Source organism: Camellia sinensis, chromosome 2, assembly GCF_055761805.1.
Source record: "Camellia sinensis isolate YWXY chromosome 2, ASM5576180v1, whole genome shotgun sequence".
Classification (NCBI taxonomy): domain Eukaryota; kingdom Viridiplantae; phylum Streptophyta; class Magnoliopsida; order Ericales; family Theaceae; genus Camellia; species Camellia sinensis.
The window spans coordinates 137,466,056-137,610,234 of record NC_138962.1 but is presented as its reverse complement, the minus strand read 5'-3'; the positions used below and the strand labels follow the sequence as shown (position 1 = coordinate 137,610,234).

General features: G+C 33.8%; 3 protein-coding genes across 28 annotated transcripts; 2 read left to right on the top strand and 1 right to left on the bottom strand.

The window, feature by feature from the left end:
• Positions 1-24,546: 24,546 nt before the first annotated feature.
• Positions 24,547-25,845, top strand: LOC145819072 (uncharacterized). Its single transcript, XM_082913056.1, has one exon. The coding sequence runs from the start codon at positions 24,547-24,549 to the stop codon at positions 25,843-25,845; it is 1,299 nt and encodes a 432-aa protein (XP_082769182.1).
• Positions 25,846-41,125: 15,280 nt separating this feature from the next.
• Positions 41,126-66,053, top strand: LOC114306073 (electron transfer flavoprotein-ubiquinone oxidoreductase, mitochondrial). 20 transcript variants are annotated; one of them, XM_082915652.1, is made up of 19 exons: positions 41,137-41,450; positions 45,316-45,496; positions 45,767-45,892; positions 45,993-46,168; positions 47,123-47,210; positions 50,784-50,940; positions 51,807-51,934; positions 52,726-52,906; positions 52,990-53,063; positions 53,532-53,822; positions 53,900-53,993; positions 60,290-60,468; positions 61,345-61,426; positions 61,507-61,612; positions 62,247-62,363; positions 62,800-62,868; positions 64,069-64,161; positions 64,570-64,656; positions 65,805-66,053. In XM_082915652.1, coding segments are annotated over exons 10-15 (477 nt in total). In that variant the 5' UTR covers positions 41,137-41,450; positions 45,316-45,496; positions 45,767-45,892; positions 45,993-46,168; positions 47,123-47,210; positions 50,784-50,940; positions 51,807-51,934; positions 52,726-52,906; positions 52,990-53,063; positions 53,532-53,820; the 3' UTR covers positions 62,261-62,363; positions 62,800-62,868; positions 64,069-64,161; positions 64,570-64,656; positions 65,805-66,053. The 20 variants fall into 20 exon arrangements, 19 of the variants coding, with proteins under 19 accessions (XP_082771779.1, XP_082771782.1, XP_082771785.1 ...); XM_082915645.1 differs by adding an exon at positions 65,421-65,536 and having other exon boundaries at positions 41,138-41,450; positions 52,990-53,822; XM_082915650.1 differs by having other exon boundaries at positions 41,139-41,277; positions 41,388-41,450; positions 52,990-53,822.
• Positions 66,054-66,916: 863 nt separating this feature from the next.
• On the bottom strand, positions 66,917-130,991 carry LOC114306767 (uncharacterized). Of its 7 annotated transcripts, none has more exons than XR_014361638.1 (9): positions 130,657-130,991; positions 130,281-130,332; positions 130,131-130,199; positions 129,476-129,600; positions 73,396-73,468; positions 72,329-72,426; positions 70,753-70,885; positions 69,326-69,410; positions 66,917-67,573 (listed from the first exon to the last, which is right to left on the bottom strand). XR_014361638.1 is itself a non-coding variant. In XM_082915642.1 (5 exons), the coding sequence occupies exons 1-5, from the start codon at positions 130,959-130,961 to the stop codon at positions 86,633-86,635; spliced, it is 561 nt and encodes a 186-aa protein (XP_082771768.1). In that variant the 5' UTR covers positions 130,962-130,991; the 3' UTR covers positions 86,337-86,632. The 7 variants fall into 7 exon arrangements, 2 of the variants coding, with proteins under 2 accessions (XP_082771768.1, XP_082771769.1); XR_014361639.1 differs by having other exon boundaries at positions 130,142-130,199; positions 130,657-130,978; XR_014361640.1 differs by lacking the exon at positions 130,131-130,199 and having other exon boundaries at positions 130,281-130,974.
• Between the last annotated feature and the right edge of the window lie 13,188 nt (positions 130,992-144,179).

Below are 144,179 nucleotides of genomic sequence, written 5' to 3'. Positions count from 1 at the left end.
CCAGGTAATAAGGCACTCTTATCTCCTTACTTCCTTTTTGTTTTTCCATTCATTTCTTTTTACCTTTTTTTTTTTCTTTTTTTTAAAGTTCATAGCTCTGGTTTTTTTTTTTCCCCCCCTCTGTTTCTGGACATCGGGTTCATCTCGTCATGCATTAAAATGACATATCCCAGACATGCATCATTGTTTGTTTCCAGCTCATGCATCATATAATATGCCAAACAATAAAGAAGTGGACTATTGAAAGCTAATGTTAAAGAAGTGATCTTGGGACGAAGTGGACTATAAAGAAGTGAAGTAATGAATTTCCCATGTACGATTTTCCTCAAAAACATCAATAAACAAATCCATACAGAGCTAATGTTAACATTAAAAATCAAAAGTAAAAAAGAAAAATTTATGTGTTGTGTTTTGTTCTTAGTTCTTTTTTTTATTATAGTTTTTCAATTAAGCGAGTTAGTGTTAACATTAATTGGGTTGAGATTTTCTTTAATAATCAATGGGGTTTCAACACCCACTTCTCTCTCTATCAAATGGGGGTTAAGGAAAAATGGGTGTCATAACTCTTTATTAACACCCATTGTTTGGTTCTTAGCTCTTTGTTTGGTTCTTAGCTCTTTGTTAATAATCTGCAGCAAAAATAAAATAAAATTAAAAATAAAATAAAATAATTTTTTTAAAAAAATTATGTGTTTTGTTTTGTTCTTAGTTCTTTTTTTGGTTCTATTTTTTCAATTAAATGAGTAAATGTAAACATTGATTGGGTTGAGATTTTCTTTAATAATCAATGGGGTTTCAATTCCCACTTCTCTCTATCAAATGGGGGTTAAGGAAAAACGGGTTTCATGTTAACAATGGGTTAAAGGAAAATGGGTCTTATAGCTCTTTGTTAACACCCATTATTTGGTTCTTACCTCTTTGTTTGGTTCTTAGTTCTTTGTTAAGAATCTGAAGCAAAAATAAATAAATAAATAAATTTATGTGTTGTGTTTTGTTCTTAGTTCTTTTTTTGGTTTTATTTTTTCAATTAAATGAGTTAATGTTAACATTAATTGGGTTGATATTTGATTACATTTATGTGTTCTCATTGCCAAAAAATTTGTTAGGCTCACATTAATTTTATTTTATTTTTTAATTGTACATTGATTTATTTAACACTTTGTTTTTTTTTTTATTGTAACGCCCCGAAAAATTGGGCAGGGTATATCTATTTATACAACAAACCCACCTAATAGACAAACACATATATCTAGCTAACTATTCCATACATCCATTTCCATTTAATCCCAAATGCCAAATACATGTTGTTCACATCTCAATGCCCTAGTTCCAATCCCAAGCATGCATTTTACAACAAGTGTGAAATGGAAGTCAAACAAATTATAAGTGCCCTACAGGCTTACAAATTTATCCAAGAACATTCTTGGTTACACAAAATAGAGTTTCAACTCAACGCAAATACAGCCCTGGGCTTACATTCAACAAATAACCATAAAACAAAAATGAAGCCTCAGCTCCGAGTCCTCCCAAGTCAGTGCCTTGGCGGAAGCATAGCACCTGTACGTGAAATGGTTTCCCTTATAGGATGAGCCACAGCCCAGTAGAGATATACTACACAACATATGGACCATGACAAAACTAAAGAGAAGTATGCTCATGCCATGCTCATGATAAAACAGTTTATCTCTCTTTTTATAAAGCATGTAATGCTGAGATGCAACAACAGATATAAAATCATTTCCATTTTAAACCATATATCTTACATGAATACAGGCTCTATGAATCTGTAGGTGAGTGTCTGCAAGTAGGCCCTAATGCACTACTACTGTCATTTTTACCAGTAAACTGGAAGGCTCAACACCTAACCGCGCAGTTCTACACCCCCTATCCAGATTCACCAAGTATTCATCTTTTCGCAAACAGATATATTTCTAAAACATTTCTCAAAAACAGATATATTTCCAATGAAATGAATTTAATGCAATGTCCAATGCAACAAATGAGGAATGTGGTTCAATTTACCTAAGTCTCATACATTTCTACAACAATCATGGCTATCCTCCACCGATAGCCCAACAGATATTTCTAATCAGCTATTTAAGCAATTAAATTCCAAAAATTTTGATAAATACAATCTAATCCACATCTCATCAAATATGAACGACTACACTAGTTTTCATATCACAATCACGTCCGATAACCTCTCAAGGTCCATTTTTAACTGTGTCGGTTTTATTCCACCAGATACATTAAGCAAAATAATACCATTAATGCCCAAGAAAACATCATTTTCTTTCCAAACTCATTCTCCAAGCATTATTCAACTATGACATCCTATTTTGAGCAAAAGTCCCAAAAGTTACACATAATTCCTTTATTTTCTTTAAAAATGCTCTTTTGGTCACAAACCGGTAAAAATTTCAAAACCGATCGAATCAAAATCCGTTTTTGTTCAAATTTAACACATAACTCTTTCATAACCTTATAAACATATTCCAAGTTTACACTTTCGCAATTTGGGTATCAACTCTTTATTTTACTCAAAATTTCCCTTTTAAGCAAATAAATCACAAAATTTTGAAAAATTCTAATTAAATTACATACAACTCTAAACTCCATATAATCAAGTAAAAGTACATAAAGAAATGTAGGAAAAATCCCTACCTCAAGCCAAGAAGCTTTTAAATTTTTCGGCAACAGAAATTAAAAATTTTTTGGAGCCAAACGATGCCTTTTCCGCCCTTTAAGTTTTAATCCAAAGCACTAGGGGTCAAAAATGACTTACACTAGATCAAACCCAAGAAAAACCAAATGGAATCTCTTCTCTCTTTTCTTTCTCACGGCAAGAACCCAAAGCTTGAAAGAAAAATCCTATTTGGTCATTTATATATATATATATATATAGTATAAACAAATATCTAACCAACTATTTAACCATAAATATCTAACTATATATATACACCTATATATATATATATCAATTAAAAAATGCATTTCAACATCTTTAATGACAAAGGTAAATATAATATTTTCTCACCACAAAATATATTTCGTTTAATGGTACACACCATAAATATTCACAACTCTTTTATGGTAGTCAAATAATAATAATAAAATCACAACACTATTACATGGTTATTAACGAGTCACAATTCAATCAATTGGGTCCAAAATGAATGGAGTTTAATAATTTAAAATAAATCCCCAACTGAGATTAAAGTATAAATTAATTTTAAAAGGCTTAAGGTGGTCCCCAACATTTACATAGTTAAATATGAACCAAAATGATTAAGTATGGGCTAATCAAATAAAACCCCAAAATTGAATTTATATCTCATTTATTACTCAAGACTCAAGAATCACTATAACTAAAACTAAAAAAATAATTTTGCCAAGCGGGCCTTATGAAGTTGAAATCAAGAAGTAATATAATTTATTTTCACCAATTTAAATAAAATGGTCCACAACACCACAACTATAATAATAACAACTAAACAATCAAACGATTTAGAAATTCATATCAATCCAACTCCAGTCAATACTTGAACCCACAAACATATTTAAAAAAAAAAATTTACTACCCAGATATTGAAAAGAATAATAAGTAAATAAATTCAATTTGATTCAACTCATTACATTTATTGACAAATAGTAACATTTTATCAACAATCCCACTGTCTCTGTGTGTTTCTTTTTGTTTTTTTTTTTTTGTTTTTTTGTTTTTTTTTTTTTTGTTGACTTAAATGTTATTTGAGAGAGAATTTGTATAGCCATGACCATATCCATTTGTAAATGGTTCAAAGATAGGTAGAGATTGATTTTTTGGGTCCAACATTATCATCCAAATTCAAAAGAATATGTATAATTTAGGTCTATATTTTGCATACTTTTTAGTACAGGGATAATTTTTCTACTTTCTCCACTCCTCCCCCCCTCCCCCCAGTCTCATATGCAAAATCAGTAACCACCTGAAACTGAAATCCTATGGTTGAAACATATCATGCAGTCCAATCCTTTTTATTCATGAACAATCCAATAATCACCTTCTATGGTGAGTTGGCTTTAAAATGAAGTGCTAACCACCCTCTTCCCAACTTTGCCGATGTACTCTAGCCTTGCTCGATCTCCCCCCTAAAGCTCCAACTCCCTCTTCCCAATCCCTGACTCGCCCTTCTCTCTCAGGTACAATTTTTATTCTTTGTAGTATCACTAGTGTACGCCCGTGCCTAAAGGCACGGTGTAAATAATGTTCGTATGACATACTTTATAAAAATAAATCAATTCAAAATGATAATAATTTCACTGCTACAGAAATCAATTGTAATAAATTAATTCAAAGTAACAATAATTTCATTGCAATATAAACTTCACACATAAATCAAAATAACAAATTACAGTTTTGACAAACTTCATAATTAAAGTCGAAATAGCAAATTTATAATATAAAAATGTTGTGTACAACATAAGCAAAGATATTCATGCCAAAATAACACATGTATAGTGAGTTAGAGTGGAACAACCTTCAATAAAAGAATGTGTCTAAATTAGTATTATAACTAAGTAACCTTTTCGCTTTATCAAATTTCAAAGCTTCAAGAAATAGTGAATGAACGTTTTGGTACAAAAGAGTAATCATTCTAGCTTTAAAAAAAAAAAGAGAGAGAGAAATTAATCATCCAATTTAGTATGAAAGAGCCAATCATCAACACACATAGACCTGCAACAAAATCACTCTAATACTTGAATTCACTTTAAAAAATCCATTAAAAAAAATCATAACAGGAAAAATCACATCAAAATTCCTTTAAAAAACAAAGAAACCAATAACTATGAATTTATAGGAATTGAACATAAAAAAAAATATTTCAATATAACCCTTCTTGATACATATGATCAAGCACCTTTCAATTTAGTTCCAAAGTCTCTTGATTAGTGTATATCATGACTTGTGAGTTCACATGTTGCTGCTTAATGAATATGAATCGGGAAAAAAAAAATGAATATGAATTGCTAAGTATATACAACGCCCCAAAAATTTGGGCAGGGTATATCTATTTATACAACAAACCCACCTGATAGACAACTACATATTTATAGCTAACTATTTCATACATCCATTTCCATTTAATCTCAAATGCCAAATACATGTTGTTCACATCTCAATACCCCAGTTCCAATCCCAAGCATGCATTTTACAACAAGTATGAAATGGAAGCCAAATAGATAATGAGTGCCCTACAGGCTTACAAATTTATCCAAAAACATTCTTGGTTACAAAAAATGGAGTTTCAACTCAACGCAAATACAGCCCTGAGCTTACATTCAACAAATAACAATAAAACAAAAATGAAGCCTCAGCTCTGAGTCCGCCCAAGTCAGTGCCTTGGCGAAAGCATATGTGATACCCCTGTTTCGTAGTATGCTAATTGATCCTTAATTTGAGTATGATTATGTGTTTAGCATGATTTTATGTGCCATTATATGAATATATGTGATTTTGAAGTTTTATCTGTTCACCGTAGGAATAGCTGTTTGAATAATCTGTTTTGGAATTTAAATTGAGGGCCTTATCGGCCACAGAACCCGAAATTGATTACGCCATTGTGATTAGCGTAATTTTTAGAGCCTACGGTGAAATTTAATTGAAAATTTATTCGGGTCAGATTAAACTGATTAAATTGATGAATTGAGTGCCCAATTATTTTATATTAAAATAATATGTTAATGGGGCTTGTTGTATGTTAGCACTACACTCTCCTTTAACTCTATTGAACTCAAAATCTGAGTTATACAATTGAGATTGAGAGAGAGACGGCTGTTAGAGAGAGAGAGAGAGGAGAGAGAATTGTGCATTTGTGGTTCAAGACCTGGACCTTTTGGAGATTAAGCTCAAGTATTGCTAAATTGGGGAGATTAAAGCTCCTTGGTGAGTGATTCATGCATTTCTAGTCATCATCTTGCGAATTCAAGTTTAATAGATGGTCAAGAGCATGAATTAGTTTGAATGTAATGGAATTGAGTTGTATATGTTGGATTTCAAGTTAATAGGAGCATGCATGTAAAGAATTGCTATAGATTTCCATGTTTGAGCTTAATTTGTGTAATCTATGTTGAAGTTGAATGAAATCCATGTGTATGACCATTTCTTCACCAAATAAGTTGTGAATAATGTGTATTCTTACATGCAAGAGTAGATCATGAAAGAGTAAGCTTTGCATGTTGGAATTTGATATGTTGGTGATGAATTTGGATTAATTTGAGACATGCATGTAAATGATATAAGAAATTGAGCTTCCTAATGCTGTAATCTTGTATTGGTATGATGTTAATATGTGTATATTTGAGAATTGAGCCATAACATGCATGATTTATTGGTTGGAAAATCGAATTGGAGCTCAAGAACTTAATCTGGAAAACCCAGATTTTTTATGTCCGCTCGAGCGGGGTTACTGCCGCTCGAGCCGGAAAATCGTGCTCCCAGCACTTTTTGTAAAGTTGGCTGTCCGCTCGAGCGGGATATTTCACGCTCGAGCGGGGAGCTTATGTAGACAGGCCTTCCGCTCGAGCGTAATTTTGAGATAACCAGTACTTTTGCAGGCCTCTTGGGTCCGCTCGAGCGGGGACCCTGTTTTCTGAAATTCTAAAAATGCATTATGTGTTCTATTTCTCCGTTCTCTTTCACTTGTAAGCACTCTTAGGCATATGTTAAGCGCTGTAAATAAGTTAATGAGATAAGAATAAAGCCTAAAGAGGAATATGTGAATTAAGGAACAGATTGAATTGTTAGTGACCCTTTTGTGTTCATGAAATGTGTAGGGTCAAGCTCCAGGGCAAATCCACAAGCCGATCACTGTGAGTAATATCGATATTTGAAAGCTTATCAATGTCCAATTGTGTATTCCCTTATAAGCTTTATGAGTTGCTAATTGGAATTGTGGGCAAAAGTCTGACATGAATGAATGATTGGACCAAAGGTCGTTTTGATAATAATAAATGGACCAAAGGTCGTTTTGATAATAATGAATGGACCAAAGGTCGTTTTGATAATAATGAATGGACCAAAGGTCGTTTTGATAGAAATGAATGGACCGATGGTTGTTTTGATAGAAATGAATGGACCGAAGGTCGCTTTGATAGAGATGAACGGACTGAAGGTCGTTTTGACATATATGAATGGACCGAGGTCGTTTCGACATGAATGAGTGGGCCAAAGGCCGTTTTGACATGAACAAGTAGGCCGAAGGCCGTTTTGACATAAATGAATGGACCGAAGGCCATTTTGACATAAATGAATGAGCCGAAGGCCGTTTCGACACAAGTGAATAGGCCGAAGGTTGTTTTGCCATGAATGGAAACCTGAATGGGCCAAAGGCCAGAATGTTCGGAACTACAGTTACTTGATTGAATTTCGTATAGTTATATATATCTGTTAAATAGAAGCATGAATTGGGCCCAAGGCCGTTTGGAGCATGTTGTTCTACATATTGTTATGTAACCTCTGTATTTGATATTATTCACTGGGCTATCGCTCACGCTCATTCATGTGTTGTAGGTGAGCCAAGAGAAGTCCAAACCCAGCCCCAGTGAAGCCTGCCAAGAACAACATGAGTTTTGGAGAGTCAGCCTTATGTCTCACGCACGAGACCCATCCTTGCCATTTTGTTATGTATTCACCTTTTGTCTTGTTGGCAAGGACTTTATGTAGATTTGTATATATTCTGTTATGGGTTGACTCAGTTTGAATGATCCTGTCTGTAAAGAATTCTATGGTGTTGTACTTTTGACGTGGGTTATTAACGTATATGTAAGTGGTTTGTTTTGATGTGCATATAAGCACGGCTCTGTGGACAAAGTTTTAAATTTGTGCTTCCGTTTGGCCCCTTTACTCTGTTGAGTTACGTTTGTTTTAGTTTGAGGCCGTAGGTAATCTCAGGATTACTGACCGGTTATATCTTTAACCCATGGGGGCGGGTTCGGGTCATGACAGCATATCACCTGTACCTGAAATGGTTTCCCTTGTAGGGTGAGCCACAGCCCAGTAGAGATATACTACACAACATATGGACCACGACAAGACTAAACAGGAGTATGCTCATGCCATGCTCATGATAAAACAATTTATCTCTCTTTTTAAAGCATGCAATGCTTACAGGCTTTGTGAATCTCTAGGTGAGAGTCTGCAAGTAGGCCCTAATGCACTACCACTGTCATTTTTGCCAGTAAACTGGAAAGCTCGATACCTAACCGCGTGGTTCTACACCCCTACCCAGATTCAACAAGTATTCATCTTTTCGCAAACAGATACATTTTCAATGAAATGAATGTAATGCAATGTCCAATGCAACAAATGAGGAATGTGGTTCAATTTACCTAAGTTTCATGCATTTCTACAACAATCATGGCTATCCTCCACCAATAGCCCAAAATAGATATTTCTAAACAGATATTTAAACAATTAAATTCCAAAAATTCTGATAAATACAATCTATTCCACATCTCATCAAATATGAACAACTACACTATTTTTCATATCACAATCACGTCCGGTAACCTCTCAAGTTCCATTTCTAATCGTGTCAGTTTTATTACAACAGATACATTAAGCAAAATAATACCGTTAATGCCCAAGAAAACATCACTTTCTTTCCAAATTCATTCTCCAAGCATTATTCAACTATGAAATTCTATTTTGATCAAAAGCCCCAAAAGTTAAACGTAATTCCTTTGTTTTCTTTAAAAATGCTCTTTTGGTCACGAACCGGTAAAAATTTCAAAACCGATCGAATCGAAGTCCGTTTTTGTTCAAATTTAAAACATAGCTCTTTCATAACCTTACAAACATATCCCAAGTTTACACTTTTGCAATTTGGGCATCAACTCTTTATTTTTCTCAAAATTTCCCTTTTAAGCAAATAAATCACAAATTTTGCAAAAATTCTAATTAAATTATGTACAACTCTAAGCTCCATATAATTAAGTAAAAGTACATAAAGAAGTATAGGAAAAATCCCTACCTTAAGCCAAGAAGCTTTCAAATTTTTCGGCAACAGAAATTAAATTTTTTTGGAGCCAAACGACGCATTTTCCGCCCTCTACGTTTTGATCCAAAGCACTAGGGGTCAAAAATGACTTACACTAGATCAAACCCTTGAAAAACCAACATTGGAACCCTTTTTCTCTTCTTCTCATGGCAAGAACTCCCAAAGTTTGACAAAAAATTCATTTGGTCACTTTTATAGATATTTCCTAAACAAATATCTAACTATATATATATATATATATCAATTAAAAATACATTTCAACATCTTTAATGACAAAAGTAAATATAATATTTTCTCACCACAAAATATATTTCGTTTAACGGTACACACCAAAAATATTCGCAACTCTTTTATGGTAATTAAATAATAACAATAAAACCACAACAATATTATATGGTTACTAACGGGTCACAATTCAATCAATTGGGTCCAAAATGAATGGAGTTTAATAATTTAATATAAATCTCCAACTGAGATTAAAGTATACATTTAATTTGATTCAACTCGTTACAGTATAACTTTTCTTTTCTTTTTTTAATTCAGCACGAAGAATTTAAAAATTTTGGTAGTGCGTATGGTTGGGAAAAAAAGTAAAAAAATAAATTACCATAGAACTTATCCTAACTTAGCATCGTCGGTTGATCTCACTCCATTTGTCTGCAAAATTGGACCATTGTAATGGTGTATTAGTAGTGGACAACACACACTATCACACAATGGTTTCTCTTTTTAATAGACAATGGCATTGTCAAATGAGAAAAAAAATAACAATGAAAATGAATAAGCTTATCAATGTATCAATCGAAAAGCCGATTACCATGGGTCCATTACCGCCATGGATCTTCTCAATTATAGCAACTAATGCTTCCCCTTCAACAAAACTAACTAAAATATGAGTGTGTGAGCTTCAAATTCAATTTTGAAGATCTCAGCTTCTTAACATTGTCCGAGATTAAGAAATAGAAAAAAAAGAAAAAAAAAAAGAAAGAAAGAAAAAAAAAATGTAGCCCTTCACATAAGAACCAAAAAAAAAAAAAAAAAAAAAACAATAAATAAGATATCTTGCAATCCCATACATGCTAAAGAGGGAAATGAGCTCAAATCTCAAGTATAAACTAAATATTTAAAGGGGAAGTTTTTTTCTGTTTTTTTAAGGGAAGGGCAAAAAAAAATTTGAATGTGGTTTTTTTTAAACTTGGAGTGTCGTAGGCACGGGTGGTTATTTTACGATGAAATGTGGTCTTTTTACGATGAAATCATGAAACTATCTTATTTATACCCGAAAGACAGTATAAGTTGATTCAATCTGACAAAGACATGAGTTATTGTACATTGTTTGCCTATGCATTTTGTCAGTTTCTTTAGACCAAGAGTAAACCATCTAATTCAAGCAATCAATCAAAACCACACACATAACCATATAAAATTCTAAACCTGCCAATATGCATTGTTTTATGTCATCATCAATAAGCTGCCAATCAATAATACCAAGAACAAAAAGATATTAGATTCCATAATAAACATAGTTAAATTAGTATAGTATGAAAAAAATAGAATTTGAAGGTAGACTAACAAATAGAAGGCTTCTTTGTTAAACCAACCAATAATGATGAAATTATAAACAACCAATTAGAGGATTCTATGTAAATAAGAAGACTTTTGTTAATGAGATTAATCAAAGATTGAACAGGATGATACTACAAATCTAAATAATTAAGTTATGAAAGTCAAATATCTATCATTAATGCCAAGAAGAGCCATGAATTTGAAATCTTAGTAAATAAAAACTCTGACTCAACTTCCATAACTCATGAATTTACCTTTTATATCAATAACTCATGCCAATTAAACAATATCAATAACTCATGAATTTACCTTTTATAGATATTGAATTTACATTTGGTTTATTGAATTTACCTTCTTGTTTACATTGGTAAAGTTTCGAATACCATAGAAATTGAATACATTTGTACCAATTAAACAAAATCAAAATTTTAACTGAGTTAGGGGGTGGGAGTGAGTGGGAATTATTCCATTATGAATCTTCAGCCTAAAACAAAATCTACACAACCACACACGTGGGCTCAACTGGTGGTGTATGATGAGATTACAAATGTACATTAAATATTGAGGGAAAAAAACAAAGAGGAGAAAGGTTCAAATGAAAACCTCTTTGTACAATAATGCAATAACAACATACTAAAAACCCCAAAAAAAGCATGAAATAACAACCCATTCGCATGAAAAATATATCTAAAAATCTAAGTTTGGGTGCTCACCACGAAAAAGTTATTGAACCCATTAAATATAAATCTATAGAGAGAGAGAGAGAGAGAGAGAGAGAGAGAGAGAGAGAGAGAGAGAGAATCACCACAAATCAACTACGTAGAGCATGTGTTGGTCTTCAAAATCAAAGAAACGAAATTATCAAACTTCCAAACTGCCCATAATAGCTTCCAAACTGCCCATAATAGCTTTTAAACTTCCAAATTGCCCACAAAATCAAAGAAATTATTGAAATCAACTTCCAAACTGCCCATAATAGCTGTCAACAAAGCAAAGCAATACCACGACAAATTATCAAACAAAAACCCCAATGGATTTTAAATGCCTTGAAAAATTATACTTTCATTCGGGTTTAAAGTTCTATGTATGGTGGAGAGGATCAACAAACAAATAAAAACAAAAGATCACAAAACATTACTAAAAAAAGGAAACCCAATTCACACATTTATCAAAATCACCCAAATCATTTATCAGAACACTAATCATATTTGAAGCACTTCAATCTCATTTATGCTTTATTTGGTTCACTGGCATGAGATGAAACGAAATGAAATGGTTATTCCTTACAGTTCCCTATGGAATGATGCCTTTAAGCTGATAAGTTAGTTTGGTCTGCCACAAAATCAGGTGACTTCCCAGGATTGCGACTATAAGATATTGTTCTATTTGTGTGAAAATAATAAATATTGTAAATTTAAATAATAATTATAAAAAAAAAGACAATTTACATGACCAAAATTAGGGACAATATCCATAGTTTTAGACGTTGCTGCAAGTTAGTAGTGCTCAAACCTGTAATACATAAGTCAGGTGACCAAAATACATAAGAGTAATACATAACCAAATGAAGTAAGCAACTTTTAAATATCCAATTGAAACAACGTATAACTTAAAAAAGAAAAAAACTAAAAATGAATTTCAGGATTTTAAATACAACACATAATAAAAAATCCAATCACTATACACAAACCCAATATACATTACACTATTTCTCATAATGAAATCAAATACAACACTGTTTCTAAGAATATTTTTTATGTGATTCATTATTTTTTTTCCTATGTATTTTTTTATCATTTGAATACTCATGAAATCTGTTTGTATATTTGAGGTTCATGTCATTTTAAAAGCATTATAACTACACTTTTTTGTTATTTTGTTATTTCCCAAGCCTACTTCGCAATATTTCCTGCACATTTAAATGACAATTTCTTAATAATTAGCAATACATTTTATTTCTTTGGATTTTCACATTCAAAATCTGTTGTACATGGTTTTCTAGAATGGAATCCCCTCTAGATCTTTTGCGTTATACTGCAAGAAATAATTGAAGTAATTTGGATTATGCTTTTACTAGATCATCCAAATAATTGAAGGTATTCATTGACATCTACTTTTTATATTATGCTTAATCAATCAATATTTTTGTTGGTTGTTGATTTTGATGTTTTTGATTTTTTATTAGTTGATGTGTTTTTAAATTTCTTCAGCACATTAGATTTGGGGTGAATATTTAGAGTGATCTTTGTTGCATTAATATCCTTAATTTGATTTTCTTGGGAAAATTGAATCTTTGAGGATTGTTTGAGGATTAAAAATGGAGTGTGAGGCTAACAGTAAGTTTAAGGACATATCAGATGTTGATAATTTACGCTTCATTTTGGTTGGGGAGTGCCTTAGGCACAGGTCATTTGCTAGATTATTTTGATATATTCTTCTTTTTGGTAATGTCTTTTTCTCACAGAAATGTTAATTTTTCTTTCTTTCTTTCTTATTTTTTCTTTTTTTTTGGTGAGATCCTGAGGTTTTTATTTTGTCACAAAAGTTTTTTTTTTTTAAATTTTAAAAGAGGTTCAACAACCTTCAAACCGTTGACATCGTTTTTTTTTTTAGTTCTAGGATAATTCTTGAATAAAATTCTTATCAACTGGTATGGTTCTTGAAACATTTTTATTTATTATTTATTTATTTAACAATTACAATATTAGTATGATTCAAGACTATAAAACACTTGATGCTTCATAATATTAGTATTGCTGTTAAACTTTTATTTGATGTTACCTGGAGGTTGTGTTTTGTCAAGTTTATATGTGGTTTATAATTTTTTTAGCTTATTATGAAAAAAACATACATAAAGTAGAGAGGTGATGTGACCTAAATAAGCCAATGAGTCAATAAGATGGCTCATAAGCCATTTTCCAAAATAGCCCTTGGGTTACAGGCTTGGTTGATCCAGATGTTTTGGCTTTTGTAGATTTTGTGAATGATTTGATTTCTAGTTTAGTTATCTCTTTCGAAGCTGAATTTTTGTATTCTTTGCATCATCTAGATGCTTTTTAATAAAGTCTGCTTATTTATGAAGAAAAAAAATTATGTTGAAAGCTCCTCATGTTCAAATTTTGAATGCAACATTGTGGTCTTTTCTTAATTCCGACATTGATAGATACTTAGGAATGTAGTAATAGGCGTAATATCAGTTTTTCCATAGACTACTAGATTTGTAATGTCCATCAAAATAAAATTCTTGAAGAAAATTCTTATCAACTGGTATGGTTCTTGAAGCGTCTTTATTTATTTACCAATTAAAATATTAGTATGTTTCAAGACTACAAAGCACTTGATGCTTCATAATAGTAGTATTGTTTTTAAACTTTTATTTGATGTTACTGGTAGGTTGTGTTGTGTCAAGTTTTTATTGTTATGCTTCTAATTATGTCAAAAGCTTCTCATGTTTGAATAATTGAATGCAACATTGTGGCCTTTTCTTAATTCTGACATTGATACATACTTAGTAATAAATGTAATATCAATTTTGCCATGGACTATCAGATTTGTTAGGTTCATGAAAAACAAAGAATTTAAAGTTAGCGAGATGTCAAATTTGTTCCTACATGCACGATTTTTTTTTTTTTTTTGGTTTGCATATTCGGGATTTTTCTTCCAATGAACAGCTGGATAAGTGAATATTGACCCAAGGGCACAACAAGATGGTGGATTTGATGGCCATGGATCTCATGGATCTTTTTATTTTTTTATTAGTTTAAATACGTTCGTAATTTCTAAGCTTATTTCTTTTAATGAGATTAAGTGAGAAACAGAGGATAATGTACTATTAATGATTGCGTAGGATCTTAGATTTAAATATTCAAGCAGTCTCATCACTGTCTAATAAAAACATGCATGATGTAGTCTATAATTTTTTTCAATTAACTTTTTCTTCAATGCCTATATATTTAACATGCTTAATTATGTAATTTCTTATGTAGCTTTATGTGAACAACTATAAAGGTTCTTTAGATTAGGGAAGTCAAAGGAATTGAACAAGTCTTTTATAATACTAATTCACAGATTATAGTGATGGATGCATTTAGTAATTCTTGAATGCATTTGGAAGCATTGTCCTTTTTTTTAACACTACGTAAAAGGAACTGCAGGACTTTATATTGCTTTTCGTATTTAGTTCTATGACAATCCATTATAAATTTTTTTTTGAAGAGAATAAACCGGTTATCTACAGTACACCTTCATACTTATGAAGGTGAGGAACCTTGACTAGGTATCCTATCTTTTTAATTTTAATACAATAGTTTGTTTTGCCTCTTAGCTTTTGTCGGCAATAGTCAATTTGGATTGTTTGGATTTTCTCAAGTGTTACACTTTTTTAATGGTAATTTTTTTTAAATGATTTTTTTTTAGCCTTCTATGAGGAATCACGTATTTTGATCGCGAAAAATTGTTCAAGTGTGAATGTGAAAATTGTTGGTATTTAGTTTGATAATTGCAGGTAACTTGGGGAAGACACTGGTGCTTTTATCAAAAAGAGCTATGTTAAAAATTTTTTTATGTTTAATTTCTCTTAATTCATAATTATTGGTTTTTCTGTTTCTTACAAATATTTTCAATGAGTTTTTGTATTATGATTTCTTTTAGCTGATTTTTTAAAGTCGAATTCAAGTGTTGGAATGATTTTGTTACAGGTGACTGATCAGCTTTAGAAACGTTATGGTTGTGTTACTTTTTTCTATGTGTGTTAATGGTTGGTCTGTCATTCCTGACTGGATGATTAGTTTTTTTTTGTTTTTAATAAGCTATAATAATAAGTCATTCACCATTCCTCTTATGCGTGACGTATGTCATTTTCAATTGATTTGTTATAATTGAGTTCTATAGCGCAGTGAAATTGTTGCCATTCTGAATTGATTTATTTTAATTGAGTTCTATAGTGTAATGAAATTGTTATCATTCTGAATTGATTTATTTTAATTGAGTTTTGTAGAGTGTGAGGTACCAAAAAAATTGTTGAGAGTGCCTTTAGGCACGAGTTATAGATTTGTATATTTTTTACTTTACGTTTTACTATTTTGATTTGAAATATTACTAAACATTATAAATTTTATATGTTTATTCCTTAATTTGCATTAAGGTTAGGGGGAGTTGTTATTTTTAATTGAGTTCTATAAGGCGTGTCGTACAAGTAAAATTATTAAAAGTTCTTTAAGAAGAATCAAAAAATACTATGGACTCCATAAATTTTAACATGATACGTATAAATTATAAATATATTTTGATCCCAATATTATTTACATTGTGCCTTTAGATACGGGCATACACTAGTATATATATATTTTTAATCAGTGGAAGATATTTTATCATATAAAATGAATTACATTTGAATAATTAGGTGCAATTACTATATCAAACCCAACAATGGCCAATCTAAGGAAAGTTCATAATCAGTGCAACAAAGATCAATCTAAAATAGATATTCATAATAGGTGTATAACAAAGAGCCTCATAATATGATAGAAATTGTCAATTTTTGCTTTTAGGGTACTAGCGTAAAACTCGTGCCATTCACGGGCAAGTAACAAAATGTGATAAACAATACTAAACATATTAAAAATTAAATAAAAACTATGATATTAATTTAGATGGGTATTTGAATAATAGATTTGAGTGATTTCACTATATTTATATAGATATGCAGGACTAATTAATTTTTTTGAAATACACTCAATCGAATAAACTCAATTGAAAAGAAAGAGTAAAAGTGAAATTCTATAAATATAAGATAAAGATTAAAAAAAAAATTAAGTTTAAATTTGAAGATGAGTATAGAAAATTAGATAAATTTTTGAAAAAAAATAAACTTAACTGAAAATCAAAAGTGAGAGTGAGATTTAGTAAAATATAAGATAAAGATAAAATAAAAAATAAAAAAAAATCAAGTTTAAATTTGAGGATTAACTATAAGAATGTAGAAAGAGAAAATTAAATAAATTCTAAAAAAAAAAATAAGGTGGAGAGAAATTCAGTAAACATCAAATAAAGATTAAAAAAGAAATCAAGTTACAATTTAAAAATTCAAAAATAAAATAAGATAAATCTGGAAAAAAAATTAATATAACTCTGATAATAGAGGAATAGAAGAGGGTAATAGTTTAAAAATTGGATAAGAGTGAAATGTCACCTATAATTTTTTAAAAATTTGTAAAAAAAAATATCAAAAATAAGAATTGAGATATAGTAAGTTAAAAATTAGATAAGAGTTAAATGACAATTGTAATTTTTTAATATTTAAATTTCGTGTAGTTAAAAAATAAGCATTTATGATATCTTATTATACAAATTTTACTCTATTTTGTGTCTACTAATAATTTTAAAAAAATTTTGTTTACTAAAGCTACTTAATTAAAATAAAATAAAAAAATTCAAGGGATCACCATTTTATTTTTTAATTTATTTTGTATCAATAACTTATAAATTTCAACAATTTTTTATATTTTGAAACTACTAACTAAAAAAAAAATAGCATCGTTTTTCTTTTTAAAATCTTAGTTAGTTTCATTTTAATTTTGTTTTGTGTCAATAACCTATAAATTTTAGCAATTTTTATATTATGAAACTACTAAATAAAATAAAATAAAATAAATCACTTTTCTTTTTGAAATCTTACTTAGTTTCATTTTAATTTTGTTTTAAGAGCCGGTAAAGTAGTCTTGGTAATGCTATGCACAAATATAAATAAATAATCAAAAATTAGTTTATATAATAATATAAAATTTATCTAAAATATGTAGTAAAAATAATTGATAATCAATTAAATTTTATTTATTTTTATAGTTACACATAAATGACTTGTATATTTATGCCAACATGACCTTCACCTAATCATTAAAATTGTCTTGGTCTGCGTCCCAACTTATAAATCATTTGACCTATTTATTTATTAAATTGGTAAATAAATATTTATAAGTATTTTTTATTTTTTAAATAAGAAATATGAACATATTTAATGCATATCTATTAAAAAATTTGAACTTAGGGAAACAATTATATATTTATGTTAACATTATGAAATAAATAGTCACATATATTCGTATATCAAAAAATTATCTAAGATAGAGCTGACCTAAATTATATGTTATATTTTAGCTTTAATCTCAATAAGAATATTTGATAATAATAAATTTAGACATTATGTATAAATTATATCATAATTTATTGATTCGTGGGTAGAATAAGCTAGTTTGGGAGTTCTAATATCGGATTAACATTCAATGGGCAAATTTTTAGACCCTGTTTTTATGATCCGAATCGTTCACATTTTAGGATTCATTGAGTACATTATCCTTGTAAAAAATTAAGTGGATCAAATAACAAAAATCACATGTTTAAATCAATTTTATATGAACCGTTTATTTTCTCACCGTCCATTTTTTTTCATACAAAATTGATACAAATACAAGATTGCCGTTATCTAATCGACACAAAAAAATTATTTTTAGCGACGATTTTAATATGACTTTTTTTAATAAAACTTAACAGGAATTAAATCCATCTATAATTACCTATTGAAAATTTATCTTTTTATTTAAACATTTAGCACTATGAATAATAACGTTAGAATCTCCATCAATTATTATTTTTCTAAGAAATCTCCTAGTGTCAAAGAGCCCATATATTAATGAATATTCTGCATGTTACAACTAGAATACATCATATTTGTTAATCCAAAAATAGAAGCTCTCCTAAGGTTATATTTGGTTGAATAATTTGATAAGAAATAGATACACAAAAAAAAAAAAAATTGAAAAGGAGAACCGGAAAGAAAAAGAGAAATAATCGATAAAATTTGAATTCTAAACTATATTTAGTTGAGTTGGGAAATAAAAAAAGAACAGCACAGTCAAGTCTTCAAAACAAACATAACCCAAGGTATTATGGATGGGGACAATGCAGATGGAGCATAATGTTACACTGCTCACATTTGAAGCCTATATCACCCGTAAAGTACCTTCCTTCAAAAAAAGAAGAGGAACCTATAGGAGTGTGGCAGCAGTCACACAGAGAGCGATCAAAGCTCTTGCCTGTGGTTTGAACATAGACGAGACCGTGTGAGTGATTGTCGAAGTTATAGGTGCTTCCCTGCTTGATATTATCAACTTCCTTTCTTCCCGTACAAATGCATTTGGCACAAGCAGATTGATCGCAATGAATGTAGTGATAGAACCACCTTTGGGTCTATTTCTTCCTCACAAAATTCACAGATATACTCATTGGATCCATCCTTAATGGGTGCATAAATTAGGGTAAGGGATGATATTCATCATACCTATGTTTAATTGCATCTGGTAGCACAGCACACGTATAGTGTAGGTTGAAATTGCAAATGCCACATCCAAATGCAAACATCTCAATACAACGATCACATGCAGCACAACCGGCAGTCATACAATCTTTCTTAAGGAAGAGGGGATGCTCATGAACTTTATGAATGATGGTTTTGGGTAGGGAAGCACACTTAACATCGAGGTAGTAATTGTAATTATCCATACATTTATCCTTCTTACATCTGAAGGCAAATCCGTTGCAATAATTTCTGCAGCCTTCGCAATAGAACAACCCTCTAGGTTCAGGGGGCTTTTGGAGGAGGATGAGCTGGTCTAGGTGACACGGATGCTCCAGTTCATTTGGTAGCTCGGCACACCATTTGTGTAACAACCCACATTTATGGCTTAGTCATGTTCATGTGCATTCACATCATGTGGTCTTGTTAAGTTTGCATTCATGAATCTTGCCTTGTTTTATGCTCATGTGATTTGTCTAAGTGTTGTATGCATGCTTTGTTCCTTCATTGGTGTCTCAAGCCTAAATTATGTTAAGCCTAGATCATTCCAAGCCGAGGTCATCTTCAGTCTAGAATTGTCTTGGAATCACTTTGTTTGACCTCCATCTTCACCCTGACATATTGGCCGAGATGTCATTATCTAGGCCGAGGTGTTCACCACCAAGGCCGAGATGTGTATTATCTAGGCCGAGATGTTACCTTTGCACCTAAGTGATCTTGTCCTGGAGTGGTATGACCTAGACCGAGGTGTGGCGCATCTAGGCCAAGGTGTGGCACAGCTTAGTCAAGTGTTGTCCTTCCTAGCCAAGGTCATTGTCACCTAAGTTGCCAAAGCTTTGTCTGTAGCCGATGTCATCACTTGCCGGAGCGCCTTGCCGGGTAGCTTGTTAGATACGCTTTGTCTTACACATGTCTTGTCAATCTATCACCTTTTTTAGGAGAACCAACCAGCTGTTGCCACGTGTCCGAGCTGAGTGTTAAGTCAACCGGCAGAGAGAGAAACCTATCATTTGTTATATCCTTGTTTTGACGAAGAGAGAGAAGCTCTAAAAGAGGGAGAGGAGTTCTTGAGGGAGAGTAGATTTCCAAGCTTGATCCCTAGAGATCGAACCGTTAGATCCGTGTTCTAAGGTTAGATTCTTGATCTGCTCATGTTGTTCCTTATGTTCATGTTATTGCATTGCATGATTGAATATGATTTGTAAGTCATGCATTGCTTTGAAGTTCGGTTTTAGAAAGAGAAAATAGTATTCATGTGTTCTTCAAGAAAAGTCATGTTTTGATCTGAAAGCTCATGCCTAGATCCATGTTTTTATGTTTGTTCCATATGATCTTCAAGTATGGGTACCCAGGTCCATGTTTTCGAACTCATAGCATGAAATCCCAGATTTTGTAATAAAGAAGTTATGATTTTAGCATTCATGTTCTTCATGATCTTCATGTTCATGTTCTTCCTGTTCTTCACGGGTGGAAACCCAGATCTCCAGACCTCACTTCCCTAAGTGTAGTCGCCGAGATCACTCTTACCTAGACCTCGCACTTAGGCCAAGCATCGTATCTCACCTTGGCCTACCTTGCATGATCACTTACACCTTTAGTTTGTCTTGTGCGTACCTCGGCATGCAGCCGCACGCCAAAGCCTAGGTAGCCACACCTCGGCCAGGAGGTATGGGACCTCAGCAAAGACCTAGTTGGTACCTAGCATGTCTTCCTGACATATAAAACAGTGTTTTGACTTTCAGCATGTTTTTCCGAGATCATTTGCATGCATGTAAGACTTGTTTTGAGAAGTACGTTCAGTAGACCTTGCCATGTGTTTGTAGGACTTGGACTTTTGCCTTGATCCTGACGTCCGAAGAGTTATGTGAGTGGTATTTTTAATAAAGTTATGTTATAAAGATTTGGTAAAGCCTTGTTTCGTTTTAACAAAAGCATTTGATCAAGCATGAATGATTATCCCTATTTTTATGTATCAAGTAAGCTTTGTTTTGATGACATTCCTGGAAAGTCCCTTGTGCTGGAGGACTCTAAACTTTCGTAGTACTAAGTATGAGAGATCTCTGCCATTGACGGTCTATGAACGGATGGCCCCATCGACGGCCTTGTGCAGGTGGTTTGTCTAATCGATTCCGGGTCGATTATTCCCTTGTTTTGCCACTGACGGTTTACCGTGTGGGTTTTGTAAGTCTGGAATGTCATCCCTTGTATTATGTAGATGTTATTAATATCCAAAGTAAGTAAGTAAGTTTTGTAAGATTAAGATTGATGAACTAGATTCATCCCATGTTTTGTACAAGCTATGATACGTATGTTTTGCAAAGATCTCGGTTATCATTCATTTAAAACCTTTATTACTTGTACCATTCACTGAGTATCCAAGCTCACCCTCCTTATATATATGTAGGTAACAAGCAAGAAGTCGGCTACGCCGAGATGTGTGTTTTGTATGTATGTTATGTCGGCAGTGAGGATGTCGGCAATCTGGAAGATTATGTTTCTTGACCTGTAGTTCATGTATTTTGTACATATCGGCTTGAGAGGCCTTCGATCAAGACATAATATGTATTTTTGTACTTTATTTTATTTGTATTCAAGTTATAAAGCTATGTAAAGTTGTATGCCATTCCATTTGACTTATGCACAGTTTTTATGGACTAATTAGATTTGTATATATTGCTTCCGCACTTGTGAGCCCCATATATTTATACTCTGATTGTGTGTGAATTTTGTAAGTGGCCTTCGGTAATCTCGGATTACTGGCCATCACGGCACCATCCTACTAGGGGCGGTTTGGGGTCGTGACAATTTGTGAAGGAAGAAATCACATAGACCACAACTGTAAAACGGAACATAAACTTTTTGCACACACGCGTTGCATATTTTGTCCTTATTCAGCTCATTCAAGACAAGTAGTTCGTTTTCATAGCACAAATTGTTGTCTCCTTGCGCATCGAAAAGGATTAATGGATGATCATGACTAAAATGTTTGAGCTCAGCTTCTCTCTTGTTATCTCCCATGCTGATTTGCTTCAAAAATAGGTCAATCGCACTAATTGAGTCATTAGCCATTGGCAAGTGAATCAAATTGGCCTCGTTAATATTCTCAACCTTGATTGCACTTTCTCTTTCCCTAAATCCACAAAATAACAATAACGCACACATCAAAATGAGGAGAAAAGCATTGTCAATAAACTTTTTTCTCGTCAAAAGAGAAAATAAAAATTGAAATCAAGGTAAACGAGAAAGCTTACTTTGTCTTTGATGAGCAATTGACATGAATGCAAAAACTGCATCCTATACAAACATATAACCAAAACCTTCCTTTCACTATTGAATTTTCACAAATGTTGCAGTTTCTGTAGATATCAAACGTGGAATGATATTCATGAGTAGGATAGATGAGGGTGAGAGGGTGAATAATATATATACATGAATAGTTTGTAGAAACTTGATGGTTTAGGAAATAATATATATATATATATAGTTTGTAGAAACTTATTTTAAAGTGTGAATCTTAATAAATAAATTAATTAATTAAATTTTATTTATGGACCGACTATTCTTATTATTTGAGTAAATGATTTTAAAATTTTTCTTTAAGAGTGTTGTTTGAGAACAAGATATTTAGCTGAAATGATTTTTTAAGGGGTTTTTTTTTTGGAAAAAATCAACTTTTTTTAATGTCCCCAAGCACCTAAGACATAAACTATAATCCTAGGTTTTATTATGTTGTGTTTTTTTTTTTTTTTTTTGAACACATTATATGTTGTGTTTGGTTAAGAAATTTAGAAAGAAAAAGGGAAAAAAATGTATAAAATTAAGTAAAATATAGATATATTTTATTCATATTTTATCCACCTTTTCCTCTTTCATTTTCAAATCTCTTCTTAAAATCCTCCAATCAAACACAACGTTAACAAGTCCAGTGCACCTAATCTTTTATTGAGTTAATATGTTTGTTGGTAAATTATGGAAGTATTCACAGATCAAATTGATACCATTCTTTATGATTCTAAAAAAAAAATCAGAATATTAACCAAATTGTTAGGTTTATGTAATAAAATTAAAATCAAACTATCGATTCAAATCGATTCAGCTGGAATAATTTTGAACATACAACCCGAGATATGCTATGCATTTAATTATAGAAAAATTTTAAAAACAATTAATTGCAACTAGTCAATTCTATAATCTCATAATGGCATTTGAATGTTGTTAGGACTCCTATACTCTTGTTTTTATAGACAGGAATATTAAAAGACTGATAATTAAAGGCAGTAAGAGTGTAAAAATGATCCGAGATTCGTGGGCAAGCAGTCCGCTTGAAGCTTGAGATGGGCCCAGTTGGTTTCGGCCCGATTAAGCCCGGATCCAAGCCTATCCCAATACCTTGGGCCTGGCCTGGCCCGTTAGCCCGGCTAAAAAAAATTTGGGCACCCCTGATCCTCTCTCTACTAATGGTCAAATTTCAAAAGATAAAAATAAAAATAACTTGCAATAGTTAAATAATTAAAAAAATAGTAAATAAAATAAATAAAAATATTGATTTTATAAAAATAAATAATTAAATAAAAATTAATCTTATAAAAATAAAAATTTATATAATTAAATAAATAATATTAATAATTTAAAAATAAAATAAAAAATAATTATAGTTTATTAAATTCAAATTAAACTAATAATAATTTTTTCTTAGACCGAGAAAGAGAGAGAGATGGAGTGTGACCCACTGTCACTGCACACTGTCACTGTGTTGTGGGAAGGAGCCTAGATCAGTGTTTTTTTTAACACAAGAAATGTAGCCATCCTGTCTATGGTATACCTAGTTTGTTCTGGTGTAGGATATATTATGGAGTCTTTTGGGAAGAGATTTGCCTATTTTGAATAACGGAAAATGAGTGAGAATATTAATTAGTAATACTACTAATGATATGACAGTAGATTTCATCCATTGTTACAATGTTATTGTGTTTTTTTTTTTAATATATGTCACATTATTAATAATTGCTTTAGAGCACTACTTTCAGTGATCTCTACCACTACCCTTTAAATCACATCACATTTTATATTTTTTATTTAAAAAAAACAAAATAAACTAAAAATGATAAAAAAACGAACTTTTTACTAACTTTTTTCAAACAGTCCTATTTAGAGCATCTCCAACCATGAACCAAAATTTTCACCAAATCTGAGTAAAAAAATGACTTTTTCCTCAATCTGATACCGAGTGCTCCAACGGTGCATCAAATCTCGTGGGTCAACCGGTTGGTCGACCGGTTAGAGTAATTTTTTTTCTTTTTAAAAAACCCTTTTGAACTGTTTGAACCCACCTCTGTGAACTGGGGAAGGGGCGACCGGTTGGTCGACCGGCGGGTCGACCAGTCAGCCAAAATTTTTTTTTTCCCTCCATTTCTGTTCCCAATTCTTTTTCCTATTTCTTTTTCCCTCCATTTTTCCCTCCATTACATATATGTCTGGCGCATGAATTATGCTCTCACATAAATCCATTATCCATATGCCGGACAACTCCACAAAACTGATACGATCATAACTTGAACAAAATAGAGCATCATGAATACCTTCAAATCCATGATATTGACTTCATTTTCATCCTCTTCTTCTTCTTCCTCTTCCTCTGATGATGAATATATCGTCACACTTTTAGGAGCTTATGAGCAGAACAATACTAATATGCTTCAGATTCTGAAGAGTGATAGCTCAAAGAAGGTAGGTGGTTCTGTTGTAGGTCATAGGTATATACACAAAAATAGAAGGCAGGGTCACGACAGATTGTTTGGAGATTATTTTGCTACAAATCCTGTGTATTCGCCTACAGTATTTCGGAGACGTTTTCGAATGCATCGTCCTTTATATCTACGAATTTTGAATGCAATCCAAACACACAATTCATATTTTCTTCAAAAACAAGATGCAGCTTATGTACTTGGATTATCTCCCCTACAAAAAATGACTTCAGCGATGAGAATATTGTCATATGGTGTTGCAGCAGATGCAGTTGATGATTACATACGTATCGGAGAAAGTACTGCAATTCAAAGTTTGCAACAATTTTGTAATTCAGTGATTGAAATATTTGGTGAAGAATATTTGAGATCTCCAACACCAACTGACATTGCTAGATTACTTGTTATTGGAGAGGTTCGGGGGTTTCCTGGCATGTTGGGAAGTTTAGATTGCATGCATTGGGAGTGGAAAAATTGTCCAAAGGCATGGCAAGACCAATATGTAGGCCATCAAAAGAAGCCAACCATTATTCTTGAAGTAATAGCATCTTATGACTTATGGATTTGGCATGCATTTTTTGGAATGCCTGGCTCACACAATGACTTGAATGTGTTGGACCGATCGCCTTTGTTTTCTGATCTTGCGCAAGGTAAAGCTCCCCCTGTCCATTACACGATTAACGGACATAATTACGATATGGGTTATTACCTTGCTGATGGTATATACCCTCAATGGGCAACACTGGTTCAAACAATTTCTTCTCCCCAAGGAGCAAAGAGACAACATTTTGCAATGATGCAAGAGTCTGCCAGGAAAGATGTAGAGCGGGCATTCGGAGTCCTTCAATCTCGATTCGCAATTATAGGTGGTGCTGTACATTTTTGGGATTCGAAAATGCTTGCCAACATAATGAAGACTTATATTATTTTACATAATATGATTGTCGAAGATGAGAGGGAGGAGCACCTTGACTTCAATTATGAAATTTCATCAACCAACACACCAGTGCAACTTTCCTCTACTCCTACGAATGACTTCCAAACATTTTTGTCTCGTCATTTAGGTATTAGAGATAAGGATGCATATCATGCCCTTCGTAATGATTTAGTAGAACATATGTGGCATCTTCATGGTGAACACTAAATTCATCACAGCAATACATGTAATTTTGTTTCAAGTTTTGGAATGAAAGGTTGTCTTGTTTGTAATCTTCATGTTTCTAAGCACTATATGAACTAAGTAATTCAGAAGTTATGTGATGAGCTGCTGTTGGTCTGATTCAATCTTTAATATTCAGAATTGTGCAGTGTTCAATTCTACCCTGAATACCTCTCCAAATATCACATAAATTTAATAATCATGTCTTCAAATTTTTGTTGATGTGCCAGAAATCATAATACCACATCCATTTATGCACATTTCATAATTATGTCTTAAATGATAATTACTGATGTTGATATGCATAATCATAATTTCATAATTATGTCTTAACTGATAATTAGTCTTCTTTGGCAATAATAAAACCTCAAAGTACTGCATAATCATTATTTGTGCATAATCATAATTTCATAATAATGTCTTAATCATTATTGATGTGCCATTGATTTACTGATGTTGATCTTCCCATTCATTTATTACCTCACTTGACATGCATTCGACAGACAGAGTAAAAAAACACTTAACAAGCCTTCAACTATTTGTCTTCAATTATTTGCACATGAGTGTGGATAAATGCATTCCACCTACAAATCATAATGTGTTCAATTATTTGTGCACACACTACACTGCATACGTTTGAACCACCTACCTTTCATTAAACACATACCAGCTACCAGTCAGTGACTTCATTCCATCTACCATGCCTCATTTTGCACACACCTTGACTTGTTGAGTATTAATATATGTAAAAGGTAACAATTTTTTTTATATTTTGAAGAAAATTAAAATTTATATCACCCTCTAAATTATTCATAATCCACAAAGTAAACTATGTCAAAATAACCCAACTCAAACAACATGAAATGAAACCAACCAGTTCATATGCTACCCTCAAAACTGTACCAGTTCAAATGCTAGCCGAAGGACTGAATCCGGTGGACCGGTGGGTCGACCGGCCGGTTGACCGGTTGCTCCCAACGGCCACGGTTCAAACCAAACAGTTCAAACCAACCACTTGACAGGTCAAACCAACCTTGACGCAGAGATCGACCGGTTGGTCAACCAGCCGGGCAACCGGCTAGTTGACCGGTTCCTCCCTCCAATGGTCACGCACAGTGTTTTAGTTAAATCTGTATACTGTTCTCACTTTGATGATTTGTTTGATGAATTCTGAATTTGATACCGGTTTGGTGAAACCGTTGAAGCATGAAAAAGTGATTTTTTCACCAAATTTTAAATTTGATGACAGGTTTGGTTCAGGGTTGGAGATGGTCTTACACACCAAAACAACAGCACCCATTAGATCTAAATTCCAATAAAATAGAAAATGTGACCCTTAATAGCTACTGTTAAAATCAAGGGATAAAACGAGACGGATTATATTCATCATGAAAATGTTTGGACCCTTTTGAGGAGACTCCATTACCTTTACTGTGATATAAATTAATGATATATTTATATTATTTTTTTTCTTTTTTATTTAGATCAATCAAAAGTGAGTGAGGATTGTAGGGGTGATATTTTGTGGGGATCTGAATCATTACTGTATTCATCATACGAGGTAAATTATACGATATCATATATATCTTTCATTAGGATTTTTATAGGCTTTGATTATAATTTATTGTGACGTGAGTTAAATTTTAGGGCAAATTACAAACACCTCCTCGAGGTTTGGTGAGAATATAGATTCCCCCATGAGATTTGAGAAATTACATCCCGCCCCTTGAGATTTATATTTTCATAACAAATTGCCCTCTGAGGTTTTTATTTTCATACAGATTTCCCCCCTAATTTCCCCTAATTTGTTATGAAAATTTGATCCTCAGGGGGCAATTCGTAATTTCTCAAACCTTAGGGGGGAATCTGTATTTTTACCAAATCTCGAGGGGTGCTTGTAATTTGCCCTAAATTTTATTATGATATTGGTTATAATATTATTTTGATTATGGTAAAAAAAATTAGTTATCCTTTATATAATATTTGATTATTATTTTTTTTTAGGGCAAATTGAAATAACAGTCTTTGTAATTTGGGACTTATATCATTTTGATCGTTGACTTTTTAATTGTGATACATTTCATCTTGAATTTTAAATATTGTTCTAAATAAAGACAATCAAATATGTTTGATTCGCAAACAGTCAATTTTAAGGGTAAAGTCGTCATATAACTTATTTTGTATTAATTTTTTTTTAAATGAAATGACATTTTTTTTAATAAATAATGTTAAAACTTTCTTAATTATAAAATTCTGTTTGGTTTGATTTTTAAAATCTATTTTCAAAAAAAATTCTAAAAAATTAAAAATTAAATTAGTGAAAAAATTTAAAAACAAATCATTTTTATATAATTATTAAAGGTTGTGATCGTACATCCAATAGAGCTAACATTATTGTTAATAAGGCAGTAGTTGACCGTCCGATGTTTTTTCTTTTAAAATAATATTTTATAAAGTAAAATAAAATTATTTATATATGTCTACATATAAATTATTTTTAAAAATATGTTGTAATGTATGCATTAAAAATAATAATATTAATTTTATCATGATGTAAAATATAGCATAAATAAATATATAATAATTTTAATTGATTTATTTATGTATATATTTATGTGTATATATATATATATATATTTTTGTACTTAATTTCAATATAATAAAATAAATATTAATTTTAATATTAAAAGTAATGATTAAATTGGAGAAAAAAAGTCATTTAAAATTAAAGAATGATTTTAATTATTTATTTTGATAATCTTAATCTTATCGTGCTATAAAAGTATTATTTAAACAAATATATATAATAATTTTATTTATGTGTATTTTAATGATCTTAGCCCTATCGTGTTATAAAAGTGTAACTGAAATAAATATGTAATGATTTTATATGACATTAAATTATAATATAGTAAAATGAACACTTAATTTGATATTAATAATAGTAGTTAAATTACAATGAAAAATAGTAACACACAATTAAAAATGATTCTAATTATTTATTTTTTTATTCAATTGGAAATAAAACAAAAAGTAGGATTGGAAGTTATAAAAAATTAAATATAAGTATGTTGCGGTTAGATTAAGAAAAAATTGATAAATTAATTATATTGAGTATTAATTTTTCTTTAATATCTATTTTAAAATTGTTTATACATATTATATATATATGTATATAAAGTTTAAATTAATATTATTTTTTCTTAATAAACAAATTCATATTAAATAGAAAACTCAACATGACTTAATAATAAGCCCCAAATTATCATTAAATTCTCTATTTAGTCCCTAAAGTATATAAATCAAAGTCTATTTAGTCCCTAAACTATCGATTGAATCTATTAAGTCCTTAAAATATTTAATTTAAACCTATTTAGTCCCTAAAAAGATTACAAAAATAAAATATATGCACATACGTATTATAAATTAGTAAAACACCCTATTTAGTTAAAAAAAAAAAAAAATTAAAAAAAACTTAAATTTTTATTCTATCTTTAAAAAGTGGGCGCCAATCCATATATTGAATTTCCTTAAGGATAATGGTAATTATCTGTAGTATTTTTTTACTTGTCTTCTACAATAGATACGTGCTTGCCTTAATATCTAGTATTATATTAAAAATTTTGCTAAGTTCTTTTTATTACTTAATTAATGTATTATTTTGTTCTATTATTATTTGTAGAGAAGTGTAATTATTTAAACTATCTGATGCTACTTCTTCAGTATATCTAATATTCATATAATCTATCGGTAAGAATGAAAAATCAAACTCTAATATTAATTTAAACACACAACGAAATAAAATATCTTTTAAAGACAAAATAAAAATTTAAAAGATTTTTTTGTAATAAAATTTTAATTGGAGAGGATTTTTTACTAATTTATAATACATGTGGGCATATATTTTATTTTTGTAATCCTTTTAGGGTATGTTTGTTTCGACGAACTAGACAATGAGGGATTGTAATCTATTGGACTATTAGTCCTAGGATACATTGTCCCCAGACTATTTGGTTGGACCGGATTTGTATCCTATGTTTGTTTACTCATGGGATTAGATGTCTGGATTGGACTATTTTTAGTGAATCCAATGTTTGTTTGGGATATTATAGAAAAGGATAAATGCTCAAATGACTATTTTATCCTTTTCAATTATGTACTAAGTAATAGCAATATTAAACATAGTTTAAATATTTTAATTATTTTTAGCTAGATTAAATAAAAATTTATTTTATTTTATTTTTTACACAATTAAATAAATTTATTTTAAATAAATTAAATATAAACAAAAATATATGTTATTTTTTAATTAAAATTTTAAATAAATTTATTTTAAATAATAATAATAATAATTAAATAATGAAATAAAATAAAACATCTATTAAAATTTAAATAATGAAATTAAATAAAATATAAACAAAATTTTAAAATAAAACATCAATAAAATATCTATAAAAAAATATTTTAAAAAATTAAATAAATAAAACAAAAATTAAAATTAAATAAAATTATTTATTTTTAAATTGAGACATTTAAACTTTTTTGAATTTTACTAAATATAATACATAATTAAATACTAGAGGGCAAAAATGTAATTTCATTGTCTAATCCCATGAGATGAGTTATCCCATGGTTTCTATCCCACCCCCCCATGGAATAAGATAGTCCCATATTTGTGGGACTAATAGTCCGGGGCGACTATTAGTCCGGAGCAAAAATTTTCAAATAAACAATGGACTATTGGTCCGGTGAGACTAATAGTCCAATCCCACACCTTAATCCTTCAAAACAAACACACCCTTAGGGACTAAATGGGTTTGAATTAAATATTTTAGGGACTTAATAAATTTAATCGATAGTTTAGAAACTAAATAGACTTTGATTTATATACTTTAAGGACTAAATAGAGAATTTGATAATAGTTTAAGAGTTAAATAGATTCAATTGATAGTTCAGGCACTAAATAGAGAATTCGATGATAGTTTAAAGACTAAATATATTCAATTAATAGTTCAGGCACTAAATAGAGAATTTGATAATAGTTTAGGGGTAGAAAGTATAATAAATCCTTATATTTATAAAGGTTCCTACTATTAGAATTGTTTTCTATTTTGTGATTTTTGATTTACAGGTATGGTGTGAGCACTTTGAGGTTGATGAATGAATTATAGCTATAAAAGGTAAATTCATAAGTTAGGTCTCTTTTGGGAACATAGTTTTTAGCCACTTTTGTGAGTTTGTAGCAAAAGCTAAAAGTTAACTTTTTTATATTTAAAGACATTTGGGAAGTTGGTTTTTAGCCATTTGTGAAATTACAATTCTATCCCTTATGAGTCAAAATATGTTACATGGGTTAAGTTGTAAATATTTTAAATTGAATGGGGGTAGTTTGGTCATTTCATTGTGATTTGACACCATAAACAAATATTAAAAAAAAAGCCAAAAATAACTTTTTATCAACTTTCTAAATCAGTTGTCTAAAAAAGCTAAAAGTTTGGTTAAAAGTCACAAAGTCACTTTTTACCATCTTCCTAAAGCACCCCTTAATTATAGTTGCAGCTTTTTATTTTGTATTTATTTTGTTTTACAAACTAAGTAACTAAGTTTTGTCATAACATCTTTTTATGGTATTGGTTTTTTTGATTAAAAAAAAAAAAAAAGAGTTTGATTATAACTTATGTTTTTATCTCTACTTTTGATTTAATTTTAGTTACATTTGTGCCAAGAGATTTAACTGAATCGAAAGTAGAGTGAATCAAAAGTAGAGATTTATCTCTACTTTCAATTTAATTATAGTTGCAATGTATGAGGGGATTCCTTTTGAGAGAGGATTTGGAGTATTGATTGATTATGTATGGAGGAGATGAGACGCAAAGTATAGGTGGATTGATTTTGGGTTTGTAGTGGTCATAAGGAGGTAATGGTGAGGGGCCTGAGATTGCAACCAAGTGGAGAAGGGTTGGGTACAGGAGGGTAGTAAGGTTGCAACTGTAACAGATGTATATACATATATTTTTTGTGTCTATAAAAATGTATCTGTTGAAGGTAGATATTGTAGAATAAAATTCTCTTTAACTATTGAAGCTTTGATATCCGTACATATATTTGTTTTAGTTTAAAGCTCTTTAATTGTTGAAACTCTCATTAATTGTTGGAATTAGATTTTGCCTTTTGTAGTACGGAATTGGATAGTTGGTTGTTGCTAATTACAAAGGTAGTGATTAGAGTTGTTTTGTTGTTGGGTTTGCATGCTTACTGTATATTCATATATACTTAAGCTTACTGTGTTTGAAGCTCTGTAAATTCATATATTCATAGAGCTTTTGTATCTGACAGGTTTAGACAAAAATCATGACCTTATTCTTGCCATTCCCATCCTCTGCCTCAGTTTGAAACCACCTTCTTCTTCTTCTTCTTTTTCTTTTTTTTCTTTTTTTTTTTTTTGAAACCGTTTTGCCGTCTACAAAATTTTTGTGTCATCATTATTTAATTTGATGGTGGGTTTTGTCATGTTGGTGATATCTATATATAAATATAAATATATATATATATATATGAAGTTCTGTGCCTGTGGCTGTGATCGGATGTTGGGTTTTGTAATGATGGTAATGGGTAAGGTGAGGTAAAGTAAGGTTAGGGATTGAAAGAGAAGCTGCAAGGGATGAGGAGGTAATTTTGGCATTTCAAATTTTTCTTTTTTGAAGTCATCATTTTTTGTTTGGTTAACTGATGGTTTACTAATCAATGGGCTTGACTGTCATATATATTTTAAAAGGGAGGGAGGGCAGTGAGATTTTCGTGATAAAGGGGTTGTAGACTGCCCCGAACTCCGCTCCGCGCGCGAGGGCGCAAATTGTAAGTTCTTAGCTACTACAGTTCGGACTCGTGTCACAGTTCTGAATCTAATCTCACAAAGTGCAATATAAGACTGATAAATTACCAAAGAGTCCAAATCCGGCAAATCGTTTTGGAAAATCGATTTTAATCAAAAAGCGCCAAACATGGACTACTTTTCCAGATTTTAGAGTTGCCACCTAAATATTTTGTGTTTGGAAAATTTAGGAAACCCTAACTCGTGCCTAAGGCCACGTGTCCGTCATCACCAAAGTTGCCTCGGCTCGGGAACTTGGGTACGAGAAGAGAAGGTCCTGAAATGAACACCACTACTCGCCCGATCAAAGATCGGCCTCTACTAACATGATATGTTATTTTTAAAAACACATGTGTTCTTATTTTGATTTATTTAGCTAACTTACTATGTGATGCGCACAGCACACAAGTATAGACTCAATCACTCGATTTGGAACAAAACATCTCATGTTCGTTTTTCGAAAAATGGTTTGAAAGTGCTACACGCAAGTAGGCTAAGTCGCGGATTTTGCCACCCTCAAGTGGGCTTGGAAAAACATGATTTTGCCACTCTCAAATGGGCTTAAAACTCATTTCGATGAATTGTTCTAATTCAAGCAATCCAACATTCATCCACAGACATTCATGCAGTTAAACACTTAAGCAGATAGCCTCATGGCAAGCATGCTATACATGCCAATTATTCACACTCATGCAAGGATGCTAAAGTGTAAAAGCTTACCTAGTACTCTGAGCCAAAACAAAAACTAGTTAGTAATCAATGCATGATCCTAACTATATCAAGAATGCCTAATGCAACACATGCAAAATGCAACTAAGATAGGCTCGGCTATTCTAAGATGTCATGTGAATGTAACTTGATAACATATATTCAAATAGGAATTGAAATACAATGCAGTTTGTATGATGCGCCGAGCCCGGTGCATGCAAGACAGATGAATGATGCACGCACGCAAAGCATAAGTATGCTAATTGAAACATGCCCTAAAACTAACCATCAAAAGCTGGTAAATAAAAGGGAAAAAGACGTGGGATTGGAAGCCATTCACACACACACGCACACTTATTACAACAGTTGTGCCCTCTTGACGGAGGGTCCGAAAAATAAGCTAACTAGCTAATCTAAGCTAATTAAACTAATTATTACAAAATGAAGCTAATTAACTAACTACACTAGCTAATCAAACATTACAGCATAAATCAATTAGCTAAACACGTTAACTAATTAAGTACAAAACCAAAGAATAAGCTAGCTAAGCAAAGCAGTAAAAAGGAGCCTCGGGACAAAAAGTGCATGCATGCTCGGTCGCTTCGTTCGGAAATCTATCGCTATGCCCCAACTTGCCTCTGTTTGCATTTGATTTCAGAACACTGCACAAAGCTCCAGATAGCTTCTACTCCATCATGAAGACCTCCAGGAAGGTTGCCGACCACTTATTGGTGTTGTAGACCACCTGTCGACCACTTACATTTGTTGCAAACTAGAAAAAGCGGTCGGCCAGCCACTTTTACTGGTCTGCCGACCGAAAAATTCTCCACAACTCCATTTTGCGACAAAAGAGAACAAAAAGGAGCACAACAATGTATTTGCAAGATATGTGTGCACAACCACCCTCCCTATTATTTCTTAAGCTCAAGGGAGTGAGGTTCTCGACTCTCAGGCCACCAACTGAGCATCGCAATGCACGATGGCCGAGAAGCCAAGATTGCACAATTCAATGTAAATGAATGCACAAATAACACATAAGGGCCTTAAGCTCTATCATGGATGATCAAGAGGGTCAGCGACCGAGAAATGAGGCACGTTTCATCACTTCAAGTATGAAACGTCCCTCGTTTCTCGTGTTTGGATTAACACCCTATCCAAACACAATGCAATGCAACATGAGCATGCCAAACACAATGCAATGCGACAAGCATGCAAACACAATGCAAATAACAAGCATGCAAACATAATGCAATGCAACAAGCATGCAAATAACATGCTCAACGGACTTAAAACGAATATGGACAAACCTCAATCATGCCCAAAACAGTTGCCAAAATGTTGGAATGATGGCATGAAAAGGCAAGACAAGCATGCTCATGCAATGGCCCATCAACTAGGCAATAATACACAACTCTTAAAAGCACTCAAAGAGTGAAAGAAGTGAGAACATGGCAATGCTATAAGCTTTGAAATATCATGTTAAATGATGCCAAATCATGTACATGTCACAAATGAAGCATGCTATGGTGCTCAAAACCCAAGGCTAGCAAGGCCAATTGCACTACAGCTATGCAATACATGAACCATATGGCCAAGACAACCCAAAACAGTCCTAGAGCATATCAAAATGAGGCTAAAACATGCATGGAGTATAGCCAAAACAAGCTACCATGAAGGGCATGAAGCATGGATTATGTAAGGCCAATAAGAAGGATTACACTACACATACAAGAAGCATGCAGGGGGTGACCAAGACAACCAAAAACAAAGTCATGGCAGGTCTAAAAGGTCACAACAAAGTGCTCAAACAAAGCTTCAAGAAGATAGAAATACATGTTCTTTTGATGAGTCATCAACACAAACATACAAGAAAAGAGGAGGGGGGACAACCCCCTCCTATTTGAGGCCTCAAAACTAAGTTTCCACCACTGAAATTCCTCTAGAATTCAGTGGTGAAGAGGCCAAACAAAGGCTAAAACCAAGGCCTAAAGTGATGGCTCAAAAACCTAGCAAACAAGGCATGCAAGGGAGTAGATCACCCCCAACACCAAAGAGACCTCAAACAAACATCTTAAACACTGAAAATCAGAACTTTTTGCAGTAGAAAGTTAGGCTTAAAACAACATGCAAATAGGGCCAAAAGCTTAATCAAAAACAAAGGTTTAAGGGGTTAAAAACTCACCCTTGAAAAACAACTTCAAAGCAGCAACTCTAGCAACCTTTTTGGATCAAAAGCAATCTAGAAACTCTAAAACCAGCTTCAAGGTGCCTCAGCAACAAAAGTGTGGTGTTTGAGTAGGTGTTTGTGTGCAAAAATGTGAAGAAATTACACTTTCAAGCACAAATATGGAGAGAAGAAGCAATATAGAGATAAAGATGTATATCTATAGCTCTAAGCAAAAATCTGAACCTAAGGCAAGAGGGAGGAGGCTCCCTTATATAGAAAAACAAGCATCAAGCTTGTTGAACAAGCTTTAGGCTCCAAGCAATCCCTCCATACACGTGTATGGAGGATGCCTTCTGTGCCCAATAGCTGGCACAGCTGGCAAGAAAATATCTGCAGAAAACTGCAAGAAAGCTGCCAACCAATTGAAGTGGCCGGTCAGCTACTTGCACTGGTCGGCCGACCAGCACAAGTGGTCTGCAAGGAGACCAAGTGGTCAGCAAAGGGGGGAAGGTGGTCTGCACCAAGAAAGTAAAGTGGTGGCATGGCTGCCGACCACTTTTGGTGGTCCACAGGCCACCAAGACCAGTTGGCTGACCAGAAAACTGGCTGGCGGGGAAGAAAAGTGGTTTTCAGGGAGAGAAACTGGTCTACAACCCTTATTCCACCCTCTAGGCAAGGAAAACAAGGTTTGTGCCAAAAATAAACCAAAAAGGATGAAAGACAAAAGTCCGCGGGACAAGGCGCGCAACCGGAAGCCTCGAAAACTAGTCTACGGGCACCAAAAGTGGTCTACGAGAGGGAAAAGTAGTCTACGACTACAAAAAGTGCTCTACAAGACCTCTGTGTCCCTCTAGGCAAAGGCAACAAGGCATGGTTCGAAAACCAAGCCAAGAGGAGAACACTAAGCGGTCCCGAGACAAGGCGCACGGCCGAAGACTCCGGAAACCGAAAACTAGTCTATAAGAGGGAAAAGTGGTCCACGACTACAAAAAGTGGTCTACGGACCTCTCTCTCCCTCTAAGCAAGGTCAACAAGGCATGGTCCACAAACCGAGCCAAAACACAAAGAGTTCAGAGGCCCGGAGGCAAGGCACTCAGCCGAAAACTCCGGAAACTCGAAACGAGCACAAACATGCACTATCATCGAGCGCTCAATCGATGACGTCTGGGTCTTAAGGTCGGTCAAAAATGGGGTGTCTACAGTAGGGCACTTATTATCTGTTTGGCTTCCATTTCATACTTGTTGTAAAATGTATGTTTGGAATTGGAATTGGAATTGGGGCATTGAGATATGAACAACATGTAATTGACATTTGGGATTTAATGGAAATGGTTGTATGGATTAGTTAGCTATATATATGTGTTTGTTTATCAGGTGGGTTGTTGCATAAATAGATATATCATGCCCTATTTTTGGGGCGTTACATATCATGCAATAAAAGACAAAATTAATTACAAAAAAATAAAGTGTAACTAATTATAATAAACTATTACTTTTGAATACAACCAAATTAATCTAATTACTTGCACAAAACATAAAATAAAACCACAGTTTTTAAATATGAGATATTTTGTAAAAAAAAATTAATGGGGTGGAATAAAATACATCCATGTTAATAATTTAATAAAATAGTTATTCAAATTGATACTTTTAAAACTAAAATAACGTAATAATAGTTAAAGGCCAAAGTAATTTGTTCCCAAAAGAACAAAAAATAAAATAAAAATTATATATCTACATCTATATCTATATACTATAAGAGAGTGTTGAGGCTTATATTTTTCTTTTTTTATTATTATTCTTTTATTTTACCATTCCCTTTTGTGTTATTCTCTCCTTAAAATCAAAACAACTTGGGCCCAACAGCTTAGGCAAAAATGAAAATGGTTGCCATCTATCTATCTAATGTATTTAGAGTAATTATAAATACATTTACTTATATTTGTTGAAAATATAAATTATTTTCTATAGTTTTAAAAATTATAAATACTCTCCTTGACATAATTTTTTTATTTTATTTTCTCCTATGCAACAATAAAATTAATAAAACTGTTAACTGAAATATATTTCTGATATCATTAAAACTATTAATGCGGTTAACAATTAGAAGGGGACGTGATGCAATTTCCATAACTATAGAAGTAATTTATTTTTTAAGCAAATCCCAAGAAGTGTGATTGCAATTTACCCATGTATTTGTCTATTTAACATAAATAATGGCAAATTACAGTTTAACCCTCTCAACTATTGTTCCAAGTCATTTTATCCCTTTAACTAAAAATTATAGTACTTAACCTCCTCATCTATTAATTTTTTTTTTCAATTTGAATCTTAAGTTTGGCATGTTTGAAAAAAGACAAAAAGTCAAAAAGTCACTATCTTATTTAAGTCACATCATCTTATTTAAGTCACATCACCTCTCTAACACATCACTTCAAACCCAACCCAAACCCAACCCATATTTCATAAAAAGTCAAAAAGTGCACTTATTTAGTCTTCCCAAAAGGTATCTAAAATAGTAATTCTTTTTTTTTATATTTATTTTTAAATATGAAAAAAGTTCACTAAAAATTAAACTAAAAAACACCAAAATAGTTTTTAAAAATCAACAGACTTATAATATCGCTTTAAGTATTATCGTTTTAAGTATTCCATTTGATATGTCATGTATAAGTCATATGTCAATTTTTCATCTATTACAGAAACAAATTCTTAACAGAATAATTACATTGATAAAAATTAATAGTGTAAGGTGAGAAAATATAAGACCTAAAGTGATTTGGCTAATAGTTCAAGGAAGTTGGATGTAAATTATCTGAAAAATCTAAAATCTTTGAGTTATTGATTTGTGATTATGTTTCAATTTTAAACAATGAATAACAATCTCAATCAAAAATGAATTGATATAATGATTAACGTGAAAAAAAAAATCACAATTGGAGTGCCTCCAATTATGATAAAAAATCACGGGTTAATACCACAAAACAATCCACTAAGAAGATAAAAAGGAATTACACATGAGTATTCTTAATTACCTAGCAAATCCATACTCGAATTGAACCAACCCCAATGTGTCTCTTTTACCACCGTCTTCACATTGGAATTTTCTTTCCTAAAGTTGAATCCATAACGTCGATGTCGAATCCACGACGACACGACGATGAGCCACTCCGGAATCTATTAAAGTTTCAGGCCTAAATTCTTTAAAAATATAAATTTTACAAAAAAAATAGAAATGTAAATTAAAAATTATTAAATTTTAAAGTTTTGAAATTACTTAAATAATGTAAAAAGTAACAGGAGAGAGAAGCGACTTTATGAGAGAAACAACGATAAAGGTTATGATTTTTAAGATTGTGAAGGCATCTTGGACAATGTATGTTAAAGTTTGACTTTATCACTTTAGGATTTCAAATCTATGAGACTTTAATTTATAAACAAATTGCTAGTATTCCAAACTCTTACACAAACTTATAAATGAGTGTCTCACTAATTTTTCCTTTTTTGTTTGTGTATCATTAGTCAAATAAAATTATACAAAAATAAATAAAAATAACTGACACAATATTAATTTTTAAAATAAAATATATTTTTATTTTTAAAAGTATTTTGGTTTAAAGTTTTTCTAAATTGCAGGCCTATAACATTTTTTCTTTTTATTTTTTATTTTCCTTGTTTGTAAATTTTTTACCTACTCTTTTATCTTTGGCTTCTTAATAGGGTGTCGTGTGGTATTAGATGGTATTTCTATTGTATCATTTTGGATTAGTGTTAGAATTACTTTAACACGAACTCAATAGATTTATTATTTCATGTTATCATGCCTTTTCATTTTCAATCTATGTTCGGTTCATGTCGTGTTAATCTATTATGTTAAAAAATTATCTTGACAAGATTAATTTTTTTCTCTACAAGTTATTTTTAATTAAACTTCACTGAATAACATTATTTATAGAAGTATTTGATTCAACTCAATTCTATTTTGCTAACATTAGTTTCAATGTCGCAATTACGCATAGGAAGATATTTTTATGATTTTTTTTTTTTTTTTTGAAAAACTGTTTTTGTGAAAACAAGTAGAACATTAATCTTTTATTCCATTTAAAAACAATTCAAAAAAAAATAATTATTGAAAAAAATAAAATTTTTATTTAAAAAATTCAAAAAATTCTGAAAATATATTTTTATTGAAAATATTTAAAAAATATTTTTTTTTGTTAAAAAAAATATTCAGCTAGTGTTTTAAAATTAGTTTTGATTGTATATTTGATTGATTTTTTTTAATTGTTTTGTTTAAAAATGATTTTTTATATTACTATGAAAAATTAATTTTTATTTAATTTTTTTTGTTAATTTTAAATAAATGACCAAATAATTTGTCATTTTGGTCTAAAAAAAATAATTTCTATAATTAAAAAAATATCAAAAACAAATATAATTTTTTCCTTTCAAACAACAAGTGGTAATTGGGAGAAAAAAAAAAAAAAACACTGTTCCGGTCAACCGGCCGGATGTCTGGGAGGATGTCTTGGCGGACGACCGGATAGACCAAAAATTCAAAAACTCTCTGATTACCAGACATATTTTGAAATGTGATTTAGAATCATATTTTGAAAACTATAATCAAACAGAGGGTTAAAATATGAGGGTGCAATCATGATTTCAGAATAGAACCAAATAGAAAATTTATGTAGAATTATATTATTTAATTATTTATTATTTTATCATAAAAAATTAGAAAATATTCAAAACAAAATACTAAGTTTGACCGAGTTAGTAATTTTGTTAATTAAAATTTATTTTTAATCTAAACGATTAGTTTAACATTAAGAAATAATGACATAAAAAATAGGTGTACATAAAATGTTTAAAATATTAAATTTTGTAAATTTAATGATTAAAATATTATTATTTTTTTTTGTTGTAATTTTTAGTTAAATTCAAAATTCAGTGTTTAGTTTTTAAATTGAAAAAATTAATTTTTCTTTATAAACAATTCTTAAAAAATTATGTATATATTTAATATTTTCATTTAACCCGTTTTTTATGTTGCATTCGAGAACACATTCCTTGAACTTGGGTGGTGAAAACAACGAAACCATGATAAATACATGGAGAATTTTATCATACATATTTTATATCATATACATCTCAAGTTACGTAATTTTTTTCTTTAATATTATTTTGAGATTTTGATTATAATTTTTATATTTAGTTATGATTTTTTTTATTATAATTTAAAAAATATGAAATTATATTATTTTATTCTGTAATTATAAGATACATATGACATATATCTTTTGAAGAGTGTATATTATAGTCTTTCTCTAAAATATATAATTAGGTAAAATCACAACATTAATAATAAATGTCTTGATTAAATTGGTAAAATTGAAGGGGAGCTGTTGTAGTGTGCAAGGCTTCAAACTTGCATATCATATGCAAGTTAATTCTCAGCCATTAAATTTGATTAAATTAATCTACACCCTTCAATATTTTATACAGCTTATACCATTTACCTGCTAAACCGGTTGAAACTTTCCCGACCATTCTCCCTATTTTCATCAGTCACCTCTCTCTGGTTTGGCTAAACAGGACTCCTCTCTCTCTCTTCTCTGGTCGTCTTCCACGAATGGAGATCGAAGTCGCAGGCTGTGCAAGGATTGAAGAGGTAAAATTTTCTCCCCCTTGCTCCAAATCTATGGTTTCTCTCCCTCAATCTCTCTCTCTCTGATTTTTCTTGCTCGTTATCTCTCTCACTCTCGTCTCTTGCTTTCGGAGGCTTCTTGAGGATCTCTATCCTCTCCAGTAGCTTATTGGTTCAAAAGAGTTCTCATTGAAGAGGTATGGTTTGAAATTCCTAAAGCCCTATTTCTCGATAAATAGGTAATTTCACGAATCAAACAGTATCTCGCACAACTTGATTATAAGATATATTGGGTGAAATTTGTTGGTAGAATTTGATAGATTATTAGTTAATAATGGATTCTTTGCCTAGTTGGTTACTGTCTTACTTGTTCTTTTTTTAATTTTTGTTTTCTATATTTTATCTCGTCTCTTGCCTATTCACAGTTTGAATGTAATATTTGTTTCATGGCCTCATGGGTTTCAATTGAAAAATTAGGGATTGAAAAAATTAGGTTTGGGGTTGGGATTATTCCTATATCCATTGTAGTTAACTTATTATATTTTTATTTGATTAAATTGTCTGTGTAATTTGATTTTGATTTTCATTTAGTTGGTAAATAGGATAAATTATTCAATGCTCGTGGAGCAATGGTAAATAGGAAATTCAATTTGAATTTTTATTAGCCCAGATGAAAGGTAAAATTGAATTCATAAATTAAACTGTATCTAGCACAACTTGATAGTTTCTAGCATTGATTGTGCCCTATGATGAGGTTCAGGTTGTTCACTTAGTAAGATGACACTGCTTTAATGAAATTCAATTTTATTTAATTTTGTGATAAGTACATCTATTAGGATAGATAAACAAGTGCTATAGTGGCTATGTGTTTACTTGGTAGAGGCCCGACCTGCATGTTCTTTGCTTTCCAAACTAAACCCTGGGGAAATTGAGCTGGATAGCAACTTGAGTTTAGTACTGTCCTCTATCTCCATTCTCTTCTTGCTTCATTTTTTTCTTTTTTCTTTTTTTATAAAATGTTTTGATAGTATTTTCTTTTGTAAGGTAGGGAGACTCAAACTTTAGTCTGTTTATTAAGGTAATGTGACCTACGCAGCTGGGGTATCATTTTTTGCTTATTATTAGATTTTTTTTATAGTGTTTTTCTTTTTTACATTGGAAACTTAGTCCAAGTGTTTGTTAACTAGATTATTATTCAACAAATCCATTCATGTGTGCATGTGGTGCAATTGATGAATGTATTGTACAACCTAGATGTCGTAGGATATTTTCAATTCTCACATTAAGTATATATGTCAACTGATGAATGTACTATAACCTTTAAGATTTTTGTTTGTTGGTTTTTTCCCTAGTCAAAGATATTAGAAGTTTATTTTTCTTGTCTTTCTTCACAAGGAATTCTAATTGAAGCCTAAAGGATTAGTTACATGTGGTTTAAGATTCATGAGAATCATCTTAATAATTCTATTTTTCAGGAACCATGTTAACCTTGTCGTGGTGATATATTCCCACTCTTTTTAGTTGTGCGTGTCCTTTAATTATTAAAAAGAGAAATCATTCTTATTCCAATTTGAATTATGAATTTTTTGTTTTATAAATAATTTCTAGTAGTCGCGAGATATATTGAGGGCTATGACATTCTAATTCTTTTTCTATTTAATTATGTGGTCGTTAATTGTGAGTTTTTACCTGTATCTTCCAAGTGTATACATGGTGGATGTGTTGGTGTTAATGGGTTAGATGTCTTGCTTGGGATTGATGTGAAAATGTTCCGCTCATTTTCAATTTATTCTTATGGATTAACATCATATAAAATTTTGAATTTGTTAGAAAGAAACTTGAATTTTGTTTGCATATTTATAGGTTTTCTTGTTTTGAGAAATTAGATTTGATTTAATGGTCGAATGACATAGAAGGGAGTTTTTTTCTTGGTCTTAAATGCGTGGGTTTACTCTGTTTTGAAAATTACTATATTTAAGTGAGAACAGATGATTTTGGGTTTACCCTTGTATTAAAATTTGTAAATAATATGAACAAGTATGGAAACAGTGAAACAAATTTGGAGATTGAATTGATTTGCAGTTGTATCCTATACGTTATCTTACTGAAACTAAAAAGTTTGGTCATATGTCTAAAAATTTACTTACAAAGCACTTTTTTTTTTTTTTTGAATAGCAAGAAAACAATATTATTGAACTAAAAGGTGAAAACAAGGGGTGGACAAGATGCCCTTTTACAAAGTTGAGAGATCTACGCAAAAACCTAAGAAGCGTTAACTAAAACATAAAACAAACCACCTAAGTATAACAAACAGCAGCCCAATCCGTAGTAATCGAAATTCAGGGGTATGTCCTTGAAAAAGGGAGACACACAGGCCCAAAGTGACGTGAGATGCCTCACCTTATCCAACAGAGCATCAACTTTAAATTCCTTTTCATTAAAAATTCTATCATTTCTTTCCAACGAAATGGTCCAAAAGATAGCAAAGATAATGCAGGACTACAATGTTTCGGCCTTCTTATTGCTTCCAAATCTGCCATAGGAAACCAGCAGGAAAGCACATTTTCTTTATTTATTTATGCTGATTTCAAATTGAGGCTGCATATACTCTGGAAAGATTGACGGGTTGATATGGACTATAGGAAATCCAATAGGAATTTGCATTTGGGCTTTTAGAAAAGGTAATAGGCAATGATTTAATGAATGGTATGGGCACATTAAGCTAAACTGTCAAAAGAGTTTGTGTAGTTGGCCAACAAGTAAATTACTCTTTTGGTTGGTGCAGTGCTTGTCTAGTTGCATGTGTGTAGAAATTTATAGGACACATGCTATATAAATATGTGAGTGCATTTCGCTGTATTACAATACTGCTATTTTCATTTGATTATTTGAACTTGTCTTTTTAAACTATTAGCCTTGTTCTACATTTTATAGTGTTTATCATGCTACTTGATTTTTATATCAAAATATAGGCATAGTTTAATTAAGACCATACCTACTGCTTCTGGGAAGAAGATAAACAAGAGTATTTTGGTTGGTCTCTATTATCAGTTGGGTTTTTTTTTTCATATGAAGAGCTTCTTTCCTTTATGACCGTTACCTATCTTTCAAATTGTTTGTTGAGTTGTGTAGAGTTGGGTTAACAAACCAACTATGCAATGCAAGTGTGCATGTGTATGTTTTGAATTATTAAAGCACACCACATATTCTACAATTAACTTGGAAAATGAAACTATGACTACAAGGAGCAGAAATAGAATTGATTTTAGAAGTGTGAAAAAGATGGAGAAATTGATCAATCATGAAAAAAACATAAAGCCGGTGCATGCCAAAAATCGATTAAGAGAGAAACAGATTGGCTTCTCATAAATCGATTTGAGAGAGAGAGAGAGATGGGGGGTTATTGTTGCAGATGGAGGGATTTTGAGTTTTGGAAATGGTAGAGGGGTTGGAGTTAGAATGAATGAGGCTTTGGTAGAGGGAAATCATTGAAGTGAAGAGGGCAGAGAGAGAGAGAGGTCCTTATATACCTGATATCTATCTGGTTGGAGAGAACACCTTCACTTCAACAATGGAAGCCAATAGAGGCTTTAGTCCCGTTGTGGCTGGAACTCAACAGAGGATACTAGTTATTGTAGGAAATTAAGGATTACACAAAGATAGTGAGAGCAGCAGAGGAGGAAGAGAATGAGTGAGAGACGAAAAAAGAGAAAAAGAAGCATAATCCTTGTGGATGTGGGGGAGTGAGAGGAAAATAAGAGGAGAGAGAGTTAACCGGTTGCTCAAGTTTCCCATTTTCTACTATTAAACAATTCAATGGTCTTGATTAATTGTTTGTAATCTAAGGGCAGATAATTGGGTTGCACATAATGGGTTGCACACCTAACAACTCTCATAAGAAATTTACATAAAAAAATTCTAAGATTTGACATCACCAATGTGATGTCCGGGTACGTAACCCGTCTTACTTTTCTTTTGTGCGCGTGGGTTTAACACCTTTGAAATCTATTTCTCAAAATTTTCGTCTCTACTAATTTTAATTCTGAGTTCCACTTGTTTCAGGAGGCTTGAAGTTGAGTCCGGGGTTTACACTTGAGCTGGAGAATTTTCTGGGCTAAGGGCTAAGCTGCACGTGTGGGGGCCTTGGGCCGCATGTGCGGGGTTGGGGCCACACGTACAAGAGATGAGGCCGCACGTACGGAAAATAGGGGAGGTTCTGGGTTGGTCACTGCAATATATGCAGGTGCGGGAGTGGAAGTATATATGAATTTGTTGTGGGAGTTTGTAGAAAGAGGCGTCTTTTGATATTGTGATTATTGAGGAGAATTAAAATGATGACTCGAAATCCTAATTTCTCTTCCATTTAAATTTGATGCCGGAGTTTTTAGTATTAGGCATTGGTTGTTATTGTAATTAGAATTAAAATGATGAGTCGAAATTCAAACAAAATTTTCTTCTTTTTTTTTTTTTCTTTCAAAAAACCCTTTTTGACATATAAATTTGTGTTTGATAGGTAAATAAGACCTTAATCATAGTAGATGCATCCAAGTATATAGAGGAGCTGAAGGGAAAAGTAGAGAGGCTAAGCCAAGATGTTGCAAGTTCACAAAGTTCAAATGGACAAAACTCATTGCCAATGGTACATATTTTTAAAAACAACTGCGCTATCCTTTCTTTAATATCATGTATAAAATCATGAAAATTAGTAACTTATTTTTTTTTCATTTATTATATTTCAGTAAGTTACTGTGGAAACCTTTGAAAAGGGTTTCCTAATTAATGTGTTTTCAGAAAAAAAAAATGTCCTGGGTTGCTTGTCACCATACTGAAAGCCTTTGAAGAGCTGGGCCTTGACGTGCTTGATGCTAATGTTTCCTGTTCAGACAATTTCCGTTTAGAAGCTGTTGGAGGAGAAGTAAGGAATTATCTTCTTTTTCTTGTGTGTGTTGTTTTTTTATGATTTATTTTGATTCATCGTAGCTTGGATCATGATTTTGAATATCGGCAGATACATATACTGGTCGATACAAAATGTTTGTTATGCTTAATAGTTTTAGTGTGATCTATATTTGTATGAATTATGCCCTTTGCTCAAGTAGTTTTTTTCTTCGGTAAAAGACGTGAAGTTTCTTGTCACGGATGTTACAAAAATGGCAACTTTGCTGATTCTCATGGAACCTTGCAGAATTTTTTTTTCAATAACTTCTTTTTTCTTTCAACTGTCGTTCGTATTCCTTTTTAATTATTCTTCATCTTGATGAGTTTGATCCAATATTTTTTTTTTTTAAGGCTAGAAATAGTTGGAATTGGTTATTGACCTCCTAGATGGAACCTTTTCTCTCTCACATATTGTACTCACTTTCTCCAAGTTTGTTGAGAAGGCACATATTAATTTGTACATGATAGATATTACTAGGTGTGCATTTAATTGTTGATTATTTTTCATTGTTGAATGTATGAACAAGTCCTTTTACTAAATTCTCTAGCTTTTTATGAACCAACAATCAATTGCTAAATGAATTATTTATATTTTCTATTTTATTTTTGTGGTTTTGATATACTAAGTGGGGTTTGTGAAAAATATTATAGGGTTTTGAGGGTCGTTGAATTCGGTGGCTAGTGTTAATGCACCTAAATGAGTTGTCTCTTTAGAGTGTCAATGGTTTCTTTATTGAGTTACAATATGTTTTCTTTATTGAGTGTCAATGGTTTCTTTATAGAGTGCCTATACATTTTCTCGATTAATTTATAATCTTCATGGTTACTTGATAATGAGTTTCAATTTTTTTTTTTTCTTCTCAATTATGCTACGTAAGGTCCCAAATTTCATAGTGGGTTTTTCTATTTTTGTTCTCGTTCTTAATTGTAGTGTTCACTGCGTTTGCAACTCAGAGCTTTGTCTTACGACCTCTACCCGTAGACACTTTGTAGACACTTCTCTCAAAGCAAATATAATGGTTTGTGGTTTGGCTCCTTTTCTCTTTCATTTCCTCTCTAAATCCAATATTTGAGAATTTGATTCAGCATATTTTGTTTATTTGGGCATAATCATTTTTTTCTTTAGGGTTATGTGCGTGTCTATATGTAATATGTATACTTTGTATTCTATAAAATGCTTCACCTAATGCAATACATGTTGTTCCCCCTATAATTGCTGGAATTTATAAGGTTCTCTAGAAGTATATTCTTTTTTTGTTTTCTCTTTTGAATATGTTCTATTTTGCCTATTTTTGTTAACTATGGTGATATTTTATGCTTATTTAAATTCCTTTTCATTATTTAGAGACAATACTTTAGACTTGTTGAGTAGAATATTCATGCAAAAATCAAGATGATTGGACATCGGTAGCTATATGTTCGAATCATATTTGTTTTAAAATAATGGACGACAAATATAATTTCAACAATAATCATCCATTTTTTGTAATACAATTTCATATTTTTACTTCGTTAAGGTTGGCTTATACAATAAAATACGCCTATGGAGACAGACGGCAGGTAATTAGGACATGTAGGTTGAAAGTTAGTAAAATACTCCTTAAACTTTGTCGAAAAGGGCGTTCTGGGGTGAAAATGTGAAACAGCCCCTAAGCCACTTTGGGGATGTCATGAGAAGATTGATCGTGACAAATACGACTTGTGAGAACAAAATACATGTAATTAGGACACGTAGGTTGGAAGTTAGAGTAAAAAACGCCATAAACTTTGTGAAAAAAGGGCGTCCGATGGGCAAAAAGGAGAAACAGCGTGCGAACCACTCTGGGGATGTCACATGAAGCTTGCTTGTGATAAATACGACCTGTGGGGATAGACAACATGTAATTAGGACACATAGGTTGGAGATTAGAGTTCAAAACGCTTTAAACTTAGTTGAAAAAAGGCGTTAAGAGGGGGCAAAAATACGAAACAATGCGTAAACCACTCTAGGGATGTCACCGGCAGCTTACTCGTGACAAGTACGACCTGTTGGGACATACACTACTAGAAAAGGGAGTATTGGACACGGAACCTTTTGCGATGGTGTGAAAATCGTCGCAAAAATCATGTTTTTGCCACAGCAAACGAAGCCGTCGTCAATTTAATTTTTTTTGTGACGGAAAATCTAAGACCGTTGCAAAAAATAGTATTATATGCGACAATTTGTTACCTGTTTTTTTTTTTTCTTTTTGCAATTGTTTTAATCTTTTTGCGACTCCTTTTATTCCTCCGTTGCAAAATGTTCTATTTTTGCCTTCCTTCTTTTCCCACTCTTCCCTACACCCTCTTCCCTATCCTTTCAGTTCTTAGATCAAAAAAGAAAAAAAAGGGAAAAAAAAAAAAACCATCCATCTTCTCTTAGTCATCACTGTTACTCTCTCTCGTTCCCAGTCGTCTCTCTCTCTCGCATCCCCAACACCTCTAGTGTGGGAAGAGTTCCAGGTAACCCTCCTCTCCTCTCCTCTCTTCTTCTTTCTTCTCATACTCGCTCACACAGACCCTAACAATCTCTCTCTCTCTCTCTTGCTTTCGCATTACCCTCACGGACTGGTTGTAGCAGCAGCGGCAGCGATTTCCCACTTCGGACACGGCCCACATATATTTTATAGTTCTCTGTTATCCAGGCATAATAATGCTATGTAAAGTATTTCCAGTTCTATGGGAAAAAATTACCCATATGGTTCTCATATCTGACTTATATGACTGTCCATTATCATTACCGTTAGTGTAAGAGGAAATTGCTTTGTTATATCTTTCAATGACCTTATTTTGTATTTACCCATGCTTAACTATCATATGCTTAACTATAAGCTTTGTCATTAGTGTCCTTGGTGGCGCAAGTTCAAGTTACGGAAACCTCCTCTCTAGAAATGAGGGTAAGGTTGTGTTTTTCTTGCCCACCCTAGACCTCGCTATAGTGGGAAACTTGTGCATTGGGTCACCCTTTTGTACCTGAATTTTATGCATATTGTGAGGATAGCAAATCCATAGCTGGACAGGCCATAGGTTTCGTTGCCATTTTTGTTGTTACTTCTTTCTGTTTATTTTCTTTTTATTTTCTCCTACATGGATTGGTGAGAAAATCATTTTTTCAATTGACTGATGTCTGATCTTCTGCAATCATATTTAATGCTTGACAGTACTTTCATGGTTCATCTTTAGAAGAGAAAACACTTGTTTAATTGCAAGGAAATCCATTTTCCTCTTACTATGTTACTCACAAGTCACAATATTCAATTTTCTTCCTCAGTAGCGAGTTTCCACATCTGAAATTGAGAGCAAGTAGCCTTGTTGTTTCTTGAGAAGAGATGGAAACCTACTGTCACTTGGTGAATATTGGCCAAGAACCTTTGTATTTGGGAAATTTTTGTTTTAAATGCTACTTCTTTTCCCACAGAAGCAGGTATCAAGATCCATCGTTTCTTGACTTGTGTAATTGATGAAGAAAACCTAAGCAATTGGGAAGATACATTGTTAACTGACTGCTTTCCTTCAATTGAGTTCTTTACAAAGCAGAGATTATTAGTTGTCTCTGTAATTCCATGCAGTTGGGTCAATATAATTGCTCTTTGATGGATAGAATGATGTATATTCTTAAGTTAGTTTAGGCACTCTATGGAATTAATGGCTTCCTATATTCATGGTCGCAAATGGGTCTTGTGATGAAAATTGGAGCCATCACTATATCTGATAATTACATGAAAATTTTTAGTTCCTCTTGAATGGCAGTTTTTTCTTTGGAGTCAACTCTGTTTTTTTCATTTCTCTCCGATCTTTATTCAATTGTCTATTGAGTTGCTTAGATTTGCTACGAAATCAACCGAATAGCTCCAGCGCATGATATACATCTAATCCAGCATCACTGTTTGTGAGATGGCAGCCAATTTGTTCATAGGCCCCAATATAGGTGATGATTTATACATCTAGTGCACATTTGCTTGTGGGAATCAAGGTTGGGAATTGGCATCCTGTTGAATTTCCCAAAGGACTGGGCCACATTTGTTGTGTATAAAGATGGTAAATCCTTTTCTTAGGGAATAGGATAGAAAAACATTCAAGGAATTTCTATCCCAACCAGTTTTTCCTTTGTTTTTTTTTTTTTTTTTTTTTGAGGGGGGGGGGGGGAGCATGGCATGGGGTTATTATCATTTCACTATCCATGGGAATTATAGCTTAAGCATGAAAGGAGTTCTTATGGCCATGATTATTGAGCCAATTAGTTTATTAATAATAAATTAAAGTACTCGGAATTATTTTCCTGATAAGTGAAGTCTCAGAAATATTAATCGTATTAAAATAATTTTAAAAAAAATAAATTATGGAGATTGCTAGAATAGTGAATGATCAGGCTGCGAAGTTTGAGAACATGAGTTCAAGTCTAAAGAGCAGATGTGTTGTGTAAATATAGCTTTGTAATATTATAATCTTGGTAATGATGACATCCTTATCTAATAGCACAAACCCATTTCTTTACTGATTTTGTCATGAATGAAAATTATGTTTTTTTTATTAGTTCCAATTTACAAAATTTAATTTGGTTGTCATGTTGACAGTTACTTTGCGCCTGATAAGCTTTGGGTATGACTACCATTGGGCATCTCGTAATTCTTCTTTCGATCAGAAGGCTCAAAAGAAAGAGCATCGACCCACAACTTTAAGCCATCACTCTCTCCATAAAGAGCAGAGTTAGCAACCATGTCAGAATTACAGGTAGTAACTTAACCATGCCCATCACTCCCATCCTTGGTCATTTGCTTAAGGACGATCTAGGTTCTGTTATACAATTTTCTCACTTCATTAGATAATTTAGATTTAGCAGTAGTGTTTCAAGAGGTTAGGTTGGATTTTTTAGAATCGAAAAAAGAAAGAGTATATTGAGCAACTGTAAATTGGCCAAATTAGTAATGAATCGCCATAAAACAGACAAAGGACAGAAGACTCATTCCTCTAAGTACATCTTAAGTCAAATAGTATAGCTTGTAGAATTATAGTTTTTATTAAAGATCGATTGTGATTGGTGATCTAATTGTTACGGTGAGACCCACATTTTTTTTAGTGATGCAAAGAAGAAAAACAATTTGAATTTTCTTTTTCCTTACCTTTCCCATCAATTTAACCCAACCTACTTGTCCTGGATAAAATACAACCTCTATCTTCATCTGAAAAAATTGTTCCGCTTTTTAGTTTGAAATTCATGTTGAAATTTTCTGCTAAGTATCTAAATTGAATTTATTCTGATGCGAAGGAATTTCTGAATTGTGATATCTGATTGGCCAAGGAAAGGGGATTAAAACATATACCTCTGCTTCATGTTGTCTTCTAAGCATAAAACACGGATGTTCATCTACAAAATGTTAAAAAAGGAGCCACAAATTTTAGTTCTTGTGTAAAGCACACTTATGAAAAGGGTTTATTGTATGAGGTTTGAATTCCATTTAAACTGTTTTGAGTGTTCATTAGTGACTAATTATGTACGATACTTCTCTATTTGTTTTTTTTAAGCCGTTACACATTGCCTTAGATAAAGGTTTATGTGTAGTTTCTTGTTCAGTAATTTGTATGCCTCCATTTTGCAGGTCTACGGGCATATAGTTTGACAGTTGATCATGATCAAGGTTGGCAACTCTTGCTTCTCACATGAAAGGCATGCATAAAGAAGATTCTACTTAGTAACTGTCTCCAAGAACTAATGGAACTACACCAGGTTATATGCTTGCAATTATTCCCAACTCACTAACCATCTGCAATAGTAAGATATTATATTTTTATTTAGGCTGTTTCTACTGTCTTTGGTAAATTTGTTAATCTTTAACTTTGAAAGTGTTCTCTCTATTACTTTGCGGGAATTTGTTAATCTTTAATTTCAAAAGTGTTGTTCTCTCTGTAACTTTGCGGGATTACCATGAAGTGATTTGTTATAGACCTATAAAGGATGATCATTTCCATATATTATTCCCTACCTTGCCGTGGTTCCATTGGTGGTAATAGTTCCACATTAGACTCTTAGATTGCTGCTATTGTGAGTTGAGAAAAGTTCACATCTATGTATGAGATTTATCTTGCAAGGCTAATCCATTTAATAGAATTTCTGGATGTGTTTGTTGCTGATCTAGTTCATTTTTGTCTACTTGCAATCTTTATTCACTTTAAATTGTTTGATAGACATTAGATTTTGTTCCTTTGCTATGTAGTGACTTATTTCTTTTGACTTTCATTATTTTTCTGGTCAATTTTCTTAACAGATTTGATGATATTTTCTAGCATGAAAATAAGCATTAAGTGCATGCATTTCATTTTTGTCCTTTGCTTTATATAGAATTTTATAGTTTCTATCTTGATGAAACGATGAAAATTTAGATTTCTAAATGTTTGCTGCAATGCTGTGCCTGCAAGACTGTCTACAAACAGTTATTGCTGTCATTGGCTGTCTTCATTGACTTTTTTTATTTTTCCGATTACCCTGTTTTTCACATCTGATATACTTTTCCTGAGCAGGCTGGACAGAGTGATAGTAAACCCAGATGGTACTCAGAGTTAATCACTGGGAGATGTAGCACTAAAGGATCTATGGAGTCATTGAACCTGAGAAATAGGCTGTTTCAAGGCAACAGATATGAGTCAACTACTGCAGCATCTGTCAGAGACTCCAGCTGAGAAATATGAATGCCAAGCTGAGGTGCATTGTTGGAATAGTAGAGCTGATTGAGTTGTTATGGCTTGTGATTGAAATAGCTGATAACATTTTCTGCTTTTTGACAGGTTAGTCGATTCATGGACCTCATTGTTAACAGCTTATATAGCAATAAGCAGGTGTTTCTTCGGGAGCTCATCAGGCATGTTTTGATTTGTTAGTCAACCTTATTTCTTGCTACTTTTACCATGTGTTAATGATGCATGCCCTTCATCAGTAGGCAATATTAGTTTTGCATTGAGCATCAAAGGACACTTATTTTTTTGCCATTTCTGCATCGATCAACGATCACTGACACCTGTGAAGAAAAATAACTGGCTGAACTGTATCAAGGTTGTATAGAGTTTGGAGATGAAGGGATAGTAATTATGCTCTAAGCCCATCCAAATGTGCTGATCTCGGAATTATACATAGCTGTTCATGCTAATTAAAGCAAGCCTAGGATAAACAGAGAAAATAATTGGATGAAAAAAATGTACCAGTACGTTAGAAAAACTAGACATGATTGAAAATTATATTTTAATATGGAGGAGGGTTTTATTGCTTTGATGGTGGTCTTGTCATTCAATGTTTTGATTTAATTGTATGACTATTGGTTTTGCGATTGCAGTGAGTGTCCTCCACAAGTGTTGCCAATAGATAGTTTGTTTCTTGTATTGGTTTTAAGCCGAGTTAAATCAAAAAGCAAACTAGAATTACAAGTTTGTCTCAAGTTCCAAGTGAATTAAATGATGCTATTGCTAATGTGCTCCAAATTATGATTTTTAAACCTCACCAATGCGAGCGATGTTTTGGACAAGCTGCAATTTCTCAGTGTTACAGACCCCAATCTTTTGAAGGGTGGAGTCGATCTTGATATCTGTATCCAGACTGACAAAGATAATGGGATTATTACAATTATGTAAGCTTTTTGAACACTAAAAATTATTGTGGTTAATGTTTCCATTGCAGTGTCAAAACTTTATGTGCTCTATGCAGGGATTCTAGTATTGGGATGACTCGTCAAGAACTTATTGACTGTCTTGGAACTATTGCACAAAGTGGAACTGCAAAGTTCTTGAAGGCATTGAAAGTGCGCCAATATTTGGCTTAATTGTATTGTATACTTTGATCAAAGACCTTGTGCTAAGTTTTATTTATTTGCCTAGATTGAGTATAATTTTAGCATAATCTTATTTATTTGCCTAGCCGAAAATACAAAACAATCTCGAACCACTCTGGAGATTGCGCGGACAGCTTCCTCGTGCTTAATAGAACATATGGGGACATAGGTTGGGACATACGGCCTATGAGTAAGACACATAGGTCGGGAGTTAGAGCTGAAAATGCCGTAAACTTAACTGAAAAATTGCATTTTGGGAGGGGGAAACCTGGGAGAAACTTGTTTGGACATGCAACATATGATTACGACTATAATTATACAATTTTGAAAAGATAATATACATTCGAGTTTTATATAATTTTCTTTTATAATTTGAAATGATGACGTTATTCAATCAATACTAATGGTTAATTTTATTTTTACAGATGGTTTTTGGCGTGGAAAAGTGGATATTCTTTATTTTTGTGCGGAGGACATTGTTTTTTTTATAATCCGTTATTATGTTGCCCTTTGTTTTTTTTTTTTTGGATTACTATTGTTCATACAGATAACTATTGGCATTGTACAAATTGCTTTTGGCATAGAGCATATTACTTTTGGCATGGTATAGATTATCATTTGACATGGTATTGTGGAATTTTTTTATTTTTTTTATTTTTGTACGGCCGACATGATTTTTGTATAATCCTTTGTTTTGTATAAAATTATTATTTTAGGTTGGACTATGCTTGATTCATATGGAATTTCTATTATATTTCGAATTTGATGCTAAAAGTTAAATTTTCTTGGATCGTTGTTATTTTCTTTATATACAAGGTACAGATTGCACAGAATAAATACAGGTCGTGGCGAAATAAATATGTGTATAAAAATAAAAATAAAAAAACTAAATAAAGTTTTTGACAAATAAACATTTAGTAGCTAAAAAGAAGTGAAGTTGTTGGCGATTAACCAATTCGTAGCCAAAAAGAAATAAAGGCTTTTTCGTGATTAGTAGCCAAAAGAAAGAAAATATTTTTGGCGTCTAAATAATTTGTAATAAAAAAAAAATAAGATGAAAAATAAATTTTATTTGGTGACTAAATATTTAGTAGCCCAAAAAATTTGAAGTTTTTGCCTACTAAAAATTTAGTCGTCAAAAAAATTGTTGATATTTTTTACGACTAAACATTTAGTCACCAAAAAAGCTACAATCTTTTGCTTACAAAAAAGCTTGGTTGCTAGCTAAAGGAGTCAATTAGATGTTTGGCTACAAAATTAATTTGTTGCTGATAATATTTTAAAAATAATTGGCAATTATATATTTTAATCACTAAATAAAACATAGTAGTGATAAAATTTATCTACGACTAAAAATTTAGTCGATAAAAGTTCAAATTAAATTTATAAAAAAAATTATGGCGACTAAATTATTAGTCGACGAATGGTATTCTTTGGCTACTAAAATAATTTTAGTCACCAATACTTTTCCTAACAATCAGTCAACGACCAATTGAGTGACTAAATAATTTAATTGGGAATTACATTTGTCGACTAAAAATGATTTTTAACAATTAAAAATTTATTTTTCAAATGTGCGATTTCTTATAGTGTGTAACTAGTTTGAAGATAATTCATAGTGCAAGAAAATTGTAAATGATCATTTTTATATTTTTTTGCAAAGTATATTATTTGAAATTTATTATCATAATTTTGCGATGTTGGTGTAAGAGGCGGTACTCTTTGTCCAATCCATTTGAATCCAATTATGATTGAGTTTGTAGGATAAAAATCATTTAAATTCTGACGAATTTCTCACATAAAATTACATAATTATTTAATGCTAATTGAATTCGTAAATATTTATACACAAGCATCAACATACATCATTATAACCTCACAATTGCTACAATCATCACTAATATTGCTGCAACCATCATCACCGTCACTGTCTCTGTTAGCACCACCACCACCACCATTATGAAGCCACCATTGTTTTTTTTTTTTTTTGAGTCATAAGAAAAGGAGATAACAGACAAAACAGAGAAATAGGCAAAGCTGCCTTACACAGTAGAAGGAGAAGAAGAAGCCCCAATGATGTCTGCAACAAGCAGATTTGCAATCTTAGTGGGGGGATCATTAAGAAACACAAAAGGGGCTTGGTGATTTACACCCATATTTGCCAAACCATCCGCACTCTTGTTTCCCTCTCTACGTATATGAGCTATTGTGCAGTTGCATCTTTGCATTAGAAACTTAGCATCTTCAAGTAGAGCCTTGTACTAAAAGTGCTGAGATGGTGAATCCTTGATGAGTTTAACAACTTGTTCTGAGTCTGTCTCAATGCATATGTCCTTCATTCCCTTCTCAAGCATTATGGTGAAGCCCAGAGCTCAGCCTCCATGCTAGTTGCTTCCTCTAATTTTCCATGATATCCATGAAGCCAAGCTCCTTTTTCATCCCTAAAAAGGCCTCCATATCTAGCTGGCCCCGGATTGCCTTTTGAACAACCGTCAGCGTTGAGTTTCATTTTCCCTGCAAAAAGCAAAACCCAATTAGTCCTGTGATATAGAGCTTGGCCTGTAAAGTGATCAGTTTGGAATGCCTCATATGTCTCAGTGGCTTGGTGTTGAATGGATCTAATAATTTCGTGGACATTTCCATACTCTTGTCTGAAGACCACATTGTTTCTATCTTTCCAGATTGCCCAAATAGTGTATAAGAACACAATGCTCCAAGGTATGTGGTAGGTCTTCCTTTCCTGATTCTTCAAATTTAGTTGTAGCCATTAAGCCACCATTGTTATTACCACCACCTTTATAATACTTGTCATCGTTATCATAAAACATACCATCATTTCAAGTAGTGAAATTTCATTATCTTTAAATAGTGAAATTTAACCTTAATATTTAGATGAAATTATTAAAAAAGTAAAATTTCTACTAAAGAAATAAAAATTACAAAATTAAAGGCAAAGATGAACTAGGGAGTAAATGGAAAACTTATGAGTTAAAGAGAGATGTCATCAATGGATTCGTTGGAAAACAAGTGATTGTCACTATCATTTAACTATAATTTAATTTTCTTAATTTAATTTGTTGTCTAATTAATCCTATAATGTGTGTAATTACCAAAATTTTACGTTAATTTGAAATTCCCTCTCTAAATTTAGGACCCTCCAAGTTTTGCCCCTAAGCCCTCCTACGTTTCTCGTGTCTCTTTCTCTTCCTTTCTCTCACACGACTACTTCTCATTCTTCCTCCTTCACGGACGATTTTGTTGCTCCCATTCCACCGTTGTACCGCCCGAAATCCAAATTCCACACCGCCGATTCACGAACTTAGAGTATTTCATTCTGACCAGGTAAGTTGATTTTTGTTTCTTTCTCTACATCTTATTCTTTGCCCTAATTTCTCACAAATCGACTCCCTCTCTTAGCAATCTATACCTCACAGTTGTGTAGTTCACAGTTGTGTTTCTTTGATCAATTGCAGATTCAGTTAAACACACAATATATTTATGTTGGATGTATACATGAATTATTGGAAGAAAAAACCTAATGTGATGTGAACTAAGAATTTGGGTATTGTGCTGTTGTCTATTTAATCAATTTATTGACTTGCAATGCAATAATGTGTGTAATTTCTTATGTATGATTGATTTTGTATATTATTTTAACAAGAGGAAAAAGACTAACAAGGCACCTCACAACAGAAAAAATGTATGCAATTAGTCCACCAAAACAAACATTAATCATCCTAAAACCTCTTGATTAGTGTTTAAGGTTGAAGGGGTAGTAGTTCAATTCAGGTTTTCAGTTTTATTTATTATTATTATTTTTTGTTTTGGTTTGGTATGATGCTTCGGATTGAATCCTCCAAATATCTTTATAAGAAGTGGGTTTACAATTCATTGATTTAAAAGTTCATAGTTTGGGGAAGGTTTATAGTTTAATTTAGGTGGAGTAGTTTAATTCACAATGAACAAATTCTTGCAAGTGTTTGGACTATTCAAAGTAATTTTGGCTGATAACATCATCTTTCTTCATTTTACATCTCTGCATGTAAAGGCATTGCATTTTTCTTTTTTCTCTTTTTGTATTTATTTATTTTTTTAAGGTTTTTACAATTAGAATTGTTTGCCATTTTGTGATTTTTGATTTATAGGCGTGGTGTGAGCACTTTGAGGTTGATGAATGAGTTAAATGTGTAATCTTGGCTCCTATGTGTTTCATCATGCAAGCTTATGAGGCATCCATAAATGTGCAGCTAATTGACAGCCGAAGTTAGTCATTTGCCTAAGACGTTGAGAGTAATTTTTTAGTATGAAAATATCTGCCATGGAAGAGCATTCATGTGTATTTGGTTCTAAAAGCAAATAAAGCTGAACTTGGGCTTTAAAGTGAAGTAAGTCCTAGTGAATACAGTTCGTCGAGGAAAAAAATCTTTTTCTCCATCTAAATCTTGTTCATGATTTACAATGTTACTTCCTTCAATCTTTTTTCCGCGCTTACAATTCAAAACATTACAACGCCAAGTAAGATTCAGTTAGCCATCCTCATGGACATTTACATTTACATTTGAGACATAGTTTGCATTCTCAAGATGATTTTACATGGCTGATGCAATGCGTAGCTCCAAATGGGGGTTTGTGGAAGGAAGGGTCAGGGAATCTTGATTCTGAAGTTTCAAAATTTGTGGTGGCTGACTTTCTCTGCATTAATCTTAAGCATTCAAGAAACAAGAACATAGTATTGTGAAGTAATGATATGATAGGTTGGTTTAAATCTTTAGAGACGAGAGAGTCACTAAATAGCATTTTGGACTTGCATTTACCTCAGTTAAAGGGCACTCCATTGCTGGCTTTTCTTCTATCATGATCTTCTAAACGTGATTAGGTATTGCCCCCCAATGGCATTGCATATAGATTGCATGTTCTTCCCAGTTGTGTACTGTACATCTCATGCATCTATCTTTTATGAAAATTCCATACTCTTCTTTTGTGTAAAAAGATGTTTTTAGGGATTAAAGTATTGGATGGAATGCTTCATTTCACATATAAACTGAATTTGAGGCTCACAAGGATTTAGGAGTGTGATGCTATTGCTGAAGGAGAGTTATTATGATTAGAATGAGAGGAAAAGGAATTATGCTCTTTGATATTGGTTTTGGACAATTTAAAGACATTGGTTGTTAGATATCTAAATTTATTTTGCGATAACTTTATATCTATTATCCTTTTTTTATGCTTCTCTTTTTCCCTTGTATGGGATCTTGGCTGTTACTGATTGACATTTGCCTTTGGTCATTGTGGTGCCTTAGTTTCTAATTTCTGCTATTTTGGTAAAGACAGACTAAAGCTGATCTATAATGTCTTGGCAACCATGAATAAGCCGAACATTTTTTTTTTCTTTTTTCCCTTCTGTTTTCAAATTTTCTGTGCTCAATTTCAAAATGACAAACTGACTGTAGAAATTATTCTTAGATCAGATGATCACTTCATTCTCACACTTACCAAAGAGACAGAAAGAGTAAAAGTAAAAGTCACAACTTTGAAATAAGACGCACTTTATTATTATTATTATTATTATTATTATTGTTTTTAAGGGCTGCTTAGCCCAACAGTAAGGCTTGTCATTAGTACCCCCTATATGAAGCACGTGTACTTAAAAAAATTCCATACCCGTACCACATCACATTGGATACACGAGACGAAACATGTATCTTTTTTTTTTTTTTTTGCTTCGTGAGTGTTCAACTTGGGTATGTAATGGGTACCTCTGGAGCATAACAGGTTCCAACTACAATCATGTTTTGAAGTATATGAGTACCAAAATAGGGTGTTCTTTTATTTAGAGATGAAGTTTGCTTGATAGGACTTCCTTTAATGCTTAGCATGCTTTTAAAATTAAGTTTTGGTTTGTAGGTTTTCTAATGTAATGACATTAAAATTTGGTTTGCACTTTGCTTTTGGCATTAAAAGGGGTCGTGAGTTTGAGTCATCGCAATAGTTTAGAAATGGGAGTAAGGCTGTGGACGTCTTATCCTTCCCAAACCTTGTTGTAGCAAGAGTTTCATGCACTAGGTCGCCTTTTTTATTGTTGTTATTAATATCATTTATTTTATTTGTTTTCTCATTAATAAATTGCAATGTTAGTTGGAATGTCTATCCCAGTTTTTTTTTTTTTTTTTTTTTATATTTTTAATGGCATGCAGATTATAAATTGTTTAGGCGATGTGATGGTTTAATGCAACTTTATTTGTAAAATAATGTCTTATCTCTTACAGATGGTTTCATTGATCATTGTGGCTCTTGCTTGGTGCTCCATGTTGGTTATGCTTGGAATAGAAATTGGAATCTACATCAGAGAGTTCCGGTGGTATGTTCGGTTTGGAGCTGCATATGTGTTGGTGGGGGATGCTGTGATGCTCAATCTCATTCTTTCAGTGATAGATTTCTACACAGGGTCAGTATGCTTTTAATAAATTTGTAATCCTTTGTTGTTGGTACCTATGTATTGTGCTTGAAATTCATTTACTGATTGAAAAACTACTCCTAGATTGCTCACTTGTTCTATTTTGTGCGTTTCCAAAACTTATTTTGTGCATTTCCAAAACTCCTAGTATTATCTTCCCTCCTCCTCCCCCCTTTTCTTTTTGGTCTTGTGAATCATAAAATTTGCATGATATAGTTATGCCCCGAAAAGCCCAATCAATTAAATGAGTAAGGAGACCAACAGAGACAATAGTAAGGAGATGAAATACAGTTAAGGTAGATGGAAATGCTAGGAGAAGGGGTAGATCTAGATTGACGTGGGATAGTGTAGTAAATAGAAATATGAACCTCCTTAATTTGACTAATCAAATAACCCTTGATAGAGCCGAATGGATAAGAAGGATTCATGTAGCCGACCCCATTTGATGGAACTTAAAGCTTGGTTTGGTTTGGTTTTCTGTTTTCCTCCAGTTTTGTCTCATTTACACTTGCTATATTTGTCTTTGTATATCAGAAAGATACAGTAAATGTGCCACCGTATAGAAGGCTGAAACTAGCATTTTTATGTTACTGACATTGGTCATACATTTATGAGTATATGTTTTCTTTTGATGGTCTTTTTGCTTGTGAATTTGATGTTTTATAGTATTTGTCTCTCAGAAGGAAAATGTTTGACCCGCCTTGTTTTACAACCTTGACTTAGTTGCTCCTTTTGAGGTTTTGAGGTTGAGGCATTTAGATGATTTATTAGTATTAAGTGTTACATTCTACAACTGTTTTCTGTTTTTCACATTTTAATGGTGCTAATATTTTAGGGCATTTTACCAATATAGACCCTTTGATGCAGTTTGAGTCAATTAGCACGTTGGTTGGGAGAAAAAGCTGAAGAATTAGGAGTTGAAATATACCCAGGCTTTGCTGCTAGTGAGGTGCTTCTGCATTTGGTTGACACATTTTAATGTCTGGCATATTTGAACATCATGAATTAACATGTTATTTGATTTTTCAGATTTTATATGATGATGAGAAAGTTATTGGTATTGCAGCGAATGATATGGGAATTGCCAAAGATGGTTCAAGGAGGGACAATTTCCAATGTGGTGTAGAATTCAAAGGTGGGTCCTGTTAAGTTCTTTCTCTAGTTCTCATCCTTGCAATATATAAGATCTCTCAGGTTGAGTGTGTATGCTGCATATGCATTTTTCGCTTCCTGAAGCATTAGTTGCTGATAGCTATTTTATCTTTATGATCTTTCTCAAACTGTATCAGTCATTTTGTCATATAACATCATCGATGCTAACTTTGGTTTGCAGTGAGTGTAGTGGAATAGAATGGCCTCCATTTCCACCTTTAAGTTGTCAAAGGCAAAGGCTGAAATGAGCATTTGAAAGTTGAAATTGTTATTTATTCCCTAATACATAACAATAGCCATTCTCCAGTCAAATGGAATCATTCATAGTCTTATCTTCTAATGCATATGATTTAATTGTTATTAATTTTTCCTAGAAGCATTGTGAATCCATAAAAACAGCCTTATGGCGTAGTTGAAGAACTAGATGTTTTATATCTAATGGTTGTTCTTCCATGATCCTTCACTTTCGTCAGTAGTTTTGCTTTCACAAAATCTCATTTGACCAAATAATTTAAGAGAGAATCTTTTGGAGGCATGTAGAATTAGAGTACTCGCTAGTAAATACATCCCCAGGATTTTTCTAGCTTGTGCTTAATTCTTGAAGCGAATTTTATCAGGTTTGGGAAGTTGATTCAAGTAAGCATGAACCTGGTCATGTACTTCACACCTTGGGTTGGCCATTGGATAACAAGACATATGGGGGATCTTTTCTATACCATATGAAAGACAGACAGGTATCATTTGCCCTTGCTTTATAGCTCTATATTAATTAAGGATACAATTTAGTGTATTAATTTTACTAATTACCTTAGCTTCTCGTGTTACATTATATGGTGTACAAAGGTATGTAATTGTATAAGTGGAGGATATACTAATAAAATGAAATGCTAAATCTACTCAGAAGTCGTTTATAAAAATATAACAATGCTAGAAATTTTGTCCTTTTAAATGCATTAGTCGTTATGTGATAAACGTTTTCAAAAGGAGAGAAAAAAGAGGTGGACGTCGATGTATAGTTCAGAAAGTGGATGGAGCAACTTTGTTGACTTCATAAGTTCTGATGCTTTAAAATTGGAATTTACAAGTTATTAATTTTTTCCATTAGCATGCTCCACAATGAAACCCTAATTTGGGCACCTAAATGAGATGTTTCTTCGGTTGGATATACAGGTTTCTCTTGGCCTTGTTGTTGCTTTGAATTACCACAACCCTTTCTTGAATCCTTATGAGGAATTCCAGGTATTTTTTATTGTTATTTTTGCAATGTTTATTATATATTATATATGGACCTACCTTCACATAAGTCAAGATTGCACATTTTCTTTTTCATATGTGAGTCTCTCTCTCTCTCTCTCTCTCTCTCCTTTTTTATAAAATGAAAATCTGTTACTGTTTATAATATAAAATGTTACCAAAAGTCTATAAACAGTTTTCTTTCTCTGTATATTCTTCTCATACATTGATGTAGGAAATAGCAGGAACTTGGAATGTTGCCGCTTGCAGTTAGCTTAATGGGGGTGGGAGTCACATTATGCTTGTTGGTTAGGATTTAATAAACTGGAAGAAAGGTTGTAGGGCTTTCCAATTGTAAAGAGTTAGAACTTAGTTTTTAAAGTGAAAAGGTTGTTGGATTTTCAGTGAATAGTTTGTCAGTAGTTATTGACAGCAAGTATTTTAAGGTTTCAGTGCTCAATTCAATGCCAAAAAGTAGTGGAAAGAGTTAGGGTTGATTTTGGATGGACAGGATAAATGAGGGACTGAATAGGCACTACCTGTGAACAGTAAAATCTGACTAGTGTCTAAGAAGAATAAAAGTGAAAGAAGCAAGAGAAGAAGGACCTGGGAATTCCTTGGGAATCACCTTTTGTGGTTAGATTGCATCAAGCATCATACAAATCTAGAAAAGGTTTCCCTCCATAGGGATAATGATCTGCTGAGTTTAGTCAACAAATAGGATGATTGGATCAATTGTAACCATCATATTTGTCTCATATCAATTGTATGGTTAGAAGTATATGGCAAACAAACTTGAATGACAATATTGTGAGTGGGTTTGGTAGGTGATGTTTATTGTTCAACCCATAAAAAAATGTGCAAAACCCAGCTCATTTAAAAAAAAAAGAAAAAAAAGAAAAGAGTCAACTGAAGCTAATGCAATAGGCTGTCCTGCTTTTAAAGAATATATAAACTTTTTTTTTCTCATAGCTATTGACTTGTATTGGTTCCAAGTCTTTCAATGCTTGTTTGAGCGATTCTTTTATCACCTAAGTTTACTTTCTTGGAGAATCCCTTAACAGCTTTTTATTATTTTGAAGTCTGTAATCCTATCAGCATTTTTTTCCTTGGATAGAGTGTATCTCTTTACCTTTTAGGTATTTATCTACAATGTGCAAGCATAAGGTCTTACTCGGTCTCTTGTGTATTAATTCCTTTGCGTAGAAACTTAAACATCATCCGGCCATCAAACCTCTTCTTGAAGGTGCTACTGTCCTCCAATATGGTGCCCGTACATTGAATAAAGGCGGGTTTCAGGTGTGTGATATGTTATTTTATTTGTCCGGCGACCAATAGGAAAATTCACATTAAGATAGTAGAAGTATCAAAGGCTTCTTGAATCCACCACATGCATGCTTGATGTAGTATTGTAAATCAGTGCTAAAAGGCAGATGCAAGTGCCTGAAAATAATTTTCATTTGCAAAATTATTGGTGGCTGTTTACACAAAAGATTTGCACATATTGTGTGCCAGAATCATAAGAGCTAAAATTATAATATTTATAGCCGATTAGACTGCAAATGCAGAGTGGCAACTCGTTTTTCCCGTTTTTTATCTACAGCTCAAAAGGCATGGTACCTTATTAACAATATTACTAATTGTTTGTTAGATGTTATGCAAATATAAATATGATGCTAGTTAAATTTCAGTCTATTCCATATCCAGTATTCCCGAGTGGAGCAATTATTGGATGCTCAGCTGGCTTCTTAAATGTACCAAAAATAAAGGGCACACATACTGCCATGAAATCAGGTATAACTCGCATTATCTCAAGCAGTGCTTTATCTTTAATGTGAAAACCATACGATATGTCTAGTTGGTATCTAGTTGATATAAAACAATGTTATTTTATGATTGTTTGGTGTTGTAAATTGCTAAATTCTAGGATAAAGTCATTCAAGATTTAGTTACTATGAGATTAAGTATGCCAGATGATTTTTTGTTGCAGCAGTAAATTGTTATATATCTGAGGTAAATTGCCCCCCCCCCCCCCAAAAAAAAAAAAAAACAAATTAAACCTTTTTTTTTCAAAAAAAATTCTTAAACCCTAAACTTCTCGGTACTATGCCATCTGTCCATCTTCGTAACAGAGAAGGATAATTTTGTCAATTTACCCCTCTTTCTTGGATAATTTTGTGAACATACCTCTTCTTCCACTGTCTTCCTCCCTCCTAGAAGCCACCTCCACCACCAGTGGCAACCCCTCTACAACTCACCCATCCTCTTGTTGAAAAAAATGCGTACACATATACCTACACTGATACATACTCCATAACCAAATAACTTATATCTCAGATGGGTGTGAGAGCAACAGAGAGTTAGAATCGCCCTCCCCTGCCCCTCCTCATCCTCCCCTGCCACACCTAACTCCTCCACAGTCCACCTCCGCTACATGCAACCCACCAAATAAACTATTAGAAAAAATGAAATAACATATAGAATGGTTGGAATTTGTGATCAAGCTATTAGAAAATAAAGGAGTACTTCTAAAGCTTATTTTCTTACTGGAATGCTAGTAGCAGAAGCTGCATTTAGTGTACTTCATGCAGGCTTAAATATGGAAACATACTGGAACAACTTAAAAAATTCATGGATATGGGAAGAACTTTACAAAGCTCGGAACTATCGACCAGTACGTATTGAAATTTATCCTTTCTAACTTTCTGAATGATCTTTCCTCTTGATCTTCTTCACTCTTTGGTTTTCTCAGAGGCGCTAATTGATGGTCCATTTCAACAATTTATTGTCTAAATAAACCACCTCTTGAATGAATTATATTTTTACGATATCCAAATCTATTTTTCCGTGTTTTCTTATTTCTCTGTGATGTGGTACACATGCCAGAAATTGTATTTCCAGAGTTTTTAACTATATTTACTCTGTATTTTGTGTGTTTTCAGGCTTGCGATATCAAAGACCCAAAGCAGAATATTGAATGGACTGTGCCGTAAGGTGGTGGCGGCCCAGGCTACTCCATCATGTAGACCGTTTGCTTCGATTAACTGCACGCAAAATAAAAATGTATCCCAATGTATACAATTACAAATAAAAGTCAATCTAATTGGAAAAAAATTTAACCTGTGCTGAGGTTTCTCTGCAGAACTCCATATCCTGTAGTTAATATAAATTGTAATTCCTTCTTGTTCCCATTTAGATAATTTGATTGAGTAGTCGCTGCATTGTGAATTCTTGTCAAGAGATTCCTCAACGAAATGCATACAAACCTTTATTAGCTAGAGTTCATGTTCCCAGATTATGAGCTACTCACAACCCAAGTTGCCGTGAATGGAGAGTAGGACTACACAGATCAAATACAAATCAAAATCCAAATATAACTTCAGAGCTTTTACACTAGGAGAAATTTGTGAAATGGGAATGGTAAATGAACGATTTTTTTTTCCTTCTCCCAAAAACGTAGTTTTTTACAAACTAGCATAGTATAATCTTAAAAAGTTTGCTAGAAGCCCTCACAAAATTTCCAAGAGTTTTGCCAAGTGTGCCACGTCATCCCACTGTTTTGGCAAATTAAGAGTACATCCCAAAATTGCCCCTAAGCAAGATGTCGAGGATTTGGCTTTCTTGCAGATTCCAGATATCTTTAGTTCAATGCATAAAATTGTAACACATTAAAATCTAAAATCAGGAGTCTACAAATGGCCAAATCAATTTAAGTTGAAGATCTCACTGTTTTGGGTTTTAAATAAAGATTTGGTGATGCAAGTCTTTTTACAATCAATTAATCACCTACTTTCATGGAAGAGTGTCCTATTCCTCATATGGAGAGACCAGATGCTCAGAGTCAACATTCTTCCTATAAGCAGAACATATTAAAGGGCTCTCGTGTTCAAAAAAAATATTAAAGGGCTCTTCTAATGAATTGCTTTCTAAAAACAGTTCCTGCAAAAGCAATTTCAAATACTAACAGTACGAGTAATCATACACAAGCACTTTCAACATTCCAAAAACACAACCAACAATAGAGAGAGAGAGAGAGAGAGAGAGAGAGAGAGCATTTTGAAAATTTTAAATACAAGACTATCACCAATATATTCGCCAAAACATGTGCTACATGACTAAAATAAATGAATGAAATCACCCCCACAATTCAACCACGAACTAAATCCAACATAATACTCCTACAAATAGATCAACCGCCACATCTCAAATCCTGAACATAAATCCAAATATAAACTTCCTACAAAATAGTTACACAGACGCATCTAGTCACACACACAACAGACAGAAAATGGACATATCTGACACCATAATCGGAACACCAAAGATTTGGACAATAACTGACCCTTCAAGCTCCAAAGATCCGCCCATTTCCACATCCGCCCATTTCTATTCCGCAATTAATCCTTTGATGAAGGGTTGACATCTGAACTGTTCTCTTTCTGGCTTGGAGAATGCATTGAAGCACGCAATTGTTGTGAGTGCTGCTCCTGCTGCTGTTGCTGCTGCTGAAGTTTTATTTGAATTTTATTTGAATTCTGAACACAAGCTTCGCGGAGGGATGGTCGACCCTCAAGCCCCAAAAAAACTTGCATAGAACTCCAGAGCTTTCACCCGTTACAAAACTACCATCATAGACTAAGAAGCACGACCACTTATAAGGTGTCATGTCTATGTCGAACACTGACAACACGTGTCGCGCACACGTCCAATACTGTCATTTTTTTTAAACCCGAACACAGTTAAGACACTGACAAACACATTACAAGTTTGAAGAAAATAACTTGAAAACAAAAACGTAGATTTATACCTACTAATTCTTCCTCTTTTAGAGTTTAGGAATTAATGTGATATTTTTTTTATCATCATTAGATGAAATATTCATATATATATATATAAACATAAATTAAATATAAAAAAAAACCCCATATTTAGTGCGTGTCACCCATTTGTCATGTCAAGCATTTGTTTCCTAAATTGTTGTGTCAGCATGTCCAAATTGTGCAGCGTGTCCATGTCTGTGCTTCTTAGATTGTAGCTAAGTCACAAAAGGAAAACTGTGCTCTTTATTACATCCATTGAGGAAGACATACAAGAGAATACTAGAAATGATTTTATTTGAATATTGAAAATAAGATTCAAGGACAGGTAACTGAACCTCTAGCCCAAATACAGTATATATAACACTCCACAGCTCTCACTCCTGTTCTCTGACAAGACCTATGTTACATGGACTCTATCACTTCTACTATACCATGTCCACCAGACATTACAAGCATAAGGATTGGGGATATGTGTCCAACACCATAGTATCCAATTTCACTACTTGGATCAACTAATTTTATATTATGTTTGAAGAATATACTTACATTTGCTAGTACAGAAACATTTCTAACTTCTCACACGAATGAGAGACATAGGGCTTGTTTGGTTTGAATTTGAGAGATGAGTTTAGAAAAAAAAAAATTCAAAAATTGTTTGGTTTGACATTTTTCTCAAAAAATTTTCAAAACCACTCTCTCTCTTACACATCAATCAATTACTTTTCTCTCTCCTCTCTCCTTCTCAATCACTTTTTTTCTCACACACATCTACTAAATTCTTCCAAAATATCAAATCATCCCAAACTTTTACAAAAAATTTATCTCTCAAAATATACAACCAAACAAACCAAATTTTTTTTTAAAACAACTCTCCCAAATTTTTTTCAAAAACAACTCTCCCAAAAACAAACCAAACAAGCCCATAAATTCCATATTTTTCCTAAATCTCATTTAATTTGAAATACATTTCCAAATAAATTGGGTTTAAAAATATTAAACAATATGATTTATCAAAAATATATATATATATATTAAACAATATGCAATATATACATGTTTAAGACATGCCCCTGTATCCATACCTACCTTTTAACTGCATATCCTAATATCCTACGATTTAGTTTAAGAAGATCTGACGCTTGGACACACAATGAGTCCATGTAACATAGCACAAGAGCCAAGACTACTAATTGAACTCTTTATTACACAAGGACAAAGTCAACTATTCACAATTGTCTCCATTCCCGTAGGTCTTCCAAGTCTTTTACATATTTATTTTCAATGAAAATTTTATTACCTACATACACCTGCACCAACAGAAAAGAACCTATTGATGTCTCTAATTGGGGTATAGTATAAGGGTATTGTTGAATTAATTACGTTACGTCTCCCATTGTTAGATAATATACAAGGCCAACATGTCCATTTTATGCAAAATCTATAGGTTCTTGACAAAGCATATATTATCAAACTATGGCTAAATGGCCATGATATTTTACATTTTTTTTTTTTTTGACAAGTCTGAATGACCATGATACTGCCTCTTCATAAAAACTACAATTTAGGATAAAAGCAAATATATGAAAGAAAAGTAATTACAACAAAAGAAACTCCTAGCAGGAGTTTAGGAAAAGTACCCTTACCATCTTGCAAGTGAACCTGTTGCTCCATTGTTTGCAAACGCAGCTTAAGTTCACTATTTTCTGCAGTCAAGCCATTTGTATCTCTCTGTTCATAGCAAACCCACAAGAAAATAGTGATATCCATACCATAATCCATAATATGTTATATACTAGAATTTTTCAAATACTCTCTCTAGAGAAATTGACAAAAAAAAGAAGGTTTTTTTGTTTTTTTTTTTTTTGTTTTTATAAGCAACAGGGAGAATTGTATTAAAGAATGTGCTGAGGGAACACACCCCTATACAAACAACAAAAGGAAAATAAGAGAAGAAATATAAAAGATTTACCCAACACCCTACTGCAAAACAATAACACAAAAACAAGTCCCACCAACTACAATGCTTCAATATAGTGCCAACTCCACAAAAGGTTCTTTGTTGGCTTACAACATTGATTCCATTTGGTTCCACCACCTTTACCAATTAGCAAATGAGAACTGATATCCAGATGCTCTCTTGGAATTTTCTCTAAAAATGTCCATAAAGGCAAATATAAATAAATAAAAGCACTAACAGGCTTCTTCCCTAATATACTATCCTCGACTAAACAACCATCCTTGGACTTTACGATTCTATGGCCCACTATATGGTCTCTCATCTTGTGATCATCATAATTCACTGATCATTGAATCCTCAAAAGTTCTCTTTCCTTCCTAGAGGACACTTTACCCTCTTTCTTCAAAACCTTCTTAACCTTCTCCCTCAAAGGTTTAATTTCCATGGCAACAGTGACCATTACACTAGTCGATACAGTAATTTAAAACCATGCTTCTGATACCTCACTGGGGCCTTCACATTTTGCCCAATGGTCTTCAGATCCCTTCCTTCCACCCCCATACAGGATGAAATCCAGAAGCATCTCTGCCACACCTATGTACCCATCACCATACTTAAAGACTCTGGAAGGCAAACCCTGCTCTCTCCTCAGACTCTAGACGGCAAATCCCGCTCTCTCCTCTGCCTCTGGGAAGCCCTAATCTCCACAAATCTCTCCCCTTTGTTTTGGCGACTCGACTCCAACAATCCAGCTTCCTATAACCACTCTCAAACTCCTCAAGAAACCCAATCTTCTCTGCCCCTGACAAGCCACATCCAATTTTTGCCAAGCCAATTAATCTTGAACCCCAACAGAATTAGTGATCTCAGAAAACCCTGCCCCATTTCTGCCACCACCACCCTACTCCCATCATTCCTATCTCCGACTAAACAAACAATTTTAACCCTAGCTACAAAATCCTCCTCGTGGTTAGAAACTCAAATTTTTTTTGCAATCCAACAAGAAAATAAATAAGCTAGATCATGTACTCAACAAAATGACTTGCTATAAGTCATACAACCTGTCACTAAGACCAAACATTTAGGCATATTATGTGGCATGGCAGAATCTACCTGCAACAGGGTCAATTGAGCAGACAATGAGGTTGCTTCAGTTTGTAGGGTTTGAACTTTTCTTTCAAGCTCAGCTATGTACCTTTTCTATCTTTCCTTTGACCTAGCAGCTGACTGCCGATTTGCCCAAATCCTATCATAGTAAGAAAATAAATTTGAGAATGATGTAAACCAGTCACACGATCCATGGGTTAGGCAGAAGCAATAAAAACAAAAACACATAAATAAAAAAGGATAACACGAGTTACACAGAATACGTGTTCATTTATAGCAATAATACAATATAAAAAGAGTTCTGTCATAGAACTAAATTGCATGCAAGTAAGAATTGGCATTGACCATCTACAAGAAGCACAGTCAAGGAATAATGGAAGAACAAAAATAAGGATGTATTAACAAAGCTATTAAGAGCAAAAATAAGGATGTATTGACGGATATATCACAATCATGTATCAAATATAGCAAAACATGGAAACTTTAAATGAAGTTTATGAACGTATTAACAAAGGTATTAATGCATAATTTGATGGAGAATATTGCAAATAAAACATTTTTCAGATGACATTGCTATGCATATATATAAAAACAAAGCATCCATTGAGCTGTGCATTCAGATGACATTGCTATGCATATATATATATATATACACACATATATACACGCATAAGTACAACAGCCATTACACGTTCGTCAGAAAAATATAAGGAAAAGGGGAGAAAGATACTCCTATGACAACAGTTATAATATTAAAAACCACATGACCAAAACACACGAATGCATAAAATCTAGTAGTTTTTCATTTCAAGGAAACCAAAAATGACCATGTAACAAGAAATATGCTGGAAATCTTTTTCTTTTTCCTTCCTTTTTTTTTTTTTTTTGTGGCTCCCTACAAAGTGATGGATGTCTACATTAAAATGCAACATATATTCTCAATGAGACCATTCAAATTCCAGGAAATGCCGAACAGGTCCTAGTTGGGCTCAATGTTACAACATTCTAAGACATTATTGACAACAATTTCACTTCTGGATGAACTTAAAGAATTTAGATTTTGTTAAATTAGAAATATGCCAATTAATGGGTTAGCACCCAACTCAACTGCTAAAACAATCTATTTTTAAACTAAATAAGGGAGAACACGACAATCTTGAGTAATCAAACAAAAAAATTCGCCTTTAGATTGTAATTTTGCAAACTTCTCTTATTATGGTTTTCTACAAATAGGTCACACATGTTGAACATACAAGTCAATCAGAATAAAAACTTGTCGTGCCTTTATTTCTCAACTGCAGAAAGTTATTCCTGGTGCAACTCGATCAAAAAAAATCAAACAATTTGAGCATGCATCACATGTGGCATATAAATGCAAGTCTCTAATAGAGATTGAACTACAAATTACACATACCATATCCATTATAGTTATGGACAGAATTATTACAGCCAGTATGCAGCATATTCAAGATACTCAACAAGTAATTTAGGCAAGAATCCGAGTGTCCTTGCCATGTAATTCTCAACCAACAAATAGACTGGCTGCATAAATGTGTTCAGCTATACTAGTGGGTGTCCTTACCAACAAGTTTGATGTCAATGTTCTCCACCAACCACTATGTCCCATCTTTCGTGAATCCCACATAGCTTGTGTCAAACTCCTTTTTCCACATAAGTCATCTGTAAGTAATACATAATTTAGCTCATTAGTGCAGCAAAACTTCTACCCTTGAATTGGAGTACACAAAAAGGGTGACCAAACATTGAAGTAGTAACAAATAAGGTGGTCAACAATTTTGCAGAGCAGAAAGTACAGTACAAGAAACAACCATCTGTTTAACATCGGTTGTATTTTACGCAGACTTTCTTTTTTAACTTCTTTTGTTTTTTTTTTTTTTGTCAGTTGTTAGTTGTTAAATGAGCACCCTTGGTGAGTTGAACCCCCAACCTCACCCTTGCAAGCACCTAAGAGTTGCACCCATGTCACTAGGCCACAAGGCCATCAGCGCTTGATTTTAACTATTAATACTGATGTATACCTTACTATTTAACCAGGATTCTAGGAATAAAAACATCACCCAACAGGCTGTGGCATACCTCATGAACCATATATTCCCTTTCGGATTCTTAAATTTGAGCCTAAAAAGGCTATCTCTACCAAAATCTCCTATAATTTCATAGAGTTCAATAAGTTTTTATGGGTGTCTACTATGTCCATATACACTTGAATTGGAGCAGACTAGCACTAGTAAGACTGTTGAAAGCCGCAACACATTTGTAGCCACACAGGCTCAGCTGAAACAAACTTTTAGAATGTCACTAGCATTAGGCTTTCAACCAAATATGGAACTTCAATAAAGACTATTGTCCATGCGACTCACCCTATTTTTCTATATTAAATTCTTACATGAATTGTAATAAAGCATTCTCAGTTAACCTCATATAGTAAAAAATGATAACACGGACCAATTGAATTAACTTCCACAACACTTTTAGTGGTATTATATGTCCAACTGAAACAATTTCATTCCAAATCAACATAGTTGACAAGTAGTAAATACCCCAGAACTCAAGACTTCCTTGAAGAGCATAACCGAAACATGGTCCACACATACAATCATTCTGCAAAACTAAATGTCATGTATTTACCTGTCAGTGTTTAATGTTCTGAAAAGCACACGACGTACTCCCATGGGAATATGTAAGGATTTCATAACTTCAGCTGAGAGAGAGAGAGAGAGAGAGAGAGAGAGAGAGGGTCATAATTTAATCACCCAATTTTAGAAAAACATGGAGAACATTAAATACATAATAGCTACTCTATAAAGTAAACCTGGATAAGCACTTATCAGAATGCCCCTTATTGTTAAGTGAGTATTTATATGAGATGGTGAGTAAATTTACAATTATATATATAGGCATTATATCATTCAGCAAGCATTTGTTTAAATGAGGGACCTTCTATGTGAAACTTTTTGACTGTTAACTTTCACAATAAATTCCTATCAGTAAAGGGCTATGGCCAAAATCCCCTTTGTATTATTGTTGTCCAACATTATTGCTTTCAATCTCTTTGCTAAGAACACCAAAATCTTACCAATTAATGTGTATTATTCAACTAATAGAGCAAGCAACAACGAGGTGGAAAAAAGGCATGTTTCCAATCATATGCAAAGAAAAATACTGCAAATGGCTACCAGTTATGCTCTTGTCTTTTAGAAACATCAACAAATTATAGAGAAGGAAACAAGGAAAGTAAAAAAGAAAAAAGAAAAATTGTTTTCTATCAAATGTAAAGCAATGTACTGTAAATGGATACCAGTTATATTCTCATCCCTTGGAACATCAACTAACATCAACTAACGATGTTAATACAGTAGCCAATACAGTGGCCAATACAGTAGGGAATCCAGTAGCAAAGGACCTTATAGTCCTACTACCAGTGATATAAATTTTGTAGTTTAAAAGGTATTTGACAACTCAACATTCTTTACCTTCCAGTGGATGAAAGATCCATGGGAAATTAAAAGGAGGTATTTGACAACTCAACATTCTTTACCTCACTTTGATCAGTACAGATACATTTATGAGCAGATCCTTGTTGATATTGCCTCTGTCGACTTCAAACATACTCTTGCTGAGCCCAATCCCACCGCAAGTCCCATTAATTACAGCAAAGCTACTATCCAGCAGATTTTACCGATGCCGGCTTGGGGCATGCATCCTCATGTTACCCGTACCCTTGAGATTCGAAATAAGGAATCTCGTTACAGCTACTGGGATTATATTAATGCTTTTTCTCAAGTATTTTATTATATGAATCCCCCACGGAACCATTCTTGGTTCATCCGTGTCCTTCCAGAACTTTTACAAAACGATCTCCCAAACTGGTTTCTCGTTTGGTGGGATAAGTTTGGCATTCAAATTGATGCTTTTCCAGAAGATGTTCGCAATGCATTCAAATGCATTCAAAGAATGGCAAATTGCATACAGTCACCTTCCAGGATATAAGGACATATCTATGTCCAAATCTACAGTTCATTTTGTAATCCGCTTCGGAATCCCTTGGATTTGGAAGTGGGATTTTCAATGTGATTTTCAGAATAAAATTCCCCGTTTAAAAAGAGTTTTCTTTTCTAAGTGGTGGAATAAGATGGATGATCCAAAACCCCATCAAGAATTGCTCCAGAAAATTAAAGGTCATACTCAGGCCTGCTGGGATACTACTCCTAAGCTTATCCTAGCTGCACCTACAATCTAGAATCCATTTGTCCAAATTCAAAATGAATTGCGACAAAAATATCCCGTACTTTCAGAACTGGAATTAGTCATCAAAAGCATGGACTACATGAAAGAACAATTTCTCCAGTCCTTTAACCGTGATGATACTAGCATAAAATCTGGTACCAGCCACGGCGATCCAGATGAAGGTCATACTGATCCCTATGAGGATGAAAATGAGTTTATAGTACTGGCAGGTGAATCACAAGAGCCAGCTGATGCCGATCCAAATTTTGGAGATTTTTGGGACTTACTCACAGGATTGATTGTCGACAAGATGAGCCAAGAAAAAGACAAGAAAGGAAAAGGAAAAGAGGAATAATGCTCCACTTTGTCCTCCATTAATCCAACATCACTTTCCAGCTCCATATCACGACAAATCTACTTTCGGCTAAAGTAGATTCTTAGTCCATCCATCATTACAGCTGGCTATCAGCTGTCTCTCTCTCTACCGACACCAAGAGATAAGGGAATCCCGAGAAGATAAGACGATCGACCCCAAAGCCAACCAGGACACGCCACTTGTCTTGCTCATCCTTATCCATTATCTTTTATTGTATTATACAAGGGATGCCTCACCCTTGTTGAAGGCACGCTTTGAATTTTTAAGTTTTTCAGTATTTTCTCCCTCCCTCTCAGTGTAATTTTCTTTCAACCGTTTGAAGTATAATAAAAGCATAGTTGCAGTACTGGTTGTAAGTATTTCTTACTCTTCTTTTAATGTATGTCTGTATCTACTCTTGTTATATTAAATGATATATTAGCTTTTCATATTGAAAGAAGAAATAATTTTTTAAACAACTTTTTATCTATTTGGCCGAATGACCCTTGAGGTCTCCAGCAATTAGAAGAAACTAATCGACAGATTAACCAAGTCCAGTTGCAAATCCAGGAACAATTCTGCCTCTTGGCTACGGCCGTTAGGCCTCCCCTTCCAGCACAGTAGACCACGAGACCATAGATGTCATAATTAGGATAGAATAAAATAAAACTATGATTAATAATTATTCTTGGGTTAGTGCTTAATGATGGGTAGTACAGTGTTAGGGTTAGTGGGACGTCACCCAAGTCGCGTAGAGTCAGACCGTTAGCAGTGATTGCGGTTAGGTCCTTCTCGTAAGCCGTTGACAGACGTGCTAGCTTTATCCTGTGTCAAGCACCATTATTGGTATCAGAGCCAAGTTTAATGTTGGTTATAGTTAGTTTTATTTTATTTTAATTATACATTTATGGTCATCATACAACTCTATGACTACCACTCCTGCAGACGATGTTAATACAGTAGCCAATACAGTGGCCAATACAGTAGCTTCTACATCAGAAGCCAGAGAATTAGTTGCTTATCAAGATGTCAGGGAGGCACTTGATAAGTGGACCATACCAAAAGTAAAACCAGATACCATCTATAAGATAGGTATGCTTGATTTCTCCAGCCGACGAATCATCAAGACCTTTGAGCATGCAGCCTCAGTCCAGAATAATGATGAACTTATGTATTTAATACAACTTCAGGATCTTTATCCTTTCTTACAGAAATACAAATATGTCCATATAGGACTTGTCCAGGTTGGTTTTAAGCCTCTAACTCTTTTAGGTCAAAATACCAGTATCCAGTGTACACTACGAGATGATAGGTGTACTAATTGGAGAGCTTCGCTTATGGGAGCCATAGAAACCAGCCTAGCTCATGGTCCAATATATTTTGACATATATCCCAACCTGTGTATAGCCCTATCAGATCAAAACCTATCTAAGGTTTTAGAACTGAGAATCTTATCTCATGGTTATGAGTACCTTCCAGAGTCACCACCTTTTACAGTAATACCTAGAATTTATTTAAAGGTTTTATCAATTTTAAATCCTTATATTAGAAAGCAGAGTGATCAAGGTCACACAGTGCTTATTGACACCAATCTTTACAGTAGTCAAGTTGCTGTTCCTAAAATGATTGAATGGGAAAAAATTACTTTTCCAGAAAAATGACAAATAACTAATGCTGTTCCTCCTAGACCAATTGTTCGACACAATTTGGATGATTTTATACAGACAGAAGGAGGTAATGTTTACCTTCGTTTCCAATGACCTCAAAGGCAATTATCCAGAAGTATGTCAACCGCCAGTATCAGATCTACTCCCTCTTTTAGAGAAGCATATAGGGTAGACTTTCCTAAGTCATCCAGACACTCTAGTGCTGAACCTGTAGAATCTGTCATACAAGGTATGCCATCCAGACCACCAAGTAATCCAGACCACATTGACCCTATGGATCCAGTTGTCCAAGGATTACAATTTTCAACCAATAGAATCCCACATGGTATTTATGAATCTAGGGAATCCAGTAGCAAAGGACCTTATAGTCCTACTGCCAGTGATATGAATTTTGAAGTTTAATGGATTTTAGTCCCGGTAGTGAAAACAGGAAAATCCTAAATCAGGATTTCTACCAGGAAAAATATGCAAAATTCAGAGAATGGTATTTTCCAAATCACACTCCAGAACAATTAACAGAAACTAAAATCCAGTACTATAAACATCTGACAGAAAACCAAAGGCTTCAACTTTTTCCATTATGGTTTATGGAACGTGGTAATATATCAAATTCACAAATAAATGTCTTAGAAAATATTAAAAAGAATTGGGTAACTACTGATGGCAATATTATTACGTCAGTACATCCTCCTGCAAAATCTTTAGAATTACTTCCAAGTGATTCTATTACCAGCCAACCCTTAGTTATTACTGCTTTTGTAGAACCTCCTGCAAAAAGCACTAATGCAGTGACAGTTAAAGAAATTGTTCCCATTCTAAAACAGAATAATTATACTAATCTTTTCTGTCAAACTATAGAAAAACAGTTAACCAGAATTGAAGAAACAGTTGTTCATATTAAGGACACCTGTCACTTCTAACCAAAAACTCCAGACTTACAACATGTAGCTTTTAAGCCTACTCCTACAGAAACAAATTTTAACTTAAAACCCAAAAAAGATAATATAGAATTTATGGATACTCTTTTAACCATGTCCAGTTGCAAATCCAGGAACAAATCTGCCTCTTGGCTACGGCCGTTAGCCCTCCCCCTCCAGCACAGTAGACCATGAGCCCATAAATGTCATAATTAGGATAAAATAAAATAAAACTATAATTAATAATTATTCTTGGGTTAGTGCTTAATAATGGGTAGTACAGTGTTAGGGTTTTGTGGGACGTCACCCAAGTCGCGTAGAGTTAGACCGTTACCAGTGATTGCGGTTAGGTCCTTCTCATAAGCCGTTGACAGACGTGCTAGCTTTATCCTGTGTTGGTATCAGAGAATGGTTCTGGAAGGATCTGCAAGGATCAACAAGGATCTGCTCATAATTGTATTTGTACTGATCAAAGTGAGGTAAAGAATGTTGAGTTGTCAAATACCTCCTTTTAATTTCCCATGGATCTTTCATCCACTGGATATCTGTATTTTCAATATAGAGGACTGTTTCCTTAGTAATTAAATTCTGGACATACGGTACTGGAGGAGCAAGAAGGACATCTTTAGCCGTGTGGCTAGATTCCCCTTTTTTACTGGAAGAGGCATATAAGCCTGGAAATTCTGTATGATAAGGGTTTGAGCCCCTGCCACCGCCCCTTCTGCCTGGGCCTCGGCCTCTATTCTGTATTATTTGAACCCTGCAAATATTCGCGGGTTAGAAAGTCTAGAAGAGAATTAGTTTCTCCTTTGATATATTCAATATCAAAATCAAATACTGAAAGTTGGCCCTGCCAGGTGGCAAAATTTTGTTTTTGAGCCAGGTTTTTAACATCTTTTTTAAAAATCTGTTTTGCTGCTGAACAATCAACTCTTATTAAAAAATGTTGATTTAAAAGATCATCCTGAAATTTTAAGACACATTTAACAATAGCTAAACATTCTTGTTTAATTGTAGGATAATTTTTAGCAGCTTGATGCCAAATTCCAGAAGTAAACCTTAAAAGTTCTTCTTTGTTACTGTTGGGATTAAATTGTTTAAGTATACTGCCATAACCTAAGTTAGAGGCATCAGTTTCTACAATTTTTTTCCATTTTGGATTTGGTAAAGAAAGACAAGGTAGAGTTTTGACTCTAGCCTTAATCTTTTGAACAGCTTCTGTATGTTCTGGACCCCATGGAGGAGGATTTTTACGAAGTCGAGAATATAAAATAGTTGCATCTATAGCAAGGTTAGGATAGTAATCATGGATATAATTTAAACTTCCTAAAAATCTCTATAATTGAGTTTTGTCTTTAATTTCATCTGGAAATTTAGATGCAAATTCCATGCTCCTGTTAATAGGGATAATAGTACCATTATGAATATTATGGCCTAAAAATCTTATTGTAGTCTGAAAAAGTTGCATCTTAGAAGCAGAAACAACTAAATCATTCTTGATGATAACATGCTTAAATATATTAAGATGTTTCATATGTTGATCAATTGATGAGGAAAAGATTAAAACATCATCGATGTAACAAATTGAAAATCCTGTATAAGGATTAAAAATATCATTCATAATATGCTGGAACTCAGAAGGTGCATTTTTTAATCCAAATGGCATAACATTCCATTCAAAATGCCCAAAGGATACTGTAAAAGCAGTTTTGTATCTGTCTGCTTCGGCGATTTGGACTTGCCAATATCCTGATTTCATATCAAATTTAGAAAATATGACTGCATCCTGAAGACGATCTAAAAGATCTTTTTTATTGGGAACTGGATACCTTATCCATTGTAAGGCTTCATTAAGAGGTTTCTAGTTAATTACCAATCTTGGCACACCTCTTTCGATTTCTGCATTTTTATTAACATAAAAGGCTGTACAACTCCAAGGAGATCTACTGGAGCGAATGAGTTGTTTCTGGAGAAGAGTATTAATTTCTGATTTACAGAGTTCTAAATACTCTTTTTTCATTTGACTTGGTCGAGCGCGAGTAGGGATTTTCCGCTCATCATAACCTGGTTCATAAGGAAGAGAAACTATGTGTTTCTTCCTACTCCAAAAGGCGTTTGGAATATCACTGCAGATTTCATGTTGAAATTCTTGTTCAAGTGATTTGACTTTTTGCTGGAAAGAAGACTGGTGAAGTCGTTGTTCTGTAGTTAAAAAGCTAATCTCCTTTTGTAGGAAATTAATTTGTTTTTCTTTGAAATTAACTAGATCCTTAATCAGATCTAATTCTTTAGTATAAGGTTCTGTAATGAACTCAAAAATAATCAGTTGATTATTTAAGGTTGTGTGTATACCAATAGAATCAATTTTAGAAATTGGCATAAGTAAACACAGAAAAGGTGTTCCTAGGATTATAGCCTGGGACATGTTTTTAATAAGAACAAAAGAAGTCGGAAGACATAAGCCTTGATTACAAATTAATACTTCTGGAAGTTTATACTGAATGTATAAAGAATTACCACTTGCACTGGTAAGTGATTGAGTTGTTTTATGAAAGTATTTAGTAGGAATTAATCCTTCCTAAATACAGTTCATATCCGCTCCACTATCTACAAGGGCGATGGCATCTTTTATAATAAAATTTGGTTTTATCATAAAAGTGATTCTGATATACCATTTCTGAAAAGTAACTGTATTCATGAGCATGAGATAATCAGGCTCTTTTGATTCTGAAATAGAAGTAGATTCATTAATTTGGATTCCTTTTTCCCTATCCTGGAGTTTACTATTAATCTTCTTAATTTCAGAATTAATAGTAATATTAGAATTTTGTAAATGTTTAATTTCAATTTTTAAAGCATTTACTTTCATTTTTAAATCCTGGATTGTTAAAGGTTTTTCTTCGGGAACAAGTTGAAGTCTTTGAAAAACTTCTTTCATACTGTAATGTTGAGGAGGAAGAATTTCTTCCTTCTTCTGATGCTGTAAACATAATTCTAAAAATTTTAATTTCATTTCTGGATTAGAAATTTGATCAGCAAAAGTAATCATATTCTGTTCCTCTTCTGTAAGAACATTGATACTGGGTCCTCCAATATCAAGTCCATTCATTTCAACGATGGCTTTCCAATAGTTGACTTCATCAGATATCTGATTGATATGAGTTTTACATTCACAAATTTCTGGAGAGTCATCAGACTCATTTTCAGTTCCTGAGGAATACAAAGCTGCAATTTCGTCTTCTTCATTGGAAGAAGTATCTGATTCATCAGAAAGTATTCTGAGAATCTGTTGTTAGATTTCATTATCTATCGATAGTTCATTAAGCTTCTGTTGTAATTTGGATTTGCAACAATTAGCATAATGACCTATTTGTCCACATTTATAACATTTAATTGTGAATTTAGATTTCTTTCTGAAATATTTTTGTTTACCTTTTGAAGGTACTTGAGGCTGAATTTGATTATTTTTAGCATATTTATGTTTTCTGGATTTTTTGGAATAATACTTAGAAGATTTTCCAATTTTATGTCTTTTTTGTTTATGAGGATACTGTAATTTTGTGTCATAGGCAAATTGTTCACAAAACTCGCCTAACTCTTTTCTTCCAATAAGATGTTGGTGTTTCATCTGTTGTTGTAACTTAAGATCATTGCATAAAGCAAGACCTTCATCAGTAATTAATCCTACGAGTTGACCGTAGGTATATCTACTGTATGGGATAACCAATTGGTTATGACGATCTCTTTAAATTCTTTCTAACTCTTTCTGCAAAAAGAGTTGGAAGACCATCAATAAATTTGGCTTTCCAATGATCTGAATTAGCATCAGCTCTTCGATGTAGTTTCATCAGGAATACATCCTTATACCATCTAAAATGGGATAAAGATGGACATCTTTATTTCTGTAATAGTTCTCTACTTCGATCTTCAATACCGGTTACGGCACCAATGAAATGGAGAACTATAGTGTTTACCAAAGTGTAAACAGCATCTTGCTCAGTAGTTTCAGCTCTGGTGTCTGGATCAGGTTTTATACGAGTAGAACCTAAAATTTCATGATTTTGTGCTGTAGTGAGAATATTATCCCATCATCCTTTGAGTAACCCGGTAAAGCCACTGACTATAAATCGGGCAACTTGATGGTCAGTACTCTCATTTTGTTTGCATACGGTGGCAAACATAAGCATACGCTGAAGGACTTCGAATATTTGATATTCTGTAAGACCATCAATATTTCATTCATAAATGGTTCTACTGTGGTATGATTTCTGACTATGGAGGAAATCTTCTTCATAAAGAAGATCCATAGGGCTAGGTGTGGAATAATAATATCTTCTTGGTGCAGTATAAGTAGTCCTGTCTATATTTGTCCCATAATGAATTTTATTTAACGAAGAGGGTTCATTTTGGAAATTAGCCTGGATTTCAGATATTTGATAAGGATCCAAATTTTGATAATTTTCATCTATCTCCTGGAAATGATTTCTGGATAACATATTAACTTGAGAGGATTCTCCTATATGAAGATTTTTAATCTTGGTTAAAAGAGTATCCATAAATTCTGTATTATCTTTTTTGGGTTTTAAGTTAAAATTTGTTACTGTAGGAGTAGGCTTAAAGCCTACAGGTTGTAAGTCTGGAGTTTTTGGTTGGAGATGACAGGTGTCCTTAATATGAACAACTGTTTCTTCAATTCTGGTTAATTGTTTTCCCATAGTTTGACAGAAAAGATTAGTATAATTATTCTGTTTTAGAATGGGAATAATTTCTTTAACTGTCACTGCATTAGTGCTTTTTGCAGGAGGTTCTACAAAAGCAGTAATAACTAAGGGTTGGCTGGTTATAGAATCACTTGGAAGTAATTCTAAAGATTTTGCAGGAGGATGTATTGACGTAATAATATTGCCATCAGTAGTTACCCAATTCTTCTGAATATTTTCTAAGACATTTATTTGTGAATTTGATATATCACCACTTTCCATAAACCATAATGGAAAAGGTTAAAGCCTTTGGTTTTCTGTCAGATGTTTATAATAATGGCTTTTAGTTTCTGTTAATTGTTCTGGAGTGTGATTTGGAAAATACCATTCTCTGAATTTTGCATATTTTTCCTGGTAGAAATCCTGATTTAGGATTTTCCTGTTTTCACTACCGGGACTAAAATCCATTAAACTTCAAAATTCATATCACTGGCAGTAGGACTATAAGGTCATTTGCTACTGGATTCCCTAGGTTCATAAATACCATGTGGGATTCTATTGGTTGAAAATTGTAATCCTTGGACAACTGGATCCATAGGGTCAATGTGGTCTGGATTACTTGGTAGTCTGGATGGCATACCTTGCATGACAGATTCTACAGGTTCAGCACCAGAGTGTCTGGATGACTCAGGAAAGTCTACCCTATATGCTTCTCTAAAAGAGGGAGTAGATCTGATACTGACGGTTGACATACTTCCAGATAATTGCCTTTGAGGTCGTTGGAAACGAAGGTAAACATTACCTCCTTCTGTCTGTATAACATCATCCAAATTGTGTCGAATAATTGGTCTAGGAGGAACAGCATTAGTTATTTGCCATTTTTCTGGAAAATTAATTTTTTCCCATTCAATCATTTTAGGAACAGCAATTTGACTACTGTAAAGATTGGTGTCAATAAGCACTGTGTGGCCTTGATCACTCTGCTTTCTAATATAAGGATTTAAAGTTGATAAAACCTTTAAATAAATTCTGGATATTACTGTAAAAGGTGGTGACCCTGGAAGGTACTCATAACTATGAGATAAGATTCTCAGTTCTAAAACCTTAGATAGGTTTTAATCTGATAGGGCTATACTCAGGTTGGGATATATGTCAAAATATACTGGACCATGAGCTAGGCTTGTTTCTATGGCTCCCATAAGCAAAGCTCTCCAATTAGTACACCTACCATCTCGTAGTGTACACTGGATACTGGTATTTTGACCTAAAAGAGTTAGAGGCTTAAAACCAACCTGGACAAGTCCTATATGGACATATTTGTATTTCTGCAAGAAAGGATAAAGATCCTGAAGTTGTATTAAATACATAAGTTCATCATTATTCTGGACTGAGGCTGCATGCTCAAAGGTCTTGATGATTCGTCGGCTGGAGAAATTAAGCATACCTATCTTATAGATGGTATCTGGTTTTACTTTTGGTATGGTCCACTTATCAAGTGCCTCCCTGACATCTTGATAGGCAACTAATTCTCTGGCTTCTGATGAAGAAGCTACTATATTGGCCACTGTATTGGCTACTGTATTAACATCGCCTGCAGGAGTGGTAGTCATAGAGTTGTATGATGACCATAAATGTATAATTAAAATAAAATAAAACTAACTATAACCAACATTAAACTTGACTCTGATACCAATAATGGTGCTTGACACAGGATAAAGCTAGCACGTCTGTCAACAGCTTACGAGAAGACCGCAATCACTGCTAACGGTTTGACTCTACACGACTTGGGTGACGTCCCACTAACCCTAACACTGTACTACCCATCATTAAGCACTAACCCAAGAATAATTATTAATCATAGTTTTATTTTATTTTATCCTAATTATGACATCTATGGTCTCATGGTCTACTATGCTGGAGGGGGAGGCCTAACGGCCGTAACCAAGAGGCAGATTTGTTCCTGGATTTGCAACTAGACTTGGTTAATCTGTCGATTAGTTTCTTCTAATTGTTGGAGACCCCAAGGGTCATTCGGTCAAATAGATAAAAAGTTGTTTAAAAAATTATTTCTTCTTTCAATATGAAAAGCTAATATATCATTTAATATAACAAGAGTATATACAGACATACATTAAAAGAAGAGTAAGAAATACTTACAACCAGTACTGCAACTATGCTTTTATTATACTTCAAACGGTTGAAAGAAAATGACACTGAGAGGGAGGGAGAAAATACTGAAAAACTTAAAAATTCAAAGCGTGCCTTCAACAAGGGTGAGGCATCCCTTATATAATACAATAAAAGATAATGAATAAGGATGAGCAAGACAAGTGGCGTGTCCTGGTTGGCTTTGGGGTCGATCGTCTTATCTTCTCGGGATTGCCTTATCTCTTGGTGTCGGTAGAGAGAGAGACAGCTGATAGCCAGCTGTAATGATGGATGGACTAAGAATCTACTTTAGCCGAAAGTAGATTTGTTGTGATATGGAGCTGCAAAGTGATGCTGGATTAATGGAGGACAAAGTGGAGCATTATTCCTCTTTTCCTTTTCCTTTCTTGTCTTTTTCTTGGCTCATCTTGTCGGCAATCAATCCTGTGAGTGAGTCCCAAAAATCTCCAAAATTTGGATCGGCATCAGCTGGCTCTTGTGATTCACCTGCCAGTACTGTAAACTCATTTTCATCCTTATAGGGATCAGTATGACCTTCATCTGGATCGCCATGGCTAGTACCAGATTTCATGCTAGTATCATCACGGTTAAAGGACTGGAGAAATTGTTTTTTCATGTAGTCCATGCTTTTGATGACTAATTCCAGTTCTAAAAGTGCGGGATATTTTTGTCGCAATTCGTTTTGAATTTGGACAAATGGATTCTGGATTGTAGGTGCAGCTGGGATAAGCTTAGGAGTAGCATCCCAGCAGGCCTGAGTATGACCTTTAATTTTCTGGAGCAATTCTTGATGGGATTTAGGATCATCCATCTTATTCCACCACTTGTAAAAGAAAACTCTTTTTAAACGGGGAATTTTATTCTGAAAATCATATTGAAAATCCCACTTCCAAATCCAAGGGATTCCGAAGCGGATTACAAAATGAACTGTAGATTTGGACATAGATATGTCCTTATATCCTGGAAGGTGACTGTATGCAATTTGCTATTCTTTGAATGCATTGCGAACATCTTCTGGAAAAGCATCAATTTGAATGCCAAACTTATCCCACCAAACGAGAAACCAATTTGGGAGATCGTTTTGTAAAAGTTCTGGAAGGACACGGATGAACCAAGAATGGTTCCGTGGGGGATTCATATAATAAAATGCTTCGGCTTACAAGAAGGACGTGACAAGAAATACATTTTTTATATGTGAATTTATGCGTCTATGGAAGTACTTGTGTGTTTATGAGTAAATGTAATATGGGGGCAAATTGATTTTTAAAGTATAGTTTGGGGGACAAATTGATTTTTAAGGTATAGTTTTGGGGGTAAAATGAAATTTTAAATGTCACGTCAGCACATTCCGTCCAATTGTGGACAGAAGGTGACGGCAGGGGTCTAATTGATCTATTTGTGGAAAGTTCATGTACTAAATTGAAATAAATTGAATATGGGGATCAACGTAGAAAACGCGTGATAGTTTGGGGGACAAAATGTGTCACGCCCCCCAAAATAATACAGATAAACCAATTCATAAGAGAAGTGAACATAATAGAATTAGTATCCTTTCATTCATCAAAGTTCATAATACAAAAGATATTACATGCATTATACATTCATAAATGTTCATCCTGAATCTATAGCATGTGGCATTAGTTAACAATCAACAAAATAAATGCCCTACGGGCTTACATCTTTCCGAGATATCACTTAGTTACAACAAAAGAAAGTCCTAAGCTTTATACATGTTAGGCCCTCGGCATGAATAAACGTTTAAACACAAAAGAACAAAATAGAGCCTCAAGCTCCAAAGTCCTCCCAAGCTATGTCCTTGGAGGAAACATGTCACCGGTACCTGAAAATGGTTTCCCAAGTAGGGTGAGCCAAAACCCAGTAGAAACAATCTAATACAATGTATGAAGTTTAACTAAGATATAAGTGTCAGATAAATGTTCAATATTCATGATCAACTTACATTCTTTCCATAACCATTCAATACTGATGTTCATTCTCATTTATTCATTTCGAGTTAATTCATTTCATTCCAAGTCATATGGTAAATATACAAAATTTTCCAAATGATCCAACTGAGACTACAACTCAGTGGTTTCCTATCCACATAACCATCATACAGACACTTCAACCTTGCCATTTTACGAAAATTTTGTTCACGGGATCGACATCCATGTATACATAAGATTTCGGGACTTTCACTTTGGACACTCCGGCCAACTTAATTCTCAATAGAGTCCATCCCCTATCTCCTCCCAAACAATGGAGTATATCCCCTTTCTTCTCCCAAAACATTATACGTATACAATGTATTTAAATTCATCGTCATATACAATGACTATCCATAACACATATTCAATGCCTTAGTCATACCGTCATATTCAATGACAAACTTAAATGATTAGTTTCAATTCACCTAATCATCATGCAATTTCTACTACAATCATAGCTATCCTCCACTGATAGCTCAATATAGATATTTCTAAACAGATATACAATCTTTATAATAGATAATTTATCAAATTTCTATGAATGACTGATCACACAAATCCAACCACACCATTCATTTACACCTTCTCCCAATTTTACATTTCTCACATCAATTTCATTATTTATACAAAATAATATTCAAAACACATTTAGGGTAATCTCCTTCCCTTATTCAAATATTAACCCAAAGGCTAAAATTCATCATTTTAACACAAGATATCCTATAGCGATCCTGGTTTTACCTCGACCTTTGTTGTGTTCTGGACTCGGGTTCCGTGATTGTATATTGTTGTCTATGTCTTGTTTCCTCCCTTTAATTCTTTGAATTTGAGTTTTGGGACTTGTTGGGCGAGTTTGGAACAGGTTGGTTGTCTTTTGGTACAAATGGCTGTTGCCCAGATTTTGGCCTCTTCACTCGAGTTAGTCCTGTGAAAATGTTTCTTCACTCGAGCGAGGCTTCTTGCGCTCGAGCGTGCGTCTGCATTGGGTGGCAGACCTGAAGCTTTGCATTCTACGCTCGAGCGACGTTTCTTGCGCTGGAGCAAGGCGATCTTTTTGTGTCTAGTCGCTCGAGCGAGAACTTTTTCGCTCGAGCAAGCCTGGTGCACATCAGTTCACAATAGCGCCGTTTTGTTTCATTTTTCTGATCCCTTTCACTCAAAAACCCTAAATCAGCTCCTTCTCTCTAGGGTTCGACTTCTCTCTACAAATACACCTAGATCTAAGGATCTTTTCACCCTTGGGTCTTTGGAAAAGGGTAGTGTAATAACCTGACCCTCGCACATGATTTCTGTTATATTCTCAGTCCTCAATTGGTACTTTTAAATGCTTACTGTGTAGTTCCGTGAAAAAAAGTATGATTAATGAAGTGAAATCCATGTCTATGCATGTCTATCTGTCCCGCAAGGAAACTATCTGTCACCATTAACACGTTTGAATTAGAAATTGGAAGCTTTAACAGCTTAATTAGCTGAAATTGATTATATATCCGTAATTAGCATAATTTTTAGGTAATATTAAGCATGTTTGCGAAATTTTAATTTTTGGAAAGATTAAACGATTCATTTTTGTCTTATATGCCTTACTTATATATATATATATATATCTCTAAGACTTTAGGAGCCTTGATCAAAAACAAACGTGAATACCATTTTGGGGGAAAAAAGAGGAGAAATCGGGGGAGAAGGGATTCAACAAGAAAGCTTGGCAAAATTGTTAGAGGTGTAGGATTGAATTCAAGGTAAGCTCAAATCCTTCTTGTTATAGCCACTTAGAGTTTGTAATTGATGTGTATGTTTGATTCATGTCTAATTCATGCTTGATTAATGAGGGTTTCTCCCAATTGGTTGCTTAGGCGTCTAGATTGGGTGTGGTATGAAATTATACTTCAATTTATGGTTTTCTATCATCACTTCATGGAATTATGCATATATCATGTGTTATGTTTCAAGGATATGAAGAACTTGAATCCAAGAATGGAATTAGAGAGGGAGATGGCTTGTTGAAGCTCCTAATCTTGCTTAATTTATGATACTCAAGGTAGAATCCATGTTATAGTGATGTTAGGTGGGAATATTGCATTAATCTAACCTTGAGTTGCATGAAAAAAAGGAGTGAATACCAGGTTGGGACTCGAATGGAGGTTCAGAATTTCGGAATCTGCTCGGTCCGCTCGAGTGGCGGAAAGCCCGCTCGAGCGGGAAAAACCACCTCTTAGCAGTTTTGTGCATTTTACAGTCCGCTCAAGCGGCCAAAGTGGCGCTCGAGCGGGGGACTCATTTTCAGGAAAAATTAAATGTTTGTTCAGTTTTGAGTGCTTGCTTCTCCGATATTTTTAGAATATTTTACAGATGATTTTAAAGCGGTTGTAAATGCATGCAAGGTGTAAGACTCAGGAAATGCTTTATAAAAAAAGAAACTAATGTATTAATTGTGTGCAGGACACATTCCAGAAGGAAGCAACACGCCACCTCAACACTGTGAGTAGTAGTACTTATGTAATGTCATGCAATCATGTCAATGTTTCAAGGCATGCAAAGCAATTATGTTAATGTCCCAAGCATATGTTAATGTCAAAGCATGTAAAGAAAAGCATTTATAAGTTTCAAGTGCATTTTCAAGGGCCTCGTGCCACAAGTTTCAAGTGCATTTTCAAGGGCCATGTGCCACAAGTTTCAAGTGCATTTTCAAGGGCCATGTGCCACAAGTTTCAAGTTCATTTTCAAGGGCCATGTGCCACAAGTTTCAAGTGTATTACAAGGGCCTCGTGCCATATGTTCAAGGGCTTCGCGCCATCATGTTTCAAGGGCTTATAGCCACATGCTTATGTCACAGGATTAGGCCTAGGGCCATTATGAACTAAACGCAGAATCAGACAAACCATGTGCATGCTGCATCTTTCTATGTATTGATGTATTTAAGTTTCAAGTCAGACGTCGTTCATTATGTATTACTGCTCATTGAGCCCGGCTCACTCTCCATTATGTCTGTTTCTGTAGGTTATCAGTCAGGGGGTCAGTCCTAACTTCGACACTGTCCCTTCTGTCAACCTTTACATGTCCAGGCACTACACCAGGCCATTTATTTTTGGGAAGCTGCTAAGATATGGGTCTACTTTTGAGAGCCACCTATGGACGTTGTACATAACTCTCATATTCCTTTTGTTATGCCCAATTATCGGGCTAGGACTATGAATGTATGTGTTTGTACACGATATCCAAGGATATAGTTTTAAACTTTATCCGCTTTTGACGATGTATGTAATGCATGAGATCCTGGCATATTAGAAATAGCTCAATGGAGTATGCTTGTATTTATGTTATATTAATATTTTATGCTTCCGATAAGGCCCCGTACGGTATGTACATCAGTTTTTATGTCCGTTCTCGCTTAGGCCATGCCCACACCTTTAGGGGTAGGTGTAGGGTGTGACAGGTAGAAGGCTACAAGAGCTTCATTTTGATCCAAGAAGAAATTGGTTTTGTCATCTTTGAAGTTCCACCTTGTTGCTTGGGTTTTATACACTTGAGGTAGGGATTTTCTATACTCAAATATGGTTTTTAGCTTAGTTATTTGCTATTGTGTATAGATGATGAGATTTGGTTGTGGTTTGGACAAATCTAAGATTTTGGTGTTATATGGAAAATAGGGGTTTTTGATTAATACGGGGTAAATGAGTGTGAGGCTTGAATATAATATCATGTTGTGCCAAAACAGTTGTTTTTGGTGTTTGGGTTGAGATTTGGTAAAAGGGGGATTTTTTCCCTAATTTGATTAAATTATTATCTTGTACAAATAATTGGGATTAACATCGAAAATGTGAAATTGGAAGGTTATGGTTATAAATGGTGATATTTGATATGTATTATCTCACCTATGGAAGTTTTGAATAAACTATCTATTTTGATATTGAACATCTCTTTTGAAATAATTGCATTGGGCTATTGGTGAAGAATAGCTATGATTGTTGTAGAAATTACATAAGGATTAGGCGATTTAATGCTAATTCATTATTGGTGTCATTGAATATGACCATGTTATAAATACATTGTATATGTATGTTTATTGAGAGGAGAAAGGAGATGTACTCCATATGTGATTATGTTTATAAATACATTGCATATGTGTATTTGTTTGGGAGGAGAAAGGGGATGGACTCCATTTAAAGAAAGTTGGTCAGAGTGTCCTGGGTGAAAGACCCTAAATTTCATATATAAATGGGTGCCGATTCCTTCGGATGAAATATTCGTAAAATGGCAGGTTGGAAGTGTTTATGTGTGTTTTGCATAGTTGGAAAACCTTTGAGTTGTAGTCTCATTTTGGTTGTTGAAATATAATGAATTTAACTCATGAATTGAGTAACATATATATGAACTGGAAATGAATTGAAGGAAAATGGAACGAGGTTAGGTCTTAGTGGCATATGAATATGCAAGCCTTATGGATGTTTTAGTATTGGTATTGTTTATGCACGTAGTATTTATACCTTCACTAAACTCATATATTGTGTTAGATTATCTCTATTGAGTTGTTGGCTCACCCTATACGGGAATACTATTTCAGGTGCCAGTGAGATGTTTCCTCCAAGGCAATAGTGTGGATGGACTTTCGGGAAGCAAGAGGTTCTTAATTATGCCTTATGTGTGTATCTTTGTTATTTGTAAAGCCGAGGGCTTAAGATGTAATGAGCGAGACTCAATTTTTGGGATACATGTCAAAATAGTTTTAAAAATGCATTTTGTATATATATAATAAAGAATGTAAAATTCGACATTCACTACAACAATTTACACTTTTAGCGACTAAATTTGGCGACTAAACTTTTTTTAGTCGCCAAAAGTTGTAGAATAGGCAACTAAAAATTACATTGGTCGCCGTTGAATATGGTTTTTAGCTACTAATTGTTTTTAGTAGCTGTATCTTAATTATTGGCGAATAAAAAAAATTAGTCGTTAAATATGTGACAATAGGCGACTAAAAATTGTTTTAGTCGGCGTTAGATCATGTTTTAGGCTACTAAAATTTTTGTTAGTTGTGATATACTAGTTTTTGGCTACTAAAATAAAGTTAGTCGCCAAAAGGTTAGCATAATGTTTGCTATTAAACTTTGGCAACCAAAGTTTTGGTCGGCAAATATTCATTTTCGGCGACTAAAAGATTTTTAGTCGTTGTAAGGTAATTTTTTCCTACTAAAATAATGTAGTCACTAAATAAAAAGTATAAATTTTACTTTTATCTTTGGTGACAAAAAAATTGGTCACTGAATATTTCTTTTCGGTGACTAAAATACCTTTAGTCACCAAAATGGTTACTTTTGGCGACTTAAATATTAGTCGCTATTAATTAAATGTTGGGAAAATTACACAAATAGTCCCTATAGTTTGGGACTTGTGTCACTTTGGTCCCTGACTTTTCAATTGTGACACATTTGACCCTGAATTTTGAATCTTATTCCAAATAAGGACAATTAAAGATATCATTAGATTTTTCAAGGCTAAAATTGTCAATTTTATAAAATATAAACTAATTTGACAAAAATAAATGTCAAACAAATATTTTTGAACTTTTAAAACTTATTCCTACCCACTAAAAATAAAATTATGTAAAATTGATAAATCTTTTAGACATTTAATTATTTTTGACCAAATTAATTTTTATTATGTGTTTGGATAATGATCATGTAAAATTAATTTTTAAAAATTAATCATGTAATTTTTATTAATTTTTATTAATTTTACATAATTTTATCATTGGTGGATAAAAATAATTTTTTAAAAATTAAAAATATTTTTTGACATTTATTTTTGTCAAATTAATTTATATTTTATCAAATTGACCATTTTACCCTTGAAAATTCTAATGATATTTTCAATTGTCCTTATTTGGAACAAGATTCAAAATTCAGGGTCAAATGTGTCATAATTGAAAAGTCAGGGACCATAGTGACACAAGCCCCAAACTATAGGGACTATTAGTGTAATTAGCCCTTACATGTTTGGCTACTAAATAAATTAGTCATTGTAAATTAGCCTTTGGCGACAAAAAACAAGTTTAGTTGCTAAATGTATATAAAATTTTAGTGGGAAACCTTAAATGTTGGCGCGTAGTTCTTCTCAATATTTTCGAACAGGGGTTCTTTTCTGCTCTCTCTCACTTTCTTCCCCCTCTTTTATCTCTCCATCAATGTCTACACTACCTACACCCAAACGAAAGCCTACAGTCACTTGCTCCCCTCTTCTCACAGACTCACCATCCCTACTAACAGCCACCGCCTCTAACCATTGCGACTCTCGCTACCATCGGTAACCATCGCGGCTCTCCCCTCTCAACCACATTCACGTTTTTCTCTCTCTATCCCTCTCTTTCTCTCTCTCCCCCTTCCCTCACCATTGGGGATCTGGGGTTTGATTTTATTTTTGATGTTGTAGGTTTTTGATAAAATCATTTTAGGGCTTTACTCTTTTTCTACATTTGAAGCAGATATGAGCTTCAAGTTGTGTTTAATTGCACACTTTTGTTGCTCCAAGTGGTAAATTCGATCATTGTGTACATTATGACCATGATCTGTATTATGCTCCATTGTTCCATACTGTAAATCTAAAGTATAACGCAACGGGTAAAAATTATCAGATCATGCATTAGGTGATAGAACCTGAAACGAAGAATCTTGTGGGTAAATCACGTGCTTTAAAAATACGAACAATGAACACCTAACAGTGGAGTGATAACACAATATGACTATCACACACACAAGTCACAGTGCAGAAGCTGGATCGTTCTCATATGGGAGAGAGTTAGAGAGAGAGTCTGGGCAAAAGGTTATGGGTAAAAACCACATAGCGTATCTGATATCAATATATTATTTAAATATATAATCAAATATATAACCATATATATATATATATATATCAATCTATCCATATCAGTTGATATGATAGATATAGATATCCTGAGTGGTTATTCAAATAAGTTTTGAATTCAAATTCAAACTTACATGGATAAGGTTCAAAAGGTTCATGGGTCATGCCACATGGGCGCCCAATTTCTAACATCTCCCACTCGCACATGAGTTGGCATGACACAGCCACATCTCTATTTCAATCTCCCCAAATATCAAACAATCACATACTAGCCAATGAACCATACGACCGTTAAGAAACACCTGCATGTGGGAGCTCTATACTAGAAACTCAAAAAAAAAGACAGCATAAAGACATCAACCCAAAAAAATAGAAATAGTGTCTCATATACCCCAGAGCCATCTAATTACACCAGTCAAAAAAAAAAAAAACATCTCTAATCCCTCAAAAAAAGCATGTTTGACCCTCTCAATTCTTGCAATATATTCACACTCAATCCGCCTCTCATACAGAGCGATGTGAGTTGCCGGCAATAAATATACAACAGTGGTGTAATGCTAGATGATCTTTCCTTTGCCCTCACCCCATTTAGTTTAGGATTAACCGCTTTCCTAGTGATGTCCCTTAAGGCTGAATCATACATGACCGCAGGCAACATACCAAAGTAGCAGAACATCAACCCCTTACCTTATGACATAGTCAAAAGTCACAAAAGGGTACATAAATGAAAGTCATATCAATAATGACACGTAAGATTCACACGGTGAGGAAACAGGGATCCATTCTCTCACCTCATTACTCGGTCGCCAAGCACATGTAGTATGAATACATGTTACTGTGGAGTAACTCTTCCAAAAAGAGTGACATCATACTCGATACAACGTACAGATATTAGTCTAGCCGCTCTCTAGCGTCTACCCCGAATTATCTATTTGCTCGCCTTCGAAGCGCCAAATGAGATCTTGCATCTGGCTAATCATAACAGGCACAACATGGAAAGTGGGTACTAACATCCATGTTTGGTCCTTATCACGACCTCATCTTGGTTGTAACCAAAGCGACATACATAGTGGATAATTTAAGCCTCTCTTGGCTCCAAATAAAAATAAACCACTAGTCTCATCCTTGCTCGCTCTCAAGCGCCAAGGCGATTGCTCGTGTAAGTGAGCCAATCTTGCTTGCTGATATCATCATATGCTAATCATTATGACACAAACCATAATAGTGTCAACATCCCATCATCTCACAACAAGGGGCAAATTTATATACTACTAGTAAAGCATTCTATCTACAGTCTAATGAGCAAGGTCAATGTCTAAACAATTTAGTTGACCATTTACCAAAGATAACACTTATCATGCCGAATACGCCCATATAACGTACTTTAAGCTCCCACAACAAAAAAAAGATCAAGGAATATAGGTCATCTGTTTCTCCCAAAGACAATCCGAGGATTCACTCAATAGCTAAGGCTCTGACTTTTACCGATAGGTAAGTCAATGGGTTTGCAATTTTGTATCTAGAATCATTCTAGGATATTCCTTATGTAAGTCATCAAAGACAAATTGGGAATTCTCCCAAAACAATCCCTAAGGATCGTATATCCGAGCATATAAATTACATCACTCATGTCCATCATTTCTAAAACAGAGGACTGCTCACCCTAGGTGGCGACAACCTTATAAATTCCTGGCTCATAATGACTAAGTAAGGAAAAACTTTTTTTGGACCATTGATCATGCATCAGTGGTCTTCATCGATTATCGTTGGCCTATCATGGCTTGACGAAATCTAAGAACCATTATTTGAATAACTGTTTTAGGCTGTAAAAGATTTATTGGAACTAGCAACCTTTTTGCGCTCCTAACTTTTCACCATAAAAGCAGAAGGTAAATCCCTACGGATCTACTTATCCAATTCTCCAACAAGAAGTTGGGTCACAATGTCCACAAATCAATGTTCTGAACTTATGTCAATCATAGCCTAAGTCAAAATAACCTCACTCCCCAGGAGGAAGTCTTCTCATGGTCTGCACTTTTCTCAATGGTGAGACTTTTCAGTATCTAGCGAGCCTTATGCCTCAACAATGACCATCCAAAAATGTGCATAACTTTAGAACAGTTTGGCGTCATAATGGAAAGTCAACCAAATTATAGAAATGATTAATCCTCAAAGACTGTCTTCAACTGCGCAACATTGATCCACTTTCTAAAAGCAGGGGACTAGAGCCTTTGACATTATCCTAGACTCTTTATCATCTTGCGGAGCAATCATGAATGTTTCCCTCTCAATCACCCAGTGATGATGTGGAAATTTTTCACATTCGCTACCTCGCAACTAAGAATGTCGAGTATTTTTCTCTAATGGAGTAATCCATTAGTAGGCACATCGCGCCCACTGTCCCTAGGATATTGGAAATTTCTTTCCATTCTCAACTAGGCTACATAGAGCGCTTGCTTAGAATTCTCTATCTTATAGAGTTCCAAAACTCTATTCACGTCACATTTACTAAGAAAACTTTATGTGACTTAGTTACACTCTCACAAAGCTGCTTACCTATATGCACATGACCCGGAGGGTTTACATGACAGCATACAATAATGCGCCATAGAATCCTAGGTCTTAACTTCGCAACCTTATGAGAAGTAAAATAAAGATAAGCTGCTTAACAGTTACAAATTGCCTATATATGGCTCTCCGCTAACCCATTACTCAAATGGAGTGTAAAATCTGATGTGGAGGACACTTAGTCAAGGATATAGGCAACAAACTAGTGCAATTCCCAATTGGGAAACATTTTGCGCCATCATCCACCTAACATTAACAATACTTAATTCCTTATCTCTACTACACCATTGTGTTGTTGAGTACTAGGAATAATCAATTTTCTAAGCATCCATTTCTCTTCACAGAGTTTTCTAAAATAACTCAAATAGATACTCGCCACCTTGGTAAAAACTAAAAGCACGAAAGTTGTTATCTAATTGATCTCAACCTCATATGTGCAATGTCAAAAATCATTTCAAAACTTTTTGACTTATGGGAGATCAAGTAGTCTTAACTAAGATGCGTATCGTAATCTATAAACGTGTCGAGATTTGGGGCTAGCTATTATACCCTTACACATATCCAGTCACAAATATCATAGTGGACTAAATACGCCAATACAAATAACCTTCTACGGCTTTCCTACTTACTTGTGCGCAACTATTGCGAACAAAGTTATACATCCACATGAGAGCAGGATGTCACAAGTGAGTGGGCCCGAGAGGCCTACTCAAACCATCCTGTCATCATCTCATTAATGTGATTAAGTATTATAGGCCATTGGTTCATGACCAACGTCATAAACTAATTCCAATCATCCTAATGTGTGAGTTCTCGAAGACAAGTTTTAAAGGTTTAAGCCCAACTAGGTAATGACTCATGACTAATTCATATTCACTAGATCATAGGATGTCATGGAGATATCAAGTGCGCCTAAGTCGCAAATTTAACTAGTAAGTGGTAATCCCCTGTCACCTAAGGTATGATCTGATAATTTTTACCCGCTGCGTTATACTTTAGATTTACATTGGTATCAGAGCCTGAAGCGAAGAATCTTGTGGGTGAATCACGTGCTTTAAAAATACGAACAATGAACACCCAGCAGTGAACTGATACCACAATATGAGTATCACCCACACAAGTCACAATGCAGAGGCTGGATCGTTCTCATACGGGAGAGAGTTAGAGAGAGAGTCTGGGGAAAAGGTTATGGGTAAAAACCACATAACGTATCTGATATCAATATATTATTTAAATATATAATCAGATATATAACCATATATATCAATCTATCCATATCAGTTGATATGATAAATATAGATATCATGAGTGGTTATCCAAATAAGTTTTGAATTCAAATTCAAACTTACATAAATAAGGTTCAAAAGGTTCGTGGGTCATGCCACATGAGCACCCAATTTCTAACAATAAAATGGAGAGTATGATTCCGATTCGATTATGGGATATATTTAGAAGTTCTGTTAAATGCCAGTCAGGCTCTTCGCCCATCTCTCTCTCTCTCTCTCTCTCTCTCTCTCTCTCTCTCTCTCTGTATTCTACTCTTCTAATATCTGATTTACCTTAAAATATTGCTTCTGAATGGTGATTTGATACATACTATTTCTATATATATATATATATATCTGTAGTTCGGTGGTTACACTGGCTCTGAAGATATACATAAACACGCAATCACAAGCCCCTGATTTTTTTCTCCTTCTGTTGATCAAGCTCAAACTGTCTCTCCAATCTCTCCATATATTCATTCATTTAGGGATCAGATCTAGTACTTTGAATGAATGGCTAAAATGTACTGATTTTTTTTTTATTGTCTGGTTTTAATTTGAAAAATTGAGTTCGTTTCACTTTTGAATTCGTGCTTTTCTCGAGCATATCTAGAATAAGTTATGACATTTTTTGTAATTTATTTCAGATTTTCTTTTGTAATTTTCTTTTTTCATTTTCTGTGAAATTTAGGTTTTTTTTTAATTTTATTTATTTATTTATTTATTATGCATTGTTGCTAGATTGAAATAAAGGTGTTGTGATTGGAGAAAAGAAAGAGAGAAGATGACTAAGAGCAAGAAGTTTCAGCTCGGGACCGTTGGCGCGCTGAGTCTATCAGTGGTTTCGTCAATTTCAATTGTGATCTGCAATAAGGCCCTTATTACCACATTAGGTTTTAATTTTGGTGAGTTGCTTACAATCAATTGCTTACATTATGTTTTCTGCATATTTTTCGTTATTGTATTTACTATAAATTCAATGAAGTGCACCATATGAGAAATGTATCTTCCAAAGCCATAACTGAGCCATTCAATTGGGGAGCTATGTAACCAATATATGAAGTACATGCAAAAATTCTCAAACAAAGGGTTCAATCTTGCTATTCACCAATACCACAACAACAACAACAACAAAAAAGAAAAAGGAAGGGAAAATTAGATTTTTGTATACGGAGGGCTTTGATTTTTGTATGATATATTTTGTATAGAATTATTATTTTAGTTTGGACAATAGTTGATTTGTATAGACTTTGATATTTAATGTTATTTATTTTTGGTATATGGATGCAGATTGTGGAATGATTGATAGTATGTATCATTTTGTTTATATACGTACTACAGGTTGCATTGTATATAGACAGGTTGTGGAGAAATTATAATTTCGCAATAAAACATAATATCATGTTTTTGGTGACTAAACAATTAGTAGCTAAAAAGAAATTGGGAAAAGACATTTGGCAACTAAAAGTTTTGTAGCCAAAAAAAAAAAAAAATAGACATTTGGTGACTAAAAGTTTTGTAACAAAAAAAAAGAAGACATTTAGCGACTAAAGGTTTAGTAGCCTAAAAAAAAAAAAAATAGACATTCGGCGACTAAAAGTTTAGTAGCCAAAAGAAAATCAAACATTTGGCGACTAAAATATTTCGTAGTTAAAAACAAAAAACTAAATTATAAAAACACTTTTGCCGACTAAAATTTTAGTAGCCAAAAATGTAGAACTTTCGGTAACCAAATATTTAGTAGCCAAAAGAGGAACTCTTTGCTAACTAAACATTTAGTTGCCAAAGATGGAGACTTTCGACGGCTAAATTTTTAGTAGCCAAAAAAGAACTCTTTACCGACTAAAATTTTAGTAGCTAAAAAGGTGGGATTTTAGGCGACTAAAAGTTTGGTCGCCGAAAAGGGTCTAATTTAATTCAATGCCCAACCTTTTGGCGACTAAAATTTTAGTCGGGAATTGTATACATTTGGTGACTAAAATAATTTTAGTCGCTAATTACCTTTACCGACAATTTTTTGGCGACTACTTTTGCGACCAAAAAATTTAGTCGCCAAAACCATTCGACGACTAAAAAATAACTTTTGGCGACTGAAAATTTGGTAGCCAAAAGTGAAAATTCCTGTAGTGATTAACAAAATTATATACATAATTTATGCACTTTTTGCCATAAATCACATTTATCTCCTGTTCTATTTTAGATGTTTATACTTTTAAGATTTCAAAGATGTATTATAATTTTTATCTTAATATTTTATATTATTTTATTATTTATTTTTTTTAATTATAACAATCAACTGTTGTATAATGTGACCCTTCTATTAACTACAATTTGTTAAGTTGATGAAAAATATTTACACGATACTAGTGTATCGTGTATTTCAAATATAACATGTAATATGTGATATTAAATATTAAAATCGAACACTCAATGCATTTTGACAAGATCAACGACAGCAATAATGAGCATCTCATCCCAATTTTACAAACAAAATATTGAAATTTTGTTCTATCTCACAATTAATTGTACACGAATTGTGTGTTCTTGTATTGAGTTGGGAAAAAAAGGAGGATGAGGGGGGAGGGGGCTTTTGGAGGTAAGCAAAGGGGCATAGAAGAGATGATGAAGGATCTGTTAGGGGTTGGGGGTGAGACAGAGATTAGAAAGATTGTCATGGGTTGATGTGTGAGGATGGGGTTAAAGAGAGAAGGATAAGGGGCTACCATGGAGACAAAAAGGTCAGAAAGGAGAGGGTTGTAGTTAGGGGCGGATATGGGTCGATGGCCCGCTAAATTCATTCGATCTTGCTTACAATTTTTAGGGTTTGAGATTATGGTTTAAACTTATAAAGCTCAGTTGGACAAACTTTTTAAACTCAATTATAATTAGGGCTGTTCACGGGTCGAGTCGGTTCGAGCTTGCTGTCGGACTGTCAACTGAACCGACCTCTTCGGGTGGAAAGAAAAGGCATCCGATTTCAACCGATAACTGTTCAAAACCGCAAGGTATCGGGTCACGGTTTTCATGGTCAAAATCGATCGGTGCGCATACGAAAAATATATAGACAAAAAAAAATAGAGAAAGCTTGAGGGTTGATTGGGAAGATGGTGGTGTTACAAATAACACCCGTCCATCGACCAAAAGGAGATTTGAGAGGGTTATGAGAAATCTGGAAATATGAGAGGAGAGGGAAGGTGAGGGGGAGATCTGAGAAGGGAAGGAAAGGATAAAAAGGCAGTACTAGGAAAAACAAGACTAAAGAGAAGCAATCTTGTAACAACAACAGCATGACCCCTCGTATCAAGGGCGAAACAGTGATCTATGGATTGAAGAAAATAAGATGAGGAGGATAAGGGTGAGAATGATGAAAATGGAACGAATGAGGTGAGTGTGAAGATAAATAATAATATAAAAATAATATTAGAAAAATGAAAAGACTTGCAAGGTAATTCTCTGACTGGTTCTCTTATCTAGAAAACACAAGTCTTATGTAAATGAAAAATGGTTGGTGGTCTGAAAAATCATGGCTTAAATGGCTCAAAACACTTAAAATGACGTCGTTTTACACCTATAATGACGTCGTTTTGGGTATTTCGAGCCATGATTTTTCGGGCCACTTAGCATTGTTGCTATCACAATTGATAAATATAAAATTAAATAAAAATAAGAGAAAGAAAAATAAATTAAATTAAATTAAATTAGGATAAATTATAAATATATTTCTTGAGATTTGTTTACAATATAAATCACCCTTTGTGATTCTGGAAATTGCATTCTACTCCATAACGTTTCTAATTTAATAACAAATTGTCACGACGCAAACTCGGTTTCCGAAGGTTCGGCGCTGCGACAAGATAAAAACTGAAGTCCTAACAAATTAATAGAGCAGCGGAATAAAATAGAAGAGTACCCAAAACTTAATTTATTCATAACAAAAATATATACATTGGAGCTTCTATTTAATTAAATTGTCAGAGCTAAACTATGTTTACCAAGTGTATTTGCCTACCTCGCGCACCGGTCCTGACATGTCACCTGAAAGTGGTAAACAACTATACGCACATGGCAGAGTGAAAAATATTACACCGAGAGCATGGAGGTATAAAAATCACCATGGATAATTATTGGGCTAAACAGAGAATAGTTTGCTATTAAAATACAAAATATATAATACGGAAATCATTTGACGTATAATACAGAAATCATATAAACAAAATAATCATAACCACGTTACAGAAAGGCACATAACAGATGTATAGACTCAAGAGGTGGATTGTACAAACTCTAGAGGTGGCTCCTACAATAGTGTAGCACTTACCTCTGTACAACACTTTGCTCTACACTAGAAATCAAAGTGTCAGTGGATCCATTACAGACAGAGGGTTACAAAGTGATTAATCAGAGGGTCAATAGTTATTTAAGTCCCCCAAGACAGGGACCTCTGTGGTAATACTTATAAAATAGTTGTTTAAAAATATATTTAATAAATAGTTATATCCATGGGTTTCTCTTTATTATACAAATAAGGTTCATAAAATAAATAATACAATTAAAATACTAATATAATTTATAAACATAATTTACACAATATTTTATGATAGCTCAAACTATAATACAACTCACCTTAATATTACAGATTGAACGAATTGACCTCTTGGTCACTCCTTTAAACCTTCACTCGATCATTCACTCAACCCTAGCACTCCTACTTACCCACTCTCTCTTTCTTTTCCTTTCCACTTGTTTTTTGTTTCATTTCTTTCCCCTATTTGTTTTCTTCCTTTATGATTCAAGACCACACAGTTATTTGTTGCCATCATCGTTCAACACCACATCATAAGTTATGTGTGTGCCTCGCTTGCTGGTTCAACATCCAGTTTTCCACATCGGTTTGGCATGACCTCTTTAAACTGTCACGATATCGATTCCGATTAGCTCCTACATTGGTCCACCATGACCCCTTCAAACTGTCCCGACATTGATTCCGGTTAGCTCCTACATTCGTCCGGCATGACCCCTTCAAACTGTCCCGACATTGATTCCGGTTAGCTACTACATCGGTCTAATATGACCCCTTTAAACTGTCCCGACATTTATTCCAGTTAGCTCCTACATCGGTCCGGCATGACCCCTTCAAACTGTCCCGACATTGATTCCGGTTAGCTACTACATCGGTCCAGCATGACTCCTTCAAACTGTGCTGACATTGATTCCAGTTAGCTACTACATCGGTCCGGTATGACCCCTTTAAACTTTCCCGACATTGATTCCGGTTAGCTCCTACAACGGTCCAACACAATCATAAATTGTCCCTTGGTATTAGTTCTAGCCAGTTTCTACATTGGTCTGGCACGACCTTAAATTGTCGTGGGATTAGTTTCAGCCAGTTCCTACAATGGTCCGACATGACCATAAACTGTCCCCCGACTTTAGTTCCGACATCTGATCTATTTCAAGAGCCTTTGTGCTCCCGTTCGGATTCGGATTTTGCAATCTATTTGCCTTTTATTTTATTTAGTTTTATTTCATGTTTTAGTTTCTCTCTCCAAATTCAAGATGTTTATCCTCCTTGAGTTTGAAGGGGGATGTTAATGTATATGTGGTATTCCTATATATATTAGGTATTGATTTCCTAGATATATTTAGGAATAGCCATAGTTAGGTCTCTTATGGGATACTCCTTTCTCATAGTTAGATTTCTAGTAGGATACTCTTTTTCAGCCTATATATATAGACATTCTATCATTAAATACAATACATATTATTTCCTCTTTCTCTACTATTCTAAATGTACATTTATGTTTGGAAAGAAAAATATCAAATTAATAGTAAATTTTACAAATTTTAATTGTTAAAGGTAATTTTTTTTTTATAAATATGTAATTACTTTTTAAAAAATACAATCTATTTGTAATTTTTTTGGGGAGTATTTTGGAAATTAGTTATTTTAATTATTTTTTTTATCGTATTGACTTTTTAGTCTATTTTATTTTTTAATGGGCTAAATTAGTCCAAACTTGATTTCCAAACGAGGCCTATATTATTCGCTACTGTTTTACTCATTTTTATTTTGAGGGTAAGGGTGTAGTTCTTCCACCATACTTAATATCTGCAATGAAAGCTCGTAAGCTGATTAGTAAGGATTGTCAAGGGTACTTGTGTAGTGTAATGAATGATCAAACCATGGACATTACCTTAGATAGCGTACCAGTAGTAAGGAACTTTTCAGATGTGTTTCCGAAAGAGTTACCAGGACAATTGGTTAATAGGAAGATTGAGTTTACAATTGATGTAGTATCGAGTACTCAATCGATATCTAAAACTCCATATCGCATGTTTATTACTGAAATGAAAGAATTGAAAATCCAATTGCAAGAATTACTTGATAAGGGATTCATTCGACCAAGTACATCAACATGGGGCGCACTGGTCCTTTTTGTAAAGAAGAAAGATGGTACCCTCCGATTGTGTATTGATTACCAGGAACTCGATAAGGTAACGGTGAAGAACGAATATCTTCTGCCGCGTATTGATGATTGGTTTGATCAGTTGCAGGGGGCTCAGGTATTTTCAAAAATTGATTTGAGATAGAGATATCATCAGTTGAAGGTTAAAGCCGAAGATATTGAGAAGACTACCTTCCGAACCAAGTATGGACATTACGAGTTTTTAGTCATGCATTTTGGCGTCACTATGCACCCGCAGCTTTCATAGAATTGATTAATAGAATCTTTAAACCTTTCATAGACCACTTTGTTATTGTATTTACTGATAATATTCTGATCTATTCAAAAAGTAAAGATGACCATGAACAATACTTGAGAACAATCCTTCAAACACTCAGAGAGAAACAATAGTATGAGAAATTTAAAAAGTGTGAATTCTGGTCAAATGAAATTACATTTTTGGGATACATTATTAACAGAGATGGTATTTCAGTTGATCCACATAAAATTGAAGCAATTGTAGATTGGCCTACTCCGACTAACGTAACAGAAGTCCAAAGTTTTATAGGATTGACAGGTTATTATTGGAGATTTGTCAAAGACTTTCAAAAATTGTTGTACCGTTGACCCAATTAACTCAGAAAGGAGAATCGTTTGAGTGGATAGACTAGAGGGAATCTATATTTAAGGAACTGTAGACAAGACTAACCACATCTCCAATTCTTACTATACCATTAGGTAACGAGGGATTTGTGATTTTTAGTGATGCATCTTATAAAAGTTTGGGCTGTGTCATAATTCAGAGTAGCAAAGTAATCGCTTATGCCTCTCGACAATTGAGATCGCATGAGAATAATTACCTGACGCGTGATTTAGAGCTTGTTGCAGTCGTATTCGCATTGAAAATCTGGCGCCATTACTGATATGGGGCTAAATGCGAAGGGCATACGGATCACAAAAACTTGAAATACTTCTTTACATAGAAAGAGTTGAACATGCGACAAAGGAAATGGCTTGAATTGATCAAAGACTATGACTTGAAAATTCAGTATCATCCGAGGAAGGCCAACACTGTAGCTGATGCACTCAACAGAAAGAATGTGGAGAATCTGGCTTGTTTGCTTACAGATCAGAGAGAGCTCCTGCAAAAATTTGAAAGACTTGAAATAGAAGTGGTACCTCATGAACAATATAATTTATTAGCCGCAATATCAACACAGCCAGCGATCTTAGAAGAGGTCAAACAGAAGCAAGCAAATGATGACTTCTTTAAGAAGATATGTGATGAGTTATGTTCACAATTGAAGATCAAGTATTGAAGTTTCAGAGAAGGACTTGTGTTCCTAACGATGCGAACTTGAAAAGAAGAATTTTAGAAGAAGCCCACCAATCAATGTTCGCTATGCATTTTGGGAATACCAAAATGTACCAAGACTTGAAGTATACGGTGGCCGAACATGAAAAAAGAGATTGCCGACTTTAACTCCAAATGTCTCTAATGCCAACAAGTCAAAGCGAAGCACCAGAAACTGACAGGCTTACTTCAATCCCACCCTATTCTAGAATGGAAATGAGAGCACATAAACATGGATTTCATCATTGTTCTGCCTCGTACGTCTAGAGGTATGAATGCTATTTGGGTTGTAATAGATAGATTGACAAAGTCTACTCACTTTCTTGCTGTGAAAGCTTTATTTAATGCTTATAGACTTGCTACTATCTATATTGATGAAATCATTCAATTACATGGGGTTCCAGTGTCTATAGTTTTGGATAGGGACCCTAAATTTGTTTCCAAATTTGGCATAGTCTATAGAATTAAGATTCATCACTGCTTTTCATCTGCAAACTGACGGGCAAACAGAGAGAACCATCCAGACTTTAGAGGATATGCTTCGTATGCGTGTTTTCGAATTTCAAAGCAGTTGGGAAACGTATTTACCGTTGGTTGAATTTGTTTATAACAACAGTTTCCACGCTAGTACCGGCATGGCACTATACAAAGCGTTGTATAGTAGGAAGTGTAGGTCTCCAGTTTTTGGACTGAGGTTGGTGATAGAGCTATATATGGGTCTAAACTTATGCAAGAGACAACTGAAAAGATAAAAATCATTCAACAACGGCTTAAGATTGCTCAAAGCTGATAAAAAAGTTATGTGGATTAGCGAAAAAGAGATTTAGAGTATGAAGTGGAACATTATGTGTTTACCAAAGTGACACTGATGAAAGAGAAGACGAGGTTTGATAAAAAATGGAAATTGGCTCCTCGCAACATCAGACCATTTTAGATCCTTGAGAGGCTTTGTCCCGTTGCATATTCTATTGCTTTACCGCCGGGAATGGAACAAATGCATAATGTGTTTCACGTGTCAATGCTCCGTGGGTATCTTAGGGATCCATTTCATGTGATAGACTACCACTAGATTGCCTAGATGATGATATGATATATATAGAAAAGCCAATTTAGATTATTGATCAACAAGTCAAGCAGTTGAGGAACAAATCAATTCCTATGGTGAAAGTTGAATGGAAAAAAACACTACGGAAATAAAGCTATTTGGGAAAAGGAGGATGAAATGAGACAACGTTATCTAGAGTTGTTTCCCAATTGAAGTAACTTAAGTTTTGAGGACCAAACTTTCTAAGGGGAGAGACTGGGATGACCCCAACATACCTATTATTTTTATATATTATTTTTGTGAGCATAATTGCATGAATATATGTTTAATTTGTGCTTATTTGTTTATTTGTGAAATATCTGTTTTGATTGTCGACTTTGAATTCAAAATTGGAAACCTTAACGGAATCAGAAACCAAAATTGATTAGTTCAATAGGCTAATTAGAATATTTAGAATCATATGGCGAGTTTTATTAAAATTTGATTCGAATCAAAATAATTAGAATGAATAAATTGATTAGAATTAATTAGAATTAAGCCTAATTAACTAGCTCTAATCTCATTTGATTAACTTAACCTAATCAAACCTATATATATACATAATATAAGCTTAATGAACTCATATTTTCTTCATCTTTGAGTTAAAAATTTAGAGAGAGGGGCAGCAACATTGTAGGGAGAGAAAGAGAAGAATTATAGATTGATTTAAAAGGATTTGAAGAGATTAAGCTACTACACCTTTAATTCAAGCTCTAGGTACGGAATTTAACCTCAATTCTTATAGATAATTCATGTAGAAGTTGAAATCATAAAGTTTATAGGATCATTTGCATGAGATTGTTAAACAAATGCTAGAATCAACTTGATTATGGAAGATATGATGCATGGAGCTTTTACACATTAACTTGATGAATTCTTCATGTTTTTGCACTTCTCATCTCATTTAGTCATATTTTGAAAAGCAAGAAAACCAATTTGATACATGCATGGCAAGAACATCAAGTTTTGAACTTTGTTTGGAGAATTGAAAAGGAATTTGAGAATATGGTTCCATGACTTTCTTGAATTCATGTTTATTGAAGAGTTTCTACATGTTTCTACCAAGTCATGCAAGTTTTGGATTTGAAACTCATGCTTTTGAACTTCAAATTCAATTCTGGAAAACCCAGAATTCGTTCACTTTGCTCAAGCAATGAATCTGTCACTCGAGCACACTTTGCATGCTTCCAGTACTTTTGCAAACATTTGCAGTTGGCTCAAGTGACCAAGTGTGCGCTCGAGCGAACTCAACTTTGCATTGCACTTGGCTCGAGCGACCAAAAGTTGGCTCGCGCCTAGATTTCGAACATTCAGAAGTTTTGCAGAGTTTTGCAGACTGCTTGAGCGACCAAAAGTTGGCTTGAGCGAACTGTCTTGTTTTCAGCATTTTTGAAACGCACTCATATGTGCATATTTGCATCATCATGCTTTTCAAAGCATTCTTAGGCATTGTTTAGTCAACATTAATAAGGAAATGGGTTAGAAACACATAAAAGGGAATTTAATTAAGATAGAACATTTGATTGGGACTTGTGTTTCAATGTGTGCTTGTTATGTGTGTTGTGTAGGTCCACATTCGAGACTTAATATCAGTGCAACCCACTGTGAATAATACCTTTATAAAGATATGTTTGAAATGTATTTTGAAAATTGTTATATAAATGTTGTTATGAAATGCTATTTTCTATGAATGAATGAACATCCTTTGTAAAAATGTATTCGTAGCATCCCTTAGTGAGGCCTTCGCTTGGGGGAAACAATACAACAACCCATTGAATTAATAGGCCCTTACTTGGGGGAAATAATACCATGGCCCATTGGATTAATTGAAACACAGAGATCTCTGATGTTACACCTTAATGGTCCACATTGAATTATGATTTTATTGATTGACCCGTTGTAGTCCCATTGGTTTGACCCTTGTGGTCCTATTGGCTTTGGCACATCGTTTCATTGTTACTCTATTGGATGTATCACGCATAATGATTTGACAGATTATTGTTATCGCAATGAAATGATATGATTGTTAATCAAATTGCCTTGATCATTGAAATTGATCATTTTGTGAAAAGAAAGTTATATTTTGAATCTTACTAGACTTCATTCATTTAACCCTTTTATATTGTTATTACTCAATGGACTCCAGCTAACCCCTTTTCCTTATATATATAACAACCTTGTTCCGTATTATACTATAATTCACTAACGATACATGTGTTTATAAGCTTGATATGAAATTGAATGCTAATAATGTGTTTCATGTGATTTATGGATGCCTATCTATTGATTATAGAAAAATCTATTACAATTTCTATTATAATCTGCAATTGAGAACCATAAAGGCATCAGAAACCGAAATTGATTAATCCGTTGTCATAGGCATAATTTTTAGAGCCTACTGTGAAGTTTAATGGAAAAAAAAATTCAGATCAAATTAATTAGATTAAATTAAGTAAAATGAGCCTTAATTAATTAGGCTAATCCTTAATTAATTAGTTAAGTTAATCACCTACTATATAAATATTGAGATAGTGCTTAGACTCAAAAAAATTTGAGCTCACCAACCTTACAAAATTTGAAAGAAGCTTATCTAGAGAGGGAAGTGTAATTCTAGAGAGAGAGAGGAGGCTCATTTTTTAAGAATTAAACTTAAAGCTTGAAGATTTGGGGAGCTAGGCACAAGAACTTGTAGAATTGGAAGAATTGAAGGCTCTAGGTGAGTAATTGAGCTTTAATTTATGAGCCTAGGTCATTTAGCTTGTGAATTCAAAAGGAATTAATGATTAAGAACAAGAATTGGGTTAGAGTGAAGAAATTTGTTGAATCATACATGCATGCATGCATGAATTTGTTATAAAATCTTATTGTTGAGCATGAATCTCATAATTCATAATGAAATAGAAGTTGTATCTCACATGCATGCAAGAATTATCGAGTTTTGAAGTCCAATTCTAAGATTTGAAGCTTGTAGAGGAAAGATTTGAAAGATAAATTACATCCATGAAACTCAAACTTTGAATTTTAATGAATTTATGGGAGTTTTGAGCAAAGAGTTGGACAGAGCTTCATATATATGTTTTTGGAAGCATTTTTGTACAATTGAACAAGCCATGCATGAATTTTGGGCCTTGAATGTGTGTTTTGGACTTCAAGCAGTGTTTTAAAATTTTCAGAATTCGACTGCATTACTGCTCGAGTGTAGTTTGAGTACATCCAGTAATTTTGCAGACCTAGATAGTTGGCTCGAGCGATCGATTTACCACTCGAGCGATCTCTTTTGATTTTGAAGTTGATTAAGACTCGGTGTTATATATTCAAGTTTCAAGAAATGTGTGCATATAAGGGTTCAGAGAGAGAAAGAGATGTGTGCGTATTCAAGCAAAGACTCAGTGTTATATATTCAAGATTGAAGAACAGCCGATTGATCTCCTCCGTCTTCTTCGTCGCTGAGAGAGAGAGATGTGAGCGGAATTGCTCTTACACTTTGGGCTCAGATTCAAAAATAAGGGTTTCAAAAAGGGACGGGTGTACCTATAGTATTTGGAGGCGTTTTTAAACGATTTCAATTAGAAAATGGTATTGTTTTGGTTAAAAAAAATATGCGGTGCCCTTAAGAATTAGAAAACGTGATGTTTAATAATACGCTGTTAATTAAACGCCGTTAAATCCCTCATTTCTTGTAGTATTTACTTATATAAACTGAATCTTATACTTCTATTTAATATTGTAGTGTTGTACATGCTTTAGTTCAAAACATGATTTTCCTCAAAAACCACGATTTTCCATTTAATATATGGGTATTTTATTTTAAAGTGAAAGATCCATATTAAATTACATAATTTGATACAAAAATTATGTATGATTTTTTTTATTTATATCATTATTAAAAAAATGATATCATGACATTTATTATGTCGATAAGATTACGCTCACTATATTTTTACATGATATCTAATGCGTGACATACACAATAATTGTTATAATGGTATCCATGTAAGTCACACACATATTCATATTCCACCATTAACAGCTATGCATGCTAAACAAAAAATAGTATAAAAATATGATAAATATAGAATTAATTCTTTTTTGAAGCATTTTTTTTTTTTTTTTTGATAATCTATTTTTTTGAACAATTTTAATGGTGTCAATTTATGAAAACCTCTCCAAAATTTTATATAATACAACATAATTCTAAAAAAAATAATAATAAAATTCGAAGTTCAGTGGATTCAATTGAACCCACTACTTCATGCATAGCTCCGCCCATGTTTTTTTTATTACTTTTCGTATTTTTGTGGTGTATATTATGTATTTTTACTTTCTTCCATTTAATTTAAGTTGCTGATAGTTCTTTTACATTTCCATTGATTTTCTTAATTGCTTGTTCTTTTGCTGAAATTGCTCCTCTTACCTCACTTTCCTTTGTGAATTTTGTTGTCTACTGGCACCACTCTAATAGTGGCACAAGGCATCTTAGTTGGAAGTGGAATTGCAGGGGTTTCTTTTTAGTGTATGCTTCCATTTCGTATGAATGGAGATGCTTGGTTGTGATCCTTTTATGAAATTTATGTGCCCATTTCCGTCGTGTAGTTGTAGACTGCTCATGCTTGTCAATCTCCATTTGCAAAATATCCATTTCCTCTGCTTTTTTATGTATCTCTTCCTGTAGTTTTTCTGTAATATCTTTGCTCTCAGATTCTAATGCTAAAAATTTCAGCAACAAATCTTGCTGTAAGGGGCTTGATGCTGGCTGCCCTTGGTTATTGATTAGAGCCTCGGATAGACAGGCATTTTGTTGCTTTTATGGTGTTTTTAGCCTTTACGATTTTGAGCTGATATAGAACTATTCTTTTTCTTCTTTTAGAAGCTAGCTATATCTATGCTTGAATAGGGTGAGGGCTGAGGGTGCTCAAAATTGTGACCCTACTGTGGACTCAACCTGGTATAAGTGACTGAACATCTAGTTCCAGGATTAGAAGGGCAGTCACCCTCACTAAATATTACCAATGGTGTTTGAAACTACAGTAGTTAGCAGATAGTCCTAAGAAGATTGACTTCGGACATTTAAATTTTTCATATTTTCAGCGGATGAAATTGCTTAAAAGTGACATGTCGGTTTAGGTGGATGAAATTGCTTAGAAGTTGTACTGATGCAAAGTCTCGTGCATAATAGCATATAAAAAAAAAAAAAAAGAATGAATTGTTGGAAAATAATGGTTTTTCAGTGACTTTAATGCAAAATTCAAGTGAGTCCCAGCTGCCGGTTGTGGTGGGTCCAAGTGGGTTTAGATTAGATCTTTATACCACAAAAAAATGACAAAAAATTATTAAGATTTGAATGAAAAATTGTCTCATAAATTTGTCCTCATGAGGTTTTGGGGAAGGTGTGTAACCACCTATCCCACATGGATTACATAAACAAACATTAATGGGTATTTAAATCCCGAGTTTAGCCTTAGGGTCTGAGCCCTTTAAGGCATTCAAATTTTTCGGAGGAAGGGAGTTATGGATGCTTCAAGGACGGACTTAGGCCAAGACTATGGTCCAAGTTGGTTATCAAAAAATGCAGCGCACCTTCCCGAACCAAGTTCGGAGCCCATGGATCTTGAGGCTTGCTGGACTGGATAAGGTTTGGGCCAAGTTGGTGCCCCCACGAACCTTACTCTTTTTTTGACCTAGGTCAGTTGGTGGTTACTATAGGACCATGTAACCTCTGTATCGAATGGTGGTTTAATCCATCGATTTTGCAGAATTTAGTCTGAATTTGTTGCCTAGCCTTCATGGTTAAAGGCTCCTCCCCTTTCCTCCCCATGTGTAAAACTGGAGACCCCCTTCTCTTGTTTTCCTACCTAGAAATTCAAGAATTCTTTCGTTATTCTGTCTTTACAATATTTCTTTCGAGTGTGAGAGAGTGCTGCTATTGTTTTATTTGTCGAAGCTCTACTTAGAAGGTGCCCCTTGTTATAGATATCAACCTTCGTCGTATCTTAAAAGATAGACGCTGACGTACTTCCAACACCCATTGGTGAGGCGACAAATCTATTTGAAGGAAACTGTGCGATACACAGGCTTCGGTTTGATTCTTTTATAATTTTGTTCATTTTATTTTTAGAATTTGTTTTATTTTATTTCTCTGTTCTTCAAGTTGTAACATCCATTTATAGTAGTTATATTATTACCACTTTGTAATTCAATTAATAAATCCGAGTCTGTTTTATTTTTCTTTAAACACCAATTTTATACAACAATCTTAAAATAGATTATTTTTGTCTCAAAAAACATGACTAAAAACAGATTCTTTTTATAAAGTATCTTATAATAGTTTTATTTTTCTGGAAAATATATATATGTTCTTCAATTTAATTGTTCTCTGAATTTTTTTTATTCAAAAAAAAAAAAATTAGAACAAGTTGTTTTGGTTTTAGTTTTGTTTGCCTATTTCTTTCTAGTTTTATTTGGTATAACTCTTGGGAATTAAAATTAATTTAATTACTGGAATTATTGGTTTGTTTTCACTTCTTTTTTTTATATATAGTATTTTGTCATGCAATATATGTTATAGTTAATTTATTTTGTTATTTCATAGGTTGCTAGAAGCTAGGGAAAAAAATTAGTTTAATTGCATAAGGCTCTTACAGATTTATATATTATTTGTTTTGTCCTATTTTGTTTTGTTTTTTTTTTGGCTAACTTTCTTTACAAGTATTACCTATACAAATGGAAAAGGAAAAATAAGAACAAAACAAGAACTAATTAAATTGAAACATATTTTGGACTATTAACAATTTTTAATTTTGAACAGAGATACCTAAGCGTGGGGGAAAAAAATTTGTACCTTTGGTTTTGTAGATTGTTTTGTACGCTACTTTGGTAACAATTTTATTGCTTGTATTTTTGTTAGCAATTTTTATTGCTTGTAATTCCTATAGCAATTTTATTGCTTGTAATTGTGCTTTTGGGACTTGAGGTTTTATTACCCTAGTTTATCCCCAGGAATTTAATTTTGAATTTATTTCCCATTGACAATGAGTCAACAATGTCTTGAAAAGTTTTGTCAAAAAGGCACTTTTGTTGTCTAAGGTTAATTAGCTTTTAAGTGGGACCTTTGTGACCCCTTCAATCTTCTTAGAAATTTTCCTGATTTTGTTTGATTTCTAAAATTAAGTGGTGAGATTAATTTTTGAATTAATTTCAGTATTTTGAGATTTCCTAGTGTCAATCTGATTTTTGGAAAAACAGAAAAATAAAAATTTTGTTGTACTTTTTAGAAATGACAACTGTTACTGATGTTGCTGCAACTAATACCGAAGTTATGAATGTTGATGGGAATCTGAATCCCATAGTGAATGGAATGCCAACCCCTATTGTTAATATTGTGTCTGTTTCGGGAGGACCACTCAATCATCATGGGTGTACGAAGTTCACCGGCGTGAATTTCAAGAGTATAGGCGCCGTGCCTTTTTCGAGTCTAAGGCATGCATCTCACACCGACCTGCTTTATTGACATAGAGTCGCCACTTAATTTATAAAGAGAAATTAAAAAACCTTTAACAATAAAAACTAAATTAAGACCTAGTTCGTCATAACCAAAAACATTTTAGGTTCAAGAGCTTGGGTACAAAAGGGAAGGCCATTTGCATGGAAGCATCCCCTTTTGCCCAATCCAAAGATTAGCCTCTACTTACTCTCTATTTTACAATTTTAGTGGTTAATTGTCCACAAAAAATCCTTTTAAACCTAAAACCTTTAACTAATCCTAAAATTATGTGATTTAAATAAAACAATTGTCATTTATTTTAGTTACAAGAATAAAGCTGTGTTTTTTAGCAAGACAGATTTTCCAACAAAAATAGATTTTAAATAAAACATGGCCGTAAACTTGACCACAAATTACAACACTTACAAAACATCCAAAACAAACAATTTTGCACGTAAAGACGCATTTAACTTGTATAATTAAAGACGCATTCTGTTGTGTTTTCCTCTACATCCATGATATATTGGCAGCCTTCTTCCAGATGGAAGCTGAAGTCTCAACAAATCCAGAAAACAAACCTTTGATTTAGAGGCATATGTAACTACAGCATAAAATCAAACCAAGAAAAAAAAAAATTTTAAAAAAAAAAAAAAAAGGCCATCTAAATATATATATATATATATATAATGTCTCTGATTGTGATGAAAAATGATCAGCTTCTTGTTCCAGATTAATAAAAAGGCACCAAGAAGCTCATACTATAATTTAGGTTGGCAAGAACAAACAAAAATAAAAATAAACAGAAACAAAAAAAAAAAAACCCTTTTCAGTAGGATGTGAACGTACTTGTAAGTGAAAAACAAAATGATTATGAAGAGCAATAAAAATAATAACCTGAAGTCAGATTGGGAGTGCAAAAGGCAACAATTGTTCAGCATCTCAATGAATTTGTATTTTGTTCAATTACAATTGCCCGATATCCGTAATGTTTCATTCCACGTCAAATCCCTCTGATATAGCTAACAAGAGGAGATCTTGTCATTACTAGGGAATTTAGGCATCCTGTGACTACAGTTTTTCTAAACCCAATTTCCTCCAATTTTTGCAATTTGTGCAGATTTAGTGCGTGCAGCTACTGCATTATAGACTCTGATAATGTGTCGCTTCCAAACACAGGCTTTAATTTGTTGCGTGACTTGATTTTGACAATCATGGGACTTTGTGGCTGCTGCAATGAAGTGACAATAGTTTCAAGCATGGGGCAACTCTCAAGAATCAAAGTTTCAAGTTACTGGCTTCCACTGTATATGTTCTTCAAATCAACAACATTGGAAATCCATAAAGTCCGTAAACTTTCAGCCAATGTGATAGTGTCCTCTAATTTCTGCAGTTTTGGACACTCCCATACTTTTAGAGTTTGTAGAGAGGGCAATCTCCATCCAATGCTCGTTAGTTCTGGTAATTCCCACAAATAATAATGTCTCCAGATTTTGCAATTTGGGCTCTGGAGATGATTGTTCGAATACTGCCTCCAATTTATCACAAAATTTGACTTGAAGAACTTTGAGGTTTTCTGGCAGCTAGGATGACGAGAAAACAGTTGAAAGCTTGGGACAACAGTCAAGATATAGACATTTAAGCTTTTGAAAGCTCCGACAATGCAGGTCCCACTGTATATACTACTCAAATTTTTTGCATTTGAAATCCCTAAAATTTCTAACCCCAGTTCACCCATATCATCTTCCTTTCCTGCTTAAAAATACCTTCCATTTTTGTGCATCTCTCAATCCAACAGCCTTTGATTGCCTGAAGGCTGGAAACACCAATATCAGAAAACCATTTGTTGAATGTGTTATTGATAAAAAAAACACACAGTCAGCATTGCAGAGCACATCCCCTACACCACTGGGGAAAAGATCGAATCCATGTATCTCCAGTGATCGTTGCTCTTTAAAACGATCAAATTCTGCAGTCCAGAAGAGGATATCTCTGAAAATATGGTCATTTCCATAAGAATCTACATCTCCATTCTTATTTTTCCCCTTGATAGGATGGACACATAAATGAAATCCTGTCTCCAGTAAAAAGGGATTTTTCTTTAAAATTTGAAGAAACTGAATACCACTCATAGCAATGTGAGGATTGTCAAAACTGAACATGCTCCACTGATTAGGATCCTCCACTTCTGGCAGGGACTTCATATTTCTGCTCTCAGCCCCTTGCATTTTTTTCGTGTGTGGCAGCTCAAGGCACTCAAGATGAGTCAACTTCGAGATTCCGTAGGGAAGCTCTTTAACAGTGGTCCCCAACAGATCAATCATTTCCCCATGCATAAACCCTTCCAAGTTTGAACAACCCCTAAGGAGGAGCTGTCTGAGGTTGCTAAAATTCTCAAGGGATGGTATATGAGTGACTGCTGTTCCAGAAAGATCCAGAACCTCAAGGCTCATGAGCACTAGGGGTGCAACTCGGGCGGGCTCAACCCGAGCAACCCGAGCCCAGCCCGAGTTTTTTTAGGGCTTGGGCAACTATATCTTGTAATCTGGACGGGCTTGGGCAGATTTTTTATGCCCGAATTGCAATTCGGGCCGGGCTTGGGCAGAACCAATGGCCAACCCGAGCAACCCGAACCCGAATTGAATTTAATATATTATATATAATATATATATATATAATTTAATAAATTATATAATATATATATAAATTAAGTAAAAGAGTTAGTCTTAATTTTTATTTTTTTTATTTTTTTGGTTAGTCTTCTATTAAGTAAAAGAGTTAGTCTTAATTTTTATTTTTTTTTTTTTTTTGGTTAGTCTTCTACCATTAGATTAGCATCTTTTATGTCTACCCTTAGATCTACCTACAGGTTTCAGGACTCGGGCAATTCGGGCTAACCCGAGTTCAAAATACAAAGCTTGGGCCGGGCTTGGGCAGCAATGCTCGGGTTCATGGTCGGGCTTGGGCGGGCTTGGGCACTGCCAAATACAATTCGGGTCGGGCTTGGGCAGACCCCCAACCCGACCGAACCCGCCCGAGTTGCACCCCTAATGAGCACTTCCAAATTTGGCACTGTTGGTAAATCCTCACAACCTCTTATAGATAGCTTACGAAGGCTTTTGAGGTTTGACATGGATGGAAACCATCCAATCTGGGCTTCAGAGAGGTCAAGAATCTGAAGGTGGCTCATGTGTTCCAAAAAACCCGCGCCCAGTTTTCTTCAAAGAACTAACACCACATAAATTTAGCTCCTTAAGATTTGATAGAGTTTCTAGAGGTGGAAGTTGTCAAGTTAGTACAGTTGTCAAGATTTTGAAGCCAAGACATCTGCTCAAAATATGTATCTTTTATCTCTGTCAAAGCAATACAGTCCGACAATAATAGCTGACGCAGGTTTTTAAGCTTGGAAACTGAAGGAAGAGTTTTTATTCCAGTTTTCGACAAGTTGAGAATTTGAAGAAAAGACAGATGGCTAAAGAATTGATCTTCAATTTCAACCAGACTTGAGGTACCTGAAAGATCAAGTACCTCGAGATCTTTAAGTGCTTCAATGCAATGTAGTTTTTGTAGCCGAATGCAATGTTTTATAAAGAGATGATGAGCATTAATCTCAAAAGGTAGTTTTTCTAAAGGAGTTTGGAATATATCAAGAATTCTAAGGCCACTAGGAAGTTTTTATGACTGCTCATGGAATTCCTTACACTTTATAGCACCTGAAAGATCAAGAGCTTGGAGATTAGTTAGTGAATCAGTTTGGGGCAGTCTATCTAAGAGTTTACAGCCACGTAGTGAGAGATGAGTAAGCTGTCCAAGGTCTTCAAGTTTTGGTATCCTGTTAATAGAGGTATGCGAAAGATTAAGCATCTGAATTTTTGGAGTGTGTCGAAAGGTTTTGTCGATAAATTTTGTCAAAGATGTAGCACCAGAAGCATCAAGCACCGTGAGATTTTTGAAATTTTTCAAACTGTCCATCGTTTTGAAGCAAGAACACCCTCTAAGAATGAGCCAGCGTAATTCTTTAAGGTTGTAAAGAGATGAAGGTAAAGGATCAACCATAAGTTCGGATATATGCAAGCTTTGAAGTTGGAGCATATGTGCAAAAAAATCATCTGGAATTCTTTTCAAGGAGCTAGCATTAGATATCTCAAGAACAGTCAATCTTGCAAGTTCAAACTTGAGGTCCATCTCCACCAAAAAATCACAACCTCTGAGAACAGGCACAATAAGCTAGCGCATTTCAGACAAGTGTTGTGTCAGTGATTTGGCGGTCGGGTTGAAAAGGGCAAGAACTTGGAGTTCCTCCAACCCAGAGAAACTGTCAAGGATTTCCAGACAACGATTTCCATTAAGGAAAAGCATTGACAGTTTCTGCCCCATTTTAGTTGAACAAACTAATTTTATCATTGCATCTACTTGACTGATTCTCCCAAAGCCTTCCCACTCACCATCCTCAAACAAATAAGCCAAGCCAAGACTGGCTGTCCCCTCACAGTCCTCAAGTAGATCAACCAAGCCAAGACTGGTGGTCCCCCCGAATCCACAGCGGTCAGAGTCATCCAAATTTACAATTGCATCTGCTTGGCTGATTCTCCCAAAGCCTTCCCACTCACCATCCTCAAGCAAATCAACCAAGCCAAGACTGGTGGTCCCCCGAATCCAAAGCGGTCAAAGTCATACCAAAACTTGAAGACATTGGATAGCTTACTCATCTCTCATTACGTGGCTGTAAACTCTTAGATAGACTGCCCAAACTGATTCACTAACTAGTCTCCAAACTCTTGATCTTTCAGGTGCTATAAAGTGTAAGGAATTCCATGAGCAGTCACAAAAACTTCCTAGTGGCCTTAAAATTCTTGATATATCCCAAACTCCTTTAGAAAAACTACCTTTTGAGATTAATGCTCATCATCTCTTTATAAAACATTGCCTTCGGCTACAAAAACTACCTTGCATTGAAGCACTTAAAGATCTCGAGGTACTTGATCTTTTAGGTACCTCAAGTCTGGTTAAAATTGAAGATCAATTCTTTAGCCATCTTTCTTTTCTTCAAATTCTCAACTTGTCGAAAACTGGAATAAAAACTCTTCCTTCAGTTTCCAAGCTTAAAAACCTGTGTCAGCTATTATTGACGGACTGTATTGCTTTGACAGAGATAAAAGATACATCTTTTGAGCAGATGTCTTGGCTTCAAAATCTTGACAACTGTACTAACTTGATAGCACTTCCACCTCTAGAAACTCTATCAAATCTTAATGAGCTGAATTTATGTGGTGTTAGTTCTTTGAAGAAAACTGGGGCGGGTTTTTTGGAACACATGAGCCACCTTCAGATTCTTGACCTCTCTGAAACCCAGATTGGATGGTTACCATCCATGTCAAACCTCAAAAACCTTCGTCAGCTATCTATAAGAGGTTGTGAGGATTTACCAACAGTGCCAAATTTGTAAGTGCTCATGAGCCTTGAGGTTCTGGATCTTTCTGGAACAGCAGTCACTCATATACCATCCCTTGAGAATTTTAGCAACCTCAGACAGCTCCTCCTTAGGGGTTGTTCAAACTTGGAAGGGTTTATGCATGAGGAAATGATTGATCTGTTGGGGACTACTGTTAAAGAGCTTCCCTACGGAATCTCGAAGTTGACTCATCTTGAGTGCCTTGAGCTGCCACACACGAAAAAAATGCAAGGGGCTGAGAGCAGAAATATGAAGTCCCTGCCAGAAGTGGAGGATCCTAATCAGTGGAGCATGTTCAGTTTTGACAATCCTCACATTGCTATGAGTGGTATTCAGTTTCTTCAAATTTTAAAGAAAAATCCCTCTTTACTGGAGACAGGATTTCATTTATGTGTCCATCCTATCCAGGGAAAAAATAAGAATGGAGATGTAGATTCTTATGGAAATGACCATATTTTCAGAGATATCCTCTTCCGGACTGCAGAATTTGATCGTTTTAAAGAGCAAAAGATGTATCCTTGATCTAAAAACCTGCTCAAAAGATCTATCTTTTATCTCTGTCAAAGCAATACAGCCCAACAATAATAGCTGACGCAGGTTTTTAAGCTTGGAAACTGAAGGAAGAGTTTTTATTCCAGTTTTCGACAAGTTGAGAATTTGAAGAAAAGACAGATGGCTAAAGAATTGATCTTCAATTTCAACCAAACTTGAGGTACCTGAAAGATCAAGTACCTCGAGATCTTTAAGTGCTTCAATGCAAGGTAGTTTTTGTAGCCGAAGGCAATGTTTTATAAAGAGATGATGAGCATTAATCTCAAAATGTAGTTTTTCTAAAGGAGTTTGGGATATATCAAGAATTTGAAGGCCACTAGGAAGTTTTTGTGACTGCTCATGGAATTCCTTACACTTTATAGCACCTGAAAGATCAAGAGTTTGGAGATTAGTTAGTGAATCAGTTTGGGGCAGTCTATCTAAGTGTTTACAGCCACGTAGTGAGAGATGAGTAAGCTGGTAAGCTGTCCAAGGTCTTCAAGTTTTGGTATCCTGTTAATAGAGGTATGTGAAAGATTAAGCATCTGAATTTTTGGAGTGTGTCGGAAGGTTTTGTCGATAAATTTTGTCAAAGATGTAGCACCAGAAACATCAAGCACCATGAGATTTTTGAAATTTTTCAAACTGTCCATCGTTTTGAAGCAAGAACACCCTCTAAGAATGAGCCAGCGTAATTCTTTAAGGTTGTAAAGAGATGAAGGTAAAGGATCAACCATAAGTTCGGATATATGCAAGCTTTGAAGTTGGAGCATATGTGCAAAAAAATCATCTGGAATTCTTTTCAAGGAGCTAGCATTAGATATCTCAAGAACAGTCAATCTTGCAAGTTCAAACTTGAGGTCCATCTCCACCAAAAAATCACAACCTCTGAGAACAAGCACAATAAGCTGGCGCATTTCAGACAAGTGTTGTGTCAGTGATTTGGCGGTCGGGTTGAAAAGGGCAAGAACTTGGAGTTCCTCCAACCCAGAGAAACTGTCAAGGATTTCCAGACAACGATTTCCATTAAGGAAAAGCATTGACAGTTTCTGCCCCATTTTAGTTGAACAAACTGATTTTATCATTGCATCTGCTTGACTGATTCTCCCAAAGCCTTCCCACTCACCATCCTCAAACAAATAAGCCAAGCCAAGAATGGATGTCCCCTCACAGTCCTCAAGCAGATCAACCAAGCCAAGACTGGTGGTCCCCCCGAATCCACAGCGGTCAGAGTCATCCAAATTTACAATTGCATCTGCTTGACTGATTCTCCCAAAGCCTTCCCAGTCACCATCCTCAAACAAATAAGCCAAGCCAAGACTGGCTGTCCCCTCAAAGTCCTCAAGCAGATCAACCAAGCCAAGACTTGTGGTCCCTCCGAATCCACAGCGATCAGAGTCATCCAAATTTACAATTGCATCTACTTGACTGATTCTCCCAAAGCCTTCCCACTCACCATCCTCAAGCAGATCAGCCAAGCCAAGACTGGTGGTCCCCCCAAATCCACAGCGATCAGAGTCATTCAAATTTACAATTGCATCTACTTGACTGATTCTCCCAAAGCCTTCCCACTCACCATCCTCAAGCAGATCAGCCAAGCCAAGACTGGTGGTCCCCCGAATCCAAAGCGGTCAAAGTCATACCAAAACTTGAAGACCTTGGACAGCTTACTCATCTCTCACTACGTGGCTGTAAACTCTTAGATAGACTGCCCCAAATTGATTCACTAACTTGTCTTCAAACTATTGATCTTTCCGTCCCATTTTAGTTGAACAAACTGATTTTATCATTCCATCTGCTTGACTGATTCTCCCAAAGCCTTCCCACTCACCATCCTCAAACAATTAAGCCAAGCCAAGACTGGCTGTCCCCTCACAGCCCTCAAGCAGATCAACCAAGCCAAGACTGGTGGTCCCCCGAATCCACAGCGGTCAGTCATCCAAATTTACAATTGCATCTGCTTGACTCATTCTCCCAAAGCCTTCCCACTCACCATCCTCAAGCAGATCAGCCAAGCCAAGACTGGTGGTCCCCCGAATCCAAAGCGGTCAAAGTCATCCAAATTTACAATTCCTCGGCCACTGTCCATGACAACGTAACCACTATCCAATTTTTTCAAGAGTTAACAATCCATAAGATCCATGAAAACAGAATGGCCCTTTTCATATGCCTTCTCCAAACAATCAACATGCCCAAGGTATCCTTCCAATATCCAGTAAGCTATCAACTCACTGTAATGAATGCTTCCACGATCCCGAAAGAAGTGACTATCATGCCGACAACAGTCAATTAAAGCACTCCTTGGCAACATGTCATACCCCACTGTGTAGTAGCCATGCTAAATTATAGTTTTTACCATCAGATTCGGATGCTTCCTTCAAAGCACTCTTAAGCATCTGTGTTCCGGAAAGCTGAACACGGCGGAGACACAGCGGGCACAGGCGTGTCCAAATCTGAACACGCCATGGGACACGGTCGGCGAGAAGAAACGCGAAGAGAGAACAAAAGCAGATTTTAAAGCAAATTCCTATGGATCTAAAATAAAACAACTCAGAAGCAGATTCCTATCGATCTGAACCAAAAACCAAACAATATCTAACCTAGATCGAAGAGAGAACAGAGAGCACCTGGTCGCTCTTCGTTGGTCGTTCGTCGGTCGTCGGTCGTCATTCGACGGTGCAAAGTGCTCGGAAGTTCACAGCGGTTCGGGGAGTGGTGTCAGCGTAAAGCTCCATCACGATCCTCTTGGCCGATTGACCTCCGACAGCCATGTCGAAGAACACCTAAGGGTTTGCCATTCTCTCTCAGATCTCTGTTTTCTCTCTCTAGAACTGACAGTCGCGTAGGGTATATGCTTCGGATAATATTTGAAGAAGGATGGGGATGGATTTGCTGGTTGATGGACCACCATGTTCAAATATCTAGAAACAAATGTGTGGGCTTTTGATATGACGTAATTTTGGATGATGAAAATTGGACCACATGGGTCTTTATACCATTTTGTAAATTTTATTGGGAGACTATCCTTTTTTCTTTTAAACCTTCCTTTGTATTTTCTTTTTTTAACTTTTTTATCATGAAAGTAAACACTTTTATTTTTTATTTTTTAAAAACATATAAAAATTTAAGATAATATATATTTATACATATTAATTAAAAAAAATTAAACATATGTATATAAAATAAAATAAAAAAATTAATTAAAACACATTATTTAAAATATATAATAAATAAATAAATAAAATAATTAATGTGTATTAAAATAAAAATATTTATAATAAAATTAAAAAATTTACTGTGTTCCCTGCGGTGTCCGTATTCCCATTTTTTAGAAATTGTCGCGTCCTATGTCCTGTGTCCGTGTCCGTATCCGTATCCTTAATTCATAGATTTACTCCTTATGTTTTTTGCAATTAGTCATTTATCAAGTTTTTATTACAAATTTATTAACCTTCATTAAAAATTTTCAAATTACATGAATTTCGCTTTTGATTTTGGATTTTTGGTTTACAATTCTACCAATTTTAGAAATTGCTCTATATTTCTAAAGGCCAAAAATAAAAAATAAAAAATATTCAAATGACCTATGGCTACCAATATATATTACGGTAACAGAAATGTATTGTTTTGAGGTATATCACATGTTCTCTACCCAGACCTACTACAAGCACAATAGCATGAGACTAGTACAATGAGGATCAGACCGAGACATAGCAGCTCTAGCGCACATTGATTTTGCACCTTCTAACATCTCAAGTTGAGAATTCTCGTCAAGTATTTACATTCACTATTTTATGTTAAAGATTCCTTATCAATTCTTCTCCTCCTTCATTTTCTCTTGGGCATCTCACTTGGAATGCAAAGCATTCTTTTCAATTTTGTGCTAATAAATTCAGTAGATTGAACACCACTCGATGAAAAAAAAATGAAAAAGAAAGAAAGAAAGAAAACTACAACAAATAACCAACGTCAACGGACACTTTCTTTTAGTTATAGTTCTATAGCTATATAAATAAATATAACGAGAAACTTTTGTGTTTTATGTTAGGGGTGCTCGCGGATCGGTTTTGTGCGGTTTGCGGTTTGGTTTTGACCCATCCGCATCTGTGCGGTTTGGAAAAAAGTCAACCCGCAACCGCCCGCAGTGCGGTTTGCGGTTTGTGCGGATAGGGTTCGCAGATGTGCGGACGGTTAAGGGCGGTTTGCAGTTTACACTTTTTTCTTTAAAAATTAATTTTTGAGTTTTTTTTTTTTCCATCGAATTTAGGCATCAGATTCATTTTATATATTTGTGATCATTTGACAATAATTTTCTGATGAGTTTACAAATAAAAATTGAATATCAAAGCATTAAATGAAAGTACCCAAAATAAAGAGCTCATACACTAGCATTTTTGCCATGAAAAATATGTATATCAATGCATTAAAAAATATATATCAATCCATTAAAAATTGCACTCAATTAGAATTGCCAATTCAGTAATCAATAATCAAACTAGAAGCTCCATCGACCACCCGAAGGAAAATTTTATTAGGAAAAAGTAGATGAGTCACTAATGAAAATCATATAAGAAACCAAATTTAGGACTTGATAATTCTACGACATTAAAAAAGTTGAGAAATACTAAAAAATAAGGATCCTAGTGTCATAGAGAACATAGTGGTGCTCCTGTTAAAGTTACAAAGTTGGTATATAAAAAAAATAATAATAATAATAATTAAAGTGTGGGCGGTTTTTGCGGGTTGCGGGTTTAATCCGCGACCTGCCTGCAACCCGCAAATTTGTCATATTTCAAACCGCATTCGCCTGTATTATGTTTGCGAAACCGCTCATTTATATGCAGGTTGGGCGGGTTGGACAGTTTGGGCGGGTCGGATAAACCGTTGCCCACCCCTATTTTATGTTAACCCCTCTCATGTTCTAGGCTACACCCGCGAACTGGGACAACAAATTGATTGACTATTAAGGGATTGTTTGAGGTGTCCTAAATAAATGTATTTTTTTATCTTTTTTGACTAAAAAATTGAGAAAAAAAATATGAATGTTTGGGTTAATTTTTTGACCTTTTATGAAAAAATGTGTATTAAAAAATTGTATAAAAAAGTGTGTAGGAGAAGATAGTGTAATACGCCGTACGGATTGGCAGTGCACGGCTTGGTGAATACATGGGAAATAATTGCCTCCTTTTTGGGCTTTGATTGGACGGTATTGTTCTGCCCATGTGGGCCCACCACGAGTCCCGTTTTTCTAATCGGAACCGTTAATGTGTAGAACTCGTCGAGTACTATATGTTTGTAAAAAATCACGTTGATTGAATATCGATAGCTATCTAATCATATTAGTTTTTTTGTCAACTGTTAACTATAACACCATCTAATTTTTATACAAAACTGATTTGATCATATAGTTAGCAATCGATAGATGTAATTTTTTACAGACATAAAGTACTAGACGAGTTCTACATCTTGAATGATTCGGATTATCAAAACGGGACCCATGGTGGGCCCCCACGAGCCTGACTTTACCATCCAACTTAGTGAATGTATACATGCAATTTTTTTTTTCCTTTCACTGAATCTAGCCTGACGTCAGTACATTGATGGGCCAAAAAGTTTATTTGTATTTAATATTTGTATATTAAGTTTTTTATTTTTTTTTTTTTTTGATGAATAATGATAAATTTTTAACTTTTTAAATAATTTTTTAACTTTTTTTACATTTGCCAAACCAGCCTTAAGTGACACCCTGTAACTAGATAGACTTGCCTTGCCTTCTTAGAGTGATATAGCCACCGTAGACTAGCTCATTCGTAGGGCTATGATCAGGCTAGGATTGCCAAGCGGTCTAGAGATGTAGTCAACACTTTGGAAGGAGTATACTAATATCCTTGAGATATACATATACCAGCATATGTACGCTTTTCATAAAAATAAATATGATTTTCAAACTTGTTCTTTATTAGAATTCTTAAGAGCGTCTCATCACTTTCAAAAAAGTATTTGTTTCAACTTCTATATATCCCCAATGAGAAACATGCACGACAATCTAGTAATTTATGAAAATAAAAAAGTTCGTTTATTAGTAGAAAAAAATCTATATAAATATCAAAACACTTTTAAATTGAAATTATCTTGTTACATCCCCATCAAAGCAATCTAATTGTATTTATCTTTTTGAGGTCCATATATTTTTTAACCCAATCCTACAAAAGTCAACATATATAGCAAAAAATATTTAAAATAATAATTTGTAATCAATAGAAACAAATTTGTCAATAAATAAATTGTACCTTTTGATAAAAGTGATTTGATCCACAAATAACGCTATAACAAAATTTCAGGATAAACAATGTTTGTAGTAGAATCTAGCTCATTGTTGGGAAGGAAGACACTTGTACGATCAAAAGATGTGCATCTAGATAGGGCCACGTACAGTTGTTCATGACTAAACACTAGGGGTGCAACTCGGGCGGGCTCAACCCGAGCAACCCGAGCCCAGCCCGAGTTTTTTTAGGGCTTGGGCAACTATATCTTGTAATCTGGACGGGCTTGGGCAGATTTTTGATGCCCGAATTGCAATTCGGGCCGGGCTTGGGCAAAACCAATGGCCAACCCGAGCAACCCGAACCCGAATTCAATTTAATATATTATATAAATTATATAATATATAATATATAATATATATATAATTTAATAAATTATGTAATATATATAAATTAAGTAAAAGAGTTAGTCTTAATTTTTTTTTTTTTTTTTTTTTTTTGGTTAGTCTTCTATTAAGTAAAAGAGTTAGTCTTAATTTTTATTTTTTATTTTTTTTTGGTTAGTTTTCTACCATTAGATTAGCATCTTTTATGTCTACCCTTAGATCTACCTACAGGTTTCTGAACTCGGGCAATTCGAGCAATTCGGGCAACCCGAGTTCAAAATACAAAGCTTGGGCCGGGCTTGGGCAACAATGTTCGGGTTCATGGTCGGGCTTGGGCGGGCCTGGGCAGTGCCAAATACAATTCGGGTCGGGCTTGGGCAGACCCCCAACCCGACCGAACCCGCCCGAGTTGCACCCCTACTAAACACTGGTGTGCGCAATAAAAATATATATATTTAGAAAGTTTAATTTTCATTACCGCAATGGGTCTTCTCAATTATAGCAATTAATTTTGAATATCTCAACTTCAGGAAAACCAACTAAAATTTGAGTGTGAGAGTTTCAAATTCAATTTTGAATATCTCAACTTCTTAACATTCTCCGAGATTAAGAAATAGGAAAAAAAAAAAAAAAAAAAGGTAGCCCTTCACATAAAAACAGGAGGGGAAAAAAAAAGAAAAAAGAAAAAGAAAAGATATCTTGTAATCACAGGAACAAAAGAATATCTTGTAATCCCATACATACTAAAGAAGGAAATGAGCTGAAGTCTCAAGTATAAACTAAATATTTAAAGGAAAAAATTTTATTGAAGGGAAGGGCCAAAAAAAAACTCTTAGCTGTCATTCATTTTTTATTCAAGGGTGTTTTTAGTCATATGTAATTGATAAAATCCATAGTCCAGTTGTCCAGACACCTAAAAATCCAAACATAGCTTCTATTAAATATGTTCTAATTTAATATGACCTGATGACCAATTTGCACAAATCAGGCGCCTTGTTTTATGATTTAGAGCAGTCCTATATTGCATCCAAACAATAACCAATCAAAGCACAAACCAAAAAAGAGTTGACACTCAATAAAATCCAAACAAACTATTGGCGACAAAAGCCAAGAGGCAACGCAAACTATTTACGCATAGGAATGCTAAATTCTTGAATAGTAAGGATAACAAACTGTGTATAATACAAATCTATTATGTTTTCCTTTGTATAAAAACATTCACATGTAAATTTTTTACTATACAATTTCTTTTTGATATAGCTTGTGAGGTAAGAGGTTTCATCCTAGGTCTAACCATTGATTTTCATTTCAATGACACATTAAAATAGTCAAAACAATTTAAGGATATTTTAGAACAGTTGTCTCGTGTCTCAACGGCACAACCACGTGTTATTGCATGGTTTAGTAGAGAAGGTAAAACCCATGATTTTTTTGTTAGGTGATAAGAGACAACAGAAGGCATAATGATTTGTGATTGGTTTATGATGTGTCACATGGTATCCCAAATAGAAAGGACCATTTTTTGATATTTTATGGACCTCTGCTTATAATTTAAAAAAAAGAAAGAAAGAAAAGACGATTGATATAAAACATTATAACAAATTTTGCTAAAAATTTAATTATAGTACACTTACAATCTTATGTTAATCAATATTAGATAAATGTAAAAAAAAATAATAATGTCATCAAAGTTTAAATCAAAATAAAAATTTTATCCTTCAAAGTTTATTTTAGTACTTTTAAACAATAAATACAAAATTAATTGACCAAATTGCACTTTCCAGAACTAGTTAAAATCCACCACCCCAATAGCCACCACTACCAATTTCTATCTCTCACATGCATTTTTTCAAACACCTTATATGCATTAGCTGGCATATTTCGTCTGATTTTTATTATATGTTTCTGTGTTGTGGGACTTACATTTTATTGTTTGTTTAAAATCATAAAATCATTCCAATTACATTTTCATTCCAATAATATTTTCATCGTGCCTTCAAGCACGGGCATACCCTAATAATATTACACAGTGTAACTCTCAACCATTTCATCAAACACAGTTTCTCTCAAAATCAATCATAAAACAACAAAGGAAAAAAGGTGAAAGGATAATTGTCAAGTGAGGTATGTGTAATTTGCCCATACAATTTTATTTTCTTTCTTTTGAGATTGTTTTCTTTGACTTGGTTTGTGTCATTGGAATTAAAGAAGGAAATGAGGATTGGTAAGTGATCACTGTCAGCTGTCATGGTTGATAAGGTTGGTCCAATTTCTTTATTTCTAAAAATTATTTGGCTATCTGTAATATTTGTATTATACACAAGAAAAACATAGTAGATTCCTAAACATGTATCAATCTCAAAGCGTAACTCTTCAATTCCATGTCCAAACACCTAAAAATCCAACCATTGATAAGGGACAACATGATTTTTTTAAACTTACAATCTTATGTTAATCAATATTAGATAAATGCAAAAAAATTAATAATGTCGTCAAAGTTTAAATAAAAATAAAAATTTTATCCTTTAAAGTTTATTTTAGTACTTTTAAACAATAAATAAAAAATTAATTGATCAAATTACACCTTCCAGAACCAATTAAAACCCACCACCCCAATAGCCACCACTACCAATTTCTATCTCTCACATGCATTTTTTCAAACACCTTATATGCATTGTTAATATACCATTCAACCCAGATCTAAATATGAAACAAATGATTGGGACCTGAGAGATTTGTTGTTTATAGAGCTACCAAATCAAATGAAACATTGTTACTTGAGCATAATTGTCAAGTGAGGTATGTGTAATTTGCCCATACAATTTTATTTCCTTTCTTTTGAGATTGTTTTCTTTGACTTGGTTTGTGTCATTGGAGTTAAAGAAGGAAAGGAGTATTGGTAAGTGATCACTGTCAACTGTCATGGTTGATAAGGTTGGTCCAATTTCTTTATTTCTAAAAATTATTTGGCTATTTGTAATATTTGAGCATGGTTACTTACTTGAGCATCTCCGCAAAGCTCATAGCCTTGTCAATTCCAGGAATTGCATTAGCTAGATTGGACAAAAAACCATCCATTCCATCTGTGCCAAGAGCCTCTTCATTCTCCATGGATGGATCTACCTCCTATAGGAACCAAACAAACTATAAAAAATTAGGTTACATGACATCAAACCAGAGTATCAAAATTCATAAGATCAAGTCGAATCAAAGTCTAGATAACTGGATAATTATCAGGTATTTGATGAAGCATCACATGGCCAAGAATCATAACAACCCCGTGATCCAATCTTCTCTTAAATAGAAATCAGAAGCTCAGATACAACTTTAGGTAAGGAATAAATCCAGCGAATGTCATGTAAACTTAATTCATAAACAGAGTAAACAATGGTAGAATTCCACAAACTTTTTTCTTTTTTATTTATTTTTTTATTTTTTTTATTTTTATATTTTATAATCAGGTATCCCAGTAAACCTAATTCATAAACATTAAATTTCAGTTTAAATAAAAAAATCTTAACTCCTACAAAATTTTTCACATCTGACCATTTCATATGATTCCACTTTTGATTTTCTTATTTCCAGCTCATTTCTTCGAAACAAATGAAAAAAATTACAAAAAAACTGTAAACATGATAAGAGACCCATGTGCTTACAGGAATTATACCATCTGCAATTCTGAGCCTGTAATGTTCTTGAGCAGTTGTCTTCAGTTTTTCAGCAGCCTTACAAATTTACACCCAACATTGATCAACAAAGATGATTCTATATTTCTGGAAACTAAAATTATCAGATTTATCACATACCTTAGGAGCTGCTTGGGAAGACTTCCACAATATTGCAGCACATGCTTCGGGACTGGTACAGGATAAGAACATTGAGAAAGAAATCTAATAAAAATCAAGGAATAGAGTAACACGCAACACGGTTTAGAGCTGCAAGGAAGATAATCATTGGTGACCACGAAGCCTACACTTTTCATTTTTATTACATTCACGGAGGAGAAAGGGGGATGAGATTGCTGAAGGTGAATAAATTACAGCCCTTTGAACAGTACATTTGGTTAGAGCAAAGAATGGTTGAACTCCATAACTTTTTATTATTTATAAACAGAGTAAAGAATGGTTAGACAATGCATTTAGATCTACCAATTTCTAGTTTGCTCTCTTGCTGGAAATATACCATGATGGGTCAAATATACCAAATTCTTCCTTTAGATTCTTCATTTTGCAGTGGCTGCCATTGTTGATGAAGATTGGGATGGCGGAGAGAGAGAGGGAGGAAGAGAGAAGACGAAAAGGGTAATAGGGGGTTCGGGGTTGTGTCTTCGGCAATTGTTGGGCTCCGATAGAATTGAAGAAGAACATGGGAATGGCCTCTGATGGAGAGAGAGAGAGAGAGAGAGAGAGAGAGGGTGTCTGTTCAAATTTTGAAATTTGGAAGAGAAACAGATTTTGAGATGAGAGGAGTAGGCGTGGGAGATACATTTTGAGATATTTTGGAACTTATATTTTGCACCATTAGTTTTTGATGTAATTGATCTCAATTATTAAAATGTTTAAATAGAACAAATGAGAGAGTAAGACATTTTCAGTCATTAGATTGAATCAATCTAATGGTTCATATGTTGACACATATACATTTTGAGCCCTTAAATACAAACCAAGCCTTCCATTGTTATATAGATTGGTGTAAATTTTTACATTTTGTTTCTATTTTTTTCTAGTCCTCATTGAAAATTATGCGAGAACCCAACTTATATTTATCCCTTCTTCCAATTGATTCTATTTTTAACTGTAATATATCTCTTTGTTACATGAATTATATTGTTTCAATCAATTTCACTAATCAAACAATTCACATTAATGTAATTATTTAAGTCTTAGGCCAAGTTTGGGAAGACTAAATAAGTGCACTTTTTGTCTTTTTAGACTAAAAAGTTGAGGTTGAAAATATGAATGTTTGGGTTAACTTTTTGACTTTTTATGGAAAAATGTGTAATAAAAAATTGTAAAAATTGATTTGTAGGAGAAAATTAGAATTGGGAGTTGTGCAGCCGTAATTGTTGACTTTTGGTGAATAGTGATAACTTTTTAACTTTTTGAGTAACTTTTTAGCTTTTTGGCTTTTTGGGGTGTTCCCAAACTTGGCCTTAATTTTAATTTTATTTTGTTTTTGAATTATACTGTTTCTATCAATTCCACTTATCAAACAATTCACATTAATCCACGTCTTTTAATTCTCAATGTAGTCATTTAAACTTTTCTTCACATTTCAGATACTTTATGATAATCTTAGTTTCGTATCATAAAAAATATCAGTGTGCTTGGTTTGAATTTTCTGAATTAAGTTTTTTGAAAATCAAGTTTTTTAATTTTCGTGTTTTTTTATTTTTAGTGAATATTTTTTAAATTTTAAACATTTTTTTTACTTTTTTAGATGCACCTTACTTAGATGTATCTAAAAAGTAAAAAATTTGTGAAAAAATATTTTAAAAAATTAATAAATACATAGAAATCCAAAAAAATGTACTGAATTCTTGTATTTTTTTTTTTGTATTTTTAGAATTTAGTGAATTTTTATAAGATTTTTTTTATAATTTTTTTACTTTTTAGGTATATTTATGTTAAGTGTGTTTAAAAAGTAAAAAAAAAATTACTTAAAATATTAAAAAAATTCAGTAAAAACAAAAAAACACGAAAAATAAGAAAATAAAATTTTTTGAAAAGTATTTTTAGAAAAATAGAACTAAACAAGCTGATTTAAATTCATTCATTTCAAAAATTGCTTTCAGTTTTTTGTAAATAGTTGACAATTTTTATGCCCAGGTTTGGTTTTTGTTTTTATATTCAATGCATCATATAATTCATCTAAACATTAGCCTAAATTCAGCAGGCCTATCCAATGATTCTCATTTTATAAACTACTAAAATTGGTTAGGAAACAGACCCAACAACGTATGTTAAGTTATTTAACACTCCCCATCACGTGCGACCCTATCTCGCATGTGGAGAGGCAAACAAAAAATATGCGACCCTATCTCGCATGTGGAGAGGCAAACAAAAAAAGTTGAACAGAGTCCATAAATACACACAAAGTACAAAATAATAAGAGAAATTACATAAATATCCCCATGTTTTCAACCCATTAACAAATTACACACTGCGTTTTATTTTGTCAGTTTAAACTTTGTATTTTTAATTGATATAGTTTCAATCCAAACTAGCAGAGAATGGATAATTTAATCCTTTTACCAATCTCCTTTTGGATAATTTTTCAATTTAATCCTAGTTCCGGTGAGTGGCATTGTTGTTGTCATAACTTGGGGCAAAAAGGGAAAGAAGGAGAGTGAGAGAACAATAAAGAGAGAAAGGAAAGAGGAAAAATAGAAATTATGAGAATAAATTAAAAATATTAACCTTTCTCTATTAATTCTATATAGCAAAAATGGGCAAATGGTTTGAATTGACATCGCATTGAAAGATCAAGGTTTAATTTGAAAAAAAAAATTAGAATAAGAGGGTTTAATTCATTGCAAAGGTCAAACCTTGATGTTTATTTTGTAATTTCCCCTAAAAATATAATAGGCAAACAAGAGTATACTATAAGACTTGAACCCCAAAATTTTTTGGAACCAACTACATAAATTTTTAGAACACTCGGTGATCTAACACAACAAATACAAAGGTGATAATCATTTAATATGTGTATAAATTCCAACCTAGAAAGGCATATACATACATTATTATAATTGAGAACAATCTTACAAATGTATAAACAGATTTATCTGCTAAGAAATTAATTATAGAACTAATATTTGCCAAGGAAATAATATCAGTAATTTGACTTGAATGAAACTCAAAATTCTCAAATTGCAAGCAGACATCTGAAATATCAATTTTATAGTTCATCCATTAAATCAAACTGTTTAACTTTATGACTTATCAAGGGAAAAGAAAATAAAAAGGAAAAAAATGTAATCAACTTATACATATACATTTTTTTTAATGCTTATTTATTTATTTGTCAAATACTACTCATTTTCTTTTCTTAATTCAAGGAAAAAAACAAAAAATAGAGAATTTCGTATCCTCCAATTTATTTTCATTTCTTATCTTTTTCCTTTTCCTTAACAATTTTGAAATCCAAACATAGGATACTTACAATTTTATTTTATTTTTCTAGGTGTACTTACAAATTTGATCGGGACGATGTACTAACATAAACAGGGGAAAAAATGTATTGGATCATGAGAGAGAGAGAGAGAACCTAGAAAGCAAGAGGTAGACACTTCATATTAGTCAACTGGAGTCGATAAATAGAGGTAGACAGGAAATACTAACCATGGTCAATTCAACCATGATTAATATTTTTGATATGTACAAAATTTTCCTCCAACATATTAGGTTAGAGATCCTAAAATTACACAACAATACGGTCCAGTCCAATTAGGACTAGAGACCTATAGCGATTCTGGTTTAGACCCGACTCATTTGATGTTCTGGACTTGGGTTTCATTGTTTTGTATTGTTGGACATGACTTATTCCTCCTTTCCTCCTTGAGTTTGGCTTTTGGGATGTGTTGGTTGTGTTTGAAACGAGTTGGTAGCTTATTTACCAAAACTTTGTTGCCCAGAATTTTGGTTCTATGCTCAAGCGTAGCTTCTTGCATTCGAGCGGTCTTTGACAACTGTTGGAAAATTTAAATTTAAATTTACTCCAATGATTGTGTCTCTTGAGATGAAAGGGTGTGTCCTTTTAAATGATTACAACCTTTCTAAAGAGTCACATAGATGTCTTTATATTCCATCTCCCTCACTTCATTTTGGATAGTGAATTGCCATACTTCTTCACTTTGTATTTATTCTTCATATTTCTTGAGTCTAATTTTCCTATAAAGAGAGTTCATGCACAGCAAAGTTCGCTAGGCTTGCAATAGTAATACTGCTAGTGCAAGACATTGATCGTTGTATCCTGGGAGATAGACGTCCATTGAATCCTAAGCACCGGTGGGATGACGAATCTGTCTTAAGGAGAAAGTGTCACACACTCGACTCGATCAAGTTTTATCTATTTATAGTTTATCACGTTATTATATCAATTTATTTCAGTTTTGGTTTTGCCCAAAAATCGTTTGCATATTTTTAAATTATATTTTCCCAATAGTTTGGTACTATTGTTCTAACAATCTTAAGACAGATTTTCCATGTATATAATTTTTGGGCAAATATTGTTTTGTGTATCAGAACTATTGTTAAAACAGTTCCGGTTATAACTTATAAGTAGTTTGAATCTACCATAAATCAATTTATTTTTGGTTGGTTGCTTTAGTAACTACTTTTATACAAATTTGGAATTTTGTGAAACAGTCTTTATGAACAACAGAACCAATACATGTTGTTACACTCTTGGCCCTTTCATCGAATTGTGTTTTCGTGAAAGAAATTGAATTTCTTCACTGCCCGTTTATTACCCAATTCGGCATTGAATTTGTTATGCGTAACAGTCCCAACTTGTGTTCTGTGTCAGTTGATGGAATTCAAATTCCGAGTCCCCTGTATATGAATGTTATAGATTTTGCTTTTGCAAGAGGTTTATCCTCTGTTGTATAATCGTGTATGTTCTCTTTATCATCTAATCTTGTCAAAATATTTCTGTGCATGTGTATATATATATATATATATGTGTAATTTGTTATATCTATCATGTGTATGAGAGGAATCAGGGCCTGGTGGGTTGCAAGTGTGGGCATGATTGCATGTTTCCTTTATAAATTCATCCAAATCACTAACTGTAAAGAAACCGCTACCAGAATCTAAAACAAGAGTGATAGGGTCAAAATTTTGATATGTACGCAGATAACAATTTGCTGTGTTTTTCTTAGTGATTTGAAGTTGTTTTGTTTGATCGATGCAATAGCAGAGCAACAGGATAGAAAAAGAATGGAACTTGAATACTTTCTGGTTTTGTTTAATTAAAAAAAAAACTAATTGTTTTATTCAGAAATTCCAAGTTGATAAGGAACTATTGATTTGATTAATGTTCATGTATGGAGTTGATGAAGAGATGTCATTTATTGACATTATTGATTTTATAATTGTTATAATTTCAATTATGTAATTTTGTTTATAAGTGAGTATCTCAAGTTCCTCTTAAGGAAAGGCACAAATATTTGACAAATATTTTATGGAAATTTCTTAAAAATGTGTTTTTAAAATCAAGATATGATTTTAATTACTAAAATTTGGTATGTTTTTTGGTTTTTTGAATTCTTGAAACTTGAGAAAATATATAGTATATGTTATATACTTGGGTTTTTTGAATGTAATTTGATGTCATTTACATATACATATTAATTTGTAGTAATTTTAATTAATTTGCAATGAACCTTATAGTGTCATTTATTGCCATAAAATCTTTTATGAGAAAAGAAAATTGGCTGTAAGCAATGGTTCAGATATGAGGTCTACGCCTCTGGCACTGAATTGGGTTCTCTCTGACCAAGAAAAGGCCCACAGATTCCTACATCTGCCTTCTAGATGCTGTCATAATATACTTTATTTTGGATATCAAAGTGATCACATTTAATGCCCCAGTAATTTGTCTGTGTGAGAGAGATTAAATTTTATTTAAAAGGTTGTGAAATTTTTAATTGTAACGATGACATATCAATAGATCTTTTGTGGGGTATTCTTTCAAAAAGTATATTTCATATGTAAATAATCATTTTGTTTGATTGTGATAGTAGCATTAACAATCGTTAACACCAGAAAAGTTTAAACATGATGATTGAAATAGTGGCGTCTTTCTATTTAATTGAAAGTAGTTTGAGACATCTTTTGTGTTGATTATTATTTTTTAATAATCTATTGAAAGTTATTTTTAAAGTAACTTCAAATTTGGTGAGATATAGGATGTCTTCAATCTTTATTTCACTTGTGTGGTAGACTTGGTTAGCCATGAATCATGTTCTTAATGTGGGAATTTACCTTTTGAATTAAAAGAGACAATTTCATTTTTGTCCCATATATATTTTTATGAGTTATTATTAGTGACTGTGTCACTTGTCTGGAAATGAATCATGTTGTTTGTGTTAATTTATGTTTTATCACAAATGTGGGGGAGAGAGATTAATGGGTAAATTATGCAGTATGATTGACTTGTTAATCTTGTCCATGTCTACATATGTTGTAGAGTTGACAATTAATATCAAATTGGTTTGTGACAATTAATATCAATTTGGTTTGTGGTGTATTATAAATAGATGTCAATTATTTATCAAAATATTGATAAAAATGTGAACTTATGTGTTTTGATATAAGAGGAATTCTAATTATTCTTTGTAATAATTACTAAAATTGGTGTGGTGCCTGATAACTCCGTAATGAAATACTATAAGTTAAAATATTTCATGGGTGAAAGACACTTTGGTAATTGTCGTCATAGTCACCAATACTGAATAAGACAAATAAGATAAGATGTAAATACATTTATACAGTGATATTTATATTCCATGTTGAGATTGGAATTAAGGGTTGCAGTAAACAAAAGAAATTAATCATGGCTAAAGAAATGTTATTTGACAAAGTGTTGTGGCCACAACCGGTATTAGTCATTTCTTCTTTGTACTGCAAAAGCAAGTTATGAAGTCTAATTATTTTTAGACAAATTAGTATTGTGATTATATTCACAAAACAATTTACATCTTATTATTTAGTTCAAGCACGCCAATTAATGATATATTCTGATTTATCTCAGAATTGTGGGGGTGTATTAATATTTTGTATAATTATGCATCAACAAGAGGAATTAAGTTTCCTTAGAATGCTTAAAATGTGGAGGTGCTTGGAGGATTTTTACCAAAGTAACGGTACCGATAATAGGTCCACAAAGAATCTCAATTCTTTATATAGGACAAAGTTGGAGTAGAAGCAACAATGGTTTCATTAACTCCTAAGGAACAACTCTATGTTTATTATTTAAATGGAAGTGACATAGAGCAACGATAAGTCTCGATGTAATCAAAGACTAACACCGTATGACATTTGTTTTTAGTTGTGAATATTGTCTAAGGATAATATAATGGATTCACTAACTACTCAATGATATCTAACTGAGAAGGTCAAACGGAAAAATAGTGGCTGCTAAACAAAAAGTTTGACTAAAGAGCAAATGAAGGAAAGTTTATCGAGGGGAATGTGATTAAAGCCTATTACATCAGAGTCATCATAATGGTAACCCTACTTAGATGACTGGAGATCCCAAGAACTAAGTTCAAAGGGACAACTAAGTTATGTGTGGCTCGCCAGAAATCACTAAAGGAGTCTAACTCCTATCCATTCCTATGATGAGAGTGATATCTGCAACATGTGTTGTATGCAGGAAACTTAGGGTAAGCTATGCTTTTAATGATTACTTATATCTTGGAAATCCTAGAAGGGTATCTTTCAAGAGGAGTGTTTAAGAGACTCGAAATAAGGATCACCTATATAAGTGTGAAGGGGTCGCTTCTATGAGAATTGATAAGGCTAAATTCTCTAAAGTACTCAAAAAACACCAGGACTTGCCCAAGGCCAAAACGGGCACAACCGTGAGAACTAAGCTGTATTTGAAGATATTCTGTGTGAATTCTATTGTCTTGGCTTACACAAACGGCTGAACAGTTCAAGGCATCACATCCACTGATTAGCTAGTAAGTCCGATAGGCTTTCACTAGGGAAGGTTCAAAGCCGAAAGCTACCTATCCCGATGCAGGATATTTCCATAATGCACTCTCTCTTTGTCTACATGTTGTTGCATATCCTTTCCGTAAATTTCATTCATGTGGGGGATTGTTGGAAAATTTGAATTTAAATTTACTCCAATGGTTATGTCTCTTGAGATGAAAGGGTGTGTCCTTTTAAATGATTACAACCTTTCTAAAGAGTCACATAGATGTCTTTATATTCCATCTCCCTCACTTCATTTTGGATAGTGAATTGCCATACTTCTTCACTTTGTATTTATTCTTCATATTTCTTGAGTCTAATTTTCCTATAAAGAGAGTTCATGCACAGCAAAGTTCGCTAGGCTTGCAATAGTAGTACTGCTAGTGTAAGACATTGATCGTTGTATCCTGGGAGATAGACGTCCATTGAATCCTAAGCACCGGTGGGATGACGAATCTGTCTTAAGGAGAGAGTGCCACACACTCGACTCGATTAAGTTTTATTTATTTATAGTTTATCACGTTATTATATCAATTTATTTCAGTTTTGGTTTTGCCCAAAAATCGTTTGCATATTTTTAAATTATATTTTCCCGATAGTTTGGTACTATTGTTCTAACAACTCCCAGCACTTTTGCAGGTCTGCAAAACTACTGGGAGGATGCATTCTTCGCTCGAGCGGACATTCTTGAGCTCGAGCGATAGTCACATGTCTGCAAAACTTCTGAGAGTTTATATTCTTCGCTCGAGCGACACTTCTTGCGCTCGAGCGGTCTACGCGTTTATCAGTTCATAAAAGTCACTTTTTACATCATTTTTTCATGTCTCTCTCTCTAAACATTCTAAATACCCTAGATCTAGACTTTCTCCCTCTCTAAAACTCATCTTCTTTGTACAAATACACCTAGATTTAGTAATTCCTCTACCCTACTCTCTTCGTTTAAAAGGTAGAGCACTCCGAGGGCTTGTCTTTGATTTGAACAAAATTGGATTTTGGTTTCCTTGAGGTTTCTCCACTCTCTCTTTGGTCTTCTAGCTTCAAGGTAGAGATTCTCCACACTCTTGTATGAGTTTTACTTTAGCTATTTGATATTTCAAAGATTTATAGTGGATTTGGGAATTTTTTGGTAAAACCTAGGGTTTGTAATCAAAATGTAAAAGAGGAGTTTTCAAATGGTTTCTTGGAAAAGGTTGTGATGATGAAATTGGGGTTGATCTATGTTGAAATGAGATATTTCTTGCATTGAAATTGATTTTTCCTAAAATGTAAATGTTGAGATTATGAAGAGGAAATGGAATTGATGTTGGAAATTGTGAAATTGAAATGATGTAAATGATGATGGTGGAGTTGGATATGTATTATAACTCCAATTTGAGATTTTGAAAAGTGTATCTTAAATAGAATTTATTTATCTGTTTTGGGCTATCAATGGAGGATAGTTGTGATCGTTGTAGAAATTACATAAGGATTAAGTGAACTAAAACTAATTTCTTATCCATTTTGCATTGAGTATTGTTATATATTTAATACATTGAAAATGCATATGATTTTGAGATAAAGGGGTGAATTTGGGAAAGAGGTGTGTAAGACCAAATTAAGTTGGCCTGTGTGTCCAGGGTGAAAGTCTCAAAAAATACGCGTATACATGGATGTCAAATCCCGTGGACGAAATAGCTGTAAAATGGCAATAGTATTGCTTGTATAGCCTATGTTTACATGAGTCACGTTTGATGGTTTCCCACAGACGAAATATCAGTGAAAGGCTGTACTTGTTTGAGATTCCCAGAGTAATAATTCACTGCCCTGATTTTCTATTGTAAAAGAAATGAATTCATATATTGTGATGTAAACCTTGCATGACATGGTTTTCGGAAAGAGATGTAAAATGTTTTGGCACAAGCATTGCATATGCATACACTTTATGGCTTTGTTAAGATTTATACACTGAGTTGTAGTATTTCTACTGGGCATTAGCTCACCCTATATGGAAAAATCATTTTTAGATGCTGATGATATGCCTCCGCCAAGGACTTAGCTTGAGAGGACCATAGAGCTGAAGGCTCACTGTTGTTATTTGTATTTAATTTTGTATAAGTCTAAGGCTTTATTTGTATTGAGTTTAGACTCACTTTTGTTGTACCCAAGTATTGACTTAGAAAGATGTAAGCCATTAAGGCATATGATTATCTGTTTAACTTTTACCTCATCTCTTTGTTATGCGGCATTGTTGTAGGTTCAGGATATAAGGTTTATGAATGTATAATGCATATGTCACGTTTTGTACATCAAACTCTAATTAATGAAAGCTAGTCATTTCATTTATGTTGTTATTTATTAATTGTTTCGAGATGGGTTTATTATATTTATTTTGGGGGCGTTAAAAGGCCGGCCTAAGCCTAATATGAATTGTTAGTGGAAGCTATGGGAATTAGGGAGGCTATGTGTTTGGGGGTAAAGATGGGCTACCAATCCATTTTGGTGGAAGGAGACTCACAATCGATAATTAATGGATTGAATGGAAGGGAAAATGGGGATTGTAGAGTGGCCGTAGTTCTGGAGGATGTGCGTGACTATAAGAAATTGTTTGTGTTGTGCGACTTTGGTTTTGTTCGCCAAGGTTGCAATGATGTGGTGCATGCATTGGTGCATTTTGGAGTTGTAGAGGTTGATTCTCACACCTGGGAAGGCTTTGCTCTTACCTGGCTTCTAGAACCCTTAAGGAGTGATGTTTGCTCAGTTATGTTTCTATTTGCTACTATACTTTTGCTATCTTTTTTTTTTTTTTTTGGGAGGGGGGGCAATTGTTGGTTTTTTGACAATTTGAACATCAAAAATATAATTGTGAGGTGTCGGTAAGGATTGAAATATTCTTACAAATTAATTTGAAGTAGAAAAAACAAAAAGTCACAGATGTCAAAATTTACTCCTTGCACAATTCCACTTTTTTTTTTTTCTTTTATTATTTTTGGACAATATATGCTAATTCAAATTTTAGAAAACATGTATAAGGAATAGTTAACTTTTTTGACAGTTCATTTAGGATTTTTGTCCTAATGAATTTAATGAGTTGTGTTTTGGCAATACCTCTCTTGACAAAACTTATTTCTAATTATTGATATTTTGATTTTTATATTTCATAACATTTGTTTTTCATCTTCTTGGTAATCACCTTGTTTATTGATTTTGTCTTATCCACCCTGAGCTAATTGAATTGGTGTTTGTGGAAAAGTTTGACAGAAGCATGCTCATAAATTTAAAAGATCAAACATGTGTTTCTTGTCTCATATTGGTAATTGATGGTGCAATATTTTTTTTATATATTCAATCTAACTTTTTGTGGAAAGATGGTCAAAATTATGTGCTAGTTGGCATGGCAAGCATGGGCACAAGAAGGCTAGTTGTCTGAGAAAACGTGCCTTAAATCATAGAGAAAAAACAGGGCTCAAAAGCATGGTGCAAAATGTCAACGGAAGCTACTAGGCATGCATGTGTTGATGTTCCTTAGCAAACTGGAGCACCACGACCTTGACCTATGGAATGGCGCTCGTGACAAGCTCGCGATTTGAAAAGTCAGAAATTCACACTCCCAGTACTTTTTGCTCTAAGCTCACGAACACACTATTGCGCCCGCGATTAACCTTGACCGCACCAGCGAGGATATATATAGTGCTCGTGATGGGTCTTTCTCTTTGGCCTATTTAAAGCAAGCCCAGCTGAAGTGTTTGGTATCTCTCACATTGTTTTTTATGTGCTCACTCCGAAGCTCTTCTGAATGTTTCCAATCTTGAGAGAGTTTATTTTTATGAGAGAGAATTATTTTTGAGAGAAATATATTTTTGAGAGAGTTTTTTCTAGAGTGTTGAGTGATCTTGTAGTGAGAAACATTTGTAATACTCTCATTTGCTTGATGATTCATTAGCATCTAGGAGCTTCATGGAAATCATCAAGTTGTAACAACTTCTTCACTCCTTTCAAAAAGTGAACCTTCTTGGTGGATTCCAAGATTGTAGATTTCAGTGGATTTCGGAATCGTTGGCGTCGTGATGATTCAACAATACAAATATCCAGTAGAGAGAAAGGTGGAGCTACTCGTCGATTGAACAATTGTGTGAGCCTAGGTTGGCCATTGTAAGATATCACTTGTACTACTCTTTCTTGCATCAAGATTGTAGATTTCGGTGGATTCTGGAATCATTGGCGTCGTAGTGATTCGACAAAGCGGATAACAAGTGGAGATTGTGGAGGTACCTATAGAGTAAGCAAAGACATGTATCGTGGAGTGGGCTCGTGAAACTTGGATTGGCCTTTGTAAGAGATCTCTTGTACTACCTTTTTTTTATAATGGATTATTCGTCTAGTTAAGGGTCCGTGGTTTTTTATCACAAGTTGGTATGGATTTCAATTGTGATTTTTACACGTAAATTTTTTTTGTGTCATGGATGATTTCTTTCTCTCTCTTTACTCTACATTGATCATGATAGCCTAATTTTTAATTGGATTACCTAAATCAATAATCACTTATCACAAGACAAATCTAGATTTTGTAAAAGAGTTTTCTGCACAAATCTAGATTTTTCAATTGGTATTAGAGCGAGTCACTTGTACTTTGTTTTTCAAGGCTATAAGAGCGTGATTTTTTACCTAATTTCAAGGATTTAAATTCAAGAGAGAGCGGTAATTGTGAGCAAAATCTTTTTAAACCCAACAATAAGAACTTCAGATTTCAAGAAGTTCAATGCTCTAAATGTCATGGGTTTGGACATGTTTCAACCGAATGTCCTTCCAAAGAGAATAGAAAGACCGCTCTCAAAATCACATGGGATGATGAGAGCAATTCTAAAAAAGAGGAAGGAAGAGAAGGTCCTTTCATAGCCCATTGTGCATCATCTTTAAAACTTGAGAAAGATGCAACCCACAATGTTTTGGTTGCAAGTCTTGACCTGACTTAAAAAAATGAAGACACTTCTGATAGTGAAGATGGGAATTCTCAAGAAATACATAAGATGTACCTCCAATGCTGTAAGTTGATGAAACAAAATAAGGAACTCATAACCAGCTTGGAAAAATGTGTAAAGGAGAAGGATCAATTGAAAAATGAACTTTTAGTGGCCCAAGCAAAGGTCAATGTCCTAAAAAATGAAAAGGACGTTTTTTTATGAACTTTCCCAAAAACTATGTTAAAACTCCTCGTGTTAAAACTAGGGTTATTTGGGTGAGGAAAAATGATTTGTGTGAAGTTTCGTGTTCTTGGGTTGTCAATGTTGGAAATTGGGTCGGGTTTGAAACCCATACCTGATTGGGTCGCCCATGGTACCTCCAATGCTGTAAGTTGATGAAACAAAAGAAAGAACTCATAACCAACTTGGAAAAATGTGTGAAAGAGAAGGATCAATTGAAGAATGAACTTTTAGCAGCCCAAGCAAAGATCAATGTCCTAAAAAATGAAAAGGACGTTTTTTATGAACTTTCCCAACAACTATGTTAAAACTCCTCGTGTTCAAACTAGAGTTGTTTGGGTGAGAAAAAATGATTTGGGATGAAGTTTCGTGTTCTTGGGTTGTCAATGTTGGAAATTGGGTCGGGTTTGAAACCCATACCTGGTAGTATGATCCAAGACCCATAAGGAGAGACCCAATCAAAGTGGACTTGGATTAACTTATCCTGAGAATAAGTATAATTAACCCACTATCTCATCTCTTGAGAAGATAGAATTGTGGGTAGTTTTAACACTTCCATATAATATACGAATTATATGGTGAGAGTTAATTTATAACCGTATCTCATCAGTCTCCTATAGTCTTCTCTATTCTCTCTCTCTCTCTCTCTCTCTCTCTCTCTCTCTCTCTCTCTCTCTCTCTCTCTCTCTCTCTCTCTCCATAGAAACACATAATAGCCTTTGTACTTGTCACGACCCAATCACGCTCCTATAGGTTTAGCATTATAACCGGCCAGCAATCCTAGGATTACCAAAGGCCTCTAAATAGATTAACAAAATAA

Bases quoted from the DNA above. Each gene is read 5' to 3' on its own strand.
- LOC114306767 (XM_082915642.1), bottom strand. From the start codon at position 130,961: ATGTATCTCCCACGCCTACTCCTCTCATCTCAAAATCTGTTTCTCTTC. The intron at 130,333-130,656 runs GTATATTTCCAG...ATCCTGTACCAG, and splicing joins GGTATATTTGACCCATCATG to TCCCGAAGCATGTGCTGCAA. The intron at 130,200-130,280 runs GTATGTGATAAA...TAAATTTGTAAG, and splicing joins CTTCCCAAGCAGCTCCTAAG to GCTGCTGAAAAACTGAAGAC.
- LOC114306073 (XM_082915653.1), top strand. The intron at 53,994-60,289 runs GTGCGCCAATAT...TATCTCTTACAG, and splicing joins AGTTCTTGAAGGCATTGAAA to ATGGTTTCATTGATCATTGT. The intron at 60,469-61,344 runs GTCAGTATGCTT...CCTTTGATGCAG, and splicing joins GTGATAGATTTCTACACAGG to TTTGAGTCAATTAGCACGTT.
- LOC145819072 (XM_082913056.1), top strand. From the start codon at position 24,547: ATGATATTGACTTCATTTTCATCCTCTTCTTCTTCTTCCTCTTCCTCT.